At 49.7% G+C, this 144,179-nt stretch overlaps 3 protein-coding genes across 5 annotated transcripts; 1 reads left to right on the top strand and 2 right to left on the bottom strand.

The window, feature by feature from the left end:
* Window positions 1–82,528: 82,528 nt before the first annotated feature.
* Window positions 82,529–101,287, bottom strand: SLC30A9 (solute carrier family 30 member 9). The gene is made up of 19 exons (XM_078601030.1): window positions 100,956–101,287; window positions 99,406–99,511; window positions 98,964–99,230; window positions 97,646–97,693; window positions 97,072–97,171; window positions 95,723–95,815; window positions 95,156–95,238; window positions 94,998–95,056; window positions 93,322–93,389; window positions 92,264–92,366; window positions 91,572–91,627; window positions 90,670–90,805; window positions 88,924–88,963; window positions 88,402–88,473; window positions 87,803–87,910; window positions 86,032–86,197; window positions 85,099–85,228; window positions 84,109–84,222; window positions 82,529–83,301 (listed from the first exon to the last, which is right to left on the bottom strand). Exons 2-19 carry the CDS (start codon window positions 99,494–99,496, stop codon window positions 83,257–83,259), a joined length of 1,779 nt encoding a protein of 592 aa, XP_078457156.1. The 5' UTR covers window positions 99,497–99,511; window positions 100,956–101,287; the 3' UTR covers window positions 82,529–83,256.
* Window positions 101,288–102,972: 1,685 nt separating this feature from the next.
* Window positions 102,973–116,836, bottom strand: HMMR (hyaluronan mediated motility receptor). Of its 3 annotated transcripts, none has more exons than XR_013586081.1 (11): window positions 116,322–116,818; window positions 113,174–113,289; window positions 112,193–112,258; window positions 111,555–111,743; window positions 110,689–110,775; window positions 109,692–109,785; window positions 108,781–109,318; window positions 108,059–108,214; window positions 107,192–107,392; window positions 106,366–106,585; window positions 102,973–104,650 (listed from the first exon to the last, which is right to left on the bottom strand). XR_013586081.1 is itself a non-coding variant. In XM_078601028.1 (11 exons), exons 1-11 carry the CDS (start codon window positions 116,425–116,427, stop codon window positions 104,468–104,470), a joined length of 1,827 nt encoding a protein of 608 aa, XP_078457154.1. In that variant the 5' UTR covers window positions 116,428–116,817; the 3' UTR covers window positions 102,973–104,467. The 3 variants fall into 3 exon arrangements, 2 of the variants coding, with proteins under 2 accessions (XP_078457154.1, XP_078457155.1); XM_078601028.1 differs by having other exon boundaries at window positions 106,495–106,585; window positions 116,322–116,817; XM_078601029.1 differs by lacking the exon at window positions 107,192–107,392 and having other exon boundaries at window positions 106,495–106,585; window positions 116,322–116,836.
* Window positions 116,837–117,377: 541 nt separating this feature from the next.
* LOC144722702 (palmitoyltransferase Hip14-like) lies at window positions 117,378–141,853 on the top strand. Its single transcript, XM_078601027.1, has 10 exons — window positions 117,378–118,175; window positions 128,079–128,512; window positions 130,039–130,109; window positions 134,206–134,268; window positions 134,654–134,796; window positions 135,880–135,976; window positions 136,327–136,479; window positions 139,442–139,614; window positions 140,205–140,370; window positions 140,561–141,853. Exons 1-10 carry the CDS (start codon window positions 118,012–118,014, stop codon window positions 140,774–140,776), a joined length of 1,680 nt encoding a protein of 559 aa, XP_078457153.1. The 5' UTR covers window positions 117,378–118,011; the 3' UTR covers window positions 140,777–141,853.
* The last annotated feature ends 2,326 nt before the right edge of the window (window positions 141,854–144,179 follow it).

Raw genomic sequence — 144,179 nt, 5'->3', positions numbered from 1 at the left:
CGTTTGTCGATCCACTGCCGGACGCTTGGGAGCCCGTGCTGTTAGCGAGCACCTATTGAGGCGAGCACAAAGACAAAGATCCCCCGTGTAGCCTGAACAGACCGTTGGGGCAAGTGCCGTTAGCGAGCACCTATGAAGGCCGGCACGGCACACGAAGGGGGTGGGTGGCCAGCACCACGCCCGGCCGCCTTCGTCTCCCGAGTAGCGATGTTTACTACACACCGCACCAGGTTACTCATTTGAGGCTGAGTCGACCTAGAGGAGGCCCAGGACCGGTTCAGATAATCGTCACTGGGTGTTGTGCCGTGAGCGGGACTCGAATTCGGGTCGCCAGGTTCGTAGCGCAGTGTCGCGCTAACCGCTGTACTCACGCGCAGGTTACAACAACCGCTGCCAGTCGCCACCGAGTGACGGCGCCTTCACCGCAGTGGTTGTGCCAGGCTAAGTGCACTTTTGAGGCGACCTGCAGACACAAACATAAAGCCACGTACGCACAATGCCTATTCATTTTTTTTTTTTAGAACTGCTTCTTTGTGTTTAGTTTGTTGTCCTTCCCCCGCACCTCCGATTAACACGGCCTGGCTACGTACGGTGCGAAAGAAGTTCAGCACACGTGCACGTACATTGCTACTGGCGTTGACGGCGATAATTACGATGGCGATGCTTGTGTCGTGCATTCTCTTGCCAGGCTGCCAGCATTCGCGGCCAGTGGCGAGATTGTTTTTTTCCTGATTTGAAACGGCACCATTTTTCATACTTGAATTTTAATTCTCATCATATATCGTAGTCGGTATCTGCGCTCGCACGCTCCCAGCCTAAGCAATGATTCACAATAAGCCGAGCGAGGAATTGTGTTGTTATTGCTGTTGTTGTTTGGGGGCGGAGGTTGGGGAAGTGGGTGGCGGGGTTGTGTCAGAGAGCCGGGCAAAGATGACACCCGCCTGTGATCCAGTGATGTAAAGGGCGCCAGAAATGTTAACTAACCTCACTTGTATTCTTGGTTCTTTCGGAAAAGTCACGTAGAAGGGAAAAATAAAATAATACAAATATAAAACAATAAAATTCTCACGACGTTTCGATTGCAACACAAGCAATCTTCATCAGGTGTGAAAACCACAGCAAGAAAATAAAAAAACGCCACTTTTTTCAAATAAAAAAAACCCGCCACTTTTTTCAAAATTTCTTGCTGTGGGTTTCACACCTGATGATGATTGCTTGTGTTGCAATCGAAACGTCGTGAGAGTGTTATTGTTCTATATATTTTAATTATTTTATTTTTTCCTTCCACGTGACTTTACCGAAAGAACCAAGAATATGAATCCCAGCAGTCACGAAAGCTTTAAATACAAATTTAACCTCACTTGGTATACAGGATGTCATGGGTTTTATCCGGGCCCTGACGCTTGTATATTTGGAGTTGTGTTTATTTTAGTCGATAGAACGTAACCAAGTGGAGACTTCTCCCCGTGGTCGCGTGGGTTATTCTCCGGGTCCTCCGTTGCGAGTATTTGTCTCCAATAAGCTTCCACCTGATCAGCCGCTTCGTTCAGCTTTTATTTCTGGCCAGGTCGCTTCCGAAAAAGGAGCTATCTCGCTCAGTGGGCTTTTCCTGGTAAAATAAAAATACGTTTTATAAAAATATAATAATCAGGCGCTCCCAGCTGAAGAGGCCACTATGTGCGAATCGTCGGACGCAATGCCGAGCCAAACAAAAAAAAATCAACCCTACATCGGACAGTTTATTATTTTATTCTTCCCACGTTTGAGACGATGAAATAATCTCCAAGATGCGCACAACATTGACAAGAACATTATTAACCACCACCACCACAACAACTACCACCGCCACCACCACCACGGGCAGCAGTCGTGCGGCTGATGATGATGAATGGGGGAATTTTGCTCCACGTTCACCGAAGACTCGCGCGCTAATGAGCGACCTCGTGCCCGTTCCAGCGGTGGGGCGGGAAGCGGTCACCGCAGCCCCGAACCAGGCAAATGCGTGCAGGAGGGACTGTGTGTCGTGCACCCATCCTCCACCCGGACACGGCCAATGAAGAAAGTTGTCGCGTTGATACGGTGCGCTAACTTCTGCGCCACCGCTCCCTCATCGATACATAATACATACACAGCATGTATGAAACTAAAAGACAAATATCTCTCGTGCAGCCTTAACAGACTGTTGGGGTAAGTGCTCTTAGAGAGCAGCTATGAAGGCCGGAACGGAACATAGGAAAGTGGTAGATGGCCAGCACCACACCCGGCTTTCTTTGTCTCCCTATAGTAGCGATATTTGCACATCGCACAGAGCTACACATGTTAATGCTGAGTTTACCTACGGGATGTCCTGGACCGGTTCTGAAATGTGTCACTGGTGTTGGATTTAAAAAACAAAGACAAAGATCTCCGCATAGCCTTCACAGACTGTTGGGGCAAGTGCTGTTAGCGAGCACCTTTGAAGGCCGGCACGGCACACGAGGGGTTGTTGGTTGGGTGACCAGCCAGTATATTTAGACACACACACACACACGCACACATATACAGCATGTATATAACGCACACACAGACAAAGACCGCCCAATAGCCTTAACAGGTTGTTGGGGCAAGTCCTGTTGGCGAGCACCTATGAAGACCGGCTTGGCACACGAGGGGGTGGGTGGCCAGCACCACACGAACATATAGACACACACACACACATATAGTTACATACACGCACATTCATCACGAGAAAATTCAGGCCGGCGCCACTGAACGTCAAAAAATGTTTCTCGTCTTTCGCGAGCGGAGTCCGCGACGGTTTTCTCCCAAATTAAATTTAACTTTTATTGAACGCGTTTCGCTTCAATTCCCGGCAGATCTTTACCTACATATTATTCCAATCGGGCACCGTGCGCTCGGAGCAGGCGACTCCCAGTGCTAGAATGGCCGACTCTGCCACGTGCAGTCATAGCTCGTGCACGTCAAATAATGCTCGCTTGACGGTGAAGTATTTTTATGCCTCGCGGCGTTGCGGGGTGGAAACCCAGATCCCATGCCCCCTCCTCCTCCCCCCACACCCTCCCACACCCCCCCCACACCCCCCCCCCCCTTTCCTCTGCAACACTTTGCACTCCAACAACAGTTTAAATATAGAGTACTCTTTTTCGGTAAAGTCACGTAGGTAAAACAATAATAAAAATAATAATAGAAATGAGAAAATTTAGCTGTGACGGTCCCACCTGATGACGGAGACTTGTGTTGCCTCCGAAACGTCGTGATTTGTTATTTTATTTCTATTATTATTTGCATAAATTTTTTTTTTTTAGCTACGTGACTTTACCGAAAAAACCTAAGAGTAGGAATCCTTGCAGTCACGAAAGCTTCAAATCTAGAATATATATAGAGTCTGTTATCAATCCACTGCTGGATGAAGGCCTCCGTCAGCTGAACGCAACGACGACGAGAAGGCTGTTGTTGTTGTTGCCGCGTCGTTTTGTTGGTGATGTAGAGGTCGTAAAAAATTAACCCGTAAAAACAAAGTTTTTCACTATAAATCCTTTATATTCTTACAAAGAGCAAGACAATAAATTACAGTACGTGTTCAATGGGCCACAACCCAGCCCACATTGGTCTTTGAAACGGGCGGCTAGAGTCCTTTCGTCCTCTGGCTTGAGATGGCTGCCACCTATGGGTCAGATGATTGCCTGCTACCATTAAGCAATTGGTAATTAAATAGAAACAAATTTTTCCTAAAAAGTGTAAAATTTTGGAAAAATTTTTTCACGAATATAAATTGTCACGCACAACGAGTCTGTGTGCAAAATGTCAGCTCGATTGGATCACGGGAAGTGGGTTAAAAAACGACCGAAAGATTTGCATGGTCGTAAGCGCGCAAGCAAGCAAGCAAGCGCGCAAGCAAGCAAGCAAGCAAGTAAACTTAATCTAAAGGATTTAAAAAGCGGCTGAATCATTAAACAACGCCAACATCCATACCGTCATCTGGACCGGGTTGTTTTTGATCAGGACGACGTGCTGCAGGCCATCCGTCGATCCAACTGCCGGAATTAAAGGCCTCTGTCTCCACGCCTCATCGGGCGTGCGGGTCATCTGACCATACTTCACCGCGCGGGTCAGTGCGAGTTGGTGAAGGAAGGTGACACAGGACGAACGTGGGGGCATCGCTCGCCACTGACGTTAAAACTGCTGAAAACTGCTGAACTACAGCAGATTTTTCTTGCTGTAGTGGTTGTCCCACCTGATGACGATTGCTTGTGTTGCGATCGAAACGTCGTGATCTATTGTTTTTCTACCCACGTGACTTTACCGAAAGAACCAAAGAGTATGGATTCCTGCAGTCACGAAAACTTCAAATCAAGATTGATTATTAACACGAGATTCTTATTAACACTAAATTGTTATTAACACTAAATTTCGATTCGAAGCTTTCGTGACTGCAGGGATTCATCTTCTTGGTTCTTTCGGTAAAGTCACGTAGAAGGGAAATAATAAAATAATTCTCACTGATAATTTTATTTTATTATGTTTTATTTGTATTCTTTTATTATTTCCCTTCTACGTGACTTTACCGAAAGAACCAAGAAGATGACACTACATTGTTATTAACACTAGATATTTTTGGGACTCACGTCCTCAAATCCACGTCCGCCTGATGGCGGCGGGAGGGGGGGGTTGTTGATTTGACGCCTCGCTTCGCGCCCCGTGCGTGTAACGAAAGTACGAGTCGCAAGGTGTGAGTGCGAATCGGTGGGGGGGGGGGGCGTATGAATGGGTCCGCGTACTCTGAACCCACCGCGGACTTTCTGAGACTTTCCCGTAATCGGCACTGAGGCCCAAATCAGCACCACGGACAGCGACGCAGTTTTAAAGCCACGCAAACGCTGCGGTTTGAATCTGCATCGAGAGTAAGCTGCGTTTAAGTGCCCCGGGAAAGTGAATAGTCCAGTGGTTTGTGTAGAAGCTATTCATAAAAGTAGTGTTATATTCTTTGTTTTTGTCGGTAAAGTCACGTAGGTAAAAAATAAATTAAAATTAAAACAAATAAATTAAATCACGGCGTTTGAGTAGTTTTTGTTTTTGTTATTTTATTTGAACCTATCTACGTGACTTTACCGAAAGACCCAAAGAATATGAATTCATGCAGTCACGAAAGCTTTAAGTCAAGATTTAAAAGTAATGTTCATATATATAAAGACATATGTAGTTGCATTAATGCAATTAAAGTTATCACCACGATATTGGGATGTCACAATTACGTGCGGGTTCATCGTCACAGTCTTGATATTTTGCATTTACAATTTTAATATATTCACATTATCGTCTAATTACATCACCTCTATAATCATCATCATCATCACCGCCGTCGTGTTCTTAACGCGTTGATGCATATTTAAACACTCTATAGCGTCCAATGGGATGCTTATACTCTAATTGCATAATGTTAACCAACCGTACAATCATCATCATTATCATCAAATCTTTTTAAACCATAGCCAACCACGAATAGAAATTCATTATTTGTTGATGCTGCTACGTTGGCAGCGGTGCACAAACACGATGAGCACCACAGAAAATAAAAACGTGTCACTAAGTGCTTAGAAAAAGGACCATTGCCCCAGAAACGTCGCCGATTATATACGGCGTGTACGTTTTCTTCTGCGGCAGTAACAGAAATGAGCCGCTGATTTATCGCGCATGGTGAAACACTTAGAAATAAAAACACGCTCACATCTATCCCATCGCTCTTGGAGCCCAAGACCAATGATCCCCTACAATCTGTCTACCCGAATCTTTCATTATCCCGTACCCTGTATTGTAGCACTTATGTGCGCGTGATTAATTAACACTTTTGTACGACGGAATGTGTAGAACCGTTCACACGCAAAACGTATTTGTGGCGATTCGCAAAACAAAAAAACAAATTGGATACAACCTGAGAATGCCTGTGTCTATGCCACCCGGGCATTTTCATTTTTGTATTTCTTCACGACAGACGAACTCGTAGCTTAGGCCTCTTTAAAATAGCGCGACGCTAACAACCAAACAAAAAACATTTCGATTTAAAGCTTTCGTGACTGCAGGGATTCATCTTCTTGGTTATTGTATCATGTTTTACTTTCATTATTTTATTATTTCCCTTCTACGTGACTTTACCGAAAGAACCAAGAAGATGAAAAAAGAAATATTTCCATTCGCTGTGGTCACTGCAGGAGATTCCACGCACGAGGCAAGATCCCAGACTCGATCGCAGCAGCAGACAGCACAATCCGCCGGATGGCCATTATGTTTTGAAAGGAATTAAATTTGTCAAGGAATTCTATAAAACTGTCAACAACGCCACGCGGATCGCCTGATGGTTGCCCCAGGTAACACAGGTATCCTCTGTCACCCATGGGGGGGGGGGGGGGGGGTTGGGGGGGGTGCAACCTGCACGGAGCCCCGGGGCCCGCCCACTGCAATCCGAACGGGTCCCGCGTTCGTTCTGCGCGGTCACTCTTAATAACATTGCTCATCAATGTCTTCAAAGTTTTACTGCTGTGAGTAACATTTGGATTTGTGTGCAATGCACGCACCCGCGTGTGCGTGTGTGTGTTGTGGGGGGGGGGCAGTAGCGTAGTTGGTGAGTGCGCTGCGAATCGGGCGACCCCGGTTCGATTCCCGCTCACGGTCACCAACACCGGTGACGATTTGACCTGAACCGGCTCTGTGCCTTCCCTGAACCTGCAAAAAGCTAGGGGTTGGCTTACGCATGGTGCGAAAAAAGTTCAACACTACATACGGGTCCACTCGGCCTCGAATGTGTAGCTGATGCGGTGTGTAAACATCGCCACTAGGGAGACAAAGGCGGCCCGGCGTAGTGTTGGTCATTCCCCCCCCCCCCTCCCTCGTGTACCGTTCCGGCCTTCATAGGTGGTACTACTCAATCTAGATTTGAAGCTTTCGTGACTACAGGAATCCATACTCTTTGGTTCTTTCGGTAAAGTCACGTAGGTAGAAAATAAAATAAATCACGACGTTTCGATCGCAACACAAGCGATCATCATGAGGTGGGGAACCACAGCAATATTTTTTTTTGGTGGTACTCGCTAACAGCACTTGCTCCGAACGCTGTGTGGGAGACCTTCGTCTTGCCAACGTGTGGGAGGAGCGGCATCGCGATGGCGAGCAGCACTGCGCTATGAATCCCCAGGGACCTCATTTCGATTGCAGGCCAAGGCCAACGCCAACGGCGAGGGTTATCCGAACCGGTCCTGGATCTTTTCTCTTAAAAATCGACTCAGCCTTCAATGAGTACCTGGCATCCTGGGTGAAAACCGGCACTTGGGGAGACAAAGGAGACTTAGGGGGTGGCGGCGCAGGACCGGTTCAGGTCTTCGCCACTGATCTTGGCCGTGATTGGGAATCGAATTTACGTAGCGTTATATATATATATAATATAAAGCAACAACCACAGCGCCACCGCTCCCCAGATACAACCCCTTATAGCCTTAACAGACCGTAGGGGCAAGTGCTGTTAGCGAGCACCTATGAAGGCCGGCACGGCACACGAGGGAGTGGGTGGTCAGCACCACAGCCCGGCCGCCTTTGTCTCCCGAGTGACGATGTTTTAACACACCGCACCAGGTACTCATTTGAGGCCGAGTCGACCGAGGGGGTTGCCCAATACCGGATCAGATAATCGCCGCTGATGTTGGTGGCAGTGAGCGGAAATCGAACTCGGGGGGGGGGGGGAAGGCTTCGTAGCGCAGCGTCGCGCTAACCGCTGCCCACGCGCACGAAACACGCACGCGCACGCACGCGCACGCGGTCACAGTGTTTGTGTGTGTGGCTGAGATTGACACGTTATATTATATTATACAATAATAATAAAAAATAATATATATATATATAACCGCACACCGATGCGGGGGACTCTGGTGGCTCGCCTTGCATTATGCACGGCCGCTCTGAACTCTTGACAGCGCCGCTCATGAATTCATGAATTATTCGTATAGGCGACGGTGGCGCGCGCGAGCTACGGACGGATCCTCCAGGAGCGCCGCGGCTTAAATCTGTCTGCGAGAGACCGCGCTGGAGAGATGGGGGGGGGAGGTAGCGGGGGAATTCACGGGCACGGAGATTGGGGGGTAGGTCTTAGGGAAAGGGTGGGAGAGGGCGGGGGTGGGTAGGGGAGGGGGAGGAGAGCGGGGAAATCGGGCCAGTCGTCTGGGATTCACCTAATTCAATTTGCTTTCTCATAACTGTTATTGCAGAGTCGAAGCGTATCTAAAAGGTTACGCCGCCAGCTCCTTTCATTTTATTGCAGGCACCATACCCCTGTGCACACCCCCCCCACCACTACCCACCCCACTCTCCTCCTCCTCCTTCTATCCCACCCCTCCTCCTCCTCGTTCCACCGCTCCCATGCTGCACCCCGCGCCAACTGCCACATCCACGACGCCACCGCCAACCACCACCACCACCACCATCCTCTCTGTCGCCTTTCTCGTTCCCTGTATCTGTGAATGTGTGTGTGTGTGTCTTTGTGTGTCTGTGTGTGTGTCTGTGTGTGTGTCTTTGTGTGTGTCTGTGTGTGTGTCTGTGTGTCTTTGTGTGTGTGTCTTTGTGTGTGTCTGTGTGTGTGTCGTTGTGTGTGTCTTTGTGTGTGTATGTGTGTGTGTCTGTGTGTGTGTCTTTGTGTGTGTCTGTGTGTGTCTGTGTGTGTGTCTTTGTGTGTGTCTGTGTGTGTGTCTGTGTGTGTGTCTGTGTGTGTGTGTCGTTGTGTGTGTCTTTGTGTGTGTCTGTGTGTGTGTCGTTGTGTGTGTCTTTGTGTGTGTATGTGTGTGTGTCTGTGTGTGTCTTTGTGTGTGTCTGTGTGTGGGTCTGTGTGTGTGTCTTTGTGTGTGTCTGTGTGTGTCTGTGTGTGTGTCTGTGTGTGTATCGTTGTGTGTGTCTTTGTGTGTGTCTTTGTGTGTGTATTTGTGTGTGTCTGTGTGTGTGTGTGTCTTTGTGTGTGTCTTTGTGTGTGTCTGTGTGTGTGTCTTTGTGTGTGTCTTTGTGTGTGTCTGTGTGTGTCTGTGTGTGTGTTTTTGCGTGTGTCTTTGTGTGTGTCTGTGTGTGTGTCTTTGTGTGTGTCTTTGTGTGTGTCTTTGTGTGTCTGTGTGTGCCTTTGTGTGTGTCTGTGTGTGTTTTTGTGTGTCTGTGTGTGTGTCTTTGTGTGTCTGTGTGTGTGTGTCTTTGTGTGTGTCTTTGTGTGTGTCTTTGTGTGTGTCTGTGTCTTTGTGTGTGTCTTTGTGTGTCTTTGTGTGTGTCTGTGTGTGTGTGTTTTTGTGTGTGTCTTTGTGTGTGTCTTTATGCGTGTCTTTGTGTGTGTCTGTCTGTGTGTGTCTTTGTGTGTGTCTTTGTGTGTGTCTTTGTGTGTGTCTCTGTGTGTGTCTGTGTGTGTCTTTGTGTGCGTCTTTGTGTATCTTTGTGTATGTCTGTGTGTGTGTCTGTGTGTGTCTTTGTGTGTGTCTTTGTGTGTGTCTGTGTGTGTGTGTCTTTGTGTGTCTTTGTGTGTGTCTCTATGCGTGTCTTTGTGCGTGTCTGTGTGTGTGTGTCTTTGTGTGTCTTTGTGTGTGTCTTTGTGTGTGTCTGTGTGTGTGTCTTTGTATGCGTCTGTGTGTGTGTCTGTGTGTGTCTGTGTGTGTGTCTGTGTGTGTCTTTGTGTGTGTCTTTGTGTGTGTCTGTGTGTGTGTCTTTGTGTGTCTTTGTGTGTGTCTCTATGCGTGTCTTTGTGCGTGTCTGTGTGTGTGTGTCTTTGTGTGTCTTTGTGTGTGTCTGTGTGTGTCTTTGTATGCGTCTGTGTGTGTGTGTGTCTGTGTGTGTCTTTGTGTGTGTCTTTGTGTGTCTTTGTGTGTGTGTTTTGTGTGTGTGTCTTTGTGTGTGTATATTCCACCGTGCGTCTGTGCCTATGGTTTAGTTGAAATGAAATTACGTGAAACCCCTTGACGAATCCACTGCTGGATGAATGATTCTCGACGACGTGTCATTCATTGGGTGGGTTGCTGTTGTTTGACCAGGTTCCTAACCGTTACCGGTCAGTGCAGGTTTGGCAAAGGGCAGAGGATTGCAATCAACGACAGATTTCAGTTATCGCTCGCCACTCATGTTAGCCGTGGTCTGTGATCGGGTGAAACTCGGTTCGCCCGGTTTCATATGCGCAGTGCGCTAACCACTGCGCCACCGCTCGGATACCCCGCGCGCGTGAACGGGCGTGCGTGACATTAACACATGCCAGCAATTGCTTTGTTCCATTATTAAACAAACTAACAAAACTGAAAGGAGCGATCCATGCATGCATGCATGTATGCATGTGTGTTATTAACACCACTTATTACGACGCAAAATGTTTTTTTTTAATCAAACGTGGAATTTACTTCGCTCACTCATACGCACGCACGCACACGCGTGTGTGTGTGTTTAGGTAAATACGTTTCTGAAACGAGTGGCAATATGCCTCGACCGCTATACATGAATCATAACCAAATTAGCGCATATGAGAAAGCTCACTTGCAACGGCCTGCGAGTTTTGCGCACATTGTTTATTTCACGCATGATGAATATTTACGCGTTGGATATTCGCGCGTGAATATTTACGCGACGTCGCTGAAATAATTCCAGGGCGCAGCTCGCGCACGTGACGGAAGAGGATGTAATGAGAGGCGTCCAAAAGTCGTTTAAGGTCGAAGCTAAATTGGAACAAAGCCCGATCCGCATCTTTAAGGCAAATCGATACGGAGCGGTTAAGTGCGCGCGTGACTGCACGCACGCGCGCCGGGGTCTAACAGCCCCTTCCAAGCAGCCGCGTGCGAGCAGCAGCGGCGTGTTTTGACGAGGCTCAGGGATGTTGTTGTTGCTGCTGCTGTTGTGGATGCTGATGATGCTCCTGCTGTTGTTGTTGCTGCTGCTGTTGTGGATGCTGATGATGCTCCTGCTGTTGTTGTTGCTGCTGCTGTTGTGGATGCTGTTGATGCTGTTGTTGTTGTTTCTGCTGCTGTTGTGGATGCTGTTGATGCTGTTGTTGCTGTTGTTTCTGCTGCTGTTGTGGATGCTGATGATGCTCCTGTTGTTGTTGTTGTTGTTGTTACTCCGGTTGTGGATGCTGATGATGCTCCTGCTGTTGTTGTCGTTGCTGCTTCTGTTGTGGATGCTGACGATGCTTCTGCTGTTGTTGCTGTTGCTGCTACTGTGAGATGCTGTTGCTTTTTTTCCTCTTGATAAGACTGCAATTGCTCATGCTTATACCTGCGCTGGCGTAACAGTCGCTGCTGCTATTGATCATGATGCTACGGTTACAGCTGACGATGCCGTGAGGTTAGCCGCTGTTGTCAATGCTGATATTGTTTGGCCAAGCGTTGTTAGCGAGTACCCACGGACACCGACACGGCGCATGACGTTGGCGATGTCGTGATGATCACTACGCAGCACCACGTGATCACCACACAGCACCACGTGATCACCACACAGCACCACGTGATCACCACGCAGCACCACGTGATCACCACGCAGCACCACGTGATCACCACGCAGCACCACGTGATCACCACACAGCACCACGTGATCACCGGTGATGATCACCACACAGCACCACGTGATCACCACGCAGCACCACGTGATCACCACGCCGGTGATGATCACCACACAGCACCACGTGATCACCACACAGCACCACGTGATCACCACACAGCACCACGTGATCACCACACCGGTGATGATTACCACACAGCACCACGTGATCACCACACAGCACCACGTGATCACCACACCGGTGATGATCACGACACAGCACCACGTGATCACCATGCTGTATATTATATTTTGATATAAAAATGTTATATTACGTTTTCACTATAACGCTGCTGAACAATAATTATTATTATTTTATTATAGAGATACCCTTCATTCATCTCAGCAGTCTCGAGAAAGTGTTTTTTTTTAAAAAGAGGGCCTTCAATCTGGGATGCTTTGCCGATTCTAGTAACGAGTGCAATTATTCATCCCTGTATGATTCGAGCAAGTGCAACGAGTCAGGGTTACAATTAGAGAGAAAAATAATCGATTATCGCTTTGCCATTATGATGCTTGTGTGTCTACTCCACGATATCGATTACGGTTTGTATAACCAGTCGCATACCGTACAATCAATCGGGAGTTATCGATTCACGTACGTTATTTAATGCACTCCACAAGCGCTCTGAACTCGATTTTCGTCATCGACTGTACATTAGTGGCACGATTAATCGGTTAACGATCATCAAACGTTCACATACCACAGCTCTCTGATGAATGTTTACGATTATTTCTGGTGATTCGATTCGGTTAACGACTCGTGCTGTTCTGTTTCCACGAGCCTGAATGTACAATTGCATACGTTTATAAACATTATTTATCATCACGCACACACAGAATATTTTATGCGTTTATCGTTCGTTTAAAGATCGATCGAACTTTGTCCGCTTAAAACACTGCATTCATTTGTCAATGTGCGTAAAACGTCAACCACCTTCCAGCTATCACCATCATGATAATCATCATTATCATCATCATAGATTTTTATTTAACCATCGGTTAATTCTGTAACAAATCTCACAGCGTTACCGAGATTCCACCAGCAACGGTGCCTGTCCCTCGTTTACACGCCTGAGAAATGGAATGACGCACCGACACAATCAATTCGTATGCTCGCGATCGATGCTACCACCTCCAGCCACTAGTGGCCGCTATACTTACAAACCAGCAACACGAGATGTTAACTACATCGCCTGGTATACAGGAGGTCGTGGGTTTGATCCCGACCCAACACGCCTGTATTTTTGGAGTTTGCGTGTATCTCTCCCCGTGGTCGCGTGGATTTTTTTTACCGGGTCCTCCTGTTTTCCCTCCACATTTAGAATTAGAGTATTTGGCTGCTATAAATCTTGCACATGATAAGCCACTTCATTGAGCTCATCATTTGTGCCCAAGTCGCTGCTGAAAAATATCTATATTAGCTCCTGTTGGCCTCACCTGGCAAAATAAATCGTTTATTCGATCGATCTGAGATTGGCCACGATTTATCCAAAAGGATTAAAACCCCTCGCCTGCCCTGCAACCATGCAGGCATTTGCAGGGGGGGTTCTCTCAGCGAGCGCCTAATGAAGGCCGGCAAGGCGCACGAGCGAGTCCACCTACGGGAGGGCGAGCACCAACTTCAGATGGTCCCCGCTGAGAGCCAGCGAGAGCAGGAATCGAACTCTGGTCGCCGGGGGGTCGTATGGCAGTGCGCTAACCATCGCGCGCCACCGCTCGCTACCCCCCCCTTCCCCTCCCACACTTTGCCCCTCCCACCTCTGCCCCCCCCCCGCCCCCCGCAGTCTCAACTCCTCGTCCCAGTGCGGTTGAAATTGGCCCCGTGTTTATGGGAGGGAAATAAAGGGGACCTCGAGACCACAGCGAGAGATGCCGCCGTCTGTTCGCAAAGATGGCATTTTCACCTTGAAATTTAGAGCTCTTTTCTCCCCCCTCCCTCTCTCTCTCGCTCTCTTTTTCTGTGTGTTCGCAAAAAGAAACATTTTTTCTGCTACTGCCCACACGGACAATCGTCCCTTGCCGTGTAGTGCAAAAAAGAAAAAAACTCAGTTCGCTTAGGTCCGCCCGGCGTAATTCAATCAGCGTCCGCGATGCTTACAGGCATTACGCTAATTCGATTAGACGGCACGGGTGCAGGCGGGGTGGGGTGGTGGTGGGGGGAGTTTAATTGAATTAGGGCTGTGTTTGCCCGAGTCTGGGCGAAGAACCATTTCTCGACGGGTCGCCACCTGTTCCTGGATGGCCACCCCCGCGGGAGACAAGAGGGGGTTCGGCGGAGAGTGGCGGGGGTGGTGGGGGCCTTACGGTATCATCTGCAGAGATAGACAAGGAGACTGAGATCCAGACAAGGGACCCAAAGCGAGAAAAGCGATATCGCGACCGATCTGCCGGCCAAATCGCCACCATCACTCGTCCACCAACCACGACACCGCTTGCCGCCGCTCATTCATCAACCAATTGTACCATCAAGCATTCACCCAACCACCCACCCACCCACCACCACCACACGATCACTCATCCACCAAAAAAACCAAGCACCCACCCCCATCGCCATCCAAGAATCAACAAGCCACCACCACCACACTCACTCATCCAGCAACTATCAGGACCACTCACCCGCCACTTAATTTTGTAATAATATCACCACCACCACCACTACATATCCAGCATCCACTCCACCACGGCTCATCCACTACCACCCACCCAAAAACGATTCACCCACAACCACCACCACAACCACCACCAACCCACAACCACCACCACCACTACCACTCACGAAAGACTCCAAACGTCGAATTCAAATTTTTCATGAATTAGACCTCGTTCACCAAACAACGAGACATGAATCCATCCAGATATGTTTTCTACCGAGGAACAGAACACATTTCATTCAGTGTGACTCGAAGCCAACTCTTCTTGTCGAATCACCTTACATTCAGACTGTTTAGACGCACGCTGCATATTATAAGCTTTCAAATGACGCGTCACTTCGTTGGTATTGGTGTAGCGATGTTGTAGTAGTAGTAGGGTTTCTCCGGACATAAGCAACGAACGCGACCCATAATTGGTTAATTTTTGGGTTGAGGTCGTGTAAAAATGTGTGTCGTTTACCCTGCTCCACCGGACACAAGAAATGAATGAAAGCGTTACGGGAATTAAAGACCTTAAATGTATCGCCGCTTCAGCAGCGCAGCACTACCGGCGGTGTGGTCGTTGTTGTTGTTGGACAGTCATCGCACGACACTAGAATGAGTAACGACGTTTCGCTGGAGATGACACCTAGCTTCATCAGGTCTCGAACAGGAGCTGAGATCTCGAGCGAAAGCGTCTCCTGATCCGGACCCTTAAGTAGATGTCACGTGGTCCCCAGTCATGCACGTTCGGAACAAGTGGCGTATTTTGATTAATTATAATAAATTGGTTTGACCCACTCTGCCAATAAAACAGGAGGTGTTAGGATGTCCGAACACGCAAATAAATAAAAACTTTTTGAAAGGCGTCAATGCTGCACGAACCGCACCTACTTGTGGCAAAACACGCAAATAAGCACGCTCTGATCACGATTAACATACGCACTGCCTTTGAAACCGAATTGACCTACACCAGGGACAGACAGCCTTTCGGTCTCGTCTCACCAGTGTCAGAGCAGAGGACGCCAAAAGTCGAACAGTGCAATGGCAATGCGCGCGTCAGAGCAAATGATAGCGTGACGATTATCGCCATCGTGATGCGGGCGGTCTTCATGCCTTGCTCAGAGTCGGCGTGGGGCCGCGCGACTGTTTACCCGAGGATGCTTTCCTCTCGACGTGGACACGAAACGTCACGCACGTGTCCCGCTCCTCCTGGTGAGCACGCTTGGATACGCAAGTGCTGTGTGGACTAGGGGCCGGTGGGAAGCGGGGTGGGGGGGCTTGTATTGTGTGAACGCAAGTCAGTTAAGGCTATACGGGGGATCTTTGTCTTTTGTATGTACACTGGCCTTCATAGGTGCTCGCGAACAGCACTTGCCCCTGACAGTCGGTGAAGGCTATACGGGGGATCTTTGTCTTTTGTATGTACACTGGCCTTCATAGGTGCTCGCGAACAGCACTTGCCCCTGACAGTCGGTGAAGGCTATACGGGGGATCTTTGTCTTATGTATGTACACTGGCCTTCATAGGTGTTCGCGAACAGCACTTGCCCCTGACAGTCGGTGAAGGCTATACGGGGGATCTTTGTCTTTTGTATGTACACTGGCCTTCATAGGGGCTCGCGAACAGCACTTGCCCTTGACAGTCGGTGAAGGCTATACGGGGGATCTTTGTCTTTTGTATGTACACTGGCCTTCATAGGTGCTCGCGAACAGCACTTGCCCCTGACAGTCGGTGAAGGCTATACGGGGGATCTTTGTCTTTTGTATGTACACTGGCCTTCATAGGTGCTCGCGAACAGCACTTGCCCCTGACAGTCGGTTAAGGCTATACGGGGGATCTTTGTCTTTTGTATGTACACTGGCCTTCATAGGTGCTCGCGAACAGCACTTGCCCCTGACAGTCGGTGAAGGCTATACGGGGGATCTTTGTCTTTTGTATGTACACTGGCCTTCATAGGTGCTCGCGAACAGCACTTGCCCCTGACAGTCGGTGAAGGCTATACGGGGGATCTTTGTCTTTTGTATGTACACTGGCCTTCATAGGTGCTCGCGAACAGCACTTGCCCCTGACAGTCGGTGAAGGCTATACGAGGAATCTTTGTCTTTTGTATGTACACTGGCCTTCATAGGTGCTCGCGAACAGCACTTGCCCCTGACCGTCGGTTAAGGCTATACGGGGGATCTTTGTCTTTTGTATGTACACTGGCCTTCATAGGTGCTCGCGAACAGCACTTGCCCCTGACAGTCGGTGAAGGCTATACGAGGGATCTTTGTCTTTTGTATGTACACTGGCCTTCATAGGTGCTCGCGAACAGCACTTGCCCCTGACAGTCGGTTAAGGCTATACGGGGGATCTTTGTCTTTTGTATGTACACTGGCCTTCATAGGTGCTCGCGAACAGCACTTGCCCCTGACAGTCGGTTAAGGCTATACGGGGGGATCTTTGTCTTTTGTATGTACACGGGCCTTCATAGGTGTTCGCGAACAGCACTTATATCTCCACTCGCAACCCTCCAGCCGGCCAGCCAGCCAAACTGTTTTCATCTTCTCTCACGTAGTAGTGATGATATATGTTCACTAACATCTACTGAACTATGCATACATACACAAAGACAAGGATCCCGACTGTGGGCCAAGTGCTGTTAGCGAGCACTTATGAAGGCCGGAACGGCACACGAGGGGGTGGGTGGGCTAGCGCCACGCCCGGCCGCCTTTGTCTCCCCAGTGGCGATGTTTACACACCGCACCAGGTACTCATCTGAGGTCGATTCGACCTAGGGGAGGCCCAGGACCGGTTCAGATCATCGTCACCGGTGTTGGCCGTGAGCGGGAATCGAACCCGGGTCGCCGGGTTCGTAGCGCAGCGTAGCGCTAACCGCTACACCACCGCCCCCCCTGCTTTCTCCATATATACACACACGCACACGTTAGTGTGGTGACTCTCTCTCTCATTCTCCCCGGGAACGTTTTCGTTGCGACGGAAACCCCATCGCAATATCCATACCCCGAGAGAGATGGAAGGGGGGACGGGGTAGGTCACCTGCCTTATTCACAGAGACGCCGTGCGCTCTCCTAGTTGCTTATCGCCATCGTCCCCCAGCCCCCCCACACTTCACGCTTTCCCCATCGCACGTCAGCCCTGGTGCCGTAACCCGAAGCGAAATTCGCTGCCGCCGAGCATAAGGCGACAATAAAAAACAACGCGCGCCGGCGCCTCGCCGCGCGGCGCAATAAGCCACGTGGGCCACTTCCAATCAACGTCACCCGCGCCCCGGATTCAGCTGCGGTGGTGGCGGCGGTGGTGGTGGTGGTGGTGGCAGTGGTGGAGGAGGTGGTGGTGGAGGTGGTGGAGGTGGTGGAGGTGGTCGTGGTGGTGGCGGTGGTGGCAGTGGTGGAGGAGGTGGTGGTGGTCGTGGTGGTGGCGGCAGTGGTGGTCGTGGTGGTGGTGGAGGTGGTCGTGGTGGAGGTGGTGGTGGAGGCGGTGGTGGAGGCGGTGCTGGTGGGGGTGGTGGTGGTGGAGGTGGTCGTGGTGGTGGCAGTGGTGGAGGAGGTGGTGGTGGAGGTGGTCGTGGTGGTGGCAGTGGTGGAGGAGGTGGTGGTGGAGGTGGTCGTGGTGGAGGTGGTCGAGGTGGTCGTGGTGGTGGTGGAGGTGGTGGTCGTGGTGGTGGCGGTGGTGGAGGAGGTGGTGGTGGAGGTGGTCGTGGTGGTGGCGGTGGTGGTGGTGGCGGTGGTGGTGGAGGTGGTCGTGGTGGTGGCGGTGGTGGAGTAGGTGGCGGAGGTGGTCGTGGTGGTGGCGGTGGTGGTGGTGGTGGAGGTGGCGGTGGAGGCGGTGGTGGTGGTGGTGGAGGCGTTGGTGGTGGCGTTTCGTGTGCGCTCTCGCCTCTGATGAGCGCAGCGCGCATCCACGGTTGTCGCGATTCAAAGGGAAGGCTCACATACCGGGAGGGGTTGTGGAGGAGGAGGTGCGCGTGGATGTGCGGGCCACATCACCCCCCCCCCACCTGTCCCGCCGCCACCTCTGTGTGATGTGCCCGTCCTGCATAGGTGCTCGCGAACAGCACTTGCCCCTTACAGTCTGTTGAGACTATACGGGGGATCTTTGTATGTAATTCGGGAGCGGCAGTGTAGGGGTTAGCGGACTGCGCTACGAACTCAGCGATCCGAGTTCGATTCTCGCTCACTGGTGCGCGTGGGTATGTGCGTGTTTATTCTGATCCGGTCCTGGAGTTCCCTTCGAACGACTCAGCCTCAATTGAGTACCTGGTGCGGTACAGTAAACATCGCCACTCGGGAGACAAAGGCGGCCGGGCGTGGTGCTGGCCACCCACCCCCTCGTGTACCACTGTGCCGGCCTTCATAGATGCTAGCTAACAGCACTTGTCCCAACAGCCTGTTAAGGTTAAATGGGGATCTTTGTCCCTGTATGTGTAGGTAAGTGTAGGTATGTGCGTGTGTACGTGCTGAATTAACACCCCGCCACCCACACCATACATGAAAGCAATTCCTGGCTAGGTGCATACACACACATATGCATGGGCCAACACACAGACACACACAGAGACACACACACACGCGCACACAATGGGACATCGCCACACAGACGCGCAGAGATAAATGCTCGCATAGGTAGAGAGAGACACACACACAGGCGCGAACAAAGATCCCCCGTATAGCCTTAACAGACTGTAGGGGCAAGTGCTGTTAGCGAGCACCTGTGAAGGTCGGAACGGTACACGAGGGGGTCGGTGGCCAGTACCACGCCCCGCCGCCTTTGTCTCCCCAGTGTCGATGTTTACTACACACCGCACCAGGTACTCGTTTGAGGCTGAGTCGACCTAGGGGAGGCCCAGGACCGGTTCAAATAATCGTCACCGGGTGTTGGCCGTGAGCGGGAATCGAACCCGGGTCGACGGGTTCATAGCGCAGCGCGCTAACCGCTACACCACCGCTCCCCAGACGGGCGCGAACACACAGACACACACAGTCAGACACAGGCAGACAGACACAGGCAGACAGACCCCCTAACACACAGCGAACTCGCAACACGCGCCGCACGTGTTGACAACGTCGCCGGAACGTCGCTTTGCAACGAAGCGCGTCGTGTCCTGCGAGCGACGCGGCCAATGGGCCCGAATGCAGCACCGGCAGTGGGGAATGTAACCGAATTACGGCGGGTAGCCGTGACGTGGTTCGAGGCAGGCAAGGGAGAGAGTACGTGCGTTACAGCGGGCCCTGGGCTGTGTGTCCTCGGCTCTCCGTGTCTCACGCTCGGATCTGCTGCTGGAGGTGGTGCTGGTGGTGCTGGTGGAGGTGCTGGTGGTGGTGCTGGTGGAGGTGCTGGTGGAGGTGCTGGTGGAGGTGCTGGTGGTGGTGCTGGTGGAGGTGCTGCTGGGGGTGCTGGTGGAGGTGCTGGGGGTGGTGCTGGTGGAGGTGCTGGTGGTGGTGCTGCTGGGGGTGCTGCTGGTGGTGCTGGTGGAGGTGCTGGTGGTGGTGCTGGTGGAGGTGCTGGTGGTGGAGGTGCTGCTGGGGGTGCTGGTGGAGGTGCTGGGGGTGCTGGTGATTGCTGCCTATCGAGTCATGTCAACTGCTCTGCGGACTGCCGTGCGTGAGTGAATCTTTTTTGTGTGTGTGTGTGTGTGTTCATCCTGGAGGAGGAATCCGATGAGCTATGAAGCTCTATTTTCACAGACGTACAGAGTAAGCCCCCCCCCCTTCTCCGCCGCCGCCCCCCCCACCAACCTCCCCTCCGTTGGAATTTCCTCGGCGGTAACGGAGGAAGCAACCTCAACCCCGCGCATAGACACACTCCGCTTGCGTCGAATGTAATAGGTGCTCGCCAACAGCCCTTGCCCCCGGTCAGTCCGTGGAGGCTGCACGGGTGTTCTGGGTAGACGTTTGCGTATCTCATTGTAGGAGTGGCTGATGTTGCTAACATATCTATTGTAAGTATAGTAATATGAATGACTATTATGGTGCATAAAATAAATGTGTTTTTTTTAGTCCGTCGGCTTAGTGATGGTGACTTTCCAGACCTCAATAGAATCAAAGCAGATTGTGTGTTTTTTAAAATATATATATGCGTGTTAAGCAAGCCAAACTCGGGTTGCAACCGGCCTAGAATTTGCATGCTTAAGTTACACATGTTGCGGGCGATGATTTTGCCCTGCAAAGCCAATATATGTGTATTTCTGTGTATTGAACTTTCTCTCGCACCGTACATAGCCTGGACTCCTGAGCGCACCGTTGTTGATGCTTCCACGGCGTGGAGACAGGCCGCGGGGTTTCGTCGCTGTGTTCGGTGCATAGGAATTACGCATGGGTCGTGGAGAAATGCATGGGTCATGTACGCGACTTAACCAACCCCTTTGTGTGGCAATGCAGCGTGCGCAAGGGCGCGCGCGCGCGTGTGTGTGTGATGTGTGCCTCTGTGTGTGTGTGTGTGTGCTCGCTAACAGCACTTGCCCCTACAGTCTGTTAAGGCTATACGGGGGATCTTTGTCTTTGTGTGTGAGTGGGGAGCGGTCGTGTAGCGGTTAGCGCTACGCTGCGCTACGAACCCGGCGACCCGAGTTCGATTCTCGCTCACGGCACAACACCCAGTGACGAATGTCGTCTGAACCGCTCCTGGGCCTCCCCTAGGTCGACTCAGCCTCACAATGAGTACCTGGTGCGGTGCGTAAACATCGCCATTGGGGAGACAAAGGCGGTCGGTCATGGTGCTTGCCGCCCACCCCCTCGTATGCCGTGCCGGTCCTTCATAGGTGCTCGCTAACAGCACTTGCCCCAACAGTATGTTAAGGCTATACGGGAATCTTTGTATTTTTTACGTGCATACGTAGGCCAGTGTGTATCTGTGTGAGTGTTTAGATATGGTGTCTGTCTTTGTACGTATGCATGCGTGGGTCCAGTGGAGAGCGGTGGAGTCGATGTTCGTGTGTCTGACTGCAAGTCTTAAAGTATGTACGTGTCTGTTTGAGTGTGAGTGTGTGTGTGATTGTGTCTCTGTGTGTGTCTGTGTGAGTATGCCAACTGTCTCCGTGTGCACATGTGCATGCGTGTATGTTTGTACGTGTGTGCGTGCAAACGTTCGCCTGTGTGTATCTGCGCGAACGTGTATTTGTACGCGTGCGTCGTGTAGTGTAGCGGTGGAGTATGTGGGAGTGTGTGTGTGTGTGTGTGTGTTTCTACGTGTGTATGTGTGTGTGTGATTGTGTCTATGCGTGTGTGTGTCTGTCTGTCTGTGTGGTGTAGCGGTTAGCGCGCTGCGTTACGAACCTGGCGATCCGCTCACGACCAACACCCAGTGACGATTATCTGATCCGGTGCCGGGCCTTCCCTAGGTCGATTCAGCATCAAATGAGTGTTGCTCCTGTTGTGTACACATCGCCACTGGGGAGACAAAGGCGGCCGGGCGTGGTGCTGGCCACCCACCCCCTCGTGTGCAGTGCCGCCCTTCATAGCTGCTACTCGCTAACAGCACTTGCCCCAACAGTCTGTTACAGGCTACACGGGGGATCTCTGTCTTTGTATGGGGAGCGGTAGTGTGGCGGTTAAACGAGGCGCCCTACAAACCCGACAACCCCAGTTCGACTCCCGGCCACGGCTAACTTCAGCGGCTGAACCGGTTCTGGGTCAGCCTTGACGCTGTTTGTGATGCATCGGGGTGCTGACCAGCTCGATGCTGCGTCGAATGTAATCGGCGCTCGCCAACAGCACTTGCCCCGGTCAGTCCGTGGAGACTACACGGGTGTTCTGTGTAGATGTTTGCCTATCGCAATGTAGGAGTGGATTGATGTTGCTTACATAGCCATGCATTGTATTTATGTAAACAGGGTGTATATACATTATTAACGAGCGATACATTTACGGAGTGTTTTTCGAATATGCATTACGCTTGCCGTTCATGTAACTTGAGTTGCGTTGTAATAGCAGGTGCACTTCACATTATGACTCTAAATAATAATAATGATGTACAGCTGGATGAAGGCTTTGACCATACTTACTCTTAGTTATTTCGGTAAAGTCACGTAGGTAAAAAATGAAATTAAAATTAATAAAAAATAAAAAGAATACAATCACGACGTTTCGGAGGCAACACAAGCTTCCGTCTTCAGGTGAAACTGTCACAGCAAAAAAATCTGTATCAAGTTGCTGTGACAGTTTCACCTGAAGACGGAAGCTTGTGTTGCCTCCGAAACGTCGTGATTTTATTGTTTTAATTTTTTATTAATTTTAATTTAATTTTTTACCTACGTGACTTTACCGAAAGAACTAAGAGTATGAATCCTTGCAGTCACGAAAGCTTCAAATCTAGAATTGACCATACTTCACCATTCCGGCCAGTATAGGCTGGTGAAGAGGAGGGAGCGGGGGTTGGGGGGGGGCAGAATTGGTGGAGCTATCACTCGCCACTGATGCTAGCCGTGGCTGGGAATCTAACTCGGGTATCCGGTTTTTATAGCGCAGTGCGCTAACCACTGCGCCACCGCTCCTATTGCAGCTGACATTCAGGGCTAATGGAAGCCCATTGCGTATGTATTTGCGGCCGAGGAGCTGATGGATATTCTAATGGGAGAGCTATGGCTAATATTATTTCCTCTCTAAAGCTAAGAAATCAGAATTGTCTGTATTTTTCGAATTTGGGTCCCCACTCCAAAATGATGGCCCAATTGATTGGCTGTTTGTTTTCATTAGTCAATTCGTCGAGACTACGTTTCAAGGGCGAACACCTCCGATTTGCAAAAAAAATACATTTTAATAACCCTCTGGGTCAAGACCGCGATAAGCGTAAAAAATAAACACGCAAACAATAGTACACCAAGGAAATACAGTCTGCAGAATAAGCATCATCAGCATCAGTAGCCTCTACATCTCAACCAAATGAAAACGAGCTACAGCTCTATATGTATATACATACCCGGGGCTGATCCTTGCAAGGGCAATTTCCGTTGTAAAAATAAAACATATGAATACATAAAATGTAATTGGATTTTCAAACGTGTGCGACAATAATCCCCACGTTTTTTATATTTAGTTCGGAAAAATTCCGCTCCGTATTCCAGAGGCTGTTTCGTTCATCACCGACAGCCATGATCTATCCACTGCTGAATGAAGGTTAGAGGACGGGCGATTCAAGATTCAGATACAGCTCCTCTGAAACTGCGTTGAGACGGCCTCAGCATTGTTTTACATGGGGACCTGCAGGCCAGGTCATGCGCGGTGAAGTATAGTCAAACCACTGACTTGCAATCTAGGCAGTTGCCATTCCGACTGTCTGAACGTTTCACGAATTCTGCCCTGGATTGTTCAGATGTGTGGTGCAAAACCGACATCACAGTTGTGACCATTTACGCGAATTTGGTCACACGTGCAGGACAGCGCGTGCGTGTGTCCATTCAGCGTGTTCTCACATGTGCAGCACATGTATTACATATGCATGCGACACGTGAGAAGAAGCCACTTTTAAATCCAGATTGAAAACTCATTTCTTCAGCACTGCTTTTTGTGTTTAGTTTGTTATCCTTCCCCCGCACCTCCGATTATCACGGTTGGCTACGTACGGTACGAAAGAATTCTAGATTTGAAGCTTTCGTGACTGCAAGGATTCATGCTCTTAGTTCTTTCGGTAAAGTCACGTAGGTAAAAAATGATTTGCCGCATCAAATCTGGCTGTGACGGTCCCACCTGATGACGGAGACTTGTGTTGCCTCCGAAACGTCGTGATTTTATTGTTTTATTTTTATTAATTTTTTTTCATTTTTTTACCTACCTGACTTTACCGAAAGAACTAAGGGTACGAAAGAAGTTCATCCATACAGCACGCACATGTGCTCTGTGCTATCGAGAAGGGCCATTGCCCGAAACGTCGCCGATATATTTTCCCTTTTTAGGACGCAGTATTTCTGACGAATGTGCTGATTTGGTTTAATTACATTTACAGACAAGAGCTTCATTTCTCACTCGATATTTGACGAAACGCTGCTTAGTTTATCTTAAAGTCCGCTTTATCGATGTAAGTCATTACCATTCGAGTACTGCATAAGGAATGCCTTCCCATAATCATCATGTATTATTGTACACCTATATTTCTAGAATCCTACTAATTGCGTTGAGGCGGGGGGGGGCTAGATGAATTTGACGAGCTTAAATAATTCCTGACCGGTTGGAGACTGTTTATAGATGCGATAGGCATCGTCGTTGTTGTTGTTGTCGTGGTGGTCTATTAGATACGTAGTTCAATACGGTACATACACCGCTTTATATGATACATGGATTACCGAGAACAACCGCATAGATTCGCGAGTAAGCATTACAAATATGATCGTCTTTGGCTATAAAGCGCAACCGTTTGAGTATATTGCAGAATAAACAAACAAACGATGATTACAATTAAATCGTAATGATCGTGATCATGTTCAGTCCTTTTGTCAACCCATTGTGGGATAAATCCCTCCCCACGCCGTATCGGTAATTGGGGTTGTTTGACCATACTTCACCACGCTGGTGATGGGGGAGGGGGAGGGGGAGTTAGGACAGGATTCAGACATCACTCGCCATTGATGTGAGCAGTGGCTGACAATCGAACCCAGGCCGTTGGGTTCCATTTCGCAGCGAGCCAACCACCGCGCCACCGCTCCTCCACACTCGCTTTAATAGTTTGCTCGCCAATAGCACTTGCCCCAAAAGTCTTCTAAGGCTACACGGGTGGAATCTTTATCTTTGTGTATATGAACACACATTCACATGTATGGGAAGAGTTCAACATGCGTGTTGTCCTTCCCCTGCACCTTCAATTAGCACGGTTGGCTACGTACGGTGTGATAGAAGTTCAACATGCATATACACATGCGTGCAATCCTAAGAGATGGGAAATCACCTCCACGCCCCCAATTTAATTCCTGGCGCCATGGGCCCAATACGATCAGCCAACGCTCCGTCCACATCCACTCATCCACGTACGCGGGCCTCACTCTCAAAACTCTCTCTCCTCTCTCTCCTCTCGCTCTCTCTTCTCGCAATCTCCGGCTGCTCCCCGAGTCGCTCTCTGCCTGCCGTCTCCTCTCGCGGTCCATTTTTCATCCGAGTCAGCATGAGGCAGGGACGGGCGGGTGAGCGGGCAGGCTTTTGGGGGAAACTCCACGGCGGCGAATTACAGCAGAAAGTTCTCGATTCGCGAGGTCCTTGTTGGCTGTAGCCGCTGGCAATGTTCTGCCCTCCGTCTCGCGTCCATTTAATAAAAGACGATCTTTGTGCCGATGTGTGTCCTCTCTCTGTGTGCCGTTGTGATGTCTGTCTGCTTGTATGTCTGTCTATAGTTTACTAGTTAGATTTTCGTTGCTCACACTTAAAATTCTAACTTAGCAAATTTTGAAACACGTAATCAACCAGGCTATGCGTTAATTGTGTGTTAACCGACTCTCTGTGTTGTATTACATTACATTTCGATATTTTACTAGGTTATTTAATTTTCGTGTGCCTGCCTCCTAATTTTCAGGCTTGCGTGCCCGTGCCGCGTTGTCAGCTTGCTCCTCTCTCTGTGTGCCGTTGTGATGTCTGTCTGCTTGTATGTCTGTCTATAGTTTTTTCTAGTTAGATTTTTGTTGCTATTTCTTTTATGCCTGATGATGATTGCTTGTGTTGCAATCGAAACGTCGCAATATGTTATTTTATTTTAATTTATTATTTTATTTTTAGACGTGACTTAACCGAAAAGAACCAAAGAACGATCGCACAAAGTGGATTAAGGGTTTTGTTGTGTTGATTATAGATTTGAAGTTTTCGTGACTGCAAGGATTCATGCTCTTTGGTTGTTTCGGTAAAGTCACGTGGGTAAAAAAAATGATTTTTTTTCATTTTGAAAAAAAAAATCATTTTTTTTTTACCTTTTACCTATGTGACTTCACCGTTTTGTTGTGTTGCTTCGCGTGTATTTTGTTTGCTGTTGTTTTGTTTCGCACGTTTGCTTTATTCGTCGGGATCTTAATTACTATATACGAGTTGGAGGGGGGGGGCAGTCGTCTCCTCCCACCCCCCTTCCCAATTTCATAGCCAAATAATTCACAGCCAGATCGCTGGATACCAGGAAAGAACGAGATATTTGTTATTTTACTCTACGTCGATAGAGACATATTATTAATATTTGTATTATTGTAGAAGGTTGTGCCCAAGTACTGTATAACGCGCTGAGTGGAGCGGTGGCGCAGTGGTTAGCGCACTGCCTTGTTGAGCCCCCCAGCGACCCGAGATTTGATGTCTCCGGTAGCGGAGACGCCAACAATCTGTACAAGTGATGAGCCAGGAGGGATCGCCACAAACAACGACCATGCTGGCCCGATTATGTTGGCTTTACGTCCCCCCGACGCTGCTTAACCGCTCTGCCATTTACAACAAGGTGGCGCGTGACGTGAATTCCCCGTCTCAAAAGCATGCAACGGATAGGTATGCATCACTCTTGTACGTTGAACTTCTTTCGCACCGTACGCAGTCGATCGTGCTAATCGGAGGTGCGGTGGAAGGACAACGACACGAAACTCAAACAAGTAGTTCAATAACAATGGGTTTCACCCTTGCTGGTAATAACAGAGCAGGTGTTCAGATGTTCTTAAGGGGCCGTCCAGAAATGACGTCACGCGATTTTGGGCGATTTTTGACCCCCACCCCCCCTCACAAAAAGTCAGACCCACCCCTCAAATATGACGTCACAAAGCTCTGCCCCCCTCCCCCAAAACAAATAAAACATGCTTCAAATCGCTTTAAACGATTGTCATTGTAGTGCGTATTTAATGTGGCGCTGCACTCTGATGTTGTAGGAGAAAACATTAAGATAAAAGTCTATTTAATTAAGTAGAACGTGTTGTCTATATTGATTTAAAGTTGCGCATTTTGATGTGACGTCACATTTCTCAACTCCCCCCCCCCCCTCGTCACACATCGTCACAAATGTCTGACCCCCCCCCCGCCTCTTTGACGCGCCAAGCACGTGACGCGCCAAGCACGTGACGTGGCCCGCGTCACGCCGAACACGTGCACGCGCACGCTCGCACCGAGATCTTCATCTGAATCGGACCTATTGACGCAGACAGCGTCAATTCTTTAACAACCATCGGGTGCGTGGAGCGAGATCATCTGTATTTGAAGGCGAGCAGTCAATTGGAACCCATGCCACTTTGCTTCAACTCAACATGTTCGCCAATCGCGCTGCGGAGGCTTCAAATAAACAACTCGCGACGCACGACGTTTCGGGCACTAGCCATACTTCATAGCGCATTCATGAAGAAGGGGCATTGCCCGGAACGTCACCTATTTTATATATTTCCTTTTAAAGCGACGGCATTATTGACGAATGTGTTTGATTCTTGTTGTCGCTGGTTACAGGCACCAGCAGCAGTCACCAAAATAATTTGCGTAACTTTTCACTTTGCTTGTTTCGCGCTTATGAATTGATTTAAACACTCACGACACACAGCATCGTCCATAGCCCCCCAACCTACAACCCCCCACTATACCTCCACCCACCGCCCCCCACCCACTATACCCTCTACAACCCCCCCACTATACCCCCACACCGCCCCCCCCACTATACCCCCTACAACCCCCCACTATACCCCCACCCACACCGCCCACCCCCCCACTATACCCCCTACAACCCCCCCACTATACCCACACCGCCCCCTCCCCACTATACCCCCTACAACCCCCCACTATACCCCCACCCACACCGCCCCCCCCACTATACCCTCTACAACCCCCCCACTATACTCACACCGCCCCCTCCCCACTATACCCCCTACAACCCCCCCACTATACCCACACCGCCCCCTCCCCACTATACTCCCTACAACCCCCCACTATACCCCCACCCACACCGCCCCCCCCCCACTATACCCCCCTACAACCCCCCCACTATACCCCCACACCGCCCCCCCCCACTATACCCTCTACAACCCCCCACTATACCTCCACCCACACCGCCCACCCCCCCACTATACCCCCTACAACCCCCCCACTATACCCACACCGCCCCCCCCCCCACTATACCCCCTACAACCCCCCCACTATACCCCCACCCACACCGCCCCCCCCCACTATACCCTCTACAACCCCCCACTATACCTCCACCCACACCGCCCACCCCCCCACTATACCCCCTACAACCCCCCCACTATACCCACACCGCCCCCCCCCCCCCACTATACCCCCTACAACCCCCCCACTATACCCCCACCCACACCGCCCCCCCTCACTATACCCTCTACAACCCCCCCACTATACTCACACCGCCCCCTCCCCACTATACTCCCAACAACCCCCCACTATACCCCCACCCACACCGCCCCCCCCCCACTATACCCCCCTACAACCCCCCCACTATACCCCCACACCGCCCCCCCCACTATACCCCCACACCGCCCCCTCCCCACTATACCCCCTACAACCCCCCACTATACCCCCACCCACACCGCCCCTCCCCACTATACCCCCTACAACCCCCCCACTATACCCACACCGCCCCCCCCCCACTATACCCACACCGACCCCCCCCCACTATACCCACACCGCCCCCCCCCCACTATACCCACACCGCCCTCCCCCCACTATACACCCACACCGCCCCCCCCACTATACCCCCCTACAACCCCCCACGACAATCCGTCGCTGCCACGCGGATCGACGGACGACGTTTCGCTCTGCACCCTGAGTGAGCATCCACGGAGTGAAGGCGCGAGGCGGGGGGAGGCGTCGCCCCGCGATGCACTGACGGGTGCCCCCCATTAACTAGCGGTAGGGACAAAGACAATGACAAAGATCCCCCGTATAGCCTGCAACACACTGTCGGGGCAAGTGCTGTTAGCGAGTAGCACCTATGAAGGCCGGCACGGCACACGTGGGGGTGAGTGTCCAGCAAAGACAATGACAAAGATCCCCCGTATAGCCTGGGGCAAGTGCTGTTAGCGAGCACCTATGAAGGCCGGCACGGCACACACGAGAAAAGTGGGGGTGAGTGTCCAGCAAAGACAATGACAAAGGTTCCCCGTATAGCCTGGGGCAAGTGCTGTTAGCGAGCACCTATGAAAGCCGGCACGGCACACACGAGGAAAGTGGAAGTGAGTGTCCAGCAAAGACAATGACAAAGGTCCCCCGTATAGCCTGGGGCAAGTGCTGTTAGCGAGTAGCACCTAGGAAGGCCGGCACGGCACACACGAGGAAAGTGGGGGTGAGTGTCCAGCAAAGACAATGACAAAGGTCCCCCGTATAGCCTGGGCCAAGTGCTGTTAGCAAGCACCTATGAAGGCCGGCACGGCACACACGAGGAAGATGGGGGTGGCCAGCACACTCACTCACGCAGTCACGCATTCACGCGTTCCTCGGCAAACGCCGTGGATGAATCACGACACTGCAGCGGACCCGGAACGATGGAGAGAGTTGCGCTAATTGGCAGGGCGAATCGTTAATTGGATTATGTTCTCCAAGCACCTGCACAGACGTGTTGTGTGGTGTATGTGTGTTGTGTGGGGGGGGGGGTACACGGGCAGGTGTTATTAATGAGCGGATTGAGTTAAACATATTTGTGTTCAGCGCGTCTCGGCTGTACCGCAGGCAACGTGTCTCAGTGATTGGTCGGCTCAATGGCTGAATAGCAATTGACAGGATTAACTCAATTTAACGGTGCAGCTCTGAATACGCGATCATTCACACGTTTCTTCTAGTTTTGACTTTCATCATCGCCCATCATCGTCGTCATCATCAGCCGTGATCGATGCACTGCTGGATGAAGCCCCCCCTCCTCCTCCTCCCCTCTCTACCGCACACGAGCTGATCCAACACCGCTCCAACTCTCCTCGTTTGGCTGCCATTCTGTTCTTTGTCTCGACCAACGTTATTAATGTGTACATGTTTTAGTTTTTGGTTAGCTAAACAGTGGGGTTTTTGTTGTTGTATCATCGTCGTAAGGGACTGATGTTGCAGCGTTGTGGGATGCAATTGCATGAATGCCGCTATATAAAATAACATTATTATTTCGATTTAAAGCTTTCGTGACTGCAGGGATTCATCTTCTTGGTTCTTTCGGTAAAGTCACGTAGAAGGGAAATAATAAAATAATAAAAATTTAACATAATAAAATACACCTGAGGACGGCTACTTGCGTTGTGGCCGAAACGTCGTGAGAATTGTATTTTATTATGTTTTATTTTTATTATTTTATTATTTCCCTTCTACGCGACTTTACCGAAAGAACCAAGAAGAAGAACATTATTATTCTTATTTGGCTGATATAAATGTCCACGTGATAAGTCACTTCGTTGAGACTTTATTTTGTTGATAGTCAGGTCGATTTTGAAAAAATAGCTCAGGTGGGCCTTCCTTACCTGGTAAAATAAAAATAGTTGAAAGTTTACATCATCATCATCACTGGCTGCGCGTCGTGCCCACGCCCACTTTACTGAAATCTCAACGCGGCGACTGCAGGAGACATCGCCGCTGCTGTGTGTAACGACGCAACGGGTGTTTGGGTGAGCAGACTCAGTTGAAATGATAACAATCAATAATAATAAGTTACATTTATTTCATAATAAACGTTTTTGGGTTGGATCGCGTAAGTATAAATGTGTCGTAACCCTCCACCACCCGACACAGCCAATTAGTAAGGGATTTGTCACGTAAAACAAAACCCCAATTAGTTACCACTTCAGCCCAGCGGTGTGTTGGAGAGTAAATCCACAACATTTTACTGGTAGGAACCTCCTGGTTACACCAGCAAACAGGGGATTAATGTGTCCGTCCGTCCGTCGTGCATCCAAAAATGGGAGGGGTTGTGCTGGGTGGAGAGGGGAGGGTGCCGAGGGGCTGGGTGGGGAGGGGCTGGGTGGGGAGGGTGGGGAGGGGCTGGGTGGGAGGTGGGAGGGGTGGGGAGGGGCTGGTCACCCCGTGGTGCCCTTATCAAACTCAACGTTTAACCTACTCACGCTTGTGCCCGCCCTCACAGTCGGCCATATTTGCGGAATACACCACGCCGCCGTTGACCCTGGCCATTGACCGAGCAACCCAACGTTGCTACCAGCTCCCTCCGCAGGAATGTATTTCGCGAGTCGCCTTCCGCTAATGTCTAACGGCGTCTTGTAAGAATAAGGAAAGACCAAGAGAGACAGAGAAGCTCAATAGAATATGTGTCATCGTTGTTGTTATTGTATGCGAACCGGTCCTCTTCTGCTTTCCCTTCTTTCATTAACCGGCGATGACCAGCGTGGTGAAGTATGGTTAAGTATGGCATCGGGGAGACCTTCATCCAGCAGTGGATTTACAAAAGCTGTACATCATGATTATAATTATCCACAATTATTGTCGGGTCTATCTGTGTATGGGCGCCGCGGTGGCGAGATGTTAACAATTTTGCTCGGTATACAGGAGGTCGTGGGTTCAATCCGTCGGTATATTTGGAGTCTGCGTGTTCTCCCCGTGGTCGCTTGGATTTTTCTCCGGTTTTTCCCCTCCACATTTAGAAACGTGATGATAAGCCACTTCGTTGAGCTATCATTTGTGGCCAGGTCGCTTCCGACAAAGGGCTACGTAGCTCAGTGGGCCTTACCTGGTGAAATAAGAAAAGAATAGTACAACATTTCACTGCATAAAAAGAGCAGCTTGACTCGGAAAGGGTAGATCGTGGCTAAAAATTGTTCGAGACAAGTGACGGAATCGCAGCCGAAGGAGGGAAGATTCCCCGGCGGCACGGCGGTCGCGGAGATGGAGCGGTGAATCTAACTCCTGCGTCGCAGAACCGTGGATACACAATAGCTGACGATGTGTGCGCATTTTGTGATAAAGAGCTTAAGTGATTTCCACAGCGGTTACAACACTAATGGTATATTACTGGCACAGATACTCACATCCAGACACTCTCAATCACGAAATATCTCGCGCAAAGACAAACATTCGCTCCGTATAGCCAACATAGGCTGTTGAGACAAGTGCTGTTAGCGAGCACTTACGAAGGCCGGCAAGGCACACGATGGGGTGGGTGACCAATATTTAAACATCCTACTCATTTGAGGCTGAGTTGACCTCGGAAAGGCCCAGGACCGGTTCAAGTAATCGCCGCTGTTGTTGGTGGTCGTGAGCGGGAATCGAACTCGGGTTGGCGGGTTCGTAGCGAAGTCGCGCAAGCCGCTACACTACCACCACCCTCCACCTCCTCTTCCACCACCACCACAAGGCAAAGATCCCCCGTGTAGCCTTAACAGACTGTTGGGGCAATTGCAGTTAGCGAGTAGCACCTATGAAGGGCGGAACGACACACGAGGGGTTGGGTGGCCAACACCACCACCACCACCTCCCTGGCCCCCCTCCCTCCCTTGCCCCCCTCCCTCCCTTGCCCCCCTCTCCCTCCCTGGGCCCCCCTCCCCTCCACATTAAGTATTTAAGGCCGCCAATGCTCCAAATCAGCTCGTGCCCGCGCGCACTGCGCGTCTTATTAACGAGGCCTCTGATGGAGTGGAGGCATTAGCAGTGTCCGAGAATTCTCGAGGCGCTTTAATACAACTCCCACTTCCCCATTTTTCACTCGCGTCCCGTCGATTGCGTGGCCGTATATCTTTACGTCTAAATAACTAACGTTGCACCGACCCCCCCCCCGCATTACAGGAACGCGCGTGTGGGTGTGGGTGGTGGTGGTGGGGGGGGAGGAGATATTGCAAAGGATTGGGAAAGGATGCATCCAGCAGTGGATTGACCGTGGCATTAGCCATGGCCCAGAATTAGAACGATCTCCAACTAACACCACCCACTCGCCCGCCCCATCTCTCAATTGTTCACGCGCGCGGTGTGCGTCGCTTCACGGACAATTCTCCGTTGAATGCGCGGCGCAGTGACAGGCGATGATACAGAACGAGGGCCCAGTCACGTGGAACGCGCCGTCGGACAAACTCGTGGACGAACAACTCCTCGAGATGAACCACTGGAAAGGGAGCGGGACCTTCGGGAGATTCGTTTGAACTTGAAAGCTTGTTACGCGTGCGGCACAACCACGTGACAGGGGGCAGCGATGTATATGGGGGGTAGTAGGTGGGAGGTGGGGAGAGAAAACGCAACGGCCAAGGGAAGAGAGAAGAAGGGAAAACAGTTTGAATTAAGAGGATGGAGAAGGAACGGAGAAACGGGAGCGAAGGGTCAGGAGAGATGAGGATCGAGAGGAAGATGCTGCATCGTAGGGGACCTCGACGCTGCCGCACGGAGCGGCGTCTGTTTTCACAGGGGGCGTGGAGAGAGACGGGGAGGGGGGGGGGACGGTTGGCCACGCAGAAGCCACGTGATTTACTGGAGTCTTGAGCTGATTGAGATGTAGCGATGGAGATGTTTGGATGAGAGGGGGTGGATCCAGAGTAGGGGTGGCCACGCAACGCCTCTCTAGCCACTGCTTTATTTTTAAGGCAGTTTTAGTGACGATGCGTTGTGGAGTTTTGTTGTCGTTAATATCTATATTTAGCATGGATATCAGAGTGGAGCTCTGATATCACATTCCCCGGGGGACCTTTCTCTGGCACAGTGTAGCTGTGCCGCTGTCTGCAAGAGTCCCTCAAGGAAAGTCGCGAATCATACACGAGTCGGCGAGATGTCTCGAGAGAGTCCCTCAAGGAAAGTCGTGGGGGTGGGTATGGGCAGAACATTGCCCAGCCGCCTTTGTCTCTCCCTGTGCTGATGTTGACACACCCTGCACCAGGTACTCGTGGAATGCTGAAGCCGCCTATGGGAGGCCCACATGTTCGCTAATGATATTGGGCATGGCCGGGAATCGAACTTATTCATTGGATCGTTCGCGCCGTGCGCTGACCACGATGCCACCGTTTCCCACGTAGACACGCAGTTACACAAACACCCACAAAGACTCGCATACAGATAGACACACGCACACACGCACAGGGAGACTCACGTAGAAAGGTCAGGATATAAGTGGTGAAAATCCAAATTAGTCAAAGTGGGTTACCCAATCTCTCGTTTACCAGGTCTGAGCCAGTGGTGGAAATGACCCATCCCTGTGGTGAGGGTGATGTCTAATGGTTGGGACATTCTCTGTCGACTCACCGCGAAATTTGATACCCGTTGTATCGACCCGCGGAGAGATGACGGTTTGATGGGGAATAGAAATCCCCGACCATCCGATCGTACTCCGATACCTATGAATAATTTCGATTTAAAGCTTTCGTGACGCTCCAAGCCTGGGGCGTGCCATTCAAACTCTGCCTTCTCGACAGACCTGTTCTCCACCTGAAGACGGCTGCTTGCGTTGTGGCCGAAACGTCGTGAGAATTATTTTATTATGTTTTATTTTTATTATTTTATTATTTTCCTTCTACGTGACTTTACCTGTGAATAACTCCGGTCACCCGGCCATCGGACATAGAAGGCAGACACCGCATCGTGCGGGGGCTTTCAGACGCGCTTCTGCGGCCGTCTGGAACGCTCTTCCTCCTTGCCGATATTCGGAAGCCACTGGAGCTATACGCACTTTTAAATCAGCTGCATTGAAAATTCATTTCTTTAGAACTGCTTTCTGTTTAAGTTTGTTGTCCTTGCCCGCACCTCCGATTAGTACACGGTTGGCTACGCACATGCACACATACAATACCTGTACCAATGCATATGTTGATGATATAATTACATGTGTTGCCATTGTTGCTTTTTTACCAAATGTGATTACGGTTGTGCTGAAGGTGACATCCCATGACGTGACGAATCCATGACGAACTCTCGCAGAGCTGTGTAAAAAAAAAAAACGGCCCGCGGAAGTTGACATCAAACAACTACTTCTGAGATCCCTTTAAGTGACCTCTTATTTGTCCACACGAGGGGGCGCTGCACTTCGCCCCATGCGCCTCCTGCTGAAGATTTACTGTTCGTCGCACGACGGTCACTTCGATACTGTTTTTTTTTTTATAATCCGAGCTGGAATTCTTAGCGAAATTAAGTTTAAACAAAAAAAAAACTCAACTGAATATGACGTTGTGTGCGCAGTCATTGATTTTGCGGGCTGAGACAGACACATCTCTACACTTGACATTGAAACAAATTATTGTGCGATGCTGCTACTGCTTTGGCAGTGGTGCACAGGCACAATTAACACCAAGCTAAACACGTGCGTCAGTAGCACTGCGGCCGTAACAACTAAAAATTAACCCGTAAAAACAAAGTTTTTCACTATAAATCCTTTATATGCGTGGCGGCTAGAGTCCTCTCGTCCTCTGGCTTGAGATGGCTGCCACCTATGGGTCAGATGATTGCCTGCCACCATTAAGCAATTGGTAATTAAATATAAAAAAAATTTTTCCTAAAATGTTGAAAATTTTGGAACAAAAATTTTCACGAAAATAAATTGTCACGCACAACGAGTCTGTGTGCAAAATGTCAGCTCGATTGGATCACGGGAAGTGGGTTAAAAAACGACCGAAAGATTTGCACGGTCGTAAGCGCTCAAGCAAGCAAGCAAGTGAACTTAATGTAAAGGATTTAAAAATAGGACGACGTTTCGGGGAATGTGTGTGGGCGAGTGGGCGAGTGGGCGAGTGCTTGATTTGGTGAGTGGGTGAGCTGGTGAGTTTGTGGGCGAGTGAGTTAGGTGAGTGGGTGAGTGCGCTGGTGTGTGGTGGTAGTGGTGGTGTTTGAACAGTTTGGTGGATATGAGACGACAAAGTCGGTCTGGTGGTTGGTTGATGGTGGTTGTAATTGTGGTGATGGTAGTGATAGTGGTGATGGTGGTGGTGGTGATGATGATGATGGTAGTGGTGGTACTGGTGGTGATGATGATGGTAGTGGTGGTACTGGTGGTGATGGTGGTGGTGATGATGATGATGGCAGTGGTGGTACTGGTGGTGATGATGATGGTAGTGGTGGTACTGGTGGTGATGATGATGGTGGAGGTGGTACTGGTGGTGATGATGATGGTAGTGGTGGTACTGGTGGTGATGATGATGGTAGTGGTGGTACTAGTGGTGATGATGATGGTAGTGGTGGTACTGGTGGTGATGGTGGTGGTGATGATGATGATGGTAGTGGTGGTACTGGTGGTGATGATGATGGTAGTGGTGGTACTGGTGGTGATGGTGGTGGTGATGATGATGATGGTAGTGGTGGTACTGGTGGTGATGATGATGGTAGTGGTGGTACTGGTGGTGATGATGATGGTGGAGGTGGTACTGGTGGTGATGATGATGGTAGTGGTGGTACTGGTGGTGATGATGATGGTAGTGGTGGTACTAGTGGTGATGATGATGGTGGAGGTGGTATTGGTGGTGCTGGTCGTGACGGTAGTGGTGATACTGGTGGTGATGATGATGGTGGAGGTGGTACTGGTACTGGTGATGATGATGATGATAGTGGTACTAGTGGTGATGATGATGATGATGATGGTATTGGTGGTGATGATGATGGTGGTACTAGTGGTGATGATGATGATGATGATGGTATTGGTGATGATGATGATGATGGTGGTGCTGGTGATGATGATGGTGGTGCTGATGATGATGGTGATGGTGGTACCGGTGATGATGATGATGGTGGTACTGGTGATGATGATGATGGTAGTGGTGGTACTGGTGGTGATGATGGTGGTGGTACTGGTGGTGATGATGGTGGTGCTGGTGATGATGATGATGGTGGTGCTGGTGATGATGATGATGGTGGTGCTGGTGATGATGATGGTGGTGCTGGTGATGATGGTGGTGGTGCTGGTGATGATGATGGTGATACTGGTGGTGATGATGATGATGGTGGTGCTGGTGATGATGATGGTGGTGCTGGTGTTGATGATGGTGGTAGTGGTGATACTGGTGGTGGTGCTGGTGATGATGATGGTGATGATGATGATGGTGGTACTCGTGATGATGATGGTACTGCTGCTGATGATGATGATGATGGTGGTGCGAGACCGATTCCTTAGCACGCTCCCTGCCCGCGGCCCACCCGCTGCTGTCTCTGCGCTCACAAATATTGCGCCGTTATGATGGATTCGGGTGCATTTACTTAATGCGGGCGGACAGAGCCACTGGCGACAAACGACACCCATTTGCCATGATTATGCCGCTCTAACTTTAGCGATAAATCAGGGGCGGCAAGTAATGCAATTACTGTGTGCGCGTCTGTGCGATTCTCTCTCTCTCTCTCGCTGTGTGTGTGTCGGAGGAGGAGGAAGAGGGAGTTGTGTGCGCGTGTGTGAGTGGGGAGCGGTGGCGCGGCGGTGAGGGCGCTGCGCTACGAACCCGGCAATCTGAGTTCGATTCTCACTTACGACCAACACCCCAGAGACGATTACGTGAGCCGGTGCTGGGCCTCCCGTTCCTTGGTCGACTCAGCCTCAAAATGAGTACCAGGCGTGACGTGTGTGAATACTCAGCACTGGGGAGACAAATGCGGCCGGGCGTGGTGCTGGCCACCCACCCCCTCGTGTGCCGTGCCGGCCTTCATAGGTGCTACTCGCTAACAGCACTTGCCCCAGCAGTCTGTTAAGGCCACACGAGACATCTTTGTCTTGTGCATGTGAGTGGGGAGCGGTGGCGCGGCGGTGAGCGCGCCACGATATGAACCGATCCCGGGGTCTCCCCTAGGTCCACTCAGCCTTAAACGAGTACGTACTGTGGAGTGTAAACAAACGTCAGCGTTGGGGAGACAAAGGCGACCGGGCGCGGTGTTGGCCACCCACCCCCTCGTGTGCCCTTGGCGGCCTTAATCGGTGTTCACTCACAACACTTGACCTAACAGTCTGTTAAAAAATATTTCTACATCGGGGGACATTTGTCTTTGTATTTGAGCGAGGGTTGTTGTTGTTGTTTGCCCTGTTTGTGTGCAAGTGCGGGTTCATCGTTCAATGTGTTCGTGTTGGGAGCGGTGGCGCAGCGGTTAGCGTTCTGCACGCTCTGTGATGATTCCCAGTGACGGCTAACACCGGTGGAGACTGACATCAGTACTGTAGACTCACCCAACATCGACTGAGCCGGTGTAATAATCGACGCTGGGGAGACAAAGGCGGCCGTGCACGGGGTTCTGTCCACACTGCTCCCTGTCCCCCCGACTGAGTTGTTTGCTGTTGTGACGTTCTTCTGACCTGCCCCTACTGGACATCTGTGAAAAAAACCTTGATAGTTCATCGGATTCCTCCAGTATAAATACATACTCTGTGTCTCTATGGCACATGTGAGCGGCATTTGGCCTGTGGCTGGTGCTCTTTGTGCGCTATCGACAGCCAGCCCATTAGCATCGGCGGCAGGAGCGTCGATTTAAAGTGATACCCGCTGCGCGAGAGACGGCGAAACTGAGACCATCATAAGAGCAGCATAACTCCACACACACGCAAACACGCAATCTCAGTCACATATACACACACTATCTCAATCATATCCTCATATACACATATCCTCAATCACATGTACACACACACACACTCTCAATCACACATTCACAGATACACAGCTTCAGTCACATATACACACACACACACACTATCTCAATCACATATACACACAAAACACTATCTCAATCACACACTCACACACACAATCTCAATCACATATACAGAAACACACTCTCTCAATCACACACTCATATACACACAGCCTCAATCACATGTACACACACACACTCTCAATCACACATTCACAGATACACAGCCTCAATCACATATACACACACACACTATCTCAGTCACATCCTCATATACAAATAGCCTCAATCACATATACACACAAACACACTTTCTCAGTCACATATACACAAACACACCATCTCAGTCATATCCTCATATACACAGCCTCAATCACATATACACAAACACACTATCTCAGTCACATCCTCATATACAAATAGCCTCATTCACATATACACAACAACAACAACCGCCATTCGCCACTAAGTGGCGGTGATATCACCACGACGCTTGTGCCAGGCTATGTGCACTTCGAGGCCACGTGAAGTGTCGAACGCCCGCTGGCAGGAGGTCACGGGGCAGACCCAGGTGCCACGGGTCGACTGACTGAGATGACTGAGATGAGTGGTTTGATGCACCACCTGTGCCCTCTACTGTGCCAACTTACTGTGCTTTAGCCACCCGGCGCTCCGCTCGTTGTTGTGAGCGTCGCTCCTCCGCCCTCCGTTGTTATTGGAGGGCGACTGCCTACAACTGCCCAGTAGCGTCCTTCACGAGCCTCCTCTACAGAGGCCGATCTTGACACCGCTGGTATCAGTCATCGGCAAGTCCACTCAGCTCCACGTCCTCCTGTACGACATCACTCCATCCCTTCTCTAGCCCGTTGCCGCGCCCGTTTAGCCCCCTCGATCCGGCCGAACAAAATATGTTTAGGCATGCAGTGATTGGGCCTGCGGGCTACGTGACCCAGCAACGCAGCCTTGCCTGCAGGAGGAGCTCACCGATGGGACTTTGCCCAGATCTTTCAAGGATTTGTGAGCTCCTCACACAATCCATCCTGGTTAAACCCAGGATGGATCGTAGGCAGGCCAGCCTAAATGAACCGGCGAAGATGTTCCATTAGGGAGGTCCACGTTTCGCAAGCATAGAGAAGGGAGGGAATGACTGTGGCCGAGAAGACCTGAAGCTTTGTGAGGAGCGACATACCTGGTAGCTTCCACACAGCGTTATGCAACCGATGAAAAGATATTGCCGCTCGACTGATGCGGAGTGAGACCTCAGCTGTTAAACCGGAGCCGGTCATGAGCACACTGCCCAGGTATGGGACACTCTCCACTCTCTCCACAACTGCCCCATCACCAATTGGGAGTTGTGGGCGTGGAGTTTCCGATGGTACAAAATACCCAGGCAGGTGCTTAGTTTTGGTGGGGCTGATGGTAAGGCCCCACCTCTTAGAGGCAAGCTCCCTTTTTCAGCAGTAGCAGCGCCTCCAACTCTTCCTCTGAGTGAGCAGCAATTACCAGATCATCGGCATACATAACATGGTTGAGCAATACGGAGCCATCCCTTGACCGCACCCGGGCATCGATCAGCCTCCCATTGTATCTGTACCAGATGGAAATTCCTCCGGTACAGCTATTGAAGGCTTCACGAACTACGTGGTCGAAATATATGTTAAATAATGTGGAAGCTAGAGGACATCCCTGTCGCACCCTAAGGTGTACAGGGAATGGCTCCGACTCCCGGCCACGTAGTTTTACCTGGGCCCGCTCACCATCATGAAGGTTCTTAATGATCGTGAGCAGAGGGTCAGGGACTCCGAAAGCACGAAGAACAACCCAGAGCCCAGGCCTACTGATTGTATCATTGGCCTTGACCAGGTCAATAAAGCAGAGATGTAGGTCTTAATCCTTGCCAGGAAAGGTCCTGGCAAGGATTATTTAATCACATGTACACACACAATCTCAATCACACACTCATAGACACACAGCCTCAATCACATGCACAAAGACAAAGATTCCCTGTATAGCCTTTAGCAAACTTTTGTGGCAAGTGCTGTCAGCGAGCACCTATGAAGGCCGGCACGGCGCACGAGGGGGTGGGTGGCCAGCAGCACCACGTCCAGACGCCTTTGTCTCCCCAGTGCTTATTTTTATTTATATATCAACCTAGGTGATGCCCAGGACCGGTTCAGATAATCATCACCGGTGTTGCTTTCCGTGAGAGCGGGAATCAAACTTGGGTAGCCTGGCTGGTAGCGCAGTGCACTAACCACTGCGCCACCGCTCCCCCCACACACACTCACTCACTCGTGCAGTGGCAGTGATCTCAAGGACGTCGAGTGAACGTCACGCGAGCGAGCGAGCTGCCTGACTGCGGAGTGGCAAAACCATTTGGAGCCGACGTCATTTCGAATCGGAAAGTTCAGCAAAATGAGAGCGTTGCCAAAAAACACACAAACACACACACACACGCATGGATAATGAACCCACATCTCTGCATTTTCATCGGACGGAATGGATCTCGAAGTTGGCAAACGTTACTCCAATTATAGCCGAGATACCTTTTATAAACTACAGAGCGAAAGTGGGTACCCAGACACGAAACTCAAGATTTTGATTTTATTTATTTTACCAGCGAAGGTCCACTGAGCTATACAGCTCTTCTTCTTTGTTTTTTCGGTATTTTATGATGTTTTATTTTTATTATTTTATTATTTCCCTTCTACGTGACTTTACCGAAAGAAACAAGAAGATGAATCCCTGCAGTCACGTACGCTTTAAATCGAAATTTATACAGCTCTTCTTCAGAAGCGACCTGGCCACAAGTGATGGCTCAACGAAGTGGCTCTTATCGTGCGGAAATGTACAACAGCCAAATACTCTAAACGCGTGGTTCTATATGTGGAGGGAAAACCCGGAGGACCCGGAGAAAAATCCACGCGACCATGGGGAGAGAGAGAGAGACACGCAAACTCCAAATATACAGCAGCAGGCGTCGGGGTCGGGATCGAATCTACGACCTCCAGGAGGGGCAGTTAACATCTCGCCACCGGTCACGGATAAATAGCAATTGCCAGGCTTGATGAATGTAATTAAAATAAATACGTGTAATATATATAATCAACAACAACAACAAAACTCCTCTGAAATCATTCGTCAATAACACCGCCGCATTAAAAGTAAAAGCATGCAACAGGCGGCGTTATGGGCAACGGACCTTCTTCGTCATAGCACACATGACAAGCGCTATTGGAAATGCAAAGCGGCCAGCAACAATCAGCACAATTAACGTTGTCATAGATTCGACACGTTTCTGGGATCGAGCTGGAGATCTGGGACGGCGGAGGGATGTAATTCCAACTCGGGGCAGCGCGAGGTGCCCCAGACGCAGGCAAGAGAAGCGTTGTGACTGGCAGTGAGTGATGGTGGTTGAGTGAGTAGGCGAGTGAGTGGGTTGGTGAGTGGATGGATGGATCATTGAGTGGGCGAGTGGGTAGGTGAGTGGGTGAATGAGCGAGTGGGTGAATGAGTGGGTGAATGAGTGAGTGGGTGAGTGGGTGGGTAAGTGGGTGAATGAGTGGGTGAGTGAGTGTGTGGGTGAGTGTGTGGTTGAGTAGGTGGGTGAGTAGGTGGGTGAGTGTATTGATGGATCAGTGAGTGGTCGAGTGGGTGAGTGAGTGGGTGAATGAGCGATTGGGTGAGTGAGTGGGTGAATGAGTGAGTGGGTGGGTGAGTGAGTGGGTAAGTGGGTGAATGAGTTGGTGAGTGAGTGTGTGGGTGAGTATGTGGTTGAGTAGGTGGGTGAGTAGGTGGGTGAGTGTATTGATGGATCAGTGAGTGGTCGAGTGGGTGAGTGAGTGGGTGAATGAGCGATTGGGTGAGTGAGTGGGTGAATGAGTGAGTGGGTGGGTGAGTGGGTGGGTAAGTGGGTGAATGAGTTGGTGAGTGAGTGTGTGGGTGAGTGAGTGTGTGGGTGAGTGTGTGGGTGAATCGGTGGGTGAGTGGGTGGGTGAATGAGTGGCTGAGTGCGTCGTTGTTGTGATCTGCATTGTGGTGATGGTTGAGTCAGTGGAGAGGCGAGGGAGGGAGATTATGCCCAGAGACAGGACGAGAGAGTAGAGGGAGAGTAGAAAGATAGAGGGAGAGTAGAGAGAGGAGAGGGTAGGGTCGAGAGAGCGAGGGAAAATAGAGATTCAGAGGGCATGCGAGAGAGAGAGAGAGCATCAGTAGAGAAGGACGCCTTTGACAGTGGAGAGGAAAGAGAAAGAGGGGAGTGAGAGTCAGCCCTGGAGGGAGGGAGGGAGAGTAGTGCGGAGAGAGAGAGAGAGCGGGAGTAGATAGAAGAGGACCCATCGAGAGAGAGAGAGGGAGGGAGAGAGTATAACACACACACAGAGCGAGAGAGAGTAGAGAGAAGAGGCCCTTTGTGGTGGCGATGCACGGACACCGCTGGTGCCGGTCGCGCGGAGTGGCGGCCCCACGTGGTGCACGCGCGTGGATCTCGGTCCCGGGAGGGGTGCGGGGTGGGGGTCTCCTGCTGGGGGGGGGGGGCAGCACAAACCCCTACCATCACCACCACCACCGCCTGCTGTTGCTGCTGCTACTGCTGCCCGCAAACGCAACGTGTCATATCGAGTAATGAAATTAACCTCTCTGGGTACAATATGGCTCCTGCCGATAGGGCCGACCTGACCGCGGCTGTTGGCTGGAATTATTTAGTTGAGTTTTTTTTTTTTAAAGAACAGACGCCAATTTGTTAATTACGAAGCCCACGCCGAGCCGTGTCAATTCGCTAGCGTCGGGGTCCCGGATAAATCGAACGCTGCATGGGGCGCGAACTTGTGACTCGTTCTGCCAAAAGGACACGTGTGTGTGTGTGTGCCCCCCCCCCAACCACCACCACCACCGCAAATAAATTAGAGAGCGCGTTGAGGTACAACAGGCGATTAACGTCATGAAGGAAAAGGTAAATAAAGTTAGTAATAAAGTTTGGACAATCGGCACCTCCACCCCGATGAGTGAGTGGCTTTGGATTTACAAATGTGCTATGAAGCCGACGTTGTTGAATTGAAAGAAGGGCCGTTTCTCGAAACGTCGCATCTTATATTTATTTCTGTCCAATTTTTTTTAGGGCAGTGGTATTGACGAATGTGCTCAGTGTTGTTGTTGTTTGTGCATGTGCCCCACTGCCAACGAACAATCACAACAAAGTTAAACATGTGTTGTTGTTGTTCCATTTTAGAAATTACACTCAAAGTCAAACTAATTATTTTGATTCCATCCAAGTGCTAATTCATTACAAATAAAGCACAATTTTTTGTTTAAAAGATGTCCCTAAAAAACTAATTTTAACTTTTAAATCGTCACGAAGGATTTGTGAATGTGGCGTCAGACTTTTCATTCATCCGCATTTCAGAGCCACGACATTGATACCACCACCACCATCACCACCATCACCACCACCACCTTCACGGCCACGGCCTCTGTTTCAGATTTTTTGTTTGTTTAAAGCCAGTTGCTATTTCTCCCTAAATGAACGTGTGAAGTTTCTGGGAACAAAACGGGCAAACTTCTCTAGATTGGCTCCAGTGTAGCTTTTGTTTTGAGTGAGCGGTTCGTGGAGGAGCTCTTTCTTTCTTTCTCACTTTCCCTTCCTTCTTCGGAGCAATTTTTTCCACTCACATATTCATTAGGGCCTCTTAAAAGTTATTGTGCTTAATTTTCAAAATCTTTTGACCGCCGTGGTAAGCGGCCCAGCGGGGCATCACTTAGCTTCGTGCGGCGAGGCCAGGAGACGGAGCTTTTGAAGGCTTTGTCCCATCGCGCCGATTGTGCGGAGAGACGCGGGCGGGTGGAGGGACGGCGAAGGGGAGGGGGGGCTACGTCGCCTGACGTTGCCCCCCCGTGGTGCCGGGTGCGGGGGGCGCCACTTTCTCATGATCTCTGCCGCCTCTCCCGCGCGCCACTCCGACGACGTCGCCGCTGTCTCCACTCGCTCCCCGCGCCAGCTGCTGGGAGTGAGTGGAGGAGGCGGCCAGAGACGGGACGGGGGGAGGGGGGCAGGGGGGGCGGAAGGAGGGGGGGGGGTGAGGCCCCCACTCAAGCAGTAGGGGGTTCCACGTGCACCCCCCCGTGTCTGCCCACCACCCCCCCCCCTTCAGCTTCCCTCTCAATGCACCGCGGCAACCATCAGCGCCTGTCTCCATATTCCTCAACTCACCCACATCACCCTCTCTCATCTCCCCCTCTCTGTCTCACTCTCACATCCCACACCTCTCGCTTTCTCTCTCTCTCTCGGTCGCTCTCCCTTGCCGCATACCCATTTTCCGCGTACGGCTCCTCCGTGAGATGTGAAGAAACATCTTCGTACACTCATGCTCGTTATCTCTCGGGCAAGACTGCTCGCGATACTCAACTTAACCCGACTCGCAACGCGCGTGGGATAACCTCGCACTGAACTCAACTCTGGCGTGTGATCTCTGCCTCCGACCTCTTTCTCCTCGTGTGACCCCGCTCTGCGACTCGGTGGCTAGGAGATGTTAACTACCTCGCCTGGTATACAGGAGGGCGTGGGTTCGATCCCGATCTTGACGCCTGCTGTATATCTGGAATTTGCGTGTCTCTCTTTCTCATCATCATCACGGTGGCTAGAGATGTTAACTACATCGCCTGGTATACAGGAGGTCGTGGGTTCGATTCCGACCCAGACGCCTGCTGTATATTTCGAGTTTGCGTGTCTCTCTCTCATCATCATCACGGTGGCTAGAGATGTTAACTACATCGCCTGGTATACAGGAGGGCGTGGGTTCGATCCCGACCCTGACGCCTGCTGTTGTATATCTGGAGTTTGCGTGTCTCTCTCTCTTATCATCATCACGGTGGCTAGGAGATGTTAACTAACTCGCCTGGTATACAGGAGGACGTGGGTTCGATCCCGACCCAGACGCCTGCTGTATATTTGGAGTTTGCGTGTCTCTTTCCCCGTGGTCGCGTGGATTTTTCTCCAGGTCCTCTGGTTTTTCCCTACACATTTAGAAACACGCGTTTAAAGTATATGGCCGCTGCTATAAATTTCCACGTGATAAGTCACTTCCTTGAGCTGCATTGCTCAGTGGGCCTTACCTGGTAAAATAAAAAGAGTTTGGTTTTAGTTTTTACTCTTTCTCTGTGACCTATCTCTATTTCTCCGTGACCTGTCTTGCTCTTCATGTGTGATCTTTCTTTCTCAAACCTCTGTCACCTTTCTCTCTACCTGTGACCGCTCTCTCCCCCTGTGTAACTTCTGTCATAGTGTGACCGCTTTCCATCTGACCTCTCTTTATATCTGTGACATTTCTTTGTGGCCTCTCTCTCCCCTCCCCCCCCCCGTACAACCCATCTCCTTGTTTGACCTCTATTTTGCTCTGACTTCTCTTCGTAACCTCTCTCTGACCTTTCTGTGACCCCTCTTCCTGTGTGACCTCCGTATCCCACTGTGCCACTTTAACCTGCGCGCCAACCACACCCCCTCCACCCACTCGCTCGGACAGAAGTTTGCTCCCATCCGAGCCACCACTCTCTGCCACCATTCGTATTCCCGGCGAGACAGACATACACACAGAGAGAGAGATAAATAGAGGAGACAGAGCAGAGAGACACAGCCACGAATACACAGACAGAACAGAGAGAGACACACACACACACGGAGAGGAAATTGCCGAAATATTAAATCGGTGATCGTGCACACCGCATGAAGCGCGCGCGGAGCCGACATCAATCTTTGTCGGCCACCACTTCCTGGAGGGCGCTCTTTGTGAGCCGTCTGGTTCTGCCAGCAGAGAGAGAGAGAGAGCGAGTTGGGGGGGGGCGGGGGGGGCATTGGTGGAGTGTGTGGAGGGGAGGGAGGAGGAGAAGGAGCGTGGATCGTATTAGGCCGTCATTAGCGAGTCCCTGGTACCGGTGGCCCGCCCGCCACGCGCCGCGCGAGGCACCTAATGGGATTATTGCTGCGTTTGTGGCGGTGGTGCCTGCCTCGTGTGCCAGACGGGGGCCGGCGTGGCCGGCTCGGGCCAGAAACCATAATTATTGTAAACAAGCCAAGAGATGATATAATTTGGTTTGTATGGATCTCCGCCCCATCTGCTGAAGGGCCCGGGCAGCAGCTGTGGTTATGTAAAAAGAAAGAAGTCTATGTCTGCCGTGTGTGTGTGTGAGAGAGGGAGTGTGAGTGAGTGATATATTTTTTGTCCGTTTCAATAGCCTGTTACGGAGCTCTCTCCCTCTCATTTCCAACAGAATAAACGCACGTGTTGAGAGTGCGCCGCGTGTGTTGGTGTTTTGTGCCGTGTTATCATTTATCGCGTGCACGGCGGTCGATGTGCGATTGCGCGCCGGTTCCGTGGGAATCTGCGGGTGGAATCGCGTGTGTGTGCGCGTGTGTGTGTGCGCGTGTGTGCGCGGTAGAGTAGTGGTTAGCGCTACGCTGCGCTACGAATCTAGCGATCAGAGTTCGATTCCCGCTCACCTCCAACACCCAGTGACGATTATCTGAACCGGTCCTGTGCCCCCCCTAGGTCGACTCAGCCTTAAATGAGTACCCGGTGCGGTGTGTAAACATCGTGTGCCGTGCCGGCCTTCATAGGTGCTCGCTAACAGCACTTCCCCCAACAGTCTGTTAAGGCTACACGGGGGACCTTTGTCTTTGTTTGTGTGCGCGTGTGTGCATATCTGCCGGTCATCTCAGTCAGTCAAGCCGTGGCACCACGTGGGTCTGTTCCGTGACCTCCTCCCCCCAGCGGGCCGTCGACACTTCACGTGGCCTCAAAGTGCACGGAGCACGTCTCCGCTACTGAGTGACGAGCGGCAGGTTTGTTGTTGTTGTTGTTGCTGCTGCTGCGTGCGTGGGGAGCGGCAGGTATGTTGTAGTTGTTGTTGCTGCTGCTGTTGCGTGCGTGGGGAGCGGCAGGTATGTTGTAGTTGTTGTTGCTGCTGCTGCTGCGTGCGTGGGGAACGGTAGCGTGGCGGTCAGCGCGCTGGGCTCGGACTCCGCTGAGCCCAGAGCCGGAGTTCGGTTCCCGTCCACGGCCAACACCAGTGAACAAGTGACGGACGAAGCTAGTGCGGGCCTGTAGCATATGTTATCAAGGGGCCCTGAATTAATAAAAAAACACGTAAATATGAAAACACTAATTTTAACTTGAACAGTAAAGTAATTGTATTTTTTCATTTGCTATACAGTCGGATAATACGACAAATCGCTAACCTTAAACACCCAGTCGTTCAAAAAGTTGAAGGTAGTATAGTACTATAGTAATAGAGCAAGTGCAGAATCACTGAGTCGGAATTGATAGCTTGAAAGCGTTTAGCGCGGGGCCCTTGAAAGTGCGGGGCCCGTACCTACATTTGTAGCTACTTTTGCTACTACGATAATCCGGCCCTGCCAGTGACGGCTATCTGAACCGGTCCTGGGCCTCCCCGAGGCCGACTCAGCCTCAGATGAGTAGCTGGTGCGGTGTGTAAAACATCGCCATCGGGCGTGGTTCATGGCCACCCACCTCCTCGTGTGCCGTGGCGGCCTTCATTTAGGTGCTACTCGCTGACAGCACTTGCCCCAACAGTCTGTTCAAGGCTATACGGGGGATATTTGCCCTTTGTCCTTTGTGCGCGTGCCTGCTGCTGCAGCAGCGATCAACACGCGCGGCTGATGGCACCGAGGCGGCTTTGAGGTTCTTCACACGAATGATCGAGTTACTCATCATCATCATCAGCGGCGGCGGCGGTGTCACAGCTCCAAGTGGATGATTTTCCTCGTGACCACGCACGTGTGTCATCACGGGCTGACGCCTCCCACAGCAAGACAAAGTTGACCCGTATAGCCTGTAACACACTGTTGGGGCAAGTGCTGTTAGCGGACACCTGTGAAGGCCGGCACGGCACACGAGGGGGGGGGGGGGGCGGGTGGTGGACAGCAACTACGCCCGGCCGCCTTTGTCTCCCCAAGTGGCGATGTTTACACACCGCATCAGGTACTCATTTGAGGCTGAGTCGACCGGTTCAGCCGGTTCAGATAATCGTCACTGGTGTTGGCCGTGAGCGGGAATCGAACTCGGGTCGCCGGGTTCGTAGCGCAGCGTAGCTCTAACCACTGCACCGCCGCTCCCCTAAACCCCTCCTCGACCCCCACCAGCCCCTCTCTGGGTGCCGTTCGTATCGTCGTCATCATCATCATGATCATCGTCGTCATCATGATCATCACCATCCATGGACAGAGAGCCCGTCGGTGTCCGATGCGCATTTCGTTGTTTGTTTCCTGTGCATCCATCGCAAACGCGACGCGTCTCAAGTTCAACGACGAATCAATGTACGTGGCACGAAACGCCTGACCTCACGGTGGTGATGGTGGTGGTGGTGGGTTACACGCACACACAAAGACACACACCGGTTTAGTGGTGACGGTTGTGGGCGACGTGGAAGATGTTTAACGTGAACTTCCTGAAGAAGCCACCGGCAGCACGTAAGTGCGAAACGTCGAACATCGTACGGAACACACAGGCACGGTAAACAGCTTAAAGTCGTTTTCTGTTGGGTTTGACGAAAGAAAACTTTGGCTTGAGACCATCAAATGCCACCGGGGGTGAAATCCCCATAATGTTTGGCCAGGCGAAGAAAATAGGCTTACGCAGGGGGCATAAATGAATACACTAACTTAAACACTCCCAACGTTTCCTACCGCTGTGTAATCCTGTTAGGACGGACCCGCTGGCACATGGGATTCGTTCAAGCAAGGATCTGTTTGCCTCTCGATGGCCTCAGTTAAATATCCGCCACTTCACATCGTCCGCTGCCCTCACACTCATAGCCCCCCTTCCCCCCTCGCCACCTCCCGCCCCACCCGCCCACCACACCACTGCCCAGACCTATAGGTCTCTGGCACAAAGACATCTCCCCAGCTAGCCCCACTCACGGGACCATTGAGGCATGGTTGCTGTTCGCGACACTGCACACCAGGAAGTGTGCGCGCGTTTGTGTGGGTGGGTGTGTGTGGTTGTGTGTGCGTGTGTACTGGGGAGCGGTGGTGTAGCGGTTAGCGCGCTGCGCTATGAACCTGGCGACCCGGGTTCGTTTCCCGCTCACGGCCAACACCAGTGATTCTACATTTGAAGCTTTCGTGACTGCAAGGAACCAAACTCTTTGGTTTTTTCGGTAAAGTCACGTAGGTTAAAAAAGGAAAACAAATAAATTAAATCACGACGTTTCGGAGGCAACACAAGCCTCTAACTTCAGGTGGAACCGTCACAGCAAAAAGTCACCGCAATTTATTTATTTATTTACCTTTTTTAACCTACGTGACTTTACCGGAAAAAACAAAGAACACCAGTGATGATTATCTGAACCGGTCCTGGGCCTCCCCTAGGTCGACTCAGCCCTAAAATGAGTACATGGTGCGGTGTGTGAACATTGCCACTGGGGAGACAAAGGCGGTCGGGGGTGGTGTTGGCCACCCACCCCCTCGTGTACCGTTCCGGCCTTCACAGGTGCTCGCTAACAGCACTTGCCCCTACAGTCTGTTAAGGCTACACGGGGGATCTTTGTCTTTGTGTGCAACGGTTAGCGCCAGGCTGCGCTTAGGAACCCAACCACCCGAGTTCGATTCCCGCTCACGGCCAACACCGGTGACGATTATCTGAACCGGTCCTGGGCCTCGCCTAGGTCGACTCAGCCTCAAATGAATATCTGGTGCGTGTGGGTAAAATAAACATCCCCACTGGGGAGACAAAGGCGGTCGGGCGTGGTGCTGGTCACCCACCCCCTTCCTGTGCGGTGCCGACCTTCAAAGGTGCTCGCTAACAGCACTTGCCCAACACGTCTGTTGAAGCTATACGATGGGATCCTTGTGGCCAAACCAAAGACTGTGTTCTCTTCCCAGTGCTGATGTTTACACACCGCACCAGGTATTCATCTGAAGGCTGAGCCGACCTAGGAGAGGCCCAAGACCGGTTCAAATATTCACCACTCGTATTGGTCTTGACACAGGTGCAAAGACACGCGTGGGTGTACACGCTTTCACATTCACGCACGTGTGCGTGTACACGCACGTGTGCGTGTACACGTGCACCTATTCTCTCTCTCTCTCGTGCGCTCATACTCACACTCTCACTCACGCACGTGTGTGCACTCTCACTCAAACAAACACAACGCTAAATTAGCTCCCAAATTGCCTTAACACCCTGTTGGGGCAGCTACTGTTAGCGGACACTTATCTCTACGGGCCGGTACGTCATTAGCCACTACGCCCGAACGCCTTTTTCTCCCCAGGTGTACTCAATTTGAGGCTGAGTCGTTACTCAGATCCTCCGCATTGGTGTGCGCCGTGGTCGAGATTCAAAGTGAAGTTGCCCGGATTCATGGTCCGATGCGGACTGCTGGGGCTAACGGCAAGTGCCGTTAGCGAGTAGCACCTACGAAGGCATGCACGGCACACGAGGGGGTGGGTGGTCAGCACCACGCCCCTTTGTCTCCCGAGTGGCGATGTTTCTACACACCGCACCAGGTACTCGTTTGAAGGCTGAGTTGACCTAGCGGAGGCCCAGGACCGGTTCAGATTATCGCCACTGCATGTTGGTGGCCTTGAGCGGGAATTGAACTCGGCTTGTCGAGCTTCTAACGCGGCTATGCTAACCACTGCGCCACCGCTCCCCACACACACACGTACACACACACACGTACACACGCGTACACACACACACACGTACACACACGTGCACATACGTACACACACACGTACACACACGTACACACACGCGCACACACACACACGCACGCACGTACACACACACGTACACACACGTACACGGACAGACACACGTACACACACACACATACACACGTACACACACGTACACACACACGTACACACACACGTACACACACACACGTACACACACGTACACACACGCGCACACACACGCACGCACGTACACACACACGTACACACACGTACATACACGTACACACGCGTACACACACGTACACGTACAGACACACGTACACACACGTACACACACACGTACACACACACGTACACACACACGTACACACACACACGTACACACACGCACACACGCACGTACACACACACATACGCACGTACACACACACGTACACACACGTACACACGTACATACACACGTACATACACACGTACACACGCGCACACACACACGTGCACACACACACGTGCACACACACACGCACACACATATACACACGTACACACACGTACACACACACGTGCACACACACACACGCACACACACATACACACGTACACACACGTACACACACACGTGCACACACACACGTGCACACACACACGCAAACACACATATACACACGTACACACACGTACACACACACACGTACACACACGCGTCCTTCCTCACACGCGGCTAAAACCCATCTCCCACTCCGTGAGCAATGATCACAATATAACTGGCTGCGCGGGCGGCTTTTGAGCAGCGCCGATATTTATATCAACCTTTAAAAAATTATCCCAATCAGGGCAGGAGGCGAGGCCGGCTCTGACCTCCCGCTGACTTTCATATCTCTGCTTCAGGGAGATTAATTCGGTCGCGATGTGTTCAGAGTTCACAGTAAAATCACGGCGTGTGTACACTCCCAACCCAGCACCAGCACCACCACTCACTCGCCCATCATGTAGCCCTACCGACGAAGCCAGTGAGTATACAGCCTCAGCCCACCACCACTCACCACCAGCGCTCAGTCACTCACCAAGCACCTCGCCCATAGACCCACCGCCACCACTCACTCGCCCACCACATAACGCTACCAAGCCAGTGAGTAAACAATCCCATTCCCCCACCACTCACTACCACTCCTCACCACCGCTCACTCACCAACCACCTCGCCCTACCACCACCACCACCACCAAGCAGTGTGTGGGTATGTAAACACCCACCACCACCAACCACAACCACCACTCACCCTGTGACAGCACCATCATCAGCAGCGGCAGGAGGATCACCGGGCGTGAAAACTGACATCGCCTCCACACTCCCCACTCACTTCACGGTGACGATGACCGACATTTAACAACAACAACAACCGCCGAGTCTCCACTCGAATCGCGACAATTCATCGAATTCTCCGGCGGCGTGAATATTTGGAGCCTGTGATCTCCACCCATGCCCACACACTCACCCCCACTACGCACCGCGTAATCCAACATCGCCCTTTAGGTCCCATTGCTGGTCTACTCGCCGACGGGCGCTTGCTGCGCGTGTTGCCCGTTTAATCTCTCATGTTTGATCTCTCCTGTTTAATCTCTCATGTTTAATCTCTAATTTTTTAATCTCTCATTTCGCTTCGCAGGGGCGCCTCGTGGTGCGGCTCATTGGAATGGTGGGGGGCGGACGAGGGGTGCGATGAAGAGGAGGAAGAGGAGGAGGTTGAAGCTGCAAGGGCGACTCTCACTTGGTTCAACGATCAACAGTCATGGGAGTGCAGAGAGAGAGCGAGCGAGCGAGGTGGAGAGAGACGAAGGGCTGACAACTACGGAATGGCCAACACGAGCGCGCCCGGGTGCTAATTGCCAATGCAGCTATTAGCGTGCTTTATTTACACCAGCGGAAAGCAATAAAGAGGCGGGAAATGTGCGATTTAATGTTTTATCTGAATTGCCCAACAACGGGGATGTTAAATGAAAATATGTGCGTTTTTACAAATTGTTTTAAATACGCAAGCTTGATGATGATGATGGTGTTGGCTGCTGTGATGATGATGAGGCCGATACGCACTCGTTATTGATGATGCACACGCCTAATTGATGACGGTTCGGTATAAACATAAACGATTATTTGTGCATGGGGTTTTTGTTTGTTTGTTTCTAAATGCACAAATGCCACGTTTATTGTTAACGGTATTCTACTCTTGCACGCGTGCGATGGCGGTGATGTGTTCATGCAGGAGTTCGATGCCGACTGACGTCGCAGTCTGCCGCTGGCTTCGATGAGTGAGCTTCACCGGGAGGGACAGAGAGGCAGAGAGAGAGGAAAAGTTCGTTCATAATCAACGATTTTTGGGTTTAGATCGCGTTATTTATAAATGTGTCGTAACCCTCCACCACCCGACACGGCCAATCAGCAAAAAAGTGTCACGTTGACAAAAGACAAATAGTTCACTGCTTTCGTCCACCGGTGTGTTGAAGCGTGAAACCACAACATTTACAATTTTTTTAAGTGCGACGTTTCGCTGGTAATTGCATCCAATTAAAGCAGTGAACTATTTGTCTTTTGTCAACGTGACACTTTTTTGCTGATTGGCCGATTTAACCCAAAAACGTTGATTATGAATAATAATTGTCGCGAAAGCATCACACGTGTTAAACAGATAGCCAGACTCACGCGGAGAGCCACTGACTCGCACCAAACCACGTGGACTCACACTTTTCCATTCGTGCGTGTGGCAGCGATCGTGTTCATGAGCTAAATGGCAACGTCGAGCGACTCGAGGGCTTCAGGAGAGAGAGACAGAGAGAGAGCTCGTGTCCGTGTATCACCAATACATGCATCACCAATACATGCATCACCAATACGTGTATCACCAATACGTGTATCACCAATACGATTCTGAGACAACGCGATGAAGTCAGCGCACGTTATTACCAAATAAACCCGACGCTTGCGTGAGTCTATACGTTGTCAACTCCGTGTGGCGCAGACTTTGACTTTCAAACAACTTTTATTGCCGCCAGCAGCAAAAGCACTGGAGGCGATTTCGATATGAAATACACAAAGTCACCTGCAAACAAACGAAAATAAACGCTACAAAGCCACGCGCTGTGGCTCTGAAAGCACCGCGCACAACACAAGAGAAAAGTCACGTGGTGGTGGTGGTTGTGGTCATCGCGCACGCCACGGTGACGAGCGAGCGCTTCAGAAGGTGAACACCACGAGGGTGCCGTCCACGCTGGTACAGAGAGGGGCTTTTCCGGCTCCCCAGCGTTCGAAGAAGACGTGCACATCACCAACATGTGTGTGGTATGCGTGCCCCAGCCGGAGCCGCGCCTTACGCAGGCCTCTGAACATTGGAAGCAGCACAGAACAGCCGTCAGTGTCACTCTCCAGCATCTTTTATCTCGTTCGGTACACCGCCATCTTCGCTTGCGCGCAGGCGAAGTTGGCGAGGTCATGGCGCTTGTTAGCCAGGTAAGGCACCACAGACTTTTGACTTTTAAACAACTTTTATTGCCGCCAGCAGCAAACGCACTGGAGGCGATTTCAATATGAAATACACAAAGTCACCAGCAAACAAAAGAAAATAAACGCTACAAATCGACGCGCTCTGGCGCTGAACGCACGCCACGGTGACGAGCGAGCGCTTCAGAGGGTGAACACGAGGGTGCCGTCCACGCTGGTACAGAGAGGGGCTTTTCCGGCTCCCCAGCGTTCGAAGAAGACGTGCCCATTGAGAGTGGTTTCGTGCGGCGGGTGAATCGTTTCGAGCTCCGTGCTCGGAACCCGACCACCTGAGTTCCATCTCCGGCCACGGCTAAAAAAAAAGGCAGTGGGGCGAATGGTAGCTGAACCGTGCCTGGGCTTTCCGCTACGTCGACTCAGCTATCAATTGAGTAACCCGGCACGGTACCTTTAGTGAGTTAGCTATCCGGGTAAAGACGCCAACGTTGCGCCGACGTTTGCGTGTGGTTGGAACAGTTGGGCGAAGGTTGGACCAACGGCCACCTAAACTTTCCCGCTTCTCAGAGTCGGAATGAGACAAACTAGGTGATGTGGTAGATAGCAGGAGACAGGGCAGCATAATTAATTGTTGTATTATACTTCTATGGCGCCGCGTCTATGCGCCCGGCCTTCAGCAACGCGAACTGCCCAGAGTGGTGAATTATGAACAAGGGACATTAACTGAATCGTCGCCTATTATACATTTGTCCTTTTTAAGGCCACACAGTGTTATTGAATAATGTGCTGCTGCTGCTGCTGTTGTTGTTGTTGTTGTTAATTGTGCTCGTGCACCAGCAGCAACAACAGCAGGAGTGTCGCCAAATAATGTGTCGAACATTTCTAAGCCATAGAATTGGTGACACATTCCAACGTGGCAGAGACCTCCTCCTGCAAATGAGGTCACGAGACACGGACGAAACTTTGCCGTGCGAACAAAGTACGTCACGGTGGTAGTTTGTTTTAGAAACAACGTTGATCCTGGCGTTGAATACCGACAACGCAATAATAATAACAACAACGCAATTCATTTGAAACTTTAATTGCAAACAAAAATAGTATTCGTCAATAATAATTATTGTTATGGCTCAGGACCACCAATCGATATGACGCTTCCTCATTGCTGGCGAGTGCTCGGGGACACCCTTGACATTTGTCACTTAACACGCAAGCGACAATTTGTGACACGTGCTCCCCCCAGTGAGATGATTGCGAGCAGCAACCCGCAGCGACCAGCGTGGTGAAGTATGGTCACATCACCTCCATGCCAGACAATGGTATGGGGAGACATTCGTCCAGCAGTGAATTCACAAAGGTCAAAGGACTGTAAATCATTATGGATCATTTGAGTTAGTTGTCTTAGCATACATACATTAATATTATTATTATAATAGGGGTTTCCCATTTTTCTGGCAACAAAACTGAAACATTTTTACAAGGAATCACGTCTGCATTAACCGCAATACTTGTGGTCAGAATACAAACAAAAACACACACTCTGATAATATATGCATTGTCCTTGAAACTGATTGGTCCACACCTGAGACAGCTTTCTTTTGAGCCTCGTCTCAAACGGTATCACACCAGAGGACGCCAAAAGGCGTACAGCACAAAGACAATGCACTACCAGAGTAATGAGAGTTCGGGGAGAGCAGCTACATTATGGGACCTCCTCCTTTGCCAGTACCAAAATATAATAATAGGGTTTTTCCCCTTTTTCATGGCAACAAACCTGAAACCTTTTAACGAGGAATCATGTCTGCTTTAACCACAATACTTGTGGTCAGAATGCAAACAAGACATTATCATGATTGTTCCTCGATCGGCATGAGATTTGCAGTGGGGTAAATTTGCGAGATGTTCCCACCTCTTTCGAGACGTCTGGCCACGCGCGATAGAGCGGAGCCATAAATACGCTCCCTCAGGGCCTCGTTGGAGCTCACCTCCGGCCAGTGATGGTGAGAAAGCAATTGCAGGGCTGCGCCTTTTGCCTTTCACCGACCCAGAAGAGGGCCAGGCTAAAACGTTGCGTGCCCATCACCACCAGCCGTGCGCGCCGTGGCCTGGAATCGAACCTACGCCTTGCAGAGTCTCAAGACCGCGCTTTCAGGAGGGTCCTGCATTGGGGGGGGGGGGTGGTGTTTGGTCGATTGGATTGACAACGAGCCTCTGGCTTCACGTGGGGGGAGGGGCGGGGTGGGGTGGGGGGGGAGCACAACACCTCCACCATCTTGTCAAGGAGCATCAACCATCCATCACGCGAACTTTGCGCAGCAGCAGCAGCAGCAGCAGCAGCAGCAGCAGCAGCAGCAGCAGCAGCAGCAGCAGCAGCAGCAGCAGCAGCAGCAGCAGCAGCAGCAGCAGCAGCAGCAGCAGCAGCAGCAGCAGCAGCAGCAGCAGCAGCAGCAGCAGCAGCAGCAGCAGCAGCAGCAGCAGCAGCAGCAGCAGCAGCAGCAGCAGCAGCAGCAGCAGCAGCAGCAGCAGCAGCAGCAGCAGCAGCAGCAGCAGCAGCAGCAGCAGCAGCAGCAGCAGCAGCAGCAGCAGCAGCAGCAGCAGCAGCAGCAGCAGCAGCAGCAGCAGCAGCAGCAGCAGCAGCAGCAGCAGCAGCAGCAGCAGCAGCAGCAGCAGCAGCAGCAGCAGCAGCAGCAGCAGCAGCAGCAGCAGCAGCAGCAGCAGCAGCAGCAGCAGCAGCAGCAGCAGCAGCAGCAGCAGCAGCAGCAGCAGCAGCAGCAGCAGCAGCAGCAGCAGCAGCAGCAGCAGCAGCAGCAGCAGCAGCAGCAGCAGCAGCAGCAGCAGCAGCAGCAGCAGCAGCAGCAGCAGCAGCAGCAGCAGCAGCAGCAGCAGCAGCAGCAGCAGCAGCAGCAGCAGCAGCAGCAGCAGCAGCAGCAGCAGCAGCAGCAGCAGCAGCAGCAGCAGCAGCAGCAGCAGCAGCAGCAGCAGCAGCGGGTTTTAGCTCAACCATCGCACATAGACGGTGGTCACGGCAAATGCTCTTCTGCGGCCGTCTGGAACGCTCTTCCTTCCGATGGTAGGAAGCCACTGGAGCTGTGCACTTTTAAATCATCGAGATCGACGAACTAATTTCTTTAGAACTGCTTTTTCTGTGTGTGTGTGTGTTGAGTTCGTTGTCCCATCCGCCCGCTCCTCCGAGTAGCACGTTTGGCTCCGTACGGTGCGAAAGAAGTTCAGCATGCATACAACGTACATACAACATACAAACAACATACATACAACATGCATACAACATACATACATACTAGATACATAACCCGGGGAGAAGTCGGAGGGAACCCGCGAAGCATACGAGGTGGTGACACGGAAGCGCCGTCCCGATGGATTCAAGAATCCGTTACTGCGTTGCAGTGGTTAGCGCTGCGCTTTGCTCCGAACGCGGCCACCCGAGTTCGATTCCCGCTCACGGCCACCAACACCACCAGTGACGATTATCTGAACACGTGTGGTGGGCCTTCCCTAGGTCGACTCGGCCTCAAAGGAGCACCCGGTGCGTGGGTGTATAAGCATCGCCACTAGGGAGACAAAGGCGACCGGGCGTGGTGCTGGCCGCCCCATCCGATCGTGTGACGTTTCCTGCCTTCAAAGCTGCTACTCGCCAACAGCACTCACCCCAAGAGTCTGTTAGGGCTACACGGGGGGATCTTGGTTTTGTATGCAGGCATGCAGTCCATACAGCACATGCAGTCTATACGCCTCTTCGTAATACACCCAGCCGCGAATCTAATTCATCTGCTCATAATAACCGAGAAATTAGATTTTTGCGTTAACTATCTTGCCAAGCGAAGCGGGGGGGGGGGGATCTATGGAGGGAGGAGGAGGAGGTGGAGGTGGATTCCTTTGTTAAACGAGCAATGAAAAGCCGTTCCTCCAGAGCTCACAAGCGATGCAAGCAGCCACCATCAATAAAAATATCCTTTGCTTTAAAAAGCTCTTAATACCCCCCCCTCCCTCTCTCCCCCGTCCCCTCCTCCTTCCCCATCTACCAGACCCCCCCCCCTCCCCCAGCCCGCCCATCCCATGAGTGCCACGTGTACCCCGCCGCTCTTAGAACGCGAGCCTGAGCCATTATTTGGTGACGTCAATATTGTAGTTAGCAGAGATGGGGGGGGGGGGTCTACCATCGAGCAGCAAACAAAACAAACCCCCCCCCTCCCCTTCCCCCTCTGCCACCCTTTGCGGTTATTTTCTCGTTTTGTCTTCTCTGACAGGCTGTGCGGGTTATGAACGTTGCGATCATTTGGCTGTTACAACCACACACGCGCAACGGCGAGCGTTTAATCATTGGCGGGGTCTTCTCAAGAGTAATATAATGCAATCACGAATGCCCCATGCTGTGCAACTTGGGGGCTAAAAATCTGTGGTCTCGTGATGATGACATCGGCCGCATCTTACACGTATAAATTGTAATCGTACGTAATAATCTACTGCCCTCGATTAAGGTGTCTCTCCGCGGGCAGTCTCGGTGATGGGGAGCTGTTTGACCATACTTCACCACGCTGGGCACGGCAGGCCTGGTGAAGCGGCTGGTGGCGGTGTGGGGGGTGGAGGTGGCCAAGGGGCAGTTCAGATATCACACGCCACTGATGTGAGACATCGGTAAACCTGAGTTTGACGTGCGCTACCCGCTGCGTGCATACGGCGCCACGGTGGCTAGGAGATGTTAGCTACCTCGCCAGGTATACAGGAGGTCGTGGGTTCGATCCCGATCCCGACCCTGAGGGTGTGCTGTATTTTTTAAATGTGCGTGTCTCTCTCGCCGTGGTCGCGTGTTCCCCTCCACATTTACAATAAACATCCACGCGTTCAGACAATGTGGCCGCTATGAATTTTCACACGATGAGCCACTTGGTTGAGCTCTCATTTGTGAGAGTCAGTTCGCTTCTGAAAAATAACTATACAGCCCAGTGGGCCTTACCTGGTAACATCAAATAAAAGCAGGTATTTTTTGTTGTTTGGTAATTAACAAGGCGATGTATTTCGATTTAAAGCTTTCGTGACCGCAGGGATTCATCTTCTTGGTTCTTTCGGTAAAGTCACGTAGAAGGGAAATAATAAAATTAATAAAATAAAACATAATAAAATAATGATTATTATTTTATTATGTTTTATTAATTATAATATTATTTTATTACGTTTTCTTTTTATTATTTTATTATTTCCCTTCTACGTGACTTTACCGAAAGAAGCAAGGAGAAGGCGTTGGATTCCCACCGGGATAGCCTCACTGAGTCTCAAGGCTCATTGCGAGGAGGATCCTGGGGCAGTTGGCTGCCATCGATGGGAGTTTGGCTTCGTGTGACGAGAAAAGCGGAGATCCTGGAGAAACCTGTATCGTGAATATGCAGCAGTGTGGTGTGCAGTCGGGTGGGTAGAATAATACATAGTGTAATATTACATAAATATGCTAAAATTCCTCTTGATATGCAAATTATTTTGTCAAGGCGCTCTTCCTCCTCCCTCCCAGCTTAAATAGACGCTCCAAGCCCAGGACGTGTCATTCAGACTCTGTCTTATCGACGGACCTGTTCTTCACCTGAGGACGGCTGCTTGCGTTGTGGCCGAAACGTCGTGAGAATTATTTTATTATGTTTTATTTTTTATTATTTTATTATTTCCATTCTACGTGACTTTACCGAAAGAACCAAGAAGATGAAACCTCGGCACTCACACGAGGGGTTAACCCGCCCGAGCTCCACGCAGTCAGATTCATGATGCATGATTGATGACGACGATGACGATTGGCTTATTAATTTATGATGATGATGATATTAATAATACTAATGGATGATTGATGATGGTTCATTATAATTGACGATGATGGTGACTGGATGATACAAATTATTATGACGAGTGATTTATATATTGATGCACATATTGATACTAGACATATGTGGGAAAACGCTTTATAGCTCATCGGATTCCTCCAGTCTAAATAGATATTCTGATTCTGATCATTATTGACATTTATTATGGTTACGTATGATTGTTTAATGATGTTAATTCGTGACTGCTTGGATGATGATGATGATGATAATATCTGAATGCTGCCGCTGCTGATGATATTGATTTAATTATTGATCGATGGGACGATTATAATTAATGTATTGATTGATCGGGTGCTTCTACTGCTGCTGATGATGATGACGACGACGACTACGAGGAGGAGGAGGCTGTTGATGTCGATGCTGCTGCCGATGCTGAAATCAAGGCGACCCTGACCAAGATGCCCACCCACGCGTTTGACAAACCCGTCACCTCTTCGGCCGCAACTCGAGCGCGCCCGGGCCTCGCCGATCCAGAGACGATGCCGGGGGACAAACACCCAACGTGGCACATCCGCCTCGTCACCTCGCGGCCGCAACTCGCAACAAAGCCGACGGCTCGACGGTTCAACATTTTGCGCGCCACGCAACGCATTCCGAAGCTGTCAACTCGTTCCCGCAGCATTGTCTAACCCTGACGGACGGACGGCTGTCTCCGTGTGTGCCTCCCCCCCCCGTAACCCCCAACCCCCCCCCCCCATAGTCTCCCCGGCCGCTACCACCGTGTCTCTGTGTCTCCGTGTCTCCGCGTCTCGGCGTTATCCGGGTCTTCGTGTCAACCGCGGCTGACGGCGGGCGGTGTCCGCTTTGGGTTTGCGGCAAAACTGAAGAAACCCCCTGGAACGCGTCTCGATTGTTCTCGCTGACAAGTCCCAGACGTGGCCTCGGCTTCTAGAAGTGACAGCTCTCTGTCTCTCTCTCTCTCTCGCTTGTTTATTGGGTAAACATCACGGCGACGTGGGGGGTCACGGCACCGGCGTCGCTGCGATGTTGATGATGGTAAATCGTCGTCGTCTTCGTCGATCTACTGCTGGATGAAGGCCTTCTACTCCCACCTCTCGCACGGCTCTGTGATGTGCCACATGCCAGTGCCGGATTAGCGTAGTAGCAACAGTAGCTACATATGTAGCTACGGGCCCCGCACTTCCAAGGGCTTCGCGCTAAACGCTTTCAAGCTATCAATTCCGGTTCAATGATTCTGCACTTGCTCTATTACTATAGTACTATACCGCCTTCTGCTTTCATGAACGACTGGGTGTTTAAGGTTAGCGATTTGTCATATTATATGACTGTATAGCAAATGAATAAAACAAACAATTACTTGACAATAAATTGTGTTTTAATATTTACGTGTTTTTTTTATTTAGGGCCCCTTTATAACATCTCATATAGGCCCCGCACTCGCTTCATCCGGCACTGCACGTGCCCACTCCCGTCTAGCAGAGACCTGGGACATATCCATTGAGAAATTAGACCCCTTTGAGTGATCGTCATTTGTTGCTGTGGTGGTGTAATGGTTCACACGCTGAGACTTGCAATCTCAGAGGTCATCGGCTCGATCTCCAGGCGCGGCAGTTGAAACTATGAAACTTTTTACTTTTTTTATCTTACTAGCTAAGGCCCACTGAGCTACGTAACTCTTTTTCAGAAGCGACCTGGCCACAAATGATAGCTCAACAAAGTGGCTTATCACGTGGGAATTTAGAGCAGCCAACTACTCTCTAAACGCGTGACGTTGATTATAAATGCGGAAGAAAAAACCGGAGGACCCGGAGAAAAATCCACGCGACCACGGGGAGAAAATGCAAACCCAAATATACAGCAACAGGCGTCATGGTCGTGGATCGAACCCACTACCTCCTTCATTCCAGGCGAGGGAGTCAATATCTCACCACCGTTAATGAGTCCAGACCAGGTATTTTACTCGTCGGTACTACCTGAGGTCGCAAAACTCATTTTCGTTCCAATACCTTGATGTGGCCAGAGAATGATGTGACAACGATTTGAAATGAATGAGTTGCCAAGTGATTCAATTGTCATAGCCGTATTCGCGTACATCGTTTTTGCTGTACCCTTTATGGTACCAATATCTGACCGATTTGGAAAAAGTTTCTCAAATCCCGTCTCTGTCTACCCAGGAAGTACGAATGGGGGTAACTCCCACCCTCTTCCAAAACGTCTGGACCAGCGTGGAAGAGTAGACCAACATACCTTATAGAGCGGCTCTCTAGAGCTTCCGCAGCAGTGGCGAAAGCGAGGCATTGCAAGTGCTGCGCTTTTACCTTCACCATTATTTATTTCGGTGTACTCCACAAAGACAAAGATCACCCGCTCCCCCCAGTGTAGCCTTTGACGACTCTTAGGGCAAGTGCATTGTTAGCCAACATCAATTACGGCCGTAAGGGTGCCAAACAAGGCACGGCCGCCTTTGTCTCCCCGGTGCTGATGTTTTTTTTTTCCCACAGCGTACCAGATACTCATTTAAACGTGCAACTCTTATCAGCTAGATCACCACGAGGCGTGCGCAGGGTTCATACGTTGTAAGTTCTGAGTCGACCGAGGACCGATTCGTAGCATTAACCACTGCGACGTCGCTACCTTCGTAACACACACACACAGGCAAAGACTCCCCCATGCATCTTTTACCAGACTGTTTGGGCAAGTGTTCTTAGCGGGCATTTACGAAGGTCGGGACGGACGATACACGAGGAGGTGAGTGGCCAACATCACGCCCGGCCGCCTTTGTCTTCCTAGTGGCGATGTTTACACATTGCACCAGGTACTCAACTGAGGCTGAGTCGACCTAGGGGAGGCCCTGGGACCGGTTCAGATAATGCTCACTGGGTGTTGGCCGTGAGCGGGAATCGAACTCGGGTCGCCGGGTTCATAGCGCAGCGCGCTAACCACTACACTACCGCTCACCACACTGACACACACACTGACACACACACTGACACACACACACACACTGACACACACACTGACACACACACTGACACACACATACACACTGACACACACACACCTACACTGACACACACTGACGACATACGCTGAGATCCTGCTGCGTGCTGGGGAGGCTGGTGGGGCCCTCACCGCAAAAGTGTTGACTTTGATATAAAGTCAACTCCTGGCGGATTTCAATGCAGATTGCATTGCGAGCAAAATGCACTTCTCGCAAGACGTGATGCGACCCGACTCGAGTTTCATCAACTCAGCCTCCACGCGCTCCTGCTGCCAGGATCCGCGGCGACCGTAGCGACACGCAATTGATTTAAATAAATATCTGTGTGTGTGTGTGTATATATAAGTAATGAAAAGCAGTGGGGAATAAGTAAAGGAACCTAATGGGTTTATGTCAGCCCTACTGTAGACTAAGAGGGCCAGATTCGCATCTTGATGGAGCGTCACACCAACGCTGGGCTAGGGACGCAGCGATGCGCTACGATTTATAAATTTGACAACGTGACGATTTGTCGCGATTTCTGTTTCCCAGAGCTGTGTAATTGTAACCCTCCCCCCCACACTTTTTAAACCCTTGGCACGCCACGGGGAGGGATGTGGAATCATGGATATAATGTAGATGTGGTGGATGGGAGGGTGATGATGATGATGGTGGTGGTCTATGAGATGGTAAGGAAGATAGAGAGAAAATAAACGAGTGGCATGTTCTGTTTACGTGATAAATCTTGCTCATTGGCTGCGTCGGGTGGTGGCGGGTTTAACGACACATTTATATTTACGCGATCTAACCCCCCCCCCCCAAAATCCCCTCTTATGAAGAAAAGAGAAGATTTTGCGATTTAAAGCTTTCGTGACTGCAGGGATTCATCTTCTTGGTTCTTTCGGTAAAGTCACGTAGAAGGGAAGTAATAAAATAATAAAAATAAAACATAATAAAATAATTCTCACGACGTTTCGGCCACAACGCAAGCAGCCGTCTTTATTACTTCCCTTCTACGTGACTTTACCGAAAGAACCAAGAAGAGAAAAGAGAAGAGTTTGTAGCAATAATAATCATGAATTTACAGCCCTTTGTCTAATTCACTGCTGGATGACAGCCTCCCCAGGCCGTGTCGTTCACGGGGGGTTGTTTGACCATACTTCACCACGCTGGTCCGGTGGAGGTTGTCGAAGGAACGCGTGGGTAACCCGCGACGGACGGCATCTGAAGTTAGCCGTGACTCCATCCCCACTCAGGGCTTGCATTGTGCGTGCGGCTTGTCCGGCCAGACCCAGGTGTCAGCAGCATGCGGCTCTCCGCTGACTGCCTCGTGACTGTGATGTCCTGCGTGGATTCACATCGCATTGCGGCCCTTGAAACATTGCGTTTTGGTACCGAATAATAAGATTCTAGATTTGAAGCTTTCGTGACTGTAAGGATTCATATTCTTAGGTTTTTTCGGTAAAGTCACGTAGGTAAAAAAAATTAAAATGAATAAAAGTAAAATAAAATAAAAATCACGACGTTTCGGAGGCAACACAAGCTTCCGTCTTCAGGTGGAACCGTCACAGCACGCTGTATCAAGTAAACCAGTATATATATACAAGGTCGAGTCTCTTGGGATTTCTCTTTACTTGATACAGCAGTCGTGCTGTGACGGTTCCACCTGAAGACGGAAGCTTGTGTTGCCTCCGAAACGTCGTGATTTTTATTTTATTTTACTTTTATTAATTTTAATTTTTTTTCCTACGTGACTTTACCGAAAAAACCTAAGAATATGAATAATAAGATTTTTTAAAGAAAGGCTCTTCTCGTTGCTTTCGTTGCCGATCCCCTGGGGGCTCGGCGACCCATAAATGTGTGTCCGTTCCCGGCACACTCCATCCAGTATGCTTCTCGCTACGAGGTGTGGCTATTAGTCTCGTGCCTACTCCGGTCTACTGCGATGACTGGCGACCCGCGACGAGCAACAAATATTCGGTGAGAAACTCGATGCCCATTCTCCTGCTTGTGTATGGCAGCGATGTGCCCAATATGAGCTGCCTTGCCAATGTCTGCTGCTGCTGGCCATGTCGAGAGGGTTTCAGCAGAGAGAAAGAGAGTTCGTGTCGCTCGTCCTCCTCCTTCCGTTGAAGGAGCGCAGACAGCGGTGGTGTTGACTGGCCTGTCTTTAATGTATCTCCACGTGTCTCTGTGGGGTCTCTATATGGGTTATCTATGTGTTCACTGTACGGTGCATAGCTTGGGTTGCGTGGCCACAGACGCACCACTGCGGCTTGTATTTAATGCGTCTCTATGGGTCTGTATGTCCTCTATGTGTCTCTATGTTTACCTGTGGTTCTCTGTGGGCTTACTGAGTGGACCCATCGTTTGGGTTGCGTGGGCGCAGTCGCACTCATGTGACGTCTTTGTGGGTCTCTACGAGTCGCTGTTAATCTCTGAGTCACTCTGCACGTCTCTCCGTCTTCTTGTTGTTGCGTACAGCGACGTGGTTCGGGAGCTCGATCGTGCCAATGTCGACGTCTGCTTCTGTTGTCGGCCACGACGAGAAGGCTTCAGCAGAGAGAGAGAGAGTTCGTGTCGTGTCGCTGTTCCTCCTTCTATGAAGGAACGCAGAGCGCAGTGGGCTCACTGGTGTGGTCCATAGTTTAGGTAGCGATCACACTGTTGTGGTTGAATTTATTTGTTTATTATCTATTTGATTTTAAATGTAATATCACCTCCACCCAAGGGGGTATCAACACGTCGTGCACTGAAATGAAATGCAAAGACACTCAAATAATGTTGAAGTAAAAGCTATGAGAAAACAGTGAGTCATGCACTCCCTTCCAAACACACTGAGGCTCTTTAATATTGTATATCTGTGCATCTCTGTGTCTCTCTGTATCTCTTTGAGTCTCCATGTATCTCTATAGTCCATAGGCTGGGTCGCATCGCCACGATCGCAGTGTGATTTAGCCCTGACCCCAACCGAACACATACACACGTGTGCGTCATTGCATATACATACACACGCGTACACACACGCAAGTGCGCGCAACAGTGGCAGGGCAATTTCTTAAAGGTGGGCTGCTGCTGCTGCTTCGCGTTCACCTCGAGGACACGGCGAGGGACATCTGACGAATTAAGCGGCGTGATGAATGCATTCGCCACGACGACGACAACAACAACAGCAGCAGCAGCAACAAACGAACAACGCAAACCCGACACGACAACGGGGGCTCACGTCACCCCATCACTCATCCACTCGTGCGCGCAACCAGCCATGTTTGTCAAAAGCCCTTTTCTGCATGGGGGAAGAAAAGGGAAAAAAAAACACAATTTATTTAACTATATATATTCATTTTTATTTTCTCGCTAAAGGAATTGAGGCCTCCCCCACTGCTCCCTCCCCACCCCACCCCACCCCACCTCCCCCCTCCCGTAAAAATAAAATACTCAGCCGTCATGGACTGACCTGGGCTCTTTCTGTCTTTCGCTCTCTCGCTCGCTCGCTCTCTCGCTCGCTCTCTCGCTCGCTCCCTCGCTCAATGCAGCGAGGGTTTTCATAAATCAGCAATCAATTTGAGAACGAGTGAAGTTAATTGCGCGCGACGGGAGCGCGCTCGGCTGCGGCGCAAGGTCAGCACGTAACTCACGGAGTCGCAGGGAAGACCCCCCCCGCCCCCCCTGACTCAGATCTGCAAGGAGGCACAGAGGGATACACCCGTGTAGCCTGGACGGGCTGTTGGGGCAAGTGCTGTTAGCGAGCACCTATGAAGGCCGGCACGGCACACACGAGGAAAGTGGGGGTGTCCAGCAAAGACAAAGATCCCCCGTATAACCTGGGGCAAGTGCTGTTAGCGAGCACCTATGAAGAGTGGCACGGCACACGAGGGGGTGGGTGGCTAAGACAAAGACAAAAATCCCCCGTGTAGCCTGAACGGGCTGTTGGGGCAAGTGCTGTTAGCGAGCACCTATGAAGAGTGACACGGCACACGAGGGGGTGGGTGGCTAAGACAAAGACAAAGATCCCCCGTGTAGCCTGAACGGGCTGTTGGGGGCAAGTGCTGTTAGCGAGCACCTATGAAGAGCGACACGGCACACGAGGGGGTGGGTGGCTAAGACAGAGACAAAGATCCCCCGTGTAGCCTGAACGGGCTGTTGTGGGCAAGTGCTGTTCGCGAGCACCTATGGAGAACGGCACGGCACACGAGGAGATGGGTGGCTAAGACAGAGACAAAGATCCCCCGTGTAGCCTAAACGGGCTGTTGTGGGCAAGTGCTGTTCGCGAGCACCTATGAATAGCGGCACGGCACACGAGGGGGTGGGTGGCTAAGAGAAATACAAAGGTCCCCCGTGTAGACTAAACGGGCAGTTGGGGCAAGTGCTGTTAGCGAGCACCTATGAAGAGCGGCAAGACACAATTAATATTGAGATCTCAGTGAGCGTGCGTGTGTACACGTGCACCCAGCAGCAGGATGGAGCGGCGAGTTCACAGCTTCGTGGAGTTCTTTGGGGCCGGCCTGGGAAGGCTTTCGTTCAGCAGTGGATTGAGCATGGCTGACGAAGGTTAACGACGAATTAATGAATGTGCACGGCGTGTGTCCAGAAGTCCTCCCTCCAGCAGCGGATTGACCATGGCTGACGGAGGTGATGGATGCGTGGATAATGAATGCACCGCGCGCGGTGACTGCTCGGCCGAGTCCCCCCCCCTACCCCCACCCACCCCGGGCGTGCGAGGCGCCTCTGATGGAGTCTGCGACTTCATCAGAGGCGGAGCTCAAAGTCACTTTTGAAAGACGCAATCATCACGACGACGACGACGACAACAACAACAGACAGACAACATCCACTGCGCGTCTGTCCACGCGACTCATCTCGCGTGTGTCCCCCCCCCTCCTCCCCCAGCACCACCACCACCACCACCTGCTGCTGTGGGCGTGAGTGATGGGACGGTTTTCGGAAAGCGTCCGCTTCATGATCGCTGACAAATGATGATGCATTAAGCTCAATCCCACGGCTCGGAGGAGCGAGAGAGCGAGAGAGAGAGAGTGCAGAGGAAGCGAGATTGGGACTCGTGCACGCTCCCGATTCTCCTCCCGCAGCGGTGAGCATCTGCTCGTCATCTCATCCGCGCGTCTCTCGGCAGCTGCAATGTGGGAGACGGAGCAAACGGACTTCAATATTCTAATAGCAATGCGGTAGGAGTAGTAGGAGTGCAGGGATGATGCTGTCGTGGTATAACAGTTAAGAGTGCACTGGAAATCACTGGCAGAGCCAGTGGGAGGGGGGGGGTGGCACGTGCCCCCCCCCCCCAATGATGCGATCGAAATCCCTAATTTCGATCGGATCATTGGGGTTTATTCGTAATAAATCGGCATTTTGCGACACCCACTGCCACTGTGTAGCATAGTATTACTTGCCAGGGACTCTGAGACGATAGGACAATAGTCTGAGTCCATAATTGGCAATAAGTAACGCCAAAGCGGTTATAAGTGACTCACAGAATTGTGCGCAGTTGCGTCTACAGTCCACGACTTCCCTGAAGGCATTCACCTTCAGCGAGCGCGATGCCGATCACACAACGCGGTTCGAATTAGACCCTCGATCGATGGCCGCGCCATCGCCGCACACGCGTCGAATAAAAAGCGAGGGACAAGTTCCTTACTCACTAACAACTCCTTACTAACAACTCCTTACTTACTAATAACTCCTAACTAACAACTCCTTACTTACTAACAACTCCTCTATCATCTCTCATTGCTGGAGGGGTTCACCGCCCAACCCCTACCTGCAAATACTGGCTCAGCCATTGCTGGAATTCGCAATCCAAAGCTTGCCGATTCGAACTCCCACCACCACCACAACGCCGCCGCCGCCGTGACCGAGATGTCAACTACCTCGCCCGGTACGCGGGAGATCGCGGGCTCGATCCCGAGCCTGACCGCCTGCATGTTTTGGTCGTGTGCGTGTCTCTCTTTCTCTCTCTCTCTCTCTCCCTCTCCCCCTGAGGTCGCGTGGATTTTTCTCCGGGTCCTCCGGTTCTTTTTTGTCTCCCCTCCACATTTAGAAACGCGCGTTTGGACTATTTGGATGCTCTAAATGTCCACGTGACATGCCATAAGTTATCATTTGTGGCCAGGTCGCTTCTGAAAAAAATTGCTCTCTAGCTCAGCGGATCTTACCTGGTGAAATAAAAATAGTGCACCGTGAAGTTTCTAAATCATCCGTCTACTCAGAAGCGTGAACGAGCACACGGCAGTTCGTCGAACGGAAGTTCGCGTGTGGTGGGGTAAAGTGTGGGGACTCACACCTGCTCTTAGGGGGCCGTCCATAAATGACGTCACGCACCTACGGGGGAGGGGGGGTGAGAAATGTGACGATGTGTGACGAGGGGGGGGGGGGTTGAGAAATGTGACGTCACATCAAAATGCGCAACTTTAAATACATTTAGACAACACGTTCTACTAATTAAATAGACGTTTTAATAAATGTTTTCTCCTACAACATCAGAGTGCAGCGCCACATTAAATACGCACTACAATGGCAATAGTTTAAACCGATTTGAAGCATGTTTTATTTTTTTTGGGGGGGGGGGGGGGGGGGGGTCAGAGCTTTGTGACGTCATATTTGAGGGGGGGTCTGACTTTTTGTGACGTCGTGTGACGAAAGGGGGGGGGGGGGGTATCGCGTGACGTCATTTATGGACGGCCCCTAAAGCTTTTCTCTCTGCGCGGTGCGAGTTCGTGGCGGTTTGTTTGACCATACTTCACCGCGCTGGTCAACGTGGGCAACGTACACCAGAGGTGGGACAAAGTCATTGTTATGCAAGTCCAAGTCGAGTCGCAAGTCATCAAATTCATGACTCGAGTCTGACTCGAGTCCAAGTCACATGACTCGAGTCCACATCTCATAGGTGGGACAAAGTCATTGTTATGCAAGTCCAAGTCGAGTCGCAAGTCATCAAATTCATGACTCGAGTCTGACTCGAGTCCAAGTCACATGACTCGAGGTCCACACCTCTGACGTACACTGTTGGAGCGTAGTGCAGTAAAACAATGGCTTTTGCTGTTGTTGCAGATGTTCTGTTGCTGATGACACGATGTACGTACGCATGCAAAGACAAAGAACCCCCCCCCCCATATATATAGCCTTAACAGATGTTAGCGAGCACTCATGAAGACCAGCACGACACTTGGAGGGGGGAGGGGGGGGGGCAGCACCACGCCCGGCCGCCTTTGTCTCCCGAGTGGCGATGTTTACACACCACCACAGGTACTCGTTTAAGGCTGAGTAAACCTAGGGGGAGGTCCAGGACCGGTTCAAATAACCGTCACCGGTAGTTGGCGGCCGTGAGCGGGAATCGAACTCGTGTCGCCGGGCTCGTAACGCAGCGCTGCACACAAAGACAAAGAGCCCCCGTATAGCCTGAACAGACCGTTGGGGCAAGTGCTGTTAACGAGCAAGTGCTGTTAACGGCACCACGCCGGCCGCCTTGTCTCCCTAGTGGCGACGTTAGCACATCGAACATGATACTCATTTAAAAGGGCTGAGTCGCGCACACAGGACTCACACACACACCACACACGCGTCCTGTGTGTGTGTGTGTTGAGACGCGGGATCACGCGAACCCAATGGCTCACAATCGCATCAGGGAGTGAGTGGGCTGGCAACTGCGACGGCGCACACAAGGCAGCGTGTTCTGGCACACGCGCACATATTGACGGACGCGTGGTCGTTTTCACAATAGTTCAACAGTTTCTGCTTGGCTGGCATATTCTTTTTTCTTAAAATCCACTTTCACCTGGCCCCCAACAACAACCAGGGAATGGGGAGGGGTGGGGGTGGTGGTGTGGTGCTGGTGGCACACACACGCACGCGTGCTGTGCTCTCGGGGCATGAAGCTACGTGGCGCTGCTGGTTTGCTGCTGGGTGGGCCGTAGCGGATGGATGATGGGTGGGTGGGGTGCTTGTCTGTGTCTGTGTGTGTGGGTTGGTGGGTTTTTTGACAGCGGGATATCGGAGGGCACTATCCCTCCCAGCGACAATCACCCGCGATCAGCGCGCACAAAAGCCATCCATTTAGCGCGACAGACACTGGGGTCTGAGAGGTCACAGATAGCCGGGGGTGGTGGTGGTGCTGGTACCCTAAGCCGAGAACGGTGTGTGTGTGTGTGGGGGCAGTTCATGGGCCCACCCCTAGGTCGACTCAGCCTCAAATGAGTACCTGGTGCGGTGTGTAAAAACATCGCTACTGGGAAGCCAAAGGCGGTCGGGCGTGGTTGCTGGCCACCGACTCCCTCGTGTGCCGTGCGCGCTTCATAGGTGCTACTCGCTAACCAGCACTTGCCCCAACAGTCTGTTAAGCTACACGGGGGGGGGGATCTTTGTCTTTGCAGCGCGTGAGCGTAAATCGCCCCCCCCCGCCCCCCTAGAGAGGGGTGACGGATCCCTGGCAAGAAAGGGGACTGTGACCCGCTAATGTCCCAGGCCAGCATGTGCGCGCATAGTTACCGGGGTCAGGCAGATGCAAGTGCGGGGGGGGGGGGGGTAGTGGACGGGGACGGTCAATTGATGGCCCCGGGGGCGGTTGTCCTCAGCCTTTGTGGACGCGCTGGTAGCATTTAGGTGGCTTACAAGGGCGGCGTGACAGCGACGCCTTGGGAAAGGAGCAGCAAAGGAGATATGCACCCCCCCCCCCCCAACACCACCCCCTCCACCCCCGCTTCAGTAGAGGCGTCTCTCATCTGTATCTTACGCACCCCCCAAGACCCCCCTTCCCCCCCCCCCCCACTTGTTAGGAAGTGGTCAAGAACATTGGCAGGCGGATGGTTCGGATGGTTGGTGATGGGTGATGGGTGATGGGGTGGGTGGGTGATGTGGAATTTGGAAGAGACAGGTGAAATAGACTTGCGCGCGCGTGCACGTCAATCCACTGCTGGATGGTGGTCTGCCCCCCACCCACCCCCGCCGCCCCCCCCCCCCCGTGCCGTGGGGGTTGTTTGACCATACTTCACCGCAATCGTCAGGGCGGGTTGGTGAAGGCGGAAGAGGGGAGACGTTAGAGTACAGGGTGACTCAGATGTCGTGAACCCCCCCCCCCCCGAACATTTTTTTGTTCATTCGCATATAAATTTCTGTTGTCAATAACCCTTCCTTTAAAACAAATAATAAGAACGTTTTAGAGAAATCAAATGTGGGTCGCAAGACATCTGGACCACGCTGTACAACAATAGGTGTGTGTTTTGCACTGCTCTCTGCTGACCTATAGCACCTGGGATTTGCGTGGGAGTGGTTGCCTCTCCAAGGACCAGCAGGGCTCAACCCAGCTGAACGTCCGATATCTGAGGATATCGTGCGCATTCGGATGACTTGTTTCAATGATACGTGCACAGAGATGGGCCCCGTACAGTCACGTACAAATGAGTGCCTATTAAGCGTTTTTAGCAAATACATCTCAAGATACACAAAACAACCCTGGCCGCCTTTGTCTCTCCAATGCTGATGGCATACGGCGCCACAGACCCACTTAAGGCCGAGTTAACTCAAGACGGCTTCTGATGCCACTTGCCTAAGACGTAAGTATTGGCTGTGGCCAGGAATCGAACTTCACCTCAACGAGGTCTGCGCATCACTGGGTCACCACCATTCCACGTACACAGACGACACAATCCAGACCAGCCATGGACTATACTTGGGCTGTCGGGGCCCAGTGCTGTTATCAAACACCGACTGTATTAAGACCGCAACCGGCTAAACGCCCAGCCGCGTTTGTCTCACCCCAAATGCTGATAGCGTATTTCCCACCCCGGACTCATTTAAGGTTGAGTCGACCTAGGGGAGATCCCGGTCCGGTGCAGATATCACTCGCTCACGTCAAGTCTATGCGCCGATTGTGGTGTCGGTAAAATATATAAGGCGGCGTTAATGAGTTTTGCTCATTGTGCTTGACTCATTTCCGAGTGCGCTAACCACTGCGCCACCGCTCCACCCAATAACAACCGCCATTCGCCACAAAGTGGCGGTGACGTCGCCACGACGCTTGTGTCAGGCTAGGTGCATGTTGAGGCCACGTGAAGTGGTCGAACGCCCGCCGGCAGGTCACGGGGCAGACCCAGCAGGTGCTACGGGTCGACTGACTGAAATGACCGAGATGACTGGCTGATGCAACACCTGTGCCCCTACTGTGCCAACTTGCTGTGTTTTAGCCTCCCGGCGCTCCGCTCGTTGTTGTGAGCGGCGCTCCTCCGCCTTCCGTTGTTGTTGGAGGGCGACCAGCACTACGGCTGGCCGCCTTCGTCTTCCCGGTTGGGTTCCAATTTACGGCGCAGTCGACCTATAGGAGAGATCCAGAACCGGTTAGGATATCACTCGACATGCACAAAGACATGCTTTGGTTCTTTCGGTAAAGTCACGTAGATAGAAAACAACAAAAAATAAAACAACCAAAACTCACGACGTTTCGATCGCAACACAAGCGGTCGTCATCAGGCGGAGAGAAAAGGGGCAAAGACAAAGATCCCCCGTGTAGCCTGCACAGACAGTTCGAGCAAGTGCTGTTAGCGAGCACCTATGAAGGCCGACACGGCACACGAGGGGGTGGGTGTGCCAGCACCACGCCTGGCCGCCTTTGTCTCCCCAGTGGCGATGTTTACACCAGGTACTCATTTGAGGCTGAGTCGACCTAGGAAAGGCCCAGGACCCGTTCAGATAATCGTCACTGGGTGTTGGCCGTGAGCGGGAATCGAACCCGGGTCGCCGAATTCATAGCGCAGCGTAGCGCTAACCGCTCCACGACCGCTCCCCACACACAGAGACACACACGCGCGCACGTGTGCGTCCTTGCTTGCTGACTGATATCCACTTTTGCCGTGACAGCTGTCACTCAGCTCTTCGCGTTTAAACGCGGCTGAGCGGCAGCCGCTGATGCTTTTCCGCTTTGCTTCCTTGCTGACGTTTTGGTTCGCCAACGTTGCGAGGCGAAACGTAGCGAGGACAATCCCGTCCAGAAGGCTGGCCGCGCCTTCACGAGACGAAAAAATGAGCGAGAGAGAGAGAGAAAATATCCAGCCTCCTACCCCCTCCCGCCACAAACCACCACCCAACCTAACCGAAATGAAATCTTTACAAATCGCATTTTTGAAATGAAATTGTCCCGCGCGATTTGTCAGAAAAATGAAACGAGTTGGAAAGCGGGGGGGGGGGGGGCGTAGAACGATGAACTGCGCCGTCTATTAATACATTTCGGTAATTCTCATCCGCATACCGCAGTACAACAATCGCAACGCAACCCTACTTAAACCGAGGCTCATAACCGATGTGCTGTGGTCAATTTCTGCTTACATCAAATATCAATTATGGCCATTATGGGTTCACCCCCCACCCCCCTCTCCATCTCCGCCCCGCCCGAACTGTCACGGCTATGACGAACTAAATCTAATAGAGGTGGGGGGGGGGGGGAGAAGCCAATGAAATGAGCAAAACTGTCGTTGTGTCGGCTAACGTATTTGATATTCAGCCTCGACGGCCGCGTAATTCTAATTCATTCGTAACTTTACTGCGCATCTCTCCACGGTGTCCCGGCGGCTCGTGGAACTGCAGCGTCTGGCGGCTGCTGCTGCTGCTGTTGCTGCTCCAGTCAAGGACGATTTCCGCTAAGTAAAAGACAGCGCGCGCGGCATTGTTGTTGGCCGCGAAGCTGCCCGCACCGCTCATTCTTCCAGCCCGAATGGGCTTTGAAAGCGCAGAGGACGGTTAGGAAGATGCGGGGTTTTTGGCGGTGTCGGCAATGACCCATAAGTGAAAGAGGCATTTGGTGCACATCACAAACACGTCATTTTTTTCTTTCAATTTTGCCGTTGTCATTCACCCCCCCCCCCCCCCACCAAATTTCATCTTAGGTTTACAGCACCTGAGCCAATGTGTGGAAATTCCACGTTCCTGTGGGAATTGACAGCACGGATGTCTTGGAGGATACGGAGGTTTTAGATATCTGTGTGTGGATTTATATATGTTTGTTTCCGTTGCTCGCTCACCATTGATTCAAATCTGTAAATTGCGAGATAACCCTGCAGAGTGTTTGTCCACGCAATGTGCCATCTCTCCGTGCTATTAGCTCTCAACTGAGTAAACACCGTCCCTCCAAGCTACACTTTGCTAAATTCAACTCAATATCCCGCGTGCAGATGTAAGAGTTTCTCCAACTGTGTAAAAAAATCTAGCCGCTTGAATATAAGTTTCTAAATTTCTCTATCACCTCCGATGAGCACGGTTGGCTACGTACGGTGCGAAAGAAGTTCAACATACATACTGTCCTGTATTAAAACTTGAGTTCATGTCTACTCGCTTCTTTAAAGCAATCTTGAAGTGGAAGCTGCACAGGTCATAATCCAGCATCGTCTGGCAATGCCAACTAATAATGTTAATGCTACGTATGGGTTTTCGCAGCTGTGCTGCACAAAGGGCACTCCGATGCGTCTTGCGGAACTGAAAAAGGCTCCCACGGCAGCACGCGCCGCAAAACGTCGGACCTCGTGCCCAAGGACACGAGGCACAAGCGGAAATCAGAGGCCGCCAACGTTGTTAGCACCATCCGATTCGTACGGCTGGCTACGTGCAGTGCAAACAGCCGTTAAACATACATACATGTTGTTGGTTTGCGATGTCCATTTAAATATCACAAGCCAGACACACGTAAAACTGCCAAACTAGCAAATACAGAGATTTTTGTTTAAATAAACCTTTTAATAATCACTTGTTTTTACATTGCTTAGTGACCCTGGAAAATCAGCTCTCGGAAAAAAAACACATCTCGAGGATAAGGCGAGAGAACGCACGGACGTAAAGCGAATGTCAATGTGAACAGCACAATCACCTTCGCTATTATTCCGTTACCTTATTTGTTAAGAGAATATACGACGCTCCTTCAAGGTTAACCTGCGCTTGCGGTTGTAGACGTGTCTCAGTTAAAGAGGGTGAAAGTCACCGCGCGTTTCGATATTTGCATCCCTGTGTGATGCGGACGCCCGTGCCTCATCGGTCATGTGACACCTGAATGCCAACAGCATGCATTTCTTTAGAACGCGTTCGCAAAGATTTCAAGACCGTCCCCGCTCTTTTCACATCTACGCCAGAATATATCGTCCGGTGTTCAAGCTCGACTTACCCACATGCATTCGGAAACCTTTCGCACCACTAAAAACACGTCTTGCGTGGGACACACACATCACCAAACTCTTCAGGTGACCTCCTGTACACTTCACCTGCTGTGATCATTCTCGTTGGACCAGAAACTGCCGAGCACAAAACCGCTACTGCCCCTCAGCATGGGGCAATGTTCGCCACCGCCTTTTTTAATTCCCAGACTGCTTTGCGTGGCTGGGATGTCACCACGACCACTCTGCACACTTTTAACAGTGATCCGTCATCTTTCTGGGGGAATCTCGAACAAGATTTTAAATGTAACCTTGAACGAACCTGGCTGGTTATGCTACGAAAATGCAGTTCACCAAAAAACACGATTCAACTTTTTCAGCCACGTTCACACCCAGGGGGATCACATTTGCGCTACCAAATCACTCTCGAAATCGCACAGCTTAATCATCGCTCGTAAACTGCTTTGTCCACATCTGAAGGAGCGGTTGGCGATGTACGGTGCGCGAAAGTAGTTCAATGTACATACATCAAGGAAATAAAACGGCTTGTTACATGGGATCATAATATTAGAATCGCAGTTCATACATGTGCAGCATTGCTGAACGGAGCAGATCATTTAAAAGCAGAACCTGTCTCCACTGCGAGCAACTGGTTGCCGAGATGTCCGCATACATACACGATTCAGTCACATGCAACCAAGTTGCAAACAACTGATCGATAGGGTGTGGACCCGGCTTGAGTGGATTTTGTTGAGCAAACCAGCAGCAAGTTGCTAACTAAAAGACGTTACATTTCTAAACGAAACTCAAAAACAAATGAAAACATTTGGAATAAAAAAACGGCCGTTGCTTCACATGTTACAGACACGCCCTTACAATTCAAACTTCGCGTTTAATGTTTCAGGGAATCATTCCAAATTCCAACACTCGTTTCCGCTGATAGTAAACTCGCTGAAAAGCCAAACCTCCTCCAGCCGGCGAAGAAAGTTGCACTGCGAAACATCGCAGCCTTGCTCGATATCACGGTGCATATCGGCAATGTCAAACGCTCCTTGCACCAGTCACAGCTTTCAAGCAGGGAGGAGGGGGCTAAAACATAAATAGTGCACGTTACTGCGCAAATAAACTCCAGGCTTTCGTGACTGCAGGGATTCATCTACTTGGTTCTTTCGGTAAAGTCACGTAGAAGGGAAATAATAAAATAATAAAAATAAAACATAATAAAATAATTCTCACGACGTTTCGGCCACAACGCAAGCAGCCGTCCACAATAGACAGACCTGGTCTTCACCTGAGGACGGCTGCTTGCGTTGTGGCCGAAACGTCGTGAGAATTATTTTATTTTTATTATTGTATTATTTCCCTTCTACGTGACTTTACCGAAAGAAACAAGATGAACAGCAAATTCTTAGGTTTTTTCGGTAAAGTCACGTAGGTAAAACATCAAAATTAATGAAAATAAAATAAAACAAAAAATCACGACGTTTCGGAGGCAACACAAGTCTCCGTCATCAGGTGGGACCGTCACAGCCGAATTAGCTGCATCAAGTGAGGCAATGATTCAAGATGTAATCCCTTATAAGCAAGTTGAAGGGGGGAGGAGAGGGGGGGGGGCTCATCAGAATGTTAGTACGACTCATCGGGAGGGGGGGGGGCGGGGCCAAAAAATTGAACGACGGCTTGGACGCGGTTGCTGCTGCACACGCCAACACAATGAGCTCCCCCCCCCCCTCTCCTCCCCCCTTCAACTTGCTTATAAGGGATTACATCTTGAATCATTGCCTCACTTGATGCAGCTAATTCGGCTGTGACGGTCCCACCTGATGACGGAGACTTGTGTTGCCTCCGTCGTGATTTTTTGTTTTATTTTATTTTCATTAATTTTGATGTTTTACCTACGTGACTTTACCGAAAGAACCTAAGAATATGATTCCATGCAGTCACGAAAGCTTCAAATCTAGAATGAACAGCAAAGCCATTCAATCAACACCCGTAGGACCCCACGTGACGTGCGGGTGGTTGTGGGGATCGTTTGGCCATACTTCACCACGCTAATCAGAGTGGGCTAACGAAGGCGGGGAATTGAGACGCAGGAGCGTGGAAGAGCAGGAGGATTTACTCTCGCGCACTGCCCACAGCTGCCAACCACGTAACCCGTACACCCGATGACTTCATTATTTTTAATATCATTTTTTTTACTTACCACGTAGGCTATCATGACCAATATTATCCATAAAAGAGGTTTGGGTTAGATCACTTAAATATAAATGGTGGTGGCGGGTTTAATGACACATTTATATTTGCGCGATTTAACCCAAAAGAAAACAAAACCTCTATTATTTTTAACTGTTGTGGATTCAGAGGGAATATTTGGGCTGGGTATAAAATTTGCGCGGAGAGACCCGTGTATGTAAACGACAAAGCGATCGCTGCTATACGCCTTCACGCGCCAAGTCGTGGAGCGGTCTCTCCACGCGACAACACCACTCAAGCGAGTGGAAGTGTGACACTGCTGAAAGATTATCTGAAAATTACTCAATTGGGTTTACGCATCACAGCGACATCAGAACTTGGCAGGACCCTCCTGAATGAGCGTCTCGAGACTCGTTGAAGATTTCCTGGGTAAAGAAGCAGAATAATAACATTGTTACATATGCCCACTCTTTCTACACTTTGTCCGGAGATACCTTTGGCATTCAGACCCTGTTGTACAAATCCAAATGGGATGGAATTTTTTGTATCTTCTTATTTTTTATCTTTTTATCTTCACTTCGATTGTATCCACCCACAAGTGGATGTATTGCAAGAAAATATTCGTAAGGATCCGAATCATTGTGCATTTCATGAATTGGTAATCCACACAACAATAATCCTGGCACAGGCAACTTGAATTAACTTGTTGATGGAATTGTCACAGATATTCATAACCGCCGACTGCCCCAACAGCTGTTGTTCAAACAAACACCGAGTTCTTGAGTTGCATTCACATTCCTCCCATATTCCAGTTCAAATTTTTTTTTCTGACCAAGCCAACTTGCCAGTGAACAGCTTCTGTCTAATGTGCAAAAAAAACACAACTACAACCAATATAGGTTAAAAACTGGTGATCAAATTTCGAACAATATTTAACTGTGCACATGCCTGGTTTGGTGGGGGTGATGGGGGGGGGGGATTATTTTCCCCCCATTTAACTTGCTGTGCCGACTCGTTGATTGAATTGGTTGAGTTGCAAATGTGTGATAACTTCAACCGAGTTGCATGCACCCTACATCGACTCGTGTCCACAAGCTTATACACAGACACCAGGGGGGGGGGGGCTAACAATTCACCTCTCCCTGCAATTCTATTCATTGTCACGATTCGATTTGTTTCCCTATAAGATTAGGAGAACATTTTTAGCAGGCTCCAATAGTTGCAAATGGTCAAGTCAATCCATGGCATACAATATACGATTAGAAAAATATCGACGCTTACAAATGCGATTAAATGCGTGCATCATGAGCTTAAGAATCGATATTAATCAATAAATAAATGGATGGATGGAAGCATCAATTCACCCCGAACCAAGATCCCCATTAAAGCCTTTACCTGACAGGGCAAGCGTTGCTAGCGAGCACTTGGTTAGGCGAGAACGAGGGGATGCTGTGGCCAGCACCGTGCCCGGTCACCTTGTCTCCACAGCGGTGATGTTCACACACTGCAACCGATTGCTCCCTTGAAGCCATTTGAACCACAGGGAGGCACAGAACCAGGATAGATTATCAGCTCTGATGTTAACGGCGGCCAGGAGTCGAACTAGTGTCGCCGGCTTCACAGCGCGGCGCGCTAACTGCCGCCACACACTAACACACATATATAAAGACAAAGCCCCCCCCCCCCCGTATAGCCTGTAACAGACTGTTGGGGCAAGTGCTGTTAGCGAGCAACTATGAAGGCCGGCACGGCACACGAGGGGGTGAGTGGCCGATACCATGCCTGGCCACCTTTGTCTACCCATCGGTGATGTTTACACGCCACACCAGGTACTCATTTTAAGTCGAGTCGACTTAGGGAAGGCCCAGAACTGGTTCAAATATTCGTCACTGGTGTTGGCCGTGAACGGGAATTGAAATTAGGTCGTAGGGTTCGCAGCACAGCGTGCTAACCGCTACACCACCGCTCCCCAAAACGTATATAGACACACACACACTCACTTAATTTCGAGATGTTTGAAACGCAAGCAGGGTCTCTCGTAGTCATAATGCAGTCTGCAGGGCACGGCCATGACCTATCCACTGCTGTATTATTATTATTATACGTGGGAACAACTTGTAAAGAGCAACAATATTAGTTTTTCGATGCAAAAGAATCCCAAACAAGAGTCTCTTGGTCACTCTTGCATTAATCTTTGTCATGCGGTAAGGCTTCATTTGCGATCACAGTTCCACAGGCAGCTCACCCGGAGAAATCAGGTGCAGATATTATTTGCGATTTGTCCAGGCTGCCTTGTAACTTGTGGGTCTTTTCGAGATATTTGTATCTAAACCCAACATTTGTTTGAGCAGGCAAGCTCCGGATAAAGTTTGACCGTCTGCTGCTGAGATCTGGACGGACGAAATCCAGGCTTTGCCTGCCGAAACAAATGTCGTTATGAAATTATCCGTCCAGAAAAAATACAGCGGTTCATGGAAAAGATTCGAGCCAAGGAATAAGCTTGCGTCGATCAATTGCAAAGTCCCGCAAAAGTGCATAACTTAGTAAATCCACTGCAGGATGAGGGCCTCCTCATGCCGTGTGGTTACATGACCATACTTCCAACATGCTCGTCAGCGCGGGTTGGTGAAGGGGTTGGCATCGACGTAGTAACCATTTGATTTTGCTGTACTGCCATATGCTGCAGAACAATGTTGTCCCGTGGATGCATTCTGGGTGATTTGGCCAGAGACAACCAGGTTTTATAGCTTTTGTAATTATTTACTACGCTAGCTCCACACACCGGATTTCCAATTTGCTGTTTCAGTCGAAAAAAGTTTTGCCGATTCAATTAAAATTACCTTTGGGAAATAGCTAATGTCAAGAACAAAAATTGCTCTACAGTGGCCCTCCAGAGGGTACAGGAGAAGAGGGATAGATACTAAAGAGTATGCGCTACTTTTAACAGATATTCCACTCAAGCGCCGAGGACAAACGTTTGCCCGTCCTTGCCCAGTGTGCGTTTTATTTCTCGTGAATTGATGCGGTGCGTATGCTCTGCGCCCACACGAACCATCGGCTGGCCGTGCGTGTCCTCCGCATCGTTAACGTGAACACGGTCATCTTCAGCCGCGATACATTCCCGTGTGGCGTCTAAGTGAATGTTGCTCCTACAAGCGGCCCCCGCTCGCCCTCTAGTGGACAATTCGCAACAGAAGTGCGGAGCGATGCGTTCGCCCCCTCTTGAAGCAGCTGCTATCGTAAGCCCTCAACAGCACAGTTGTGGTGGTGATGGCGGTGACGGTTACCGTACGAAGAGAAGGGAAAACGATAAACATTCTGAAATGTTTTAAATAAGGGAATAGTGACACGTTTAGGCAAGAGTACATTACGAAATCCGATTTCACAACGACTGCCAAGTAGGTCTGTTACGTTTCATCCTCCGCCCCACCTCGCGATTTGAACGTCATGATTTTGGTCGTTTTTTAATTCAACATCGCAGTGGCTTCCATAATCTTCATTAGTCTGGGAGGCGTCACGTGAATTGGGAACGTACGGCGTAAATGATGGATCCTCACACGAGGGTGAGAATCGATTTTAATCGATGAAATCGACAATTTGTTACACCCCTACCCGCAAACGGACGATATGCGATCGCTGCCGAGAACAGCACCAGTTGGAAATTCTCTGCTCGCGACACGGTCAACAAGGATCAGGTTTGTACATTCACAAGGGGTGGCATGGAACGCACTCAGCAGAAAAACGGGAGGTTTCGACTCGCCCTGTTTAAACGCGGGATGCTGATTCACGACGTCAGACATTACAGGGAATCTGGCCTGAGCACTGCAGTCCGTCACAAAACTTTATAACCTGCTCTAAACATCGAGTTTTTATTTTATTTGCGATATAACATTACGTAGATATTAGTAGCCGGCACAGCGATCGGTGAAACAAAGTTACTACTGCGTCTAAAGACATAAAGTGCACTTGACCACAGTCGCTTTAAGTGGAAAGCGAGAGGAGCAGGAGGAGGATGCACAAGGACACGACTAAAAAAAAACACAAAGAAGCTACGAACGTCACTTGAGCCCGTAGACGCGTGCTCGGAGCCGGTCGAGCGATTGTGATGCAGCGGTCGTGGTTTTGAAATGCCTCCGAGACGGGGGCGGCTTGGTCTGTGTTGACGCCACGGTGGCCCGTCGGTGGCTTTCCTCATCTCTGCCGCCCCCCACTCAAGTCCACGCCAAGTTGGAGGTTGGCTGGCGGGCCCGGCCGCAAGGGGTGGGACGGCGGGTCGGGTCTGTGGGTGACCTCACAAAATTTCCAGGTCCACGTGACGCACCTCCGGATTTTGTTTCTGAAAAGGGGATTACAGCAAATGCAACCGAGTAAATTACGGCGCGGCTACGTGACCGAGGGGTGAGACGAACGAGATAGCGTAAGCGGACGACCTTTACGGTCGCCGTCGTTGCAACGATGGCACCCGGCGGAAAGCGGTCGCGAGGTGTGGTGTGTGGTGCGGTATCAACGGCGCGAGCCACAGAGAACCACTGACCCTTGACCGTGACCAGAAGCGTTATTGTATCAAGTCACAGCGTCAATTGTATTTGATATGGCGGCAGAGGTATTCTTAGAATTCTTTAAATCACAAGTTTGTACCGTGGATGGGTGCTCTGTTTATAAAAAATGTTGCCGCTCTGAAAACATTTTGCGACTAGTCAGGATTGTTATTGGGGTTCTAGGGGTATGGTAGCTACACAATGTAATGGCCAGATTCATGAAAAGGGAATCGTGTTCCTTGGTTAGACAAAGCCATCCAATGATTCACTTACGCCGCTCATCAGTCACGACTCGATTAATTAATCTCAGTTGTGCAGTTATGTTCATTCCATTAGCCGAAATGTCATATTGCCACTTAATTTGCATCGATTATAATCAGTCTTCACAGATGATTCAACGGATGTTATGCAAGAGTAACCATCGACATGAATCGATAACCCGATGCATCATTACGTGCTGAGTGAGACAAGGAATTTTTTTGGGATACTGCTTCCTCCGCAGCTCAGATTTCCTTGGTAGGGCAAACAAAAGTTTCAAAATCTCAGATCCCATCGCTGAGCTGAGCCTGGAAGCTCTTGTTGCACACAGACGAGGGATCCCCTACCTTGAGCTCCTTTTCCAGCCGGTCCACCTCAGCGCCCAGTGTGTCCACGATGTTCTCCCCGTGCTTCAGCATGAATCCCTCCAGGTCCTCAGCCGTCCGCACCATCTGGATCTCCTGGTGGCGCCGAAAGAACGACAGAACGGGATGAGATGCGGCGTGTTTACAACGAGCGACGGATGGCTCACCGTGGCCGGGGAGGGATTTCACCGCCGTGATCGCAACTTGGGGTGGTGACGTGGCTGAGCGGTAGTTTGATTTGCCGCTTGTTACAGCGCCCGCCCTAGTTATAACCGCACTGACCGAAAATGTGTCCTGTCCCGCTTTTCACAGCGGAGGTCAAACACAGTGGACGTCAAAAATCTTGTGACGTGATGTGGGAAAATCACTAGACCATGAGTGTTGGCATCACGGTCCACATTTTTTTTTTTATTTCTCACAACTTACCACATTTAGTAAACACCACACAGCGATATGGCCATCTACAGTGAAATTACTGCAGACTATATTCATCTGTGAAATGTGGCACCTTTATGATAGCCTTGAGATATAGGAATGGCGCGAATATCAAGAATAATCATTCTTTTGATTTAATATACTATAACCTTTCTTGTAATGACGAGGCACGGAGCAATTCACACAGTTGTGTCCGACAGATATATTTCAATATTTAGCGAAACTGTAAAACATAGCAGAGAATATTGTACACCCAGGGGCGTTATTGGAGATGGACTGGGACCAAAAGGATTAGTATCATTTAGGAACACTATCCTTCATACTGAAATGCAACGTACCAATGTGCCTAAAGAAGAACGGTTTTGATCAGTGTATATTACCTGCTATTGCATATGGCTCAGAAACATGGAAAATTCATTTTCATTTTAAGGCAGTGCTGTTGACAAATGTGTTGAGATTTTGTAGCTAAATGTACGTGGAATATGTATGCATATACACATAGATAGATCAAGCAAAGTGCTCCTCGCCCAGCCGTACGTTCAGCATCTGCTCGATGTCCTGCTTCTCCAGGTAAGAGCGTGTCAGCACCCGCCCGTCAAAATCCACCTCCGCCTTGAAGCGCACTTTGTTCATGCCCATGTCGGTGGCCTTCACGTCGTGGATCGCCCTGGCGAGACACAGCACCGGGGGATGTGGGGGACGTGGGGCGGCAGCCGGAACGACGCTTCTATTAGTCGACTAAAATATTGTAATTGACCACTCAATGTTGTGGTTGATTCACTTGGGTCTCCTCCTTTATAATGCTAGGGATGTTTGGCCAATTCCGTGAAAGGATTGTACTGTCTGTACGAGGCAGGAAACAGGAGTGAATGGATAAAACTTGCACAACGTAAGAGGTTGACCGAGGGTAACACGGTTGGCTACGTATGGTGCGAAAGAAGTTGAACATACATATACAACAGGCCCTGGTTGAAGACGGTTATAATGCGCCCATTATCATAGGATATGATTATTAATGTATACGCATTGTTGGGCACAATTAGAGGTGGGCTATTCGATTAAGTAACCAATTACTCTACCGATTACCGTTTCAAATCACTCTTCTAATGGTATGACACGAAAAAAGTCAGGGGGGAAAAAAAGTCTCACATTTGTTCGCAAGTGTGCCATTGTACGCGAGGTGATGGGCAGGGCTTGGTGACATCATCGGCATCGTGAGCCGCGATGCGCCAGGGGCGGCTTGTCGGGGGGTCTCCCACATTCGAGAGGCAGAATGTGGGGGAGGGTCGCTATTTTCAAAGGGCCCAGAGTAATCGATAATATAAAAAAAAAGTTGATAAAAAATTTGTAATCAATCCATGGACTCGATCGATCGATCGACCGACCATTCGAGTTCTATAAACGCAACGCTCGGCGAACAGCACCCGGTCTGCTCCGCTCTGCACTTCCTCCCACCCTGCCTCAACTCACCTGACCATGGGGTCGTTCTCCAGGAACTCTGTGATGCGCCTGAGCTGATCGGTCTGGATGGACCGGCCCAGCAGCACCTCGGTGTTAGTGTAGATGAGGAAGGCGGACACGATGCCCAGCAGCGTGCCCACACCCAGCGAGCCGACGCTGTCGTACAGCGGGTTCCCTGCGCGACATGCCACTCGCGCTCGTCACGCGGCCTCACGTCAACCGTGTTTTGTCAATTAACCAGGTGAGCACCCAAAGAGGCCAAGCAGTGACCGGGGGAATTAGTCGCCAAGTAGGGGGGCAATGATTGCTATGCATATAATCGCAATGTATGTATGCTGAACTTCTTTTGCATTGTACGTAGCCAACCGTGCGAATCGGAGGTGTGGGGGAAGGACAACATTGAGTAATCTGCGGTGTGATTTTCAAATTTGGCAAATTTGCATCCTGATACCGGCACATGATACCTGAAGTGTGCAAGACATCTCCCAAGGTCAACTGATCCTTAAACGTGCACCTGGTGCAGTGTATTCATATGAGCACTGGGGAGAAAAAAAAGCGGCTGGGAGTGGTTATGACCACAGCACCTCCTTGTGTGCAGTCCTGGTCTTCGTAAATGCTCACTAAAAGCACTTGCCCTAATAGTCAGTTAAAGGCTATGAAGGGGATCTTCGTATTTGTGTGCGAGTGTGTGTATATCTGTATGTACAGATTATTTTTAATAGTGCTTGCCTGACAAAGGGGGAAGCCCTAAAGGTTAAGTGTATGCATTCATGTAGAGAACGTAATGATGGATGGTGGCCATCCACAAACCTCTAACGTGATTAGCCAAATTTATGGGAAGGGCCTGCCCTTTAATATCTGTTATGCATAGCGCGTAGCCCTAATTAGGCCTGTAAACATTAATCCAAACCCTCTGCCCATCCTGGGGATGCAATGAATTGTCTCAACTCTGCATCACAATTCACAAACTGATTGTTTATTCTTTTTTGTACAGGCCCCTCACTCGATGAGCTTAAATATAACATTTGCATATGATATGCATTCGTTGAAACTTTACACGTGTTAAATGTAACAATCAATATCGATCAACGAACCGATTAATTATTACACACTTACCCACAATCCACTCTTAACCCAGGGTCAGATTACTTGTAATTATTTGAACCTCGGGGTAAACATTAACATTATATTATGCTGGACTGTAACTCCTCTACCCCTGCAGGGCCAGAATACTATATAAGGTTAGGGATAAAGTCAGGGGAATCTGTCGGAGATATCTTGCACCCTTGTTCAAATTGGCTGTTATCTATATTGGGGTGCACGTATAATAGGCTAACCAAAAATGCTGCTGGAGGGGGGGCGGGGGGTCAATCAATCAATCATAACTTTATGGGGTGTGTAGAGTTCACGTCATATATAGTATCCTGGGGTCAGAATTAAACAAAAAATTTTTATTTTTACAGATAAAGCTCAATGAGCTATGTAGCTCTTTTTCAGAAGCGACCTGGCCACAAATAATAGCTCCAACAAAGTGGCGTATCACGTGAACACTTATAGCAGCCAAATACTGTAAAAGCACGTTGATTCTAAATGTGGTGGGAAAAACCGGAGGAGCCAGAGAAAATTCCACACGACCACAGCGAGAACATGCAGCTCCAAATATACAAGCGTAAGGGTCAGGATCGAACCCACGACCTCCAGCATACCAGGCGGGGTAGTTAACATGTCGCCACTGAATGTGACGGGGGTCATAATACTTTCTCACATAGTGGGGGCTCACCGGTCAGCGACGTGATGCCCATGCATCCGGCGGCAATCACCACCCCGAGCACGGCGGCCGAGTCCTCCAGCAGCACCACGTTGGTGCTGGGGTCCCGACTCCGGAGAACTGCGTGGCGGCACCACCGGGCACAAGAGGCAAAAGCCAGAGCCCGCAGTCTGGCACCGAGTTCCGAAACCAACCGAGCGTCCGAACACACACAGAAACAACCCCCCCCCCCCTACCAGCCCCCAACTCACGATGGACTAAGAGAAATTACTGTGATGAAGGGCTCCGGCCCCCACCTCGGTGGACATCCTGTGGCTTGTTGGTGCTGCCCTGGCTGCCCCCCCCCTTGTCTCCCTCGGGTTTGTCCTCGTTTGTGGTGAACCCCCCGGTTGCCTCATCCCGTGTTGTAACGTGGTGTTGCTCTCTCCTCTCTCCTGTGTTTGCCTATCCTGGAGCCCTACCCCAAACCCCCACCACTCACATTCTTGCGTGGTTGTCCTATCTGGAAAGCGTCTTCAGATGCGAGTGCATTAAAAGTATATGTACATATATGTATATGCAATTGCTCGTATTTCTTGACAATAACGTAATACACGGCTCAAAGAATGTACCGTAATCGAAGAAGGTCATTCCTTTTGCTCGGGCGCCTTTCTTGATTTCATTGATGGCGACGAGAAGGGTGGCTGTGAAAGCAAATGCAGAGATGCGCTAAGTAACAACTAATATATCTAAAGTAATATAGAACACTGCAAAAAAGTCACTGGTGTAAATTGTAATGATATTCTAGAGAGCTAGTAAGGTGACATTTGGCACAAATACATTTGGGTGCATAGTTATAACTATAAATAAAAAAACAATGCTTAGAATTAAGGGTCTGAAAGTTTAGTCATGAGGCTAATTTGTCACAGCCTAAAGTTTTAAATTGCTTTAAGTCTAATGCTAAACATTAAAAATATTATGCCCATATGGTGAACCAAGGTATTCGCCTTCCTGAGAGTGTGAAGCCCACGAAAAGTGCACTAAGCCCACTTGCAAATAAGTCGACTGTATCGGTTACTCAAATGAAACGCATATTCTGTATATACATGCAAATAAAGAAATGTGACGCGCTGGAACAATAAAGGGGAAATTACCTCCTTCAGAAATGAGCGAGCCTCCGAGAATGCAGAAAGCCTGGAATTTCCGACATTACAAAATGAAAATGTTCAACAATGTAACCAAGAATTAGATATCACTACCATATTTGTATGCACATTCTTGTGATAGAAACCAATTCAACAGAGCTTACGTTCATATTCAACGTTTTTGGGTTAGATCGCGTTACTTATAAATGTGTCGTAACACCTCCACCACCCGACACGGCCAATCAGCAAAAAAGACCGGGAGCAAGAGCAGAGCCTCACCATTCTGGCGAATTGCCCGATGATGCTGGATGCAATTACCAGCGAAACGTCGTACGACTCAAAAATTGTAAATGTTGTGGTTTCACGCTTCAACACACCGGTGGGCTAAAGTAGTGAACTATTTGTCTGTTGTCAACGTGACACTTTTGTGCTGATTGGCCGTGTCGGGTGGTGGAGGGTTACGACACATTTATAAGTAACGCGATCTAACCCAAAAACGTTGATTATGAATAATATTGGTCGCGAAAGCCTACGTGTTAAACAGAGCCTACGTTGTAAATGCGGTCATGTAAGAGGATTGCCACCGCTGACACGGATAAAATGAGATCAGTTCACGTGCAGTAGTGAGACCCACAGGGGTAGGACCGGACCATGAGAGACGGTGACTGCATGGGGAGGCTTTTATTTATTAGTGGATTGAGAGCGACTGATGATGATGAAAATGCACGTACATTCTTGTGAATATTTTGCACACAGCCTTGTGACAGCTACCAATCTCAAAGGCGCGAAGATTGTGGACCTTTCAAAATGTAGGTGGTATAAGGATAATAGGACAACTGTAAACTGTATTCATTCTTTTTAGAAATCACCGGTACTCTGCTGTTGCCAATGGTGCATTCACGTGTTGAATGTCACCTACATTAATAACGATCACAACACTGTTCACCATGCAGATCCATGGCATTTTCATAGAAGACTCATTGGCAATTTGTTGAGGCACACAAGTCTTTCAATTAAGAGGCGAGAAGTTTCAACTGCAGTAAGGGGATCATCGTCAACGTTTTTCTGAAATTCCCCACCATAATCATCCGTTTGAAACTACAATGGACCGTAAACATCGAGCCTATTCGATGCAGCGTGTCCTTTAAAGAATGTGGCCACATATAATGCATCCCACATTTAATGGCCTTTTAAGGTGGACGATTGAAAAAAGAGAAAATAACACTCCTGAAACTAAAACATTTAAAACATTGCACAAGGCAATTGTGACTTGTTGTTAGCTGTGCCTCCAGACGACGCCGAAACGTCATGCACCAGGCAGTCTCAGTTAAGTCCTCTACTGTCGAGTATCTACTTAAGCATTGGGCTAAGCCTTCCAGAAGTTGCACATGATGATCATGATCGGTGGTTTTCAGTGCTGTTCTTTGCTAACTTTTACATTTGGAAACATGCATATATAACAAAAGCAATACAAATAACATTACCAATTATAAACGGACTAATTTAATCTTCATGACCATAATGGGGTTTTGTCAAGAAAATGGATGTACCTTGGCACTCCACCCCTGCATTAAGCTTGGTATTGTGAGGACAGACTGTATATCCACACAAAATCTCAAGACAGCAGCTTAGTGCTCCCATCTGAGCCATCCGGCCACTTCTTGAGCCCGGAAGTTTAATCTGCATTTGCAGCTTGCCCTTCCTCTAAGTCCATCGAGAGAGAGAGAGAGATATAGAAAGAGAGGCAGTACTGACCCACAGCAGCGATTGGATGGCGTGTGGGTGAAGCAGCCCCATGACCCCGTGGTACCAGGACAGCCCGGCGCCCATCATGAAGATGCCCACGCCGCTGATGAGCGACGCGATGTAGCGCATGTTGCTAAAGCCGTACCTGCGGGAAAAGCGGCGGACGGTATTACTAGGCGAATACAGAAGAAAAAAAAAACCTCTCGAAGCTGGACTCGAGTAAGCCAGAATTTGTTGCAAGCCAGGAGGCTGTATGTATAAGGATAAATAAAGCAAAAAAAACCGTCCAAACGGAACACTGTTGGCGTGCCAATTAACTTGCTCGTCGTAAGAAACGGTGTATTGTGATCAATTGTATATAATTTGTTAATTATCTTTAAACTAAAGTAAACTTTTTAGGCAAGGCCCACCGATTTATATAAGTTACGAATAGTCTTGCTGGAATTAGGAATAAGCCAGAAATGCTATACAAAGCAAGTAAATTATAACTAACTTCTGATCGCAACACAATTCACACGCTTATTAAGCTGTGTGTAGTCAGATATAGCAGTCAGTATTAATTTAAAGTATGTGGTGGTAAAAAAATTGTACGTGTAATTTATGCGGGTTCGGCTTGTGCGATTTCGCGTTTATGCGGCGAACCTATTTCTCCCCAAAATCTGCTTCATGCGGATTGAATTCACTCATGCGGCTATGCGGTCAGACTTGGGACAACATTGTTTGTGTACTGTATGTACTACTCGGCAGGCGGTGCATTGTGGGTTGGGTGACTGTGGCCTACGATGCTACGCGATTTCGCTTTGTTTGTCCCCTTTTTTTTAAAGCATCTCCTGCATAAAGCGAGTGAAAACCTGTGGTTAGACTGGAAGAGACTGATCGGGAAGGGACAGAGTGCACATCGGTCTACTCACGGATGATTCGGATCAGGATTTTTGACCGAGTGATAGATTCCCAGCGCGAGAATGGCCTGAAAATCACAACGCACGTACAACATTAGCACGTCAGTGCTGCAAAGAAATTTAACTAATCTACATCAAGCACATGGTGTCAAGACTCGGAGCTTTCATGGATAAAAAAAATATTCATTCGAGTCAATTTTATATGCTACCAAGTGAAATTATTGAATGAAGAGATGAAAGATAATTTTAATGGTTGTTATTAAATGATCATTCCTCGGCATGCTAGTCTCCCATAACTACTCATATAATGATGCGATAACTTCTCACTTAGGCATGCAACAATTCTGCAATTAAAACCCATTATTATTAATAATTCGTTTTAGGAAACATTTATTTACACCTTACACAAGTTATATGCACATTTTATTCAATCAAAACTCTTGAGGCTAACTGGCAGGAGCAAGACAGAACAAGGGACACAATAATAGAGACAGTTCAAACGGGACAAAAAATATTCGACCTCTGATTGAACTGTTGTGACATTTCATCCAGTTGAGCAGGGGTGTTGCGTAACATACGGCCGTGGCACATGCCTGGAGGCTCCGGTTTTTACTGTCTCGTCATTAGCTCGTTCGACAGACAGAAGCAGATGGTACCCAACTAAGCTGGGCCGGGAAGAGCGTCTCACCTGATTAGGGGCTCACCTGGTTGGCCGTGTCGGAAAGCGAGTGGATGGCTTCGGAAAACATGCTGCTTGAGCCCGTGTGCAGCCAGGCCAGCAGCTTGAAAACGAAGTTCAGCCCATTTCTGGAAGTGCAGAGATTTACCAGCGAGCGAGTGTGTATGGACACGTCTGGCGCAGTGGTTCGTGAACTACACTATGAACCAAGTACGATTTCTCCTCATAGTCAACACGAGTGATGTCTGAAACGGTCCTGGGCTTCCCCCAGGTCGACTCGGCCTCATGAGTAGCTGGAACAATGTGTAAACATTTCCACTCGGGAGATAAAGGTGGCCGGGTGTGGTGCTGGCCACCAATCCCCCTCATCTTTTCCGTGCTGGCCTTCATAGGTGCTCGCTAACAATATTTGCCTCAAAAGTTTGTGTATGCTACACGGGTTTTTTTTACCTTTGTTTCTTGTACGTACGAGTGCATTCCAGGGAGCAGCGGTTCATACAGTGTGGTAGTTACAGCAAACTAGGGTCCAATTCCGTTGTTTTCCCTGCACTTGCTACACTTTGGTATCAATAAGAGCAGGGTGTGCATTCAATGCAAACATTTTAGAGCACAGCAACTCCTCGCTTATCGCGTGTTCACAAAACGCGTTTTCGCGATAACGAGGTTCCTCCATTTGGGAACACTTTTCGCACAACGCGCCCGACACAACGCGGAACGCGCACTGTTATAACACGGTCTCCGAGTGGTTGAAGACAAATTACTTTCTTGAGCTGCGCAGGTAAGCGGTAGTATACAGTAGACAGAATGATACAGTAACATGGCGACGCACCCTCAGCTATTTGTCCCGCCATCTCACTGCGTGCGTGCGTCCATCGTATCTCGCCAATCTTTATCATCACATTATTTATGGGGCAATTGTCGCTTCACGCGTTCATCGCTTAACGTGGCACATTTCAGAAACTACGCGTTAAAACGAGGACGACCTGCATAGTAGAATAGATATATCAAAAAGTGACCACAAATGAACTTGGTGAATACGTCTGGGTGCACCTCGTGTTGTTCCGTAACATCATGTGACCTTACATGCAGATGGCTACCATGACCACCTTCCCAGGCCCTTTCATGAAGGCGCCCGTCGTGCTTGCTTTGGGCTGCCAACACAAAGTCGTAGAAGCAATTATAGCGATTTGTAAAAAAAACTGGAAAAATAATCAAGTACGGATTCTGCAACACACGTTTGTCCATGCAAGTATTTAAATCACGACGATAATAATCACATTTATTTGTCCAGCGCCATATTTCATAGGCAATGTCACAAGGCTGAGGCCTGTGGCAATGCTCGAGTCGAGAGGCGCCGGTGACTTTTGCTCAAAGTTCCAGAGGCTGCGCTAAAAACAATGATTTAAAATATTTGATGAAATAGGATGGGATGGAATGTCATCTGCCAGAGCGTTCCAGACCGATGGAGAGGAAACTCGAAATGCTCTACCGGCCATTACGGTTCTGGTCGGCGGAATCACGAGCAAGGATTTTCTAGCTGATTGCAGACGGCTGATCGACAATAACCCGAGCGCTTGCGCCAGGCGCACACAGGAAGCTGTATGTCCATAGGACGTGAATAGACAATAAGGGTTTGGACAGCGCATCTGCCAGGAGAGCGTGCGACCATCCCTTTGAACAATTCGGCCGATTTTTCGAAGGTGAATCGCTATTAAGGTCACTGCATCGCACGCTTTCGAATGCGCTTCTGCGGCCATCTGGAACGCTCTTCCTTCCGATATTTGGAAGCCACTGGAGCTATGCACTTTTACATCAAGATTGAAAACTAAGTTCTTAAAAACTGGTTTTTTTGTGTTTTGTCCTTCCCCCGCACCTCCGATTATCACGGTTGGCTACGTACGGTGCGAAAGAAGTCCAACATACATAGATAATATCAATGCAACTTTATACTCATGTTAAATATTATGTTTACGAGTTGTTATACACATATCACCTCTAATAAATGGACAGATGTAATGCATTAATGCTTTCAACCTTAATGGGAAGCATTAACAGTGTACAGGGTGACTTTGTGTAACTAACACTTTGAGCGGGTGGGATTCTTTGGCCCAGAACATAAGCACTGACAAGGCGAAGGTACTGCAGCCTAGTAGCATGCTTATAAGAGCGTAATTGACATTCAATCAAAAATAAACATCTACAATTCAATTACAACTCAACAAATTAGATTTTCCCAAACAACAATTAGGCCTGCTTAAATGTTTACATTTATATAGATAAAAAAAATCAAGGTTCAACCCTAGCCCTGGCCTCATTACTTAACCTTACAAATGTAAAGCCAGAAATTAAATTACCGGTAGCATGCAATGAAGAGTCAAAACTGTTAGATTTGGCTCAAGTTTGGGATACTAACGCTCGGATGTTTTGCGAGTGGTCAAAGATGTAGAGAAAACTTATTTAATGCAATGCCATATCGTAATTTTGCGCTCCCATTTTTCACAATTTGGATAGATGAGAGGTTGATACTTCATATGCAGGTCTTTTAAAGTTATTTTTTTATGGTTCCATAAACATTTGATTTAAGATGTCTTTCTTTTTATTGACGAAAGGCTGAAAAACGACTTTATCCAATACAAAGCTGGTGTAATATCGACTTCAATAATAAATGGTAGTGGTCAGACCGCGGTGCAATAAATAATACATGCGCGAACATGCTATTCATTACGACGGACAACGGAGTTCCGAGAAAAAACATTTACCTTTGTTTCGCCAAAAAATTCCTTATATTCCTTCAGTAGCTTGTGGGTCCTGAAAACATCTGTAAATACAGCAGGCGTTTATTCGATTTAATATTTAAAGTTGCGGTCGTGAATAAAGGATGAGTCAAGGGATGGGTGGTGGGTGACTGGCCACACACTTTCTTTGTATTCTTCCTCGATCACCATTCGACGCCGCCTCTCCCGTGCCAGAGCGTCCAAGCTGCCCCACACATCCAGCGCCCTGCCACACACACACACCACCGTTAAACAAAGACGAACAACGGCTACCCCCGTGTAGCATCAACAGATTTTTAGGGCAAGTGCTGTTCGCGAGCACCTATGAAGGCCAGCACGGAACTCGAGGGGGTGGGTGGCCAGCTCCACACCCGGTCGCTTTTGTCTCCCTAGTGGCGATGTCTACACACCGCACAAGGTACTCATTTGAGGCTGTCGACCTCGGGGAGGCCCAGGATCGGTTCAGATAATCGTCACCATTGTTGGCCGTGGGAATCGAACTCTGGCGGCCGGATTCATTGTGCAGCACGCGAACTGTTGCATTACCGCGCCCCACATTGTTAAACATTCACCAAGCCACCAATAGCCACCCTTGATTAGCCCAGCTTAATCAAGGGTGGCTGCCCAGTTTTGAACGAACAATATCAGCAGTGTCAGCTCACTGCTCAAGACACCTGAGCCACCCAGCCAGCTTCATGAGAAGTGCTTACTTTGCTTCTATGTCCAAACGCAGGAACACGGTGAAGGCTTCCGAGTCATCATGAGGACTTCTCCTGCGAATCCTCCGCAGTTTTTCCAGGTCACTGCAGACGACAATGCCAGTTCACCACCAACTCCCACAGTATTTTAATTACCGTATATTTATAAAGTAGCAGCTCTTACACTATTGTTTTTGTAATTGTCATAAGTTCATAGAGTAGTACCCATCAAACAAACATGTTGTGAGTCGCAGGGTTTAATGTCAGCGGGGTTTGCGACCCAACAAAATATATTTACATACTCAGCACACTACATATAGTATCACAGTGGCTATTCCTCTGGCTACCAGTCATGTCCCTGCTTCGGTTTACCAGCGACACAGAACATATTCAGTGAGAAATTAAGCCCTGGAAAGTGCCATATATGTATAATAAAGGGCCTGCCCATGCCTGTGCCGGTTGTAGGGAGTATATGACCATACTTCATCATGCTGGTCAGTGCGGGGAGCACAGATGTGGAAGCATAAAAGTACAGTACATCAATAGATGTTGCTGCATTGCCCCGATTGCCCATCTAGGCACAATCCAGGTTCAGGCCTGCTTAGCTTCCAATATCTGATGAGATACGGTGAGATTTGTCGATGTTGCACATCACAATATTTACGGAACACAATTACAGAAAATTAATTGTTGTTTAAATTGATGTTTTAAAATACGATGATAAGTGGTATATCAGCCAAGGAGTTACATAATTACATGTGATGCGACATCATTGCGATTAAAGAGCTGGAATGGACACAAATGAATTATTACAATCTTGAATATACAAAAGGTATTCTTTAAGTCATTATGAAATAATTTTTACCCATTTTGAAAATAATCTCACAAAAGTAGGAGCGTAAACAATTTGTCAATTTTCTATTCTGTATTATAATTTTTTTACATGAATGCCAAAGGTGAAAAATTATGTCATAGTCCAGAGTGAATGCACACATTTGTTGTGTAATGTTTGTTTTAGTGCTGTGTAGTATTATACTGCCATAAAGAAAAAAAGTGCTTTTCGTGGCATTTTGACATTGACACCACCTACTGAAGTTGTTATTTTACTCATCAGCTTACCAGCACAGCTGCAAAGCATTTTTTTAAAGAGTAAGCCTCATGCATACAACAATCAGCTTATCTTTGATGCTAAACGAGCATGTTTCAGTACCTGCTATTCAGACAAAATTCTGCCACAAACTATTTCACTCATCAGCTGACCAGCGCAGCTGCACAACAAGTTTTTCGTTTTTTTTTACGAGTAAGCCTTAATTGTTCAACAATCAGTTGCTCTTTGATTCTAAACGAGCAGGTTTCAGTACCTGCTATTCAGACAGAATTCGTTCATGGCCCGCACGGCCGTGATGAAGTTGTTTTGGGTGTAGCGGGTTCCATACTCCCGCTTTTTGAGCACAGGTTTCACTGAGGAAGGTGCATACGGTAAACCATGGAACACAGTGTAAAAAGCAACAGGGCAAACACAACGTAAGCTTTAAAGGCGTACATGACTTCACTCACAGAATCAGCTGAAGCAGCCTCACTCGACTTGCGAGCTAATTTAATCAGACGAAGTGCAAAGCAGTTTGAAGGAAACGCTACAAGCTGTTAAATTTAGTCGTGAAAAGTCTTAAACCACCGGTAAGAAGCTGCATTGGTCCAGAATTTGATCAAGACATTGGCAAGTAGACAAAATATCTTTGTAAACGTGACAATCTTTGTCGGATGTTGAATGGTTCATGAAAAAAATGTTGGCCTAAAACTACCACTTGGCCACACACAAAAATACATATGGATCATTGTATTGGCTACGATAAAAAAACCCTACATTTTAAGATTACACTGAAACCAAAAGAGATTCGTGAAATGTGTAACTGAAAGTTTTAAAAACAGACATACCTCGAATCTGTATCTGTTCGGGCGGAAATGAGGCCAGAACTGTGTTTGCTGAAAAACAATGCAACGTTGTCACAAACATTTCATGTAGGACACAATTAGGCTATGTTGTTTTTTGCTAATGTAATAGATGATAATTTTCACAATGCAGTGAAACACAAAACAAAAGATAAATGTGTATTGTGATTAACAATGATATGAACTGACAATGCGAAATACAAATTTAGATTCTGACTTTTAGATATTGGACAGCTTTGGAAAACAAGGCAATTTCAGTTCTTACTACGGTCCATTATTTCAGGCAAAGTGTTGCACATATTTTGTATGGCTCGTAAAGAAAATTAGACTCCATTCTGACATTAGCTAATCAAAGACATTTAATAGCTACCCTATTTATGTTCAACGTTTTATTTCATTTGTGTTATTGTAATGCACCCGTAAATCGTATTATACAATATTTCCATTGCTGGAATTGAATTGCATTTTTCTCATTCCATTTTGCCTTAATGTCATGTTCATGTTTAGAACTTGTTACTGGTTTATAGTATTAATTGAAGGTTATTCATTTTGTTTCATTTTCATTTCCATTTTCCTCTGCAGTTCATTTGATTTAGTTTTTGTTCTATGACGCAACTATTTTTACCCAAAGCCTTATTGGAAAAAAGTACTTGCAAACTCAATTGGCTTTTACCAGCTTAAAAAACGAATATCTGACTGCACTATGAACCTGGTGACCTGGGTTCCATTCCCAGCATATGCTAACACGAAGGGCAATTGATATCTGAAACAGTCGTATGCACCCTCACATTTAATCCAACCCACATTTACCAGTCTCCATGACTGACATGGCATGGGGAGGTTTTAAATTGGCAGTGGATGTAATAAATTGCTGTACATGTATTAATGTTTCACTCAGGACTCACCTGGGGCTTTCAGCCCAAGTGGCCTCTTACCAGGGTTCAATACCCCATGCTGTCATGGTGTCATGATTAGCACACTGAACTCAATATCCTGGTAGGGTAGTTGAAACAATAATCTAGTTTCTGTAATTACCCACCTCTGTCCATCCAGCAGTAAAAAATGTTCAAACCAGTTACCCAATTGGCAGGTCACATGTGGTGGGGTAAAGTGTGGCCAGTATGAAAAAGTGGGTCAAAATACTGTCTAGGGGGGCTCTCTACACATCCTTCTATACACTCTCTAGTGGAAGCCCTTCTGCTAGCGGTGGTATGAGCAAATAATTTCAGGGATGCACCTTAACCTTTACCCAAACAAATAACATCAATCATCTGTCTTTCCAATTGCACTGCCAGCTCCTTACCATTCAGCGGCCTGTTCGTAGCAGCTTGAGTTGCCGAGTCTGGTGGTGACGCGGCGGCTTCTTTCCTGACGGTCGCTCCAGCTTCCGTCGTCGCACCATTTTTAGCGGTGTCCTTGGCGGCTCCTCCTTCCTTGTCGGTGTTACCGCCTTGACTGATGTTACCGCTGCTGTAGAACCGAGTGACGGTTCCGGAACGGGCACACCCAAGGCAGTGCCCCAGCGGTTGCAGGGCAGGCCGCTGCCCACCAAGGCAAACCCCAACAAAGTCTGACGACCATGGAAACACAAAGCAACAAAAGTGGCCGAGAGAGCAACTGTGCACCGCTTACATACTCACCAATTATCAGCTGATGAGAAAACAAAACATATACATCATTCGAGGTAAAGCGAGATCAAAACAGCTGACAGCTGAACAGTTAATGTCGGCAAAATTGCCACATACCGTAAGAAGTTCTTTTTAGCTGTGTTTGATGACAAACAGCGAACACTTTACGGATGAACTTTAGCTGTCTCCTTGAGATTCCTTGCAACATGTTTTCAAAGGTCACCTGCAGAATGTAAAGAATATAAATCAGTTGCTTATCCAGGAAAGACTTTGATGAACTCTTATTGAGATGTGTCCTGTGTTGGTATTTTGGCAAATGTATTTTCCCGTTTGTCACATGGCAACCCAGCAGATTTGGCAGTTTCACAAATCTCTTCCTAATCCACAAACCCTTTCCTCCAAAATACGATTACGAATGAACGTGCTGAAACGTGTGTCCATTTAAACCAGACATGTTAGCCTAATAGGATGAGCACATAGTATCAGATGAACAAGCATCAGACCAGATGTTTTGAACAGGAATTTGCCCAATGTTTCGCCGTGTCCTGTAATTGTTATGTAACACGAATTCTACACGCGTTCACATTTGAACTCGGACGTTACATTTAAGTCGATTGTCACATGCGTTCGCGGTTAACACACATAGACAGAAACAACACCACAGCTGTTTATAAACAATCATGAGCAGCGTTTTAAGCAGACAGCAGTGACAACGCATACATTCGAAACAATACTGGTGGCGTATGCGTTCATATCCATTACAGTACTGTATATTGATTTCCCAACATTGTTTTTAATTAAATAAAACAGATTGCAACGTCACTTGCTCTACAGAGAAATGTAAATTTATGGCGGCTTTAGGATAAGCTAGAACAACAATAATAACAATGATTCAGATCGTTAAGTCTTCTTCCGATAAGCCTAAAGGCCAACAACACCAATGATTAACACAAAGACCCCTAGAGATCAACTACACAGTACAGTACTGGTAAATGTCTTGGCGATTAACAATAAGAACAACAATAATGATACAACTGTTCTTGCAATGAATTATGATTATCAATACTGGTGAATATATTCTCGACTGTAAAGGCTAACATTAATTTCAACGTAGCTAAGTGTCCTTGAGATTAACTAAATAACAAAAAACTAGAATAAACATTGATCGGTGTTATTGACGTAATTATAGCGACCACAATAACAGAGATAGTGTTCTTGAGCTAAACTAACGACAACAATGACCATCGCCATCACAATCATCACAATTTTCCTCGTTTTTTTCCGATTAGCACAGTTGGATACGTACGGTGCGAAAGAAGTTCAACGCGCATACAATTCAAACTATGAGGATAACAAGCAAACGCATTTAACATACGATTACGCGTCCTCGAAATGACATGAGGGCAATATAAAACCTTAACAATGAGGCGATTGTGGGAACGGGTACAGTTAGTGTATTATGATTAACACAGTTAAAGTGTCCTTGACATAAACTATACAAACAACAACCTCAATACGGTCAAGTCTAAAACATTCAGTTCATGCGCAACGATAGCAGCACTGGACCGTGAGGAATGTCCACGGCGTGGGAAGGCATCCATCCAGCAGTGGAGAGACAATATCTAGGGCTGGCGATGATGATAACAAGCAAAACATTGTCCGCGTACCAAGTCACCGAAGCGGCTTCAACAGTAGGCCGCGGATGAGTCCCCGCTCTGTCCTGGCCGCCTCTACCGGAATCGGAGCACCTCGGCCGGGAGGCCGCCTGGTGGACACGGCCCACGACCCGGGGACCGGTCTCGGGGTGGGAGACGAAGCCGGCCTCTCGGAGCGAGTTTTCCTGCGGGGTCCAGGCGGAGAGAGCCGTCTTCTCGGTGCTTTGATGAAGCGTTCAGATGAGAATCGCGGCGATGTAGCGGCTACGAGGTGCAGGAGAACGCGAGGCCGGGGCTTGAGCGAGCAATCGACGCCCGCTGCCTTCCATTGATGCGCGAAACTCAACGGGAATCGATTCCGTCGACGGTTGTTGGATCGGATCGATTGGTCAGCCTGACTGTAATAATTTTGTTTCTTTATTTATGCATTGACCGGCGTGGTGAAGTATGGTCAAACAACAACGACAACTGTTACCCCTCAAGGCGTGGGGGAGGCCTTTAATCCAGCAGTGGATTGGCCATGGCTGAGGTTCATGTTGATCCGTGTAACGATTCGATTTTCTACGAGATTTGTTGAATCGGTAAAATATTAGCTTGTGTTGTCTCACTTGTACTGAAACGCATCACGCTATTTTATACTTTAACATTCTTAAAACATGTATTTGGCTCCTTAAGAAAGGCAGGATGATGTTGAATTGATAAAGTTAATGAGCGTTTCACAGGAATAACGGTCAAGGGTGCGAAAGTTGCAGAATGTTTCTCGAGTCTCTGTACTGGACTCAGAAAAAATTATAATCTGAGAATATTTAACAGAGTATGTTAATATTCTTGGTTCTTTCGGTAAAGTCACCTAGAAGGGAAATAATAAAATATTATTTCCATATTATTTCCCTTCTACGTGACTTTACCGAAAGAACCAAGAATATGAATCCCTGCAGTCACGAAAGCTTTAAATCAGAGGACGTTAACTTGAATACCAGCACAGTGGCAGGGCTTAGTGTGGACTAAGCAGGCGGGTCTCATCAGTGAACAGCCAAGCGAGTGAGTGAGAGCATGAGTCAGTGGGGATGGGATTAGGCTCTGTATAAAGACGGTGGCTCGCCTGAGGACGGCTGCTTGCGTTGTGGCCGAAACGTCGTGAGAATTGTTTTATTATGTTTTATTTTTATTATTTTATTACTTCCCTTCTACGTGACTTTACCGAAAGAACCAAGAAGAATATTTATTATTCAATATTTTTTTTTAACGAAGGATCACCGATTCGGACTTTTTTTTTTAAAGGGGGGGTCCTGCCAAGTTTGCTCAGTAGGGGGCGATGGTTAAACTAAACGATTCAACAATTTATTATTGTGGCTTCCGCGTGATTATTTGAACTTCTGGGCAATGGGAAATGACTTGGAAAGTGCTTGGATTGATGGGTGACCATCATGCACAAGACAGGTGTAGAAGGCCTTGAGGGCAGTCCAACAACATCCAATGTTCTGCATTCACCAACCCACGGTCAAATATCCAGCGGTAGATTGATACAACTTGACTGCGCATACTACATTTAGCCAACAGTCCAATTCGACGCCGTGCATTGTGAGCTTCAGAAATTATAATCAATGGGCCAGAGCAGACGTCGGTATCACCCGAGGTAGCAAAACGTTAGTAGTTGCCATTTAGATGCCAAAGAGTGAAGCAGGTAATTGAATGGTTCTCAAATTCACCTGGCCACTTTAACGAGTGATGCCACCTAAGGCGATCCCAACGAGTGAAAATATCGTACACATTCACTCAACATATTCCTGTCAATTTCCCCACGGATGTCGTCTCTCCATTCTTTCCTGTGCTAGGCCATCATCTCCACGTCCACCCCAATCCTTCACACCACTTGGAACCAGCTCTTTCTTAGCCTGCCTTTGTTTCTGCCCTGGTGCTTTCATGTTCATCGCTATTCTGCTGCTGTGGTTTTCGCCTCCCCTTTACTACAGATCCTTCACTCAATGACACGTCAAAGTGAACAAATAAGACGGAACACACGCATACGAAATGTGCTAATTAGATTTATTACAATGAAGTGTAATAAGAAACAAAAACTTAGTGCAAAACCCAGATCCCACCTCGACACAATAAACAAGCAAGTTGTGTTAACATCCCTCCGGTGTTTAAATATATATTTTTAAGTATAGTCTCGCTTTAAAAATGTGTTTTTTTAAGTTGTACCACGCGTTATTTGGCACTGTCCCCACATTTCATTCAACGTGCTGGGAGCTTCAGGAAATATATGCCAAACGTGTGCTACAATCCGAAAAATACAAGTGCCGGCCACGCGGCATAACTGCGAATGCCTATGCAGTATAGTGGACTAAACGCCCCATGGCAAAATATTCGGCAGCCACAGGGGTCACAAGAGACGTCGGGGTCATCGTGACCCCACCGTGCATACACGCAAGGAATGAAATCGACTCACAAGCAAAGCCATGCACACTTTTCCATTATATTAAGTGTCTGCGGCGATGCAAAGTACGTAAAAAACCTCTTCTTGGTTCTTTCGGTAAAGTCACGTAGAATGGAAATACGTGACTTTACCGAAAGAACCAAGAAGATTAATCTCTGCAGTCACGAAAGCTTTAAATCGAAATTTATACGTAAAAAACGTCACGCGTAAACATTTGTTCAACGTTCAGATTGCTTTACGGCGAGTTAAAATGCCACCGATTGTCACACGACGCAGCAACACCAGCTTCCGATTCCGACGTCATGAAACCCAACACCAGTTTAACAAAACGAATTACGTACATTACCATAAGACACAACGTTTCATTATATTTTATCCTTATCGTTTAGAAAATTGTGAGGTGTTAGCGCCATGGTTAAATGCACTGCACTGTGAAGCCAGCGATCGGAGTACAAAATCACGGCGACGGCCAACATCAGTGGCAAATAATAGCTAAACAGGTCCTGGGCCCCCCTCCCCCCACTGCACCAATCCGCACTACTGGACTAATAAGTGACGTTTGGTCAATCAACCCATGTGATAAACACAGCACGGGGAGGCTTTCATCCAGCAGTGGATTAGGACATATTATAGTATTATTTATCAATGATGCAATCAGTCATTACAGAAAATTCATTGTAGAATCTGACGTGGACTTGTAACATATTTTGTGGGTGCATATTGAGCAAACGATAATCCAAATGGATACCGAACAGCTAACCACTTAAAACGCATGCATTCAATAATTAAAAACCCTTCGAGGAAAGTACTATCATGCCAACCACTCAACCCGGCCCCCGCAGCGTTGATATACAGATTAAAACTGGGGGAAAAAAAAATCCCACAAGCACACAATTGAAGTTACGTAAAAATATTGTTGTTCAATGCAAGTAAAAGAAAATCCCACGAAACGTTGCGCGACATGTGCATTCCAACAACAGCTTGCTATTCCGACGTTCATACAAGACAGACTTGTACAAATTAGTTAAGAAGGTGGCCACGTGTCTCAGAGGTCAGAGCACCGAGCTGGCCGTTTAATCCTTGTTTACAGAAACATGTTCTGCTTGTTGAGTTGGTTAGCCCCGGTGAAGCCATACATGGCGGGAGTAGCTGCGGAGCGTTTGCCGGCAGCGTTCAAGCTCTCGTCGACGAAGGTCGGGAAGAAGCTGCGGTGGCGCCGATCTGTCAGACGCAGCCTGGACAGGCGTCCTCGCAGTGGAGAGGCGACCTGCGAGAATTCACAAAAAAGACAAATACTCCTTGTATATAGCCTACACAGACTGTTATGGCATGTGCAGGGCACATACCGTTCGCGATCACATATGGAGGCTGGTTTGGCATCAGTGAACCTACTTGACATCTGTGAAAATGAGCTTCATTAGCTCATTGGATTCCTAGTCTAAATAAAGAGTCTGATGAGAGAGTGGTTTAGCCAGCACCACGGTGCAAATTTTTATTTTTTACACATGGCAACAGGTATTCATTTAAAGTGGAGTCGACTTCGGGGTGGCCCAGGATCAATTCAGATAACTGCCACCGATGTAAATTGTTGTGCACGAGCACCTGTTTAGCAGAATAGTTCTCGTACAAATGCATTCAAATATAATCGGGGCAGCCTTCTGATCAAGAAAACCTCTTATACGTGACACACCGCAGGAATGAGAGTGCACAACTCAAGATGAGCAGCAGGGTGAAAGAAGGCACGCCGAGGAAGGGGAGAAGGCATGACCAGGCCAAGATGTCAGGGGACGAGAGGCGAGGGAAGAGGGGGAGAGAAGGAGCAAGCAGAAGCGAGCTGCACGGAGCGGCATCTGTTTTCGCAGGGGACCGGGAGAGGGGAGGGATTCAGAGTGGGGGTGACCACACAAAAGTAATGCGATTTGCAGGAGGCTTGAGCTGATTTAGATATATAAATGTCAGTGCACTTGGGAGTACCACGGCAAGGTTTACTATGAAAGCAGTGAGCAGCTAAACGCCTCTACAGCACCCCCCCCCCCCCCATTTCACTCCACAGCACAACCTAGCCTGGCGGTGGTGAATGCCTGTGAGCCAGCACTGGAGGCGAGGGTTGTTGATGGATCACACAAATACTGTGAAACTCCCTTCATGTGGACATCGAGTTGCCATACCTTGGCTTACCAGGGACAATTGCGGTACAGTAAAGTGCAGACTGATATCCATCTGCATGGGATACAGTGTTTTCCCCTCGCACATGTGGGTTTCTCTCTGGATGCTCCAGTTTCCTCCCAAATATAAAAACACACTTTAAATTGCCCGAAACGCCTTACTACATTGGTGCTTCCACACGTTGTGGATTGTGCAGCGTTGGGAGATGCACCTCTCATATTTACAATGACAGCATTGCTCCTATCTACAGCAGAGCTGATGTTTGATAATGTACTTTATTTATACAGGAAATTCTCACCAATTCTAAAGACGCTGTTTTTTTCAGGAGGGCTTTGCATTGAAATATTGGGCCATATTTCCTCTTATTTGGCCATGAACTGAGTGATCTGCATGCTGGCAGGAGTACCCTGAGAAAACCCACACACGAGTTGCGACGAATCAAACCTCTGAAAACTACGAGGTTCGCAAATCTATTCTGTGCTGCCATCTCCTGGCAACTTCATCGCCCAGCGGTTCGAGAGTTTCACGATTCTACAGCACTTAATTTCATGGGGCGGCATAGTGGTGAGACGTTAAATACCTCGCATGGTATGCAGGAGGTAGACGGTTCAATCCCAACCCTGACGCCTGTATATTTGGATTTTGCATGTTCTCCCCGTGGTCGTGAGGATTTTTCTCTGGGTCCTCCGTTTAATAAAAAATAATATTTAGAGTATTTGGCTCCAATAAATTTTCAAATTAGCCACCACTTCATCGAGCTGTCTTTTGTGGCCAGGTTGCTTCTGAAAAAAAGCCATATAGCTCAGTGGGCCTTACCTGGTAAAATATAAATATTTTATAGTTTTCGTTGTTGTTGTTCAAAGCCCTCTATTAGAAGTTTGTGCCACCACGCAGAGCTTCTTTCATCCCCGGCCACATGATCGCTTGTGAAGCAAATCGATTTACTTTGAAGACCCGGGATCCGCTCTTGTCGTACATCTTCTTCCACTTTAGAATTTCTTCCTGCATGGCCTCCGACGACACCTTGTTCTCAGCCCTGCCAGGGCACGCGGAAGCACGGCACACAACGCTTCTGTTCAGTCTCATGCAATACATTAATCGATGAAGGAAAATCCAGCGAAATAGGAAGCTTTTGAGCTTTTTCAGGGCTCTCCGACATGGGTTTTTGCAGCTTCGTTTATGAGAAAAAAATACTTTAAAGTAATTTTTACTGTTTTAGTTCACTCTCACGACATCATTGTACCATATAAAAAAGATGGGCATTCAACAATGCATCTATTGTACATTAAATGGCATAGGTATTGAATCGTGCGTGTAAGAATCAATAATTTTCCCTTTGTACACGTTGTGCAAGGAAGCAATGCAATGGTGGCATATTGATTATCACACTTCGCTATGAGCCTGGCAACCAGAGTTCAATTCCCGGACATGGCTACCATTAACACCGAGCGACACCTGAAAATCTGCTTTACCAACTAGTGCGGTGAAATATGGTTGAACTCCCCCAACGAACGGGGTGGGGGGGGAGGCTTTAGGTCAAGCAGTGGATTGACAACAGAGGCAGTTACCCAACCTACAGGGGTCGCAGCGGGTCGCAGGCGAACAGGCTCAATAGTGCGGCGAAGGCGCACGGATTACTCACTCTGCGCTCCGCAGGAGTGGCTTTTTTTGCAGGAGCTCGTCTTTGGTGGCGCTCGAGGAGCCCTGCGGCTTGGCCGACTGGGCCCTCGTGACGACAGCCGCGGGCAGAGGCGGTTCCCCGACTTGCTCTTTGTACGCCTGGTGAATGGCGCTCATCTCGGCCACCATCTGCGTCATCTTGCTCTCCATGCTCTCCACGTTTCTGTGGTGGGCCACGAGCGACGGGACTGTTGTCAATGGTCGCAAACCAGCTGCTGCTCGCCGAACGGATGATCTCGGTCGCGCGTCTAAGCCGAGTGATTGTTTTGAGTCTCGTTAATGACGTGCTTGTTGGTTAAGCCTGTGACCAAATTGCCCGGAATGCGCCAGATCTCAAAGCTAAGCAGGTTGGATCATATAAATTGCTCGGACAGAGCGCCAACGTGCTTAAAAAAACAGGTTTGTTGTTGTTCTAGGGTAGTGCAAAAAAATATATATTGCTGCACTATACTCTCTGCCTTTACCAACCCTTGCTCAATTCAAGAAATGTATTAACTCTTATCTGTTACACCTTCAATAAGTCCTGTTTGTTGCTTGCTGCTTGGACATTTTTGGATTTTTGGCCTGCTCTAAAAGCAACGTTGATGAAAGAAAACCCGCAGGATCCGCATGGCGCGGGGGAGGCCACTATATCACTATCAGCCATGGTCAATCCACTGCAGGATGAAGGCCTTATCACCCCATCGCCGCCACCTCTCACGATCCTGCCATGTAGTAATTCCGCCTGTCGCCCATGCATAAACTATATTGAACATTATTATAACGCGATGCATGTTATTAAATGTTCCCCTGCCCAACGGGTCACGCCTGCTCGGCAGGCACAGCTCACCTGGCGAGCTCGCTCCCGGCTTCGGCTGCGAGCAGCGTCACGCGCCGGCGTGGAGTCTTTGGGGGCGCTTTCTTCTGCCCTTGGGCCGCCTCCCACTCCAGCGCCTCCACTCGCTCCTGCAGGCACTGCCTCTGCTCCTCCGCGGACTCCCTCACGCTGTGGACAAGGACCCCATAAAAGTCTTGAGCTGGGCTATCAGAATATTTAAGTAAAATCGATTACTCCACCGAATATCGCTTCAATTGCTCAACTAGACGAATGGCACGAAAAAATTGTGTTGGGAAGCGGGGGGGAAAAATATCTGACATCATGTGTGCACCGTTGGATGGGCGACAATGGCCGGGGGTTTGGGAAAACTTAATCGGCACCATCAGCAGCGTGCAGCTGGGTGTGGCTTCTAGAGGGGGTTTCTGGCTCTGGGGCGGCTGCAATTTTTAAAAGGTGCGCAAGTAATCAGCCGCAAAATTTATGATAGAACTGAGCCGATCAGCCAAGTTGTCCCACCATCGCCACGGATGAGCACGGTAGGCTATGTATGGTGCGGAATAAGTTCAACATACATACATACATAAGGAGTATGGTGACAGGGGGTACACTCCTGTAACCCAATCAATGCACCTCATCTCGTAGGAAATTAAAAGCCGAGCATACTTTTAAGTCGGCATGGTTGTCAAAGCACACTTTAACCTGACGTGAAAGACAGAATCCCACACAAGTCTCACCCGTTCAGCTCGGTCTTCAGCTTCTCAATCTCCTCGTCCTTCTCCCGCACGTCCCTGTCCATGCGTTCCACGAGCTCCTCCAGCCGCGCATCTCCCCGCTGCAGGTGCTCAACGTCGGCGAGCACCGCTCGCAGGCCCTGCTCAATGGTCACCCGTTCCTCTATCAAGCCCGACAGCTGCTGCTCCAGCGCGGGCCCCTCCAGCGGCAGCATCGCCATCTCCTCCGTCGTCGTCGCCGCCGCATCCTCGCCAGCAAGCACACCGGGACCGTCGCACTCCATGGGAACTTCGCGAGCGACAGCGCCGCGCCCCGGCCCGCGTTTGGAGAGAGACGGGAGCTTCTTCTCGAGGCGCTGGACCTGAACCCGGAGGGTGGAGATTTCTCCGTCGCGTCGCGCCAACCGACACCCGAGGACAGGATCGGCGTTTTCACCGCTCTGCGCTGCGGGGATTTGAGGCGGCTGCGCGTGGCTGCTGGGATCGCCGCCCTCCAACGGCCGATCCGTCAAATCCGATTTTAAGTTGTCCTTTGGGTCCTCTGTTTGATAAATAAAAAATTATTTCCAGGCTTTGTATTAAGTTGAAAAATTACGGGTTTATAAAAGTGCCATGTTTTATCATAAATTGCCAACTCTTTTCAATTTAAATAGTATTTACACATTTGAACCTGGTGACCCAAGTGAAATTCTCGGCAACGAATAACATTGGTGGCTGCGATACCCCAAATGGTCATGCCCCAGTATGGTGATGAAGTATAGTTAAACAAACCCTCAACCAACACAGCATTAAGTAGTGGATTGACAAAAGAGCTTGTATATAAAATTAGACTATTATCATTATAACTATGTGAATGTATATGAAAAGCAATCCATAACAATACCAACCTGCGGGAGGAAATACACACACCTTACCTTTCAGGGGTTCTAAGACTGTCTGGGATGTCTGTTGATTCAGTTGCAAGGTCCTCACTTGCTCCTCAAACTCACATTTCATCTGCTCCTTCTCCTGTAGAGACAAAGACACATAAAAGACAAAGATCCCCCCCCCATATAGCCTTAACAGACTGTTGTGGAAAATGCTGTTTGCAAATACCTATGAAGGCCGGTAATGCACACGAGGGGGTGGGTGGTCAACACCATGCACGGCCACCTTTGTCTCCCTAGTGACGATGTTTTAGACACTGCACCAGATATTCATTTGAGGCTGAAGCAACCTAGGGGAGGCCCAGGACCGGTTCAGATAATCGTCACCTGGTGTTGGCCGTGAGCATGGACTCAAGCGACAACAAAACAGCCGACTGGTAGGGGTGGAATTATGCACGAATTTATGAAATTCCTCAGCTCGCCAAACCTTCATCAAAATTGTAATAATGTGGTACATTTGGATATTTTGCACCATTCTTATAATGCAAGGCCATCATGAAGAAAAGCGCAAAGTTCACTGCAAGAGATATATAACATTGAGAATGAATCGCTGCCCTTAATCGCAACAATCTATAGAATCGTCAGGGATGGGGGGTAAATCTTTTAATGATTGGGCAGTTCCACAATTTCAGACGTACGTTTCAGACACTTAAGAGATGCGGGTAATCATCAGTATAATCATTAAGTCGCTTTTACTTGGGGCAAAGCATGTCAACCAATTAGAACTGTAATTCAGATAAAAATTACGCGTCCACCCTTGTGGTGATGGTGCATTCAGTGTCGATGGTTGGCATCACACCATTTACTCATTCCATAAAATAAGCCATATTTTGAAAATAATATGAACACCCTCATTTCAGGATTAGTATATAAATGTTATATATTTGTGGCTTTCCTTACTGGAAGCTAACACTACACTTGCATGTGTGCGATAGCGATGAGCGAGGTCCGATAAGCGGCGAGCACGCAGGAAGCAGACAGTCACCTGCTGTACGCTCTCCAGCTTTGGTTTCAGCTCCGCCAATTCCAAGCATAGTTTGCCAAGTTCGCTTTTCAGCTTGTCTCTCGAGAACTGTGGAGTCAAGTACACACAAAGCACAGCAACAGTGCCACGATGCCAGTCGTTGAAACAGGTGATGCAATAAGACACCACGTCAAAGTTAAAATAGAAGGGTGGTTTTTCCTAATCGTTGCCAGATCAGCTTCGAGGCTGCCGACACGTATCTAGCTTGACCACCCGAATGTGAAATTGTAGTCGCTGCTCTGCATCAACATCAGCCATATGAAAGAAGACTGCTGACACGATTCAAGATTCTGACTTACGATCCAAATGTTACGTTGCAGGATCGTGAGGAATGGTAAGCGGCTAGAGGAGGCATTGATCCAGGGCTGGATTGACCATGGCGGATAATGATGATTAAAATGGCGGATGATGATGATGATTAACACGGTTGGCAACGTACGATGCGAAAAGAAGTTTAAGATACATACAATGATGGTGATCTCAACATGGGCAGAGAATTTCCCAAGCAGATATCAGTCACAACGACGAAGGACATTCCCTGAAGTGCAACCTGCGTTTGTCACGGCCAAGAACTTCAAGAGAAATGTTTCTGTTTGAATGTTAAATGGACAAGTTATTTTAAAACCTGTTAACATGCAGGGGTTTTATATGCTGCAAGACAACTGAAAGTGATGCCAAGCAAGCATAACTGACCTAAGGTGATAGCTCAATGTCCAGGTTGAGGAGGCTACAAAAACTACACCTTGGAGTTTTGCAAATTAAGGTGATAACACAAGCCAACCACTGGGGTCGACCCTTTCAGTGCGAGGGTGTTAAGTGCCACTCACCTTAGCCCGCAGCATGTCGTTGATGCTCTGGAGCTCGGCAGATCGCTTCTCCGCGGCAATCGCCCACGTCGTCAGGGCATTGCGCTCGCGCGCGCCAGTTTGCAGCTTCTCCTCCGCCTTGCGCAGCTCCGCCTCCACGGCGCGCAGACGGCGCTCTGTCTCGGCGCACTGCTTCACCAGCAGGCGCGTCTGTGGCGGCACGAGAGGCGTTGGCGGCGGTTACCGGGCATCCACTTTTCGGTCGATTGGCACGAGGGGGCAAGGGTGAAACGAACTGGACGGGCACACGACTTTTTAAATCCTTTATATTAAGTTCACTTGCTTGCTTGCTTGTGCGCTTACGACCGTGCAAATCTTTCGGTCGTTTTTTAACCCACTTCCCGTGATCCAATCGAGCTGACATTTTGCACACAGACTCGTTGTGCGTGACAATTTATTTTCGCGAAAATTTTTTTCCAAAATTTTCAACATTTTAGGAAAAAAAAATTATATTAAATTACCAATTGCTTAATGGTGGCAGGTAATCATCTGACCCATAGGTGGCAGCCATCTCAAGCCAGAGAACGAGAGGACTCTAGCCGCCACGCATATAAAGGATTTATAGAGAAAAACTTTGTTTTTACGGGTTAATTTCTTACCTCCTTGTCCGTCTCCCTCTGCTTGAGGTCCGTGTTGATGTTTTGAACCTTCAGCGCTCTATCGGGCTGCGAAAAGTAAATAAAGAAGGTTAACAAGTGGATATTTCCCTCAAGTCATTGGCCCAAGGGCAGGTGCATGGCTCAAGTTCCTTCCTTCCCCTCCAATCCCCATGCCCCACACTCTGTAACTCGCAACGTTGCACGCCGTACCGGTGTTCTTGAGAAATTATTTCAGAACGAAGGTTTGGGGGTGGTTTCCCTTTGACTTATACAACAGTGACTTTAGGTGACATCATCTCCGAATTACACTCAGCATTATTTCGAATGTAGAGATGACAACTACGCATCTTACCGTTCTTGTGCCGGTCTGGTTTGTTTCCAGATTTTATTGCTTGCAAATGGAGACGTGCTCAAACATTTACGTAGAGTAAACACTACATTTGGAAACTGTTCTTTCTACGATTAAGCACCTCATACATGGATTTTTTTTGCAATTGTCACCGTTTTAAACCATCCCATCCAATTTTTTTACGTGAAATATTGCCCTTGCAAATTTGCACGTTCGTGCTTTCGAAATCAAAGTTTAAAATCTCGTTAAAGAAACACATCTTAAGAAAATATGAAGTTCAACTGAAAGTTTATTTTTTTACCATTTGGTTATTGTTATTGTATTATTTACGTCATAATTGTACACTGTTGTTATTGATATTTTATCACAGATGGTTAGTCTTAGCAGACTCTTACCTGGTTACACATAAAAGTTGATGACGATGATGACTAACCAAACGGCTCTTTCATGGAACTGCTGCCAAATCGGTCCACACCTTTCTCAATCACACAATTCCAGCCGACGACCATCCACAACCACAATCAGTGTCAAATGATGATACTCTGCACCATGTAATAAGAGCGGTCCACGCCTACACACCGTGGTGGGAAGAAACCACATTACTCATGCCTAACAAGGTGTTTGTCTCATACCAGGCAAGAGTTGACGTTGCCGCTTGACTCGTTGCCATGCCTGGGAGCTGCTACGGCAGCAGCGACATACCTTCTCCCCATCTTGGACTTCACTTCCATCACCAACCCCGGAGGCTCTGCGCGAGTCGTGGGAGAAATGGCAACGGACATTTTTAGCGGTCGTTGAAAAGGAATTGCGAGATGTTTAATGTAGGTAACTTCGAAAGTCCAGGCAGGCAACGATGCACTGGCGCTGTGGACATTCAAGCGACGTGTTGAAACTCGCTTGAAGCTCATGTGCGGTGCACATTTCTCAGGCCGGTGACGTGTGTGTGTGCACGCGATTTGCAAGTGCAGCAATTTCACGGTAGCGTAGCCAACAGTCGTTGGCTGACTTAATCGTTCTTTGAGCACAATCTCAACCGTGCCGTTTCGTTTTGCAAATAAAAAACAAGTTAAACTCCCATCAAATTATAGTTAGGAAAATTTGCAAAGCAAGCGTTTACTTTGTCGTTCGTGTCGGCAAAAGTGTGTAACAAAAAAGTGTGCAACAAAAAAGTGTGCCGATTTCTAAAAAGTATTCATGTGAATCAGGCTGTGCGCAGACTATAACATGGAAATAGTGAAAACATGGATAAACGGAACCCCCTTCAGTCTCCGCATTCAGTATAAATAGAAGTACGTCTCAATCAAATTGGCCTATCATTGGCTTTGGAGGTCCACATTTTCCAGCAGCATGTAAGAATGCTAAATCTAGACCAGTATCTCGACCTTTTTGCGTTTAAATCGGAATATTAGGTCACGCTTTACAACATCTTCTGGGTTTCCAAACGTTATTTCACAAGAGCTGATCCACAGTCACGCATCACATTAAAAGTATTCCATCGTCAACATCGCAGCTCGGCAAGCAATTGTAGCTCAGCAGACCTGGGATCAATTATAATTGAAATCACGACAGCATTGTTAGCCGAAATTTGAATTCCAATTACACTGCCATCGCAAATTCATTAACAACACGATAACAATTTGCAATTGCCCCCCGGGTCTGGGGCTCAAAGCACTGCAGATAAATTCCATCCGTGGAGCAGTATTGCCCTCTACTGGTCGAGGTACGTTTATTTAGTTATTTAGTTATAGCGAAGTGCCTTTTGTCTATTGTACGCTACTATTAGGTTTGTATTGTTTGTTGTCGTTTTACCTTGCCTACTGGACATCTGTGAAAAAAACATGAGCTTCATAGCTCATCGGAATCCTCCAGTCTAAATAAAGCTTCCGATTCTGGAGTTTCTCTATGGCCATGACCGAATCATAATACAGCACTGTACACACCACTAAACTTGTGCCTGTTATCAGTATATACATAAAGTACGTAGAGTATACAGATTCTCATACACCCACCGGATTATAAGACGCACTCCCAACCATTGATTTAAAATACAGGTGGGGAAAGAGCGAGTCTTGTACATCCGGAGAATACGGTGTTTGTAGAGAAGATGCAATTAAATCGCCCTCAACGTTACCCAGACCTCACTCAATCTCTGACGTTATGCAGGTTTCATGCTGGCTAGTACTTTTATGGGAGACACCCTGGAAATACCAGGCTTCGAGTTGGTCAGGAAAGAGAAGTACAGTACAGCAATGGATTATTGCATCTATCAGTGTGGAGCTTTGAAGTAATACCCGCACCCTCGTTGCAAATACCACCAACACCAGGGTATTCCTCCAGATTCTCTCACGAACCCAGACTCTCATGGATGGGAATTGACAAACATCGCCAGTGTGGCAGGTCACCTCGTGAGAACCGGTCCCGAGAATCCAGGAGAGATGTTTTTATTGACACGCTTTTATTTAACTCACTCTGTTGTTGTTGTCGTATTCTCAAGTTTTAACCCACTTCCCAATGTGGTATCGACTGCAAACTTGGTATACTTATGTTATACTGTTGACAAGACTATATTCTATCAAAACAATTTTAAACATTCTTTTTTACGTGTTATCTTTCGGCTTGGGTCCAATTGTCCACGCTCAACTGACGTTGGCTGTAAATCACCACGATTCCTTATGTTATGACAAGCCTCGGGGCCACTTCCTGGAGTTCTGCCATTACGAGTAGGGTACATTTAATCGAAGCGTGTTTTAAAAAAAAGCATTTTTAAATTTGACTTATTTTTCTGGGCGGCCATAACGTTTACTACCCACACGCACAGACATGTCCTTTGTCAATCCACAATTGGACGAAGGCCTCTTTCCATGCCTGTGGTTTGACCATACTTCACCATCCATAGAGGTTTTTTGGGTTAGATCGCGTAAATATATAAATGTGTTGTTAAAACCCGCCACCACCCAACACAGCCAACTAGTAAGGGTTGTCACGTAAACAGAACATGCCAATTCGTCACTAGTACAGCACTAGTGTGTAGTGTATAGTGTAGTATACTAGTACAGCACACCGGTGTGTAGTGTATAGTGTAGTATAGTATACGAGTACAGCACCGTGTGTTGGACAGCCAAGCCACAACATTTACAATCAGAGTACGACGTTTCGCCAGTAATTACAACCAGCTTCATCAGGCGACAGCCAGATTTGTGGAGAAGTCTGTTTCGTTCCTTAATGTAGAGGCGCTTCTGACAACCCTTACTAGTTGGTTGTGTCGGGTGGTGGCGGGTTTAACGACACATTTATATATTTACGTGATCCAACCCAGAAAATCTCTATTATGGATGATATTGGTCGCGAAAGCCTACGTGTTAAACATACTTCACCAGTAGAGGTTTGGTGAAGGTGGGGTGGGAGCATTTATACGTGGGAGCACACAAGTACGGTACAACAGTGGAGTTTTGCTGCTATTGCTTTCTGCTGCCCACAACTGAGCCCCGAGAGACAGATGAGAGATCATTAAACAAAACACACACACATAATCAAATGTAACAAGACAAATTCAAGTGTGAGAACAGTAATACTGCACGTTCGTTATGCAAAAACCATCAAAAGTTTCTGAACTAAAGAACTACACGATGCAAAATCAATGCACTTCTTTAGGACATTGTGGTCAAAATGCACATTCACTTTTTTTACACGTGTTTCGGGTCCTGTTTAAAAAAAACCTTTCAACGTGTAATAACTACATTAATATGACCGTGTGACGATGCCGACACACAAGACACTCACCCGCACTGGAATTCAGTCTCTTCCTCTGTGACCTAGAGACCGGCATGTCGCGATTCTTCACACTTTGCATTTCATTCGTGGTCCTATTCCCAAGATGTATTCTCATTAACCGCACGGGTGTGCCTATATAATCGTCCTTAATAACCGAAGCACGGGTTCCCCTATATCCCCGCACTGTGACCCTACAACCTACTCAACCGCGACCTTAAATCTAGAATCGCATCCCAATTTACCGCAGTGTTATTCCTCTACAGTATCTAGATTAATGTCCTTATATCCTGTTTATACACACATACACACACGTGGAGCGAGAGAGCGAGCGAGCACCATCTCCCATCACCACACGCCGATTCAAATTGTCCCCCCAACGCCGTTGGTCGTCGACTCGTCCAATCGCGATGCGCGGCGTCGTCCATCTGCGCCACGACCCAAAGGGGGGGGGGAAATTTGAAAGATTCTAACTAATTACTTCGTCAACGAAACAACACTATCGTTTAAACATCAACTCAAAGCAACGCCTAAGCGCTTACTGAACTGGTATCGTAAGGTTACTGAGAGCACGTTACGCGATGATGACTGAAGTGCGATTCACGTAAATCAATCTCCACCACCCTCCCCTACGGAGTCGGTGACAAATGGTTTGGCCTCACCCGCCGTGGGGTGCGGTGTGGGGGGAGGGGAGGCTGCGATGGCCCCACGTGATCTCCTCTGGTGGAGCGAGAGGGGGGGGTAGAATTACTCCCCCCAGTCCCCGCAGTCAGTCGATGATTTAATTGTCCATTAATTTCGGAAACAATTGGACGCGGGCGTGTCGAAGGGTAGTGGGAGGACGTGCATTTAAATATCACGATGTTCCAGACCACGAGCGGCTGTTGTTGTTGGGTTCTCCACAGCGCCACCACGTGGCTTGCACGTGGAGAAGGCAGCGCACGCCACACCCCCAACACTCCAAATGTGTGGCGTAAGAAATAAATAAACAATTAAAGAGACTTCCTCCACAACTACCCACCCCACCCCACCTCCCGACCCCACCTCGAACGGCAAATGGGACGAGACACGAGCTCAGTAGGGAAGTGTTTGGTGTTGGTGGTGGTGGTTGTGTTGGTTGCTTGGTGGTGGATACGACCCCGAGTAGGCGTCACGGACCCGGGCATTTTGTGCAAGTGTGACACGTGGAGCCTTAAAGCGAATGTGACACTCGGAGGGGTGGGTGGGGGGCAGCTTAGGTGCGCAACTTTGGGTAAAAAAAGTGATCGATAACGATACGCGTTTGATACGTAGGCAGCACACACAATGTGGTGAGCGTGTCTGGGTACAGGTGAGCGTGTGTGAGCACAGGTGAGCGTGTGTGAGCACAGGTGAGCGTGTGTGAGCACAGGTGAGCGTGTGTGAGCACAGGTGAGCGTGTGTGAGCACAGGTGAGCGTGTGTGAGCACAGGTGAGCGTGTGTGAGCACAGGTGAGCGTGTGTGAGCACAGGTGAGCGTGTGTGAGCACAGAGGTGAGCGTGTGTGAGCACAGGTGTGAGCACAGGTGAGCGACATAACCCCAGTGCGGGAGTCGTAGTAGGGGTAGGAGGGGGAAGTCGTCACGGGGATTATAAATCCAGGAGAGAAGTTGCCCGGCAAAGCTTCGGCAGCAGCTACCCAAAGGGGTCTTTGAGCTACGCGGGGAGTGTGGAGCCGAGCACCATGAGTCCGTCTCCTCGCCCGCCGCTCACGGAGCGGCCAGGTGCGGCCAACGCCGGCGACGGCGTGGTGGTGGTGAGTCCTGGCTGCGGAGACTCGGAGTGTGTGGGAGGGCATCATCCACACGCCGTCTTTCGCAAGAACCTCTTCAGCGCGGCCAAGGCAGGGTAAGGATTCGTTTTGAAAGCATTTTTTGTGGGTGGTGGGGTGGGGTAGTCTCCACTTTAGACGATTTTCATTTATTCCTCCGCCCCAAGCCCTCCCAGATCCCCCTGTATTTGAAGGTAACATTTTGGGAGTGCGTCTTATAATCCGGTGTGTGTGTAATTGGGGTGGGGAGCGGTGGTGTAGTGGTTAGCGCCACGTTGCGCTACGAACCCCGCTCACGGCACAACACCGGTGATGGTTATCTGAATCGGTTCAGGGCCCTCCTCCTAAGGTCAAATCGGACTCGAATGAGTACCCGGTGCGGTGCGTTAAGGATCGCCACTGGGGAGACAAAGGCGGCCGGGCGTGGTGTTGGTTGGCATCCACTCCCTATTGTGCCGTGCCGGTCTTCATAGGTGCTGCTCGCTAACAGCACTTGCGGCAACAGTCTGTTGAAGCTATAAGAGGGATCTTTGTATATATACTCTTGTGTGTTGCGAAGACCAGATTTGTTGAAACTTCATTGGCACGAGGAAGACATTTTGGGTGCGTCTTACTTTCCGGGAGCGTCGTATAATACGATGTAACACTTTTTTGTGTTCTTGGATAGTAAAAGTGTTATTTCGTAATTGATTATGCCTAAAAAGTATAGAAAATGGCTGTTATTCCCCACAAACTTTGCTTTTGTGACCAGGACAGTGATATTTTTAAATGCACCTTGTGTCTTTTTGTTCACATAAAGTCAGAGAAAAACAACATATGAATCAAAATGATCATGTATTTATACTAAAGTAATACAAAAATTACTACAAAAGATTTAGAAGTGAGTAGTTTTTCGAGATTTACGATTATACTGTAAATCACTTTCACGAATCGGCCCCCAAATGTCGTCTCCCATCATGTTCTCGTTTTACTGTCCTTGGTAGCGGCGTTCAAAGTCCAGTATATCCTGGTGGAAGCACTCGCCTTGCTCCTCCGAGTACTCTCTCATGTTCTCCTTGAATTGATCAAGACGAGCAACAAGGATATGGACTTTGAGGGACATCCTACAGCTCATTGTGCCGTAGTTCTTCACCAGAGTCTCAACCAGCTCCACATAGTTTTCGACCTTGTGATTGCCCAGGAAGCCACGAACCACTGCGACAAAGCTATTCCAAGCCGCTATCTCCTTACTAGTGAGCTTCTTGGGGAATTAGTTGCACTCCAGGATCTTCTTTATCTGTAGTCCGACGAAGACACCGGCTTTGACCTTGGCCTCGGAGAGCTCAGGGAAGAAGTCTTGAAGGTACTTGAAGGCTTCCGACTCCTTATCTACAGCTCTGACAAATTGTTTTATAAGGCCCAATTTGATGTGCAGTGGTGGCATCAGCACCTTCCGGGGGTCCACCAGTAGCTCCCACTTGACGTTGTTCCTCCCCACAGAGAACTCGGTCCGCTGTGGCCAGTCCCGCCTGTGGTAGTGCGCCTTGGTGTCCCTGCTGTCCCAAAGGCAAAAATATCAGGGAAACTTGGTAAAACCGCCTTGGAGACCCATCCGGAATGCCACCATTTTGAAGTCGTTGAGGTCTTTTTGGTTGGGGTAGTATGGGTTTCTCTCCTCAGCTCCACCTCTGAAATTGTCATCTGGATCTACAACGTCTTCCTCGCTCTCTGACTTGCTGCTCTCTTCTAAATACTGCTGCTCTCTCTCCGGAGGAGTGGGTATGGGGAGCTCATGGCAGTGTGGCACCGGGGCGATGGATCAAGGAAGGTCCGGATACGTGATAGCAGGTGCATTCTTGCCAGTCTGACGTTTGTAAGGGTCATCCAGCAGTGAATTCTCCAGTTCACCTCCCTCCCCGTCGCCTGGGCTGGGGCCCCTGGTGCAGTTGCACTGCCTGCACGCTCAAAAGCTGTGCCCATGGCCTCGAATTCAGGTCTGTCACAGCCACTGGGCCTTTGAATGTACAAGTGAGGGCCACTTTTCAAAAGCTGTAATCTTACACCTGCGCTCCTGTCACCAGACACTTGACCGGGAATTTAACTCGTACTGTGCTGAACGCTGCAGCCGAGCCTGGGCCTGACAATACAGGGCTAGTCTATGTAAACGTAACCCACCAAAACCCATTAGCGCCATCAGCCATGGTTAATCCGCTGCTAGATGAAGCCTTTCCCCAAGCCGTAGCCGAATCGCACGATCCTGCGATGTAACATCCATCCAGTTTGTGCACGCGAGCTAATTTCATGTCATGTGGTGGTGTGCTAATAGGTGCTCGCTAGCAGCGCATGCCCCAACGGGGGGCAAGGCGGAAACCCAAACGTGCGGCATGACCAAATTAATTCGTCATTACTTCAGTCATACCCATACTTAGCCAGGTTAGAGTCAATTGAGACAAAGGGCGTGAATTATTAATCGTGCATTCATGACCTGTGTGGTGTGGATTGCGCATGTTAGTCCTGTCAAGTTTGAATTTAAGTACAATAAATAAATAAACACTAATCTACAGCCCTCTGTCAATCCACTGCTTGACGAAGGCCCTCCCCATGCCACGTTGGTCATTGCGGTTGTTTGACCATGCTTCACCATGCTGGTCAGTGTGCATTGGTGAATAGTGGCGGGGGAAGGGGAGAAGGGGTCCAGGACCGGCTCCGATATCACTCGCCACTGAAGTCAGCTATGGCTGGAAATTGAACTCTGCTCACTGGGTTCACGCCATTGGGGACAAACCACTACTCCATCCCATAGTTCAGTTGAGTTTCCTGACCGTATGATTGCAGTTATGAGATGTCTGAGGGTCCACTGTGTATCATACATGTTTTTACTCAAGTGGATTTTAAGATACTGCTATTAACCGATAAGGCTTTAAAAGGGGTCGCCCCACATTACTTGCAGGAACTAATACATTATAGTCCATCAAGGTCCTTAAGATCTTCTGATTTCCCAATTGATCAGCACTCCCAGGTCAAGGTTGCTCTCTTTTTGGTGATCGGGGGTTTTGTTAGCGTGGCACCCAAACTATGGAACGCCTTGCCACTTGAAATCAGGGCAATCGGAGTCGGTAGATATATTCAAGTGTGCTTTGAAAACCCATCTCCTTATACTGGCCTTCCCTCTTTAGTTTGGTCGGTTGCCCTGGTTCTGTTTTCGTTTCCTGCTTTTCATGCATTGCGCATTATAAATTTTAATTATCACTAATCACTTATCTGTTCTCTGATCCATGTGTTCCTCTTTTTGTCTCCCAGTGTAATTCTCATCATGCATCTTTCCTTGCTTCACTGCATACATTTCAGCTTCGCCTTCAATTCTCTTTGTCGGTGTCAAAACGTTTCCGATCCATGTCATAGCTTGTGATGGGCACTGGTTGAAAACATTCCTGTTCGGGTGCAATGGTACATCACTTTTCAGAATCACGTAATTTTTTTTGAAAATCACTTCAACACCGCTCTCATTCACTTCTTTATTTCATCATTTTGAGTCTGAAACCCAGCGCCGCTACTGTCAATTTCCTGCCCCTCGTTTGCAAGTCCAGGTTCAAGGTCTTCCTGTTCTCCTCTGCCTATGGACTGTCCTATAAAACAAACATGGCCGCTGTTTCCGTACAGTCTCTCGATAAGGAAGAAACGTGCGTTTTAGAGAGTATTTAGCTACTCGAAATTTCCACATAAGCCACCTCTTTGAGCTATCATTTGTGTCCAGGTCGCTTCTGAAAAAAAGAGCTATATAGTTCTCAGTGAGCCTTACCTGGTAAAATACAAAACATAGTTTAGTTTTTATATTTGTTTAAGTGGTCACATCGTTTAGGCTCGACTATAAATACGTTTTCATTGTGCTGCGTTGCACGTTACGTTGTTGTTACGGTGCGTGTCGGTCAAGTCGCGGCAATCCAAGCATCTCCACGCTGTCGGTGCCCTCACAATCAATACTAACCACTCGCATCCGTTGTGTAATTTATCCTGCACACTCATTGTTTGCCCTTCGGCTTATTGCGCACACACGACCGCCAAGGGCAACGATTAATAAAGCCTTTTATTGTGTTGACATGAACGGTCTTTATTTTATTGGCACACGTTCTCGGTTCGAAACTGTGCAATGTTAATATTTGATCGTGGTTGCCCAGATCGTCAACGGCAAACTCTCTCTAGCTCTCTTGCACCACGTCCCTACGTTTCGCTCCGCGTGCTGGGAGCTCGTTGAGGAACTGGAAGGGGGAAAAAAACAACCCCAACAACCTGGAACTGGATTCGGATCGTGAGGAAGCTCCAGGCACGTGTAGCGAAAACTTGGGACAACGCGCAGTATAACCACAAAACGCATCAGAGGGGTGCACAGCCCCAACCGCGAGACCCTAGGCCAGGGGTGGGGAACCTTTTTTCTGCCAAGGGCCATTTGGATATTTACAACATCATTCGCGGGCCATACAAAATTATCAACTTAAAAATTAGCCTGTTTATATTGGGTCAAACATTTAATTAACCCACCCCTAATGTGATGGCTGGAATTGCTTCTCTTTGGCGAGGCGTGTCATGTTAGCTGGTATTGATGGTGTTGCTACTCGCAACTGCTTTTCCAGGTTTGCTCCTAGATTTATTGAATTTCGAGCCCGGCAGGACCAGACCAAATGATTTTGCGGGCCTTATACGGCCCGCGGGCCGGACGTTCCCCACCCCTGCCCTAGGCAGTGGAACAAATGTCCACCACTGACTCGCCTGGGTGAGTGTTGGCGAGTGCCGCCTGTTGATGTAGGGGAAGGTGAGCCAATGCTACACACCTTTTACGCCTTTGTCTTCCCAGTGGCAGCGAGGAGGACCACAATGCAAAGTAAAGGACCCTTGCATTTCACAAGGTGATATAAAACAACCATTTAAGATCAACCTAAAACACGGCCTTGTTTTGCAAGGGTGTCCCGGGGTCAATTCACAAATTTGAGTACAAAACCATACGGGTAAAACAAAGCATCGGTACCAATAAAACTGAACGACAAAAACACCAGAAATTGCGGTGAAATTCCACGATTATGTCTGGAACAACATGACTCGGGCGAGGAAAGCGCCTGGATTTTTTTTTTTGTTCAATGCCGGGGCGCGAAGAGGCCTTCGTTCAGCAGTGGATTGACGAACGGCCGTAAACCAACGTTCACAATTGCTGCCACGAGCTTAAATCGAGCAGAAAGCATCGCGAGTGACGCGTGGCCGGGTAGTTGGCGCTGACAATGGCACCGACGCGATAATCGCCGTGGACACGCAGGCGCACACCCACGCGTGTTTGAACGCTAGTTGCCGTTCTTTCTCCGACGGACGCGCACGGCTCTGCTTGTTCGCGCATGAACCGAGCCGAGACTGGTGATGGGGGCGGGGGGATACGGCTACGGTTGCCACCTCCTGTGGCACGAACAAATAACATTTGCGTGTGTATGTATGTTGAACTTCTTTCGCACCGTACGAAGACAACCGTGCCAATCGAAGGTGCGGGCGAAGGACGATAAACTAAACGCAAAAAAGCAGTTCTAAAGAAATGAGTTTCCAATCTAGCAGAATATCTCACAATACCAGAAGAGCAGAGAACGACATGTAAATGCATCGTCACGGGTCGCGTGTTATTATGCAAATGGTAAAAAAAACGAGGCTTTTAACGTCCTGATAGATTTCCTAGGACAGCTGCCTCAACAAGAGGACGATCCAGGGAAATGCTGGACAGGTGGCAATCCTAAAGGGGGCACAGCCTAAGGCAAGCTGACAGCTCGTAGATTGCCGATGGCCGTACTGACAGATGGGGACAATGCGAAACAAACTGAACTCTGACTCTGCTGATGAGACCCAGAAGGTTGAAACCAGCCCAGAGTTTGTTCACTTACACTAATGACGCTGTTGACTATTGGTCGGCAAAGCCAATAAGGCAATAGGCTGAAGAATTAAAAGCTTCTTTATATGTCGAGTGACGGAACAGAGTTTCTGCATGTATTAGATTTTACCCAAAATGCTGCACAGCAAGGGATACTTACACTTTGGTTCTTTCGGTAAAGTCACGTAGGTATAAACTAGAATAAAATAAATCGCGACGTTTCGGGCGCACCACAAGCGTCCATCATCTTACAGTTACATGCTAATTTCTCACATTAACATCACTAGCCCCGGCCACTTCTTTATGACCCTTGAGCTACACCCATTTCAAACCTTTTACGACAGTCTGCCTCAGCAGCAGGCCATGCTTCCCCACCTGATGATGGACGCTTGTGTTGCGCCCGAAACGTCGTGATTTATTTTATTTTAGTTTATATCTACGTGACTTTACCGAAAGAACCAAAGAGTATGGATTCCTGCAGTCACAAACGCTTCAAATCAAGGGATACTTAGTTTGTATATTTATTAAGTAATGGTATTGGCTAAACAGTCCAATGAAGCAGCACCCTCCTGACCAAGAGCCCTGAGACTCAATCGGCCTTTCCTGGGTATACAATCGGCACGATCATCCAGTAGTTATTATTCTTGTTATATGTAATTGTGTAACACGCGAAGAGACAAACGCTTGGAATTACACGGCGAGACGGGAAGAGGCACGCGCCGATCGGAAGAACAAAACGCAAGTCGACTTGCGACGAGTTAAGTGGCCACGGGCAGGACACGTCACCTCTTGAAGCGTGATGGACTGTGGTTGACCCTATCGATGGAGCGGCAGCCAAACAAGGGAACAGGCCTGAGAGGCGACATGGGCGCCTGCCGCGGTGACGGAGCGATGAAATCGGCTCGCGTGGGGAGCTATGCAGATTGTTGCATCCCAGGACAAATGAGAGACTACGACGGCTTTGGGGAGGCCTGATCCAGCAGCGGATTGACAATTGTCTGTACCTTGTACCAGGAGCGAACGGGCGCTTTGAATTGAGATTAATTAGTTGGCTCGGACAGTTCTAGCCTACTGGCGCAAACGCACCATAGCGTGTGTGTGTAAATACATTGTGCTTTTGTCTTTGAGTACATCGCACAGCGGTTGGCGCACTGCGCTATGACCCCAGCGATCCAAGTTCGTTTCCCGTTCACGACCAACATCCTGGGCCTCCCCTAGGTCGACTCGGCCTTAATTGAGTACCCGGTACAGTGTGTAAAATCGTCAGCACTGGGGGGAGACGAATGCGGCCCGGCGTGGTGCTGGCCACCCGCCCCCTCGTGTGCCGTGCCGGCCTTCATAGGTGCTACACGACTAACAGGACTTGCCCCGGCAGTCTGAGGCTGTATGGGGCATGTTTGTAATTGTGACTCCGTGATGCCGCACACTGTATAATCGGCACACATGCAATTAACGCAAATCTCTGCCTCGTCTGCCAGTAGGGATTTGACGGCGGCGGCGGATGTGGCTGCAGATTTACGAGTGACACGGCAGTAATACCACGCGCTGTCACCATCGTTGTCGTCGTCGTCATCGTCGCCGATGACGACGATGGAAGCCTCCCCCAATCCATCGCCATCTCCTCGTGGTCCAGCAATGAGGCGGCAGGCTGGCACAGTGATAGCACTTGCGCCTCACAGCAAGTTGCGCCTAGGTTCGATTCCCCCCCCCAAGCAGAAAAAAATGGTTATGTGTGTGGCGGGGTAAAGTGTGGGTACCCCTGCCTCTTGTAAGACGTCTGGTTAGGTGCTATCAAGAGCTCTCCAGTGGAGGCCCTTCCAGCAGCAGTGACGTGAACAAGCAATTGCAGGGCTGCGCTTTTACCACCTTTTGCTGATGCCTCCGTTATCAAGACGGTGTGTGGTCAGCTCTTTCAAGGCGGTGTGTGGTCAGCAGTTTTGTGAAGTTGTCAGTCTTAGGTCGAAGTCGCCCAACGCTCGTTTTCTCTGTTGGGCAGCGGAGCATCTGGGCTATCAATACTGGTGAGCCAGTGCTGAGATTGTCCCTTCCGCCAGCAGTGATGGCAGGAATGCACCTTGACCCTCCTGTACCACAGGCAAGTAAAGCCAGACCCAGGTCGCACGATGGGACACGGACCGAGGCTAGCACCCATACTAATCCCCCCCCCCCCCACCGTCTCCTCCCCGCAAGGCTTTTTTTTTGTGCGTCTCACGTTTATGCAAAAAAATAAAAGCGCCGCAAAAAAAGCAAAGGCGTTGGGCGCGCGAATAGAATAGATGAGCGATTCGCACACCGGCCTGGTCCGCTTTCAACACGGCTGGGTCTGTGTGGGAGAGAACGAGCACCGGAGTCATCGCTTTTTCTTGAAAGTCAAGCGGAGGAGCTTGGCGTTGCTGCGTAAGCCAAACCTCCCAACCCCCCCCCCCCCACCACACAGAACGTGGTGGCGTCGATGCGAGCAAGCGCATCGCGATCGCCGACCGGACACTCGATTCCCATGGCCGGCTGCCGAGTTGCGCAGTGATTTATCAACGGTGCGCCCTCTCGCCCGCCCGCCCGCTGTAAAAACAGGCGGGATGCCCGGACGCCCTCTGATGTCAGACTCAGAATTGGAATATTTATTTGTACAGATGTCCAGTAGGTGCGGGTCAGAATGTTCCAGCAACAAACGATACAAAAACACGATAGGGATGCAAAGTAGAGGAAAGGCAAACAAATTGCCAAAAAATATACAAATAAAACGAAACTATTTTTATTCTACCACTCAAAGCCCACCCATGGTCGTTTGCGTCTGGCCAACCTCTCGAAGCTCACATTTTGACAACGAAAATAACAACACAAGGTTGCGAATAATTCTTAAAGAGTTTTTAAACTAAAACGGAGATTAAGCCCACCAAAGGAAATGAGCACGACTGCATGGTTGTTGAAGCAGAAACACTTTGACTTATTTGTCGACATCAGGAAGCCATCAAGACATTTGTTTACACATTTATATCCATTCATTGGTCAAGGCCTCTCCATGCCATATTGCTCACGAGGGTTCATTGACCAAACTTTACCACGCTGGTCAGTGAGGGTTAGTGGCCCTGGACTGATTCTGGTGAGGCCCAGGTCCGATTTGGATGTCGGATCACTGATGTTTGATCGCGGCCAGGAAATGGACTCATGTTTCCAGGTTCATAGCGCAGTGTGCTAACCGCTGCGCCACCGCTCCATCCCACATTTAGTTGTTTAAAATCGGACGGAAAGAAAATAATAAAAATGGAATACTGTCATGGCGTCACTATGGTTACCCAGGTCACACTTGTGAAGAAATAATCTCAACGGGCCCCAGGCTGGCTAAAGGACATGAGTTTATTTATAATAATAAACCATCGTGCATTGTGTGGACTGTATGCGAGAATTGCATATGCATTTAAAGTACATTCGCATATGGCCACGGCTTAATTTCACCCGGAGCTGTCCAGAGCTGAGCTCTGGAAAATATTTCCCTGGGGGTTTGACGGCCACGGGAAAATATTCCACAAAACATTGATCCATACATATGAATTTTACTCTAATGTACTTGCAGTCAATGCCATTTAAACAAACCATGATTAATAATAATCCCACGTGGATTGCAGAGTGGCAGTTACGATGCAGGAGGTCGTGACACAGAAGAAAGTTGGGTCGGGGAGGGGTCATCGCCGTGGCAGTGAACGGTCTCTCAGACTGGAAGTTGCTCATAGAATCGATGGACCGCTCGATATCGCATCGAGCCATGGCGCACACGTGAACTCCGTCCGTGCGCTCGGAACACGATACGCAGTTTCTTGCGCCGTGTGTTGCGGACCGTTGGCTCGGCCGACTGTCTTCATGAAGCCGCCCCCTAAAGTTCCCATGGTGTAGTGTTTTTTTCCCACGGCTGACGGGTGCGGTGCATCGGAATTCGCATGTAGTGCAGTGTGCGATCGATGGTGCCGTAGTTTGCGCACTGGACCCGCAATCCAGAGGTCGCCAGTTTGAATCGATCTCTCTTGGCACACCAGATGAAACAACGGTGCAGGTTTCTCAAATGCTTCTCCCCCTGGGGGGGTGGGTGCGATCTTTGTTTCTGCGTGACCAGGAACCTGCCTCTGTGCCAGGAGATCGTGGAGTCGGAGGGCATCGCGAGCCTCTCTCGGCGCGATGCGGCGGGCCACACAGCCGCTCACTGGGCGGCCCTGGGGGGCCACGTCGCCGTGCTGCGGTATTTTGCCGAGTGCGGCGGCGGCGGCGGCGGCACGGGCGCGACCCTCGCGGTGAACGCGCCGAGCGACGCCGAGCCGGGCTCGCGGCCCATCCACTGGGCGGCCACCAACGGGCACGTGGCGGCCATGGAGGCGCTGCTGGTGGCCGGCGTGCCGATCGACGAGCCGGACCAGCGCGGGTGCACGCCGCTCGTGGTGGCGGCGCAGTTCGGGCAGACGGCGCTCGCCGGCTACCTGCTGGGGCGCGGCGCCGCGCTGCAGGCCTGCGACACGGAGGGAGACAATGCGCTGCACTGGGCGGCGTTCAAAGGTTGTTGTTGTCGTCGCCGTCGTGTTTTGTCCGCGAATGGTTTGCACCGATGTAATAATCGTGAATGGAACGGCGGCAAAAATAGTGCCGAAATGACGGGCAAATACTTCCACATCGCGGGGGAACCGTAGTAGCGACACGACGACGCTCTGTGATAGCTGGCGCCAAACTGTGCCGCACGCGCCCCTCCCGCATGGTCTTGTGGGAGCCCTCGGTACGTCTTCCGACATGAGGACGTACCGATAAAGATATTACATTTTTTTGTTTCTCTTTCGTTGCCGTTCCGATAACGTACATGCACGTCATCGGAACGGGAAAGGGTTAATTTATATTATGCTTGTTACCAAAATACAGGCGGTCTCTGGTTTACAAAAGTCCAAATTACGATGATCAACATTCATGACGATTATATGTCATCATGGATCAATTTACGACGCAGAAACTTAAATTTACGACGCATCTTCCGACACTGAACGCGTTTGAACGGAGTCGGTCCGGATTCCGACGTGACTTGGCGTGGAGCTTTTGTTATTCTCGAGTGTTTGTGTGGATCTTGAACGAAAAAACACCGTTAAATATGACCGATTTTAAAAGGAAACATAAACACATCTGCAAGCGATGTTTTTTACTGTTTGTATTGTCGACGGGGACCGCCTGTAGATCCGGAGCAAATCCCGACCGAACGTGAAAGGGGGGGAGACGCTCACGCTCAACATGGGGTTCACGGATCGATCACCGTGCCGCTGTTTCATCTCCTGTACTGGTGCCAGATTAATTTGTCTGGCCGTGTCAGATGGCGAAGGGGGGGGAGGGGGGGGTCTTGTTGGAAAGAGTTGCGATGATCCATCCGTGTGCGCGATGTTTTCCGAAGCACGCTTATGTTTGTGACCAAATTGCCGGGAACTCCCCAGATCTTGTCAGCTCGCGGGAAGCTAAGCTGGGTTGAGCCCGGATAGACTTTGTGTGGGTGGTCGCCATGCATAACAGGTGTTATAGGCTTCTGCGGGGCCATGCGGTGGGCAGCAGAGGCCTGGTCAGGAAAATCTATCGTTGTTACTGTACCTATTGCACCTTGCCTTCGCCACCCCGCACTGACCAGCGCGGTGATGTATGGTCAACCCCGAAGACCAACAAGGCCTTCATACAGCATTGAATTAACAAAAAGGGCTGTACATGTGAATGCACAGGGGCATTACTGTCATTTTTTTGTTATAAATCATTAATTATATGTATGTATGTTGAACTTCTTTTTCACCATACATAGCCAACCCGTGCCAATCGGAGGTGCAAAAATCGCTTTCCCCAAAACAACGCAATTTCAGATTTTAAAAAATGTCGATGGCCTTCTGCCCACAATGACGAGACGAGCACGCGTCGAGAAATTGTAAAACCGGGCCGGCGCCCTTGCGGCTCGACGCCGGGAGAGTTCGTGGCAAAAACGCCAAAAAAAAAAAGAAACTTGCACGGGCGTTTGGCCGGCAGCGTGGGCCGAGCGTCGCCGTGTGTGATGCTCTTCTCTTCGGCAGGGCACTGCGAGCTCACCCGCCTGCTCACCTACTCGGGCTTCAATCCCCGGCAGACGGACAAGTTCCAACAGGTGGGTGCCGGAGAGCCGCGACAGCCGCCCCGTTTCACGCGCGCTTGGGAAATCCCGTGGGTGCGTGCGTGGACTTGTATGTAGCTTGCGCGCGTGTGCGTGTGTACGATCGCTGCGGGGAGCGGTAGTGCAGCGGTTGGCGTGCTGCGCTACAAACCTGGCGACCCGGGTTCGATTCCCGCTCGCGGCCAACACCGGTGACGATTATCTGAACCGGTCCTGCGCTTCCCCTAGGTCGACTCGGCCTCAATTGAGTACCTGGTGTAGCGGTGTGTAAACATCGCCACTGGGGAGACAAAAGCGGTCGGGCGTGGTGCTGGCCACCCACCCCCTCGTGTGCCTTGCCGGACTTCGTAGGTGCTCGCTGACAGCACTTGCCCCAACAGCCTGCAAAGGCTATTCGGGGGATATTTTGTGCGCGCATTGTGAACTGCAAGAGGCTGAAAGTAGAAAGTGATCACAAATGCACGCCAAGGGAGTTGAATTGCAAATACACGTACAGTTAACGGCGGCACAGTGCTGGGGGACATGACCTTTGTGTTGGTTGACTGTGTGGCCGTTCCAAGCATTGTGGAGTGTGGGTGAGCGCACACGTGTGCGTGTGTGTGTTTGTATTGAGGGCGGTGGTTTAGTGGTGTCTCCAAACGCTGCGCTGCAAACCCGGCGACCTAGATTCGATACCCCAGTCATGGCCTAACTTTTGTGGCGAATTCTATCTGAACCTGCCCTGGGCAGGTTGACTTGGCCTTAAATGAGCGTTTGGTGCGATGTGTTATTATCAATCCCGGGAAGACAAAGCTGGCTTTGTTTTCTGTTTGCCACACGACTCCCACGTGTGCTATATGCGGGCACCAATAGGTGCTTGGTGACAGCACCAACCCCAACTCACTCTCTCTGGCTGAATGGGGAGTCGTTCTTTTATGTATGGAGCAGTGGCATAGTTCTGAGCACATTACGCTATGATCCTAGGCACCCGGATTCCATACCTGCTCCTGATTCACTCCACCGGTGGCAATTGTAACTTTATTTGGTTTGGGCCACTTGTAGGTCAACTCGGCCTAAAATCAATATCTGGTAAAAAAAACATACTCCTCGTCTGGTGCACGAGGTTCTGGCCACAGCAGCTTATTGGGCACTGCGCCAGTCGTAATAGGTGCTCGCTAACAGCACTTGCCTCGGCGGTCTGTCTCTCAACGTGGGGTGCTCGCTGTGTTGGTCTTTGTGTGTGCAATCGGAACGGATTGGCCAGGCGGTGTGGGGGCGGGGGGGAGAGAATGTTGCCCTGGCAGGTATTGAGGATGTGGCGAGAACTCGGGCCACGGCGATGTTTAGATGACCTGTCTGATTTGGTCGCCCGGGTAACGTGCACGGTAATTGCGTAGTCATGTGATTGTGTTACACTCGGAGACGGGAAGAGGCGGAGCACACGTTTCAGGGAGCAGATGCAAATCTGAGACGTCGTGTTGTACGTGTGCGTGTGTTGAACTTCTTCTTTTGCGCCGTACATCGCCAACCACGCTAATCGGAGGTGCGGAAGAAGGACAACAAACTGATAAAAGATGCAGTTCTAAAGAAATGCGTTTTCAATCTAAATGATTATTAAAATGCACAGTTCCAGGGGCTTCCTAATATTGGAAAAAAGAGCGTTCCAGACGGCCGCAGAAGCGCATCTGAAAGCGCCGCGCGATGCGGTGACCACCGTCAGTGGTCGATGGCCGGTCAAAAGCCGCCGCTGTGAGGATGAGCGGAGTTCGCGTGATGGTGGCTTATGCGACTTGACGAGATCGGCAAGGTATCGTGGTTCAGTTGTGGCAAGAACTTTGTGTGTGTGTGCCATGAGTGCGACCTTTCAATGTGTTCGCTCGGCATCCGGAAGCCAATCCAGCTCGGCGAGCACTGAATGGGCGGATACGGGTGGTGTTGAGTTATGACCAAGTTGTAAAGCGGTCTCGTGCTGGACACGCCATGGCTAGTGGAGGGAGGACGATGGCCTATGGACGAGACTAACGATGGAACGGCAGCCAAGGGGGAGGGAACACGGCAGAGAGCGCGCGTCCGCCGTGGAGACGGAGCGATGAAAATGGCTCGTGCGGGAGCGAGGTGACTTGCTGCTCTTCACCAAACGCGCACTGACCGGCGTGGTGAAGTATGGTCAACTATCCCATTTTTTTTTAATGATCACAAAAATTGTTTTTATGAGATGAACTGCATGAGGATAACTCTCTATGGGCAAATCTCAGCAAGTCACTTCTTTTGGTTTGTGAGGCAGCATTTGTGTTTACATTGCCAAGGAATGTCAGCAATGCTTCCTCAGCGACAAATCCATGAAAAAATGTTGAATGCCCAGCTCTACGAACACAAACAGACGCAAGTTAAATATTTGTACGAGCCCGGCCCACGTGTTCCTATTGAGTCCTGCGCCCACACTCCGTGAGGGTTCCTACACTCTGAGACGGTCCTTCCCTTGCAGCATGTTGAGTCACCGGAAGGAAAGGGGAGGAATTGCTCGGTTCGGGAAGCGATTGTAAAGTTTAAAAGCAATACAGAAATTAAAGTTGTTACAATTGATTTTTATTAAGTTATACGTATAACATAATTTTGTTTAAAATAGTCTGTGTGCCGGTGATGGGCGGAATATTACATGGCAGGATCGTGAGAGGTGGAGTGGGAAGGCCTTCATCCAGCAGCGGATTGACCATGGCTGATGGTGATATAGCGGCCTCCCCCGTGCCGTGTGGGTCCACGTTTTTAATCACTATTGCAGAGCGAAGGCCCCCGGCTCCAAATCGGCATCGTTCAAGTTGTAATTGTTAACGAACTAATGTTCCTTGATTTGTCAAGGTTATTACAAGCACTCGGGGTGGGGGGCGGGGGGGAACGAGACTATCGGAAGGAGGGAATTCAAAGGTGGAGCAGTACGAGGGAAGAGAAGCGTTGTGATCTGCGGTGTGTCGATATATTTGTTGAACTTCTTTCACACCGTACGTAGTAGCCAGCCGTGCAAATCGGCGGTGCGGGCGCTGTGGCGGAACGCAGCGTGGGCGAGATGACGCGGTCGGTGTGTCCGGTCGCTTGGTGCACCGCCGCCGACGCAGCAGCGTCACCAAAAATTATTTTCTGAATAAAGAAAAAAAGGACGACCGTGGGAGGATCGTAGTGACCGGTCACAGCAGAGATCGGACGTTGGACAAAGAGGCGGTGGCTTCGCCGGACTGCCCGTGTCCACTACGTGTGCGGACACGCGCGGGTCAGACCCAAACACGAAGCGCTCAATCGTTTAGGATTTAAAAGCTGGCGCGGCGGCGGCGATGGCGGCGGCGGCGGCGGCGGCGGCGGCGCGTGTCGTGTCGTCGCCGTGACAATAGAGGCGACCTCGAGGGAGGCGCTCCGAACATAACGGAGCTTTCTGTTGGGCCTCCGTGTTGGCAGGACCCCCGGCAGACCTGGTCCGCTTTCAGTCACAATCAGAACCTTTATTTAGACTGGAGGAATCCGATGAGATGTCCAGTCAGAGCGAGTCAGGACGTTGGCGTTTGGTGCACCACTGCTGGCAGAAGGGCCACAGCCCCTCCAGGAGGGCATTTTGGCTTGACTCTCTTTTATTATTGAACATTGACGTATGTTCTTGCAATTTTTTCGATACGGCGGGTGATGCAGTTTCTGCGCCGATTTCTATTCCGCTTCATCGCCGTGCTTTATTTTTTTAATTTGTTTTCGCTTTTGTCATTGTGGTGGACGCGGGTCGTTCTCTTGCAAGCGAGACTCATCCTGGGTTTCTTGAGTTCACACTTGGCGAAACAGAACAAACCTGAAACTCATAATAACAACAACAAAAATACATTTTGTTCCGTAAATAAGGATGCACCGATTTAGCGACGACATTTCGTTAGTGCGCTCACGGTCTGAGTGACAAAATCGCGTCCGTAACAATCCATTCGTTTACAATTCGTGCAAATTTACACCCGCGTACGCCCTTGCGAAACAACACCCATCCTGGCTCTCTAGAAAAGTGAAACGAAACGAGCGTTTTTTTTAGGCTGCGTGCGCCGGACGTGACCGCGTGAGTGTCTGTTCTGTTCCCCTGCGTGCCGCACAGACCCCGCTTCACCTCGCCGTGCTCAGCGGGGACCTGCTCACCGTCAAGCTGCTCTGCGAGCAGGTATGTACCGTGGGGGGGGGGAAACGTACGGCGTGGGGGGCAATGGGGTGTGGGGGCGGTGAGCGACCGCGACCAGAGCAGGGAGCGGTATCGGCGAATCCAGGAAAGCCTCGGCGAGTCTCGAGGCTTGTTGTCGGGGAGGTCCCGCTACATCGGGATGTTTGGCCGATGCTGTAATTTTACTGAGCTCGCGTGACTTCGTGCGGGAAGGCAACCGGAGGTGCCGAGAGACGCGCCCCAACGCTCGCACCAGGGGCGGGCGTGGGGGAGGTGATACTCGGAAACGTCTGCCGCACAGACGGATTCATGAAACCCTCCTTGTTGCACTGCCATCTCCCAGCCACGTCGCAGCTGATGATCTCCGCGTGCGTGCGCGCCTGCGTAGGATGAGGTGGAGCTGAACGTCATGGACGCGAATGGGAACACGCCACTTGCGCTGGCCCAGGGCCGCAAGTACGGGGACATCGTGGCCTACCTCGCCAAGGCGACCGCACGCTCGCGCAGCCTGCTCCAGTGCTGCGACCTCAGGTGCCGCAACGGAAATCGCCATCCTGGGTCAAGAGGTCAACTATTGGGCAATCGATCAATCGAGCTCGAGAGATCACAAATGAATGTTCATTTAAATATGACGTCAAAGATTTGATTGTACCTGCAATATTCATGATTAGGAGTTGGTTTCAGAAGCAGGGGGCATGGACACTAAGCTCCCTCCACCCCCCCCCACCCCTCATGATTTCAAACGACTTCTAGGACCCACCAAGAGGTCGGCGCTCGCCGATACCAAGGTGCAACTTGCAGCGTATCGTGTCGTCCGTTCCAGTAAAGCCAAACTCCCAAAACCCTTGAAAGGGCCTTCTAGGTATTCATATCCCTGGTTCTTTCGGTAAAGTCTAAATAAAAAGTAAAAATAAAATTTTTAATAATGAAAGCAAAAAACCCACGACGTTTCGATCGCAACACAAGCGGTCTTCATCAGGCGGAGAGACAAGAGGGGCAAGCCTCCAAATGTAGCAGCTACATTGTGGATTCTTTGTTTTTATTATTTTCATTTTTTTTTTATTTATTATTTTTATTGTGAGTTTTTTGCTTTTCTTATTTTCAATTTATTATTTTATTTTATTTGTATTATTTTTATAAAAAATTATATATTTTTTATTTTTTGTTTTCTATTTACGTGACTTTACCGAAAGAACCAAGAGTATAAATTCCTGCAGTCACGAAAGTTTGAAGGCCTTGTAGGTAGCGAACAGAATCTGTATGAGTGCGTGTGGAGGCAGATGAGGGCGGCAGCATCGAGGTAACGGCTGTGGATTCCGGGAGATTTCTGCCACGCGTTCCGCGACAGGGCTCGAACACGCGTGTCGCACGCAGGCACGCGCTGTACGTGAGATGTGTCACGCGCACGTGCTGTGAGCAAGACGTCAGAGCCAATTCCATTGGTTCTTTCTTCGCGGAGGTTTTCGCGACCCAGAAATTACCATTCGTAATTGGGCTTTTTGAGTCGGACTATTTGGTCATTGCCGGAACTCGATTCGAAGATCGTATTGTTGTTCATTGTTGCGTGGCTTCGACCTCCACCCCCCCCCCACTTCCTCCCCATTCCACATGCAGGAGCCTGGTGCTGGGGCCTCCCGGGAAGTCGAAGGCCCCCGTGATGTTCTTCTACTGCACGCTGCTGCTGTGGGGTTACCCCACGTACGTCCTCCACGTGAGTGCACGGCGCGCACACGCCACCAAGCTGTCGCTTCTCTGGTAACCTCGCTCTGCAGTTGCGTTTTGACTCCTTGATCCGTGTGACTCTTTACATTATCTGTGTTTGTGTGTGCTTTTAGCTATGGGAGGGCAATCAGGAGAATCCATAGGAAAACCTACACAGTAGAGGGGGAGAACATACATCCTCCACGCACAAGGGCACCCGGGTCGGCATTCGAACCTAGACCCATCTTGTTGCGCGGCACGAGTGCTACCGCAGCGCCTACCCCTTCCCGCTGGACCATCGTGCGACCTCCGACCTGGCTCGTCGCCACCTTTGCCCCTGTCGCTCGCGGTCCGGTCCAGGTGCTGCCCCTGACGCTGCTGGAGATGAAGGCCGTGAACGTGACGTTCGTAGCGGGGAACCTGGTCATGTGGTACGCCTTCCTGCGTGCGTCACTCTCTGACCCCGGGTTCCTCCCGCAGAACAACCCCGACTACGACCACGCCATCAAGCAGGTGCGTGCGCCGTAGCCTGGCACAAGCGCCGTGGTGACGTCACCGCCACTCGGTGGCGAACGGCAGTTGTCGTCGTCGTTGTTGTTGTCGTGTCACGTGGCCGGGTTGGGGAGGCCCACGGCGCTCAGACCGTGGACACGCTCGAGGTGCAGGGTACAGCCCTGCAATGTCCCGCTCATGCCACCGCTGGCGGAAGCGTCCCCCCAAGAGGGGGGGGCGAGACCCAACGGTGGGGGATCCCTGCCCCCCCCCCTCGCTCCTCCTCCTCTGGCGAGCGTGGGAGAGTGCGCGAGCGGTTGGCCGCCGGGAGATTGTGCCGTCGGCATTTCCATCGTTGGGTCTCCGGTGAAGTCACGTGGTCCAAAGTAAAACTAGTACGATATTCATTTCCTGGAATTATTTTCTTTTACCGAGCTTTTGCTTCCATTTATGTGTTTTTAAAATCGGTAAAGGTGCATCCCTGCAATTGTTTTTTCATGCCACGGCTGACGGTAGGGCTTCCATCGAAAGGGGATATTATGACCTTCTCTTCCATGCTTGCCAGATATATTGGAAGGGGGGGTGGGTGTACCCACTCGCCGTGTTGTACCCAATAAAACTGCAGGATGGATGGAGGCTATGCGTAATAAAAAAAACACCTCTGTGATATAGGTTGCTGTGGGGCTACGCTGAGGGCAGCAAAAGACAATGCAGCAAAATCGATTGTTATTCTCACCGCCTTCACGAACTCTGACCAGCGTGGTGAAGTACGGTAAAGCAACCCCCCCACGACCTGCACGGAATGGGGGGTGGGGGAGGTGTGGTGCTGAAGATGAGAGGCCTGCAAGTCTCAGAGGCGCCGCTGCAGAATCGGCTCTCGTTGAATCGTCATCCCAAGCGGTTCGGCGATATCGCCGCCCTTCTGATCTTCCGCTCCGACTAAGTGCCCCGTCCATTTTTTTAACAGCTCTCAACTAAGGTTGAAAGCCGTTAACGCGTTGGCTCTGTCTGTCTGCTTCTCCGCCCGCCCGTCCGTCTGTCTAAATGGAAGGGGGCGCGATATGTCTGGTAGAGACGAACCAAAACGAACGCAATGTTCCTATTAATTCGTGCCACTGCGCTTTGGCACTTTCCCGAAAAGAAAGAAAAAACCCCGGTCGAATTGATCAAAGTGTAGCCCGAAATTTAAAGACGCGCAAATTGAGCACCGAAAGGACAAACGCGTGCCAGAAATCGTTTATGGAATCCATGCGTGCGCATGATTTTTCTTCCTCGTTTTAAATTATTTTGCGTGTGTTTTTTTTTTTACCACCACGGCGTGCGCATCTACGCGAGAAGCAGGGGTGATTAATGGCGTGGCCACTGAGGCGGCTGTGGCTGCGGCGGCGGCGGCGGTGGCGGCGGTGGCGGCGTTTCATGTAGCCGCCGCCTTAAGGACGACCTCAACAACCCTCCGCAAGACCCCTCCCTCGAGCAGTGCCCACTACCCTCGGTGCAGCCTCCAAACGCCCTCTCGCTCCCTGAGCTCTCCCCTGCACCCGCTCCCCCTCCCAGCCCTGACTTCATTCCCCTACCAGCCGAGACACTGCTCAGCAGATAAACGCCAAGGTCAGGGAGATTGACCGACACTGCCGGCCATCAAATTTCACTTTGTGCAGTCACCTTAACGACACGATTTGCGTATCGGTGGGCAGTTAGTAGCACAGTTGTAGGGTGCATTGAATGTGGTCTGTAGGGTATTGAATACGGGTGACATACACTGCTATCTATAGCATTGCGTGTGCGTGTGTGTTTCACTTTGCCTCAAAACGCACCTTGCCTGGTACAAGCGCTGTGGTGAATGGCAGCTGTCGGCATTTTTTATTTATTTATACATTTAGATATCTACTGTACAATAGATGTATTGTACAGTAGGTGCCCTGGTTGGAATTTTGACATGTACAGACAGCACTTTGCGATCTTTCGATGAAATGCGCTGTATAGAGATAAATTATGAGCATTATTATCAGTGCATTCCGAATTTTGCATACTGCATCATCTGGGGTGATTTCTGCCCCCGCATACAGTATTCAAGTGACTTAATCATATTTATAAATGTATCAAATGAATCAACAATGTGTGACTTACCCACACGTGTGATTCTGGTGACTTTCGAGCCGTTTCTATTTTAATCCGGCCGTGTAATGTCCTGCATCACCAGAATATTTAAATCCATTCTGTCCCGATCGACTTCACCCAAGCTCTATGGGCAGCCGTGGTTTCCCCTTTCAGCAAAAAAAAAAACAAAAAAAGAACTGGGAGTGAGATTCCAGGGTGGTCTCTGCCAAGATGGAAATGTGCCCTTGAAAGTGACACTCGTCTAAATAACCATCAACATCAATTGTGGTCAATCCACTGTTGGATTAAGGCCTCCGCAATGCGTCGCCATCCCAACGTGTTCCGACTGCAGGTGAAAGATCATTCAACTATTTTCTCGGATGAGGATCCGTGATGATGATGATAATGTCTCGACTACTAAACTCGGGTGAAATGCATGACAATGCTGATACCAGGCTAAAGCTGAAGTCAAACGTTGCCGTTTTCATGCTTTGCTGTTGCTTTACACTGTCTTTGTCTGTAACTAAGTAAACACATTTACATTCATATACACACATAGTTATACCTATATATATGTAAATGCCATGTTTGGTCTTGCTCAGCCCCGCTGCCTCGAGAACATTAAACGCGTACATAACGGCCGTCTTGCTCTGCGTCCTCGGTCAGGCTCGTTGGTTTTAGCTGGCGTCAGTCGGCCAATGCTTTGGCCGGCCCCCTGGCGAGCAGCCGTAGCCATCGTCACGCGCGGCCGACTACTGTCGGTGCGACAAAAACAGTTAAAATGAGAAAGAGAGAAAAAAGTCAACGAAAAACCGCTTCATCTCGGCAATATTTCCGTCGACCGACAAAATCGCCAACTGCTCTTGCGCGCGGAACGCCTGCGCAGATGGCGCGGTACGCGGACTGCGAGCACGCGGCGTCGGCGCTCAGCCGGCTGTGCCACACGTGCCGCCTGGTGCGCCCGCTGCGCTCCAAGCACTGCCGCGTGGCCAACCGCTGCGTGGATCACTTCGACCACTACTGCCCCTACGTGTACAACACGGTCGGCTTCCGCAACAGGTGAGGGCTGGTGTGACTCGGTGCGACTCGGTGCGACGTGGTGCGTTGTGGTGCGGCGCGACCCGGCAAAGGGGGACTGAGACGGGGGAGGTGGGGGGGTGGCAGTACGAACCAGGGTGCCCCCCCGCCTTAAGCCAGCAAAGACCGTCAGCGTTTCCTGAAGAAGTGCATTGTGGTCCTCTTGTCTTAGGTCACCGCCCAAATACATTTGAGCAAATGTGGATGACCGACAGGCGGCAGCGATAGATAACTGTGGACCAGTGTCGTCATTCGTCAGCACGGTAGGGTCAGCAGTGCTCGCTGCTGCCAAGTCTGCCTCTGGGAACCGTATTTGTGGAGTGCCCACTTCCACATGAGCTTGGCCAGCGGCCTGCACTTCTTCTGCTCATGGTTGGCTTTGCTTGCGATTTACAGATTTTAACTTTAGCCAGGTCCATGATGAGTTGCGCAACGCAATCGTTCTCTCAAAGAATTGTGCAACTCAGTCACCTGCCATGCCGGGCAGGGGAAGTCGATTCCAGTGGCAGGGAGCAAGGAGTGAGAAGGACCGAAAACGGGAAGGATGATCCTCACGGCGCGTGCCCCCACAGGTTTCACTTCCTGGGCTTCCTGGCGAGCATGTCGCTCAACTGCTGGCTGGGCGTGCACATGGCGTGGTCGGTGCTGTCCTGGTATGGCCGCGACCTCCTCCTCTTCGCCGGTCTCCTCTTCCTCTGCGTCTTCGGCACCATCTCCGGCGGGATGACCATCGCCTGCGTAAGCCGTGCGGCGCCGCGTCGGCCTCGACGGCGCACAGTCGTTCGTAATGATAGTCGTTGACGACACTTTGTCAATCCACTGCTCGTTTCTATTTCACGTTGTGCGATGAAAAAGGGAGGTTGCCCGACACGCTGCCTCTCATATATATTTTCCCTCTCCCAAACGCCCCCCCCCCCCCCCACCACAGCTGTACATGGCGGGCACGAACACGACGACCAACGAGCGGATCAATGGCATGCGCTACGACTACATGAAGGATGAGCACGGCCGCTTCTTCAACCCCTTCGACCGCGGCGTCGTCGCCAACCTCCTGGAGTTCGCGGGGGCCGTGCGGCCGCTCGGGGAGGCCGAGCTGCAGCGGCGGCGGCGTCGTCGCGACGGCAGCGGAGTCTCGCTCGTGTGAGCCACGGCCGCGGTGACGCCGCGGCCGTCGCCTCTCGCCGCCGTCGCCGCACGGACGCCGGAGGAGCCCGGGACGAGCGGGGGGGTGGAGGGGTGGAGCGGGGATGGGAGCAGTGGGGGTGGGGGGTGGAGCTGGCAGGAAGCAGGAAGGAGCAGGGGGAAGCGAGAAGCGGGGGAAAGCTGGGGAGAAGCGAAGAGCGGGGAGGGAGCGGTGGGGGGGGGGGGGGGCAGTGGAGCTGGCAGGAAGCAGGAAGGAGCAGGGGGAAGCGAGAAGCGGGGAGGAAGCAGGGAGGAACGGGGGGGGGGGGAGCAGGGAAGGAGCGGGGGAAAGCTGGTAGGAACGGAGGAGTGGGAAGGAGTTGGCAAGATTGAGGAGAGGCGAGGAGGAATTGGGAGAGGCTAGGAAGAGCACACGGAGGAACAACAAGTGGGGAGGAGACATCCATCTCCTCCGTGGATCCAGGACGGAACTTGGGGGAGCGTGTGGGGAACAGGCTGAAATCAAAAAGAACGAAATGTAAACGATCTGCATCCAGCGTGGACTTTGCTGTAAGCAGCAGGTGGCAGCTATCAGTGTTTGTCTTAAGAGCGCAAGCAACCACGATCCTTACAACTCTTGAGCAATGTACAAAAGCACAGACATTTTTTCGGATGAATGTTAAGCGTAATTAATGATCACATGCGTATGAATAGTTTCGTCTATGCATTTTGGGAATACTTAATCGTTTATTTGGGACGGTTTGTCGGTACGGCGATACTTCGTGAAATTTGGCGGCCGAGGGCCGGACGATTTGATGTGAGGTGTTCGGGATTCGTGTGCGAGTGTGTCGGGAGTGGTGCGAATGGTCTCTGTGTGCGAGCATCATAACGCGTAATCTCTATGCAACGCAAAGCAATAACGTGGAATTTCAAAGGAATTTGCGTTACCTGTAACTTGCCTTATTTATTTCGTATTTTTTTTTGTCCAAAATATACAGGCGTGTGTGTGTGAACATTTTACAAATTGCCTCTGTGAGAAGTGTGATTCACCATTATTTCAAACAAATATATACGGGAATAAACCAAATTTTCTACGTCATCTTTGTCGCAAGCTTGTCATACTTTGTTTAAACAATTAAATGCATTTAGGGTCTCCTTATGGTTTTATGAAGAACCACATGCTGTGTCCTGGAAGTCGCTTTGCTTCTCTCAGGGATGTTCGCTGGATAAAAGGTTTATTTGGACCGGGACTTTGAAATAAACGTTGAGGACCATTCGCGCAACGCCGCGTTACCGCACTTGCAAATGTGCATTTGTACCACGTCTCTGAGCCAAATCTCAAAATTAAAACACGTGCACAGGTATGCTTGCACAATGTTCACTATACCGTATAGTTGTCGGTGTACTTTATAAGTATGCTGTAGAAATAAAAAGAACGATTGGATGTTTGGCACTTCGTACGATCGTTATCTATGGGGGGAGAGGTGGGGTGCCTGACATAACGCGATCTGTGCTGTCCAGAGTCTGGTCTCATCCCCCCTGTTCCTCCCCGGTCACACCAAGGGGTAAGAACTGAGCCCAAGTGGTGAAATTTACACGTCATCATCGTCATAATCAGTTTGCGCTTCTGCGGCCGTCTGGAACGCTCTTCCTTTCCGATGTTAGGAAGCTACTGGAGCTGTGCGCTTTGAAATCATCCAGATTGAAAACTCATTTCTTTCGAACTGCGTGTTGTGTTCTAAACTTGTTCTTCCCCCGCACCTCCGATTAACACGGCTGGCTACGTACGGTGCGAAAGAAGTTCAACGTACAGACGAACATCAGCTGTGGTCAATCCGCCTCTGGATGAAGACCATCGCCGTCTTCCACGTTCCCGTGATGAACCAATCCACCCAGCACCTGCACACGAACTGATTTACATCAAGATGGGGGAAGGTAATGGGCTACTTCTAATAACAAGCACACATATAAGCGTACGTGGCCTCGCCCCCAAGGTGTATACGTATATCCACCTTCCACAGTATCATCATTGTTCAAGTGACCTCCCAATCAAACCCGTCACTTGAACCAGAACGGGCAACTCCGGTTGTCTGGAATTCCCTCCCTCCTCTCTCACTGCCTCACTCCCAGCTGTGTCGGTGTTCGCGTTGCGTCAGAATCTGGACATGTCTCGCTCTCTCTCGTTAATTGATTCTCATGTGCCTCTTCAATGTCCCTGTTAAGGTCGATTGTGTGCACGTTCATGAGTTTAATAACGAATGAAACAAATACATTGTAATGAATATAACGATGATAATGCAGAGTACAAGTTGTGCGCTGTGTTGTAAAGTTTCTCATTTGTTTAATTAAATTGCAGAAAACAGGGTAAGTATTATTATTTAACTTTGAAAAAAACCCATTTTGTACGTATGTTAATATTTTTTTTATCTTCGCCAACGCACATTGACCGGCGTGCAGCGCAGTCAAACAGCCCCCGTGACCGACACGGTACAGGGGAGGGCCTTCATCCATTAGTGGATTGACATGGGCTGTAAATGATTCTATTTTTTTTTATTGCATTTCTAAGTCCATTCAGAAATACAATGCTTACAAAATTGCATTCTGCTCTGTGAAAAAAAAATAAAGCTGCAGTCAGGGTTTAAATCGAAAATTTCTGAATCTTGTAAAAAAATATATAAAAGATTAAATAGGATACTTGGCGAGTGTGTGGGGCAGTGTGCTCTGCTTCGCCTACGACCAAATGATTTTTGACCAAATTTCCCAAATCAAATAACCCCCATCTCGCCAGATCTTTGCATCAAAGCATGGTCGAACTTTGATAATCCTGGGATGGGCACCCACCATGCATAACAGGTTGCTATTGGTTGCTACAGGCCGCAGAGTGCATTGCAGCAACATCCACTGCTGTACATATTTTGATTCTCAAGTACGCCACACACCATGCTTCATCGTGACAACATTATTCGCGCGCCCCTCTGCAACTCTTACAAAACGCTACCAAAGCGAACAGAGACGCGAGACGTGTTGCGTTACCACCGCCACCACTGACGCGAGGCATTGGAAAGCCAAGCCAAAGCTTTGGGAACTGCGGTCATCCTCGTAGCAGCAGCGGCTTTTGGCTGGTCATCGAATAAAGACGGCTACCACATCGCGCGCTTCTAAACGCGCTTCTGCGGCCGTCTGTAATGTTCTTCCTTTCGATATTCGGAAGCCACTGGGAGCCATGTACTTTTATATCTAGATTGAAAACTCATTTCTTTAGAACTGTGTTTGTATGTTGAGTTTGTTGTTCTTGATCCGCACCTCTGATTAACACGAGTCGCTATGTGCTGTACATATAAGTGTCTCAAAGGGGTCCCAATTTATTGAAAAAATCGGAGCGCATCAAACACGTGCTTACATTTCTCAATCCTAAACAGCATAAC

Source organism: Lampetra planeri, chromosome 15, assembly GCF_965212315.1.
Source record: "Lampetra planeri chromosome 15, kcLamPlan1.2.h2, whole genome shotgun sequence".
NCBI lineage: Eukaryota > Metazoa > Chordata > Hyperoartia > Petromyzontiformes > Petromyzontidae > Lampetra > Lampetra planeri.
This window is presented reverse-complemented; position numbering and strand designations above follow the sequence as displayed.

Excerpts from the sequence above, each read along its gene's own strand:
- SLC30A9 (XM_078601030.1), bottom strand. The coding sequence starts at position 99,496 with ATGTTGCAAGGAATCTCAAGGAGACAGCTAAAGTTCATCCGTAAAGTG. Across the intron at positions 88,964-90,669 it reads CCATCCAATCGCTGCTGTGG|GCTTTCTGCATTCTCGGAGG; the intron begins GTCAGTACTGCC and ends CGGAAATTCCAG. Across the intron at positions 86,198-87,802 it reads GGGCATCACGTCGCTGACCG|GGAACCCGCTGTACGACAGC; the intron begins GTGAGCCCCCAC and ends CATGTCGCGCAG.
- HMMR (XM_078601028.1), bottom strand. The coding sequence starts at position 116,427 with ATGAGAATACATCTTGGGAATAGGACCACGAATGAAATGCAAAGTGTG. Across the intron at positions 111,744-112,192 it reads AGAGGGAGACGGACAAGGAG|ACGCGCCTGCTGGTGAAGCA; the intron begins GTAAGAAATTAA and ends GTGCCGCCACAG. Across the intron at positions 110,776-111,554 it reads ACGACATGCTGCGGGCTAAG|TTCTCGAGAGACAAGCTGAA; the intron begins GTGAGTGGCACT and ends TTGACTCCACAG.
- LOC144722702 (XM_078601027.1), top strand. The coding sequence starts at position 118,012 with ATGAGTCCGTCTCCTCGCCCGCCGCTCACGGAGCGGCCAGGTGCGGCC. Across the intron at positions 128,513-130,038 it reads GCACTGGGCGGCGTTCAAAG|GGCACTGCGAGCTCACCCGC; the intron begins GTTGTTGTTGTC and ends TCTCTTCGGCAG. Across the intron at positions 135,977-136,326 it reads ACCCCACGTACGTCCTCCAC|GTGCTGCCCCTGACGCTGCT; the intron begins GTGAGTGCACGG and ends GGTCCGGTCCAG.